This window comes from Meriones unguiculatus, chromosome 7, assembly GCF_030254825.1.
Source record: "Meriones unguiculatus strain TT.TT164.6M chromosome 7, Bangor_MerUng_6.1, whole genome shotgun sequence".
Taxonomy (NCBI): domain Eukaryota; kingdom Metazoa; phylum Chordata; class Mammalia; order Rodentia; family Muridae; genus Meriones; species Meriones unguiculatus.
In genome coordinates this window covers 2,374,309-2,487,137 of record NC_083355.1, presented here as the reverse complement: position 1 = coordinate 2,487,137, position 112,829 = coordinate 2,374,309, and the positions used below count along the sequence as shown (strand labels likewise).

Below are 112,829 nucleotides of genomic sequence, written 5' to 3'. Positions count from 1 at the left end.
GCAGTGACAACCCCAAATAATAATAACACCCCTCCTCCCCCGGCAGCAGGGATTCTGGAAAAAACAGCTGCTGCTGCTATCGCCCCGGGAAAAAACAAGGTCAGGCGCTGCAAAGATTTAATTTAAGCTGCGCCCCCGCAGCCTGCGGGCCACGCACCAGCACGCACGGGTCCTCCGAGCGCGGGGGTCGAGGTCTGTGGGAACCCGGGGGCGCCCAGGCTGTCTGCCTCCACCGGGAGTCCGGCAGCCCAGACCTAGCTCGGCGGGGAGTCTGCGGCCAGCCCACAGCCCGCCTGGGGCCTCGGACAGCACTCGGCTGCTCGGTGCCCCGAGCTTCCGGGGGGCTAAGTCAGTCTCCAACAAAGCACTCTGAAATGAGGGGGCTGTCAGGAGAACACAGCCCGACCCTAATCAGAAGTGACGGCAGAACGGACCGCGGATGCTGGCGGCCTCGGCTGCAGCCCAGGACCCCCGTCCTGGCCGGCCGGGCGTGGAGGGCTGGCTCCGAGGCGGGAGAGCCCAGGCCCACCGGTCACACTTGCTGTCGCGGAAGAGAGCTCGGGTGGGGTCACAGCGGTCGGGGCCGGCTCTGCGCGCCGCCGCCTGTAGAACCCCGGGTGGCCGCGGGCGGAGCGCGCGGTGCGGCTCAGAGACGCTTTCCTGGCGCTCAGCGCCAGCCTGGGGAGGCCTTCAAGTCACCAGGGTGGGCAGAAGCTTCGGGCCCTTCGAGCACCCGGAGATGTCCGGGCGTGTGCCGGGAGGGTCCATTTTCTCCACCACCAGATGCCACGGTCTGGCCCGAGCGGCCAGCTACACCGCGTGTGCCGGGCCCCTCCAGACTGCCAAGCCACGCCGGGGTCGCCTGTCCCCCCACGCAGAGGCCTAACAACATCCACGACTCCCCTATTTCCCAAACCGGGGAACAAGGAGCAGGGGTGAGGAGAAAGGCGGAGGGGGAAGGACCAGGGTCGAACCCGTTGGTTTTTTTTTTTAACTTTAAAATTATATATTTTATGTCACAATCACTTTTCGTTAAGACCACAAACATCCAATTTGGCTTGGCGTAATAAAATCAGCCGGAGCTCCCTTAAACGGAGCCATTGCAGAGAATTAAGTTGTGAAATCTAATCTATTATATCCATAAAGGAGAATGCTTTCATTGTAAATTCAGGTTATAAAGAAACCATACCTGGGCCGCCAGCCTCCCTTTTGGATTTGCTACTTGAAGGCTTATCAAATTACTTCAAAATGTTGGGCTTCCCTCTCTATCTCATGGCAACCAAAATTAAATGTGGCAACATTTCGTTAATAACCAAGGTCGGAAACAATTGGGATATAATTTTTAAGACACCTCCATTGGCGCTGGGAGCCGGCTACTCCCTCAATTAACTCAAGTTTTTAAAGACTCCACACGCAGGGCGACTCCTTGAGTTCTCCCCTGTTCGGGCGGAAGGCCCGGGGTGCGGTCCCGGGTGGCTCGCCCGTGGGCGGCCCACAGCCGTGGCCGGGCGCCCCGCTGGTTCCCGGGGCGGCGGAGCAGACAAAGGAGCCGCCAGCGAGGGGCAGCCGTCACCGTCCCGGCACCCTCGCCGCGGCCGGCGCGGGGGAACGCAGCGCCGAACCTTTCTTCGGTCCTACCAACAGGTCGGGGTACTGGCTGCCCTCCCCGGCGGGGATGGGCCCAGGTCGGCCCTCTCCCTCCTTCCGCCGCTGAAAATTAACTCCGGGACTGGGCTGGGGCGGCCTGCGCCGGCCATAAGTGGGGCCACCGAGGCCTCTCCGCCCTGGACCTCAAAGAGGGGCGTTTGGGGCGACGAGGGGATCGTTAAGTTTCTGGATTCCCAAGAACTGTCGGACGTTGCTCTTGTCAGGCCTGCGAAGAAGATTTACGAGGCGCCGGCGGAGCGTTGGGCCGGCCTCGCCGGCGGCCCGCGCACCCGTCTAATCTTTGATTTCCATCTGATTATTTTTTCCCTGCCTTCAACTCCGTGTCCGGAGAGGCGAACAAAGAGACGGGTGGGGGATGGGAGGCAGGCACCGGACCCCCCCATCAGGCTGGACCCCCACAACGCCCAAAGGCTCGTGCTTCTGTGAGCGTCCGGGAGGCTGAGGAGGAAGGGTGGCCCGCCAGGAGCGGGGCCGCAGGCCCGGGCGCGCCTCGCGGTGGGGTCAGTCCAGAGCGGAGCCCGGCAGGCCTTCCAGGGAAGGCTCCGGAAAGGCCCCAGGGCGGCGCGAGAAGGGGTGGGGGCACACGGAGCCAGGATCTCTTTTGTACGCCCCGACCCCCGCCCGGAAAAAAAAGATCTGCCCCTGCGGTTGAGGCGGGCGCGACTTGCATTTTTCATGTTGGCGAGGAGAAAAAAATCCGAAATGGAAAATGATTTTATTGGTCACTACTCGTAAGTCAACTAAAAACAGGAATAATTAGAGAGGGGAATTCGGGGCCCGTAAACCCGTCAGGGGCCTTTAGGACTCGCTGGGGTTTGTTTTGAGAGAAGCCGAGTCCTGAGTTTGATGGAAGCGGGAGGCTGCGCCGCGCGGGCGGCCCGGGGCCGGGGGAGGCCGCGGTTAGGCTCGCCCTTCCCGCCGCCGGGTCCTGTGCCCGGCCCGACTCCCGGGGCACCTTCTTCCTCACCCAACCGGCGGCGAAGATGGCCTTGAGCGCGTGTGCGTGGGGCCCCGAGGCTCTCGGAGCGAGTTCAGCGCACGCGCGGCTCCCCGGCGTCCCGGGTCCTGCACGCGCGGGGCCTTTTGTTCTTATTCACGGGGGGATGGGGCAAAAGCAGGGGCAACGACCCACCTTCCTCCGCGGCCCTGGGCAGCGCGCGGCCTGGCGCCAGCTCCTCCTCCGAACGCTGTGGACGAGGCCGCGCTCGGCTGACGCGGGGAGATCCGGGAACCGGGCCGGCGGGGGCGCCGCGGCTCGGCCGCGCCAGCTGGGGACAGAAGAAAGGGAGCCCCGGGGCTCCGGACGGGAGCGCGCCCCCCGGCCGCTCGCTGCTCGGCGGGGCGGGGAGCCCGCGGCCCGCAAGCGCGCTCCCCCCACGGTCTCCCAGGAGCTTTTGTTTGAAGTGGGGGAGGGGACGCGGCCGGCAACCGGGCTCCTCGGACCCGGAAAACCGAACACCACCACCACCGCGCGCAGCCCGCGGCGCCGTCTCCTCCCCGCGCCCACGAGGCTCGTCCTGCCGCGCGGCGGAGCGGGCCGGGACCCCGGGCGCGAGTTCCTCCCATCCGGGCCCTAAGCCTCCCAAGTCAACTCCCGGGCTCGGCACCCGGCGTCCTGGGCTTCGGGGTAACCGAGCGCCGGCGAAACAGCCACCGTTCTGCGGGGCCGCGGCGTCCCGGTACACTCCGGCGGGGCTTCGCGCTCCTCCACGGGGCTCGGGGGTTGGGCGCCCGGCAGAGCCTCGGAGCCCCGCGCGGCCCCGGAAAAGCACGTCTGGGGAGACAACCTGCGCCGCGCCAGCTCCCACAGCTTCCCGTCCCCGGGTGCAGGCGGCCTCACGGACAGCCCCCGCAGCTCCAGGCCCGGCCGCCCGCGCGCCCCGCGGGCTGCTTCCCCGGGAGGCAGGAGCGGACGCCGGCCCGCCCTGCGGAACCCACGTCCCCGCGCCAAGGCCCCCGCCAGCCCCCGGGCCCCGTCACCGTCCGTGGGCAGGGCTCCCGTGGTTCCGGGGCGAGCGCCGCGGCCAGCGCGCGGGGCTGCGGCCGCCCTTCCGCGGAGGGGCTCCGGCGTGTCCACGCTCCCACCCGCGGCCAGCGGACGAGCTCTGAGCCTTCCGGGACGCAGGGGCGGCCGCCGCGGCCCGGGCAGGCGCCCCCGGCGGGCGGGGTGCGGGGCGCGGGGGCCGGCGAGCCGGCGGCGCCCCGCGGCCGCGGCCTGGGGGAGGGGCCCGCCCCACCCACGCGGAGCCGCCCGCCCCGCGCCCCCGCCCGCCCCGCGCCCCCGCCAGCTCCGCCCAATCGCCTCCCGCGGCGGCCGCTCCCTTTGTCTAGGCGGCGGGTGCAAACCAATGGCAGCGCGCGGGCTGCGCGCAGCTCCGCCAATAGGTGGCCCGGGAGGGGCGGCCGACGGGGAGGCCCAACCCCCTGGAAGAAGTGCCAGCCCGCCCGCGGCAGGATCCGGGCGCTGGGCCTCCGCGAGCCTGCAGCCTCGAGCTGGCTCTGCCGCCGAGTTCTGAGTTTTGGATCCCTTTCCGCTCTCTTCAGAGATGCCCCAAAGTCCGGGAGGAGATGTGAAGGGATGGTTTCGGGGCTGTGGGGAGCGAGAAGGCGGCGTAGGCGGGGTCAGTCCCCGAGTCCCCGGGGACTCTGAGCAGCCCTTTTGCCCTCTGGTTACGCCTTGCCTTGCACTTTGAAATTCAGGGAGCGCGGCATCCCCGGAAGTCAGGCAGGTGCCCTGAGGTGGAGTGCTCAATAATCTGATGTTTTGACTCAAAGGCATCCCCGAGTTGAGGGGTGGAGGGGCGTAAGCGCTTTCAGGGAGGACCGTAGGATTGGGGACCACTGCCCCAGGCTCTCCGGAACGGGCAGCGGCCCACGGGCCTTCTGATCTGGGAAACATCGGGCCAGGCCAAAGTGGACCACGGCCAGAGCTATGCCGCTGGCTCCCCGGAGACAGGCAGCGAAGGAGAGGTCTCGGGCGTCCTCTCCGAGCCCAGGAGAACAGCAAGAGCAGGAAAGCAAAACCAGCAGCCACCCCAGGGCCAAGCGGATGTATCCTCAGCACACCACAAGCGGGCCGCTGTCTCCCGTGGACGGCTGAGCGATGAACTGGAGAGCGCGCTGTCTGCTCTCAGACCTTGGCTCAGTGAGAGGGGAGCAGCCACCGCCTGGTGCTGCCTGGTTAGCCGAGCCCTGGAGGCATGGCTTCCCTGGACCTGCCCGAGAACCAGCAGTCTGCATCTCCCACGCGCTTGTCACGGAAGCCAACGTATTACGCCTTGTTGCTGAAGGCAGTCCTCAGCCACCTCTGTGGCTGTTTTGAAATTCCTCTTTACAAAAGTCCGGGGATCCTGAGACGACCTGTGGCTAACTGAAGGACAGGCTGGACGGGGCTTGGCCAGCTGTGGTTGCAAGCCGCAGACGGGATCAATACAGGCTGAAGTTCAGCCCCTGGGGATTAAGCCTCCCAGGCCGGACACAGGCTGGGTTTTGAGGCCAAGAGGGATTGAATCGAGATAGTAATCTAGATAATCCCTAACAGCCTCCTTTCCCACCCTCAAGCCCTAGAAATGATAGAAAAAAATTAAAAATCCGTTACAACTAGAGGACAAGATGGGTGCTGAGGAGCCGGGTCCGCAAGGCTTGCAGCAGCACAGGAAAGCTGCTGGCCGGGGAAGGCTGAGGTCAGCAGACCGAGGGGTCTGTGGAGTCCTGGGGTAGCCGTGGGTGATGGGCGGGTCCTGGGTAGCTGCGGCTTGGTGGGTGGGAGGCCTGGGGAGGCGTTCTGACTGAACAGCGGACACTGGGGAGTAACAGTCCAGCAGGAAGTCCGTCCTCAGGGTCCCGCTGGTGCTCTCAGTGGCTCGGAAGGCACCCGACTGACCACTTGCAGATGGTGGACACGCTGAACCTCACAGGAGAGGAGGAGCCCAGTTAGACTCGCTGACCCTGCCTGCATTCCATTCAATGGTCAAGGGTGCTTTCTTGCACTTGCAGAGGACCCAGGTTTGATTCTCGGCAGCTCCGTGGTGCTTCATGCTGTCTGTAGCTCCAGTCCCAGGGCACTCTGATGCCCTCTTCTGACCTCTGTAAAACCAAGCACGCACCGCGTGTGCGGGATGCCAACAAGCACACACAGGCACACACCCACACACAAAAAAACTAAATCAAAAAAATTTAACGAGCTCTCTAACCTAAAGAAAGCACCAAACGGGCTGAGCCAGATCACACTTCCTCCTGGCTGGACCACGATTCTCAGGTTCCCTAGCAGACAGTGTGGTCGCATGGGGAGCACCTCCAAGTGAGGAAATGTGAAGCCTCGTGCTCTGCTAACCCGATGCCGATGGCCCTTGGCAGAGTGACCCGAGCAGGTTTATATGGAAAGCAGGACCAGCGTAGTCTGGGGACAGCAGTGACCTTAGGAGCTGAAGCTAAAGAGAGGACCCTGGCCCTTCTTGGGAGGAATCGTGGGCTCTGTGTGGGCTGTTTACCCCAGAGTCTGTGCATCCTGGCGATTCAACCTCAGTTTAATTCAGTGTAAATATATCTCAGGTTAAATATCTAAGCCTGGCACTTGATTTTATATCTGTTTCTGTACCACAGGGGAGGGGAGCCCTGCTCATCCTCCTGACGTTGACTTTGGCAGTAAGGCTCGCTCCAGCACGTGGGATTGTTACCAGATGTGAAGCGGGTGAGGTTTGAGGTGTGCTAGCTAGGTCAGCCTTGTTCTGCTGACTGCCAGGGAGCCAAGAGACAGTCTCGTGGGAGAATGAATGGGCCAGGCTTCGGGAGGGCAGGGCATCCCAGAGCAGACCCCAGCAGCTCCGGTCTGTGCGTGAGTCCAGCAGCCTGTGCGTGTGAGTCTGGCACTGGAAGCCGTTCTCTGAGGCTCTTGGGCAGCACTACGTGGTCACAGCTAAGACCGCCGCCCTGACTAAGACAGAAGTGGACACTGGGCAGAAGGAACCCAGAGTTTCAGCCTGGAGGTTGGGCTGTGGATGGCAGGAAACTGAGGTGGTAGAAATAACAATGTTTCCCTTGCTACCCAGCAGCAAACTGGGAACAGAGAAGAGACTGAAGGAGAGGGCCAGGCTGTTGTCTGTCCCTGCAGAAGGCGCAGCCGGCATAGGAGACGGTGCCTGAGTACCATGGACTCACGGGTCCACAGGTAAAGGTGTCTGTGGCTAAGCCTGACCAGAGCTTGCCCCTGGGACCTGCATAAAGGAGAGAACTGATTTCCACACCTTTCCCGTGGAGGCCATGGCACTTGTGTGTACCTGTGGGCACACACACACATGTACATGTGTGCGCACACGACTGGGACCTGTGACAACCCCAGAGTATCAATAAGATTACAGGGATGGAGGGTAGCGGCTCACTGAACGTGTCCGCAGCCAGGCCTTAGGGGATCCCCTCTCTGGAGATGAGAACCTTTCCTGTTTCTAATGTGTTTGAGGATATCTGGAGGCCAGAAGAAAAACTACCAAGTGTCCGTCCGTCCGTCCACTCAAAGCTAGCTGGATTCATTTTCTGGTTGTGTTGTAACAGACCACCAACAACCCAGCGGGTACAGCGTGCAGCTGCTTCAGGCACACATAAACCTTGAATTCCCCTTCCCACACTAGTGTGCAGATGGCCACTCCCAAATGTCGCCTGGACAGGGGCAGGGCAGCCATCAGTTCCGAGACCCCTGGGCTAGGTAGAACGCCAGCCGGAAGCTAGAGTACTTGCTCTGTGTAGGCCAAAACAAACAGTTGCTGACATGATGGGCAGCCAAGCTGGGGTCTGCGGGATACAGAGCCTCAGTGCACCGACACAAGAAAATGAGGTTTCACAGCACACGGGATATTGCAGAACAGCACCAGTAATATTTTCAGGGATGGCGCAGTGGTTAAGAGCACTGTCTGCTCTTCCAGAGGACATGAGTTCAATTCCCTGCACCCACACATTGGCTCATAACCATCTATACCCTCTACTGCCCTCTTCTGGCGAGCAGGTGTACATGCAGACAGAACACTCATATACACAAAATCTTTTAAAAAATATTTTCAGAGAGAAAAATTGTAACAGGAATTCAGCCAAGGAAAGTGAACCAAGCACTTGAGAGGCTGAGGCTGTAGGATCATGAGTTCAAGGCCAGCCTGGGCTACTCAGAGAATGGCAGGCAAGCCGGGGCTTTTGGTGAGACTGTATGAAATGAGCAATCATCAGGGTAGGGGTCTGGGCTGAAATGCCATGCTGGAGTGTAGACAGCCACGTGGACCTCACCCCAGATTCAAAAAGATCTGAAAATAAGAAAAAGACAAAATAATAAAATGATCTGGGGAATTGTATATTCTGGTGGAATTTTGCTTTCTTCTTCACGATGTTATGTATTATTCAGAGATATACAAGAATATATTATTTATATATTCAGGAAAAACCAAAATCATGTTTACATGAAAAAATAAAAATAAACTTAAAAACATAGTTTCCAAAAGTCAGCTAGATGTCTTGGGAAATAAAATATTTCCTCATTGAAAGAGAAAAAATGCTCTAAGCAAGCCAAAGAAGGGGCTGGGCTGGGCCACTGGTCACCAGTGAGGGAGGGCAAGCTGAGGAATTTTCTAGAACACATGGAGAAAGGACAACCCCCCCCCCCAAAGTGTGAAGTTAAAGGAAAGCAACATGGAAACAGGCCATTTAAATGAGATTCCAGGGAACAGAAAGGAGAGGGACTAGCTAAGGAAATAATAAAAGTGTCCAGGGCCAAGGGAGATACTATGAAAACATTTCAGAACACAGGGAGAGAGAGGCAGGCCCCGGTGGGAAGATGCGCTACCTCTAGAACAGGGAAGAATCTGACATCTAACGCTGGAAACTCGAGATTCAAAGACAGGGAGGGCACCTCCGCATCCAAAGGGAAAATCAGCCTAGCCCAGGGCTCCATGCCTGGGCTGACAGCCACTCGGCAGCCGAGGGAAAACAAACACCATTTTTGGTTGTGCCAGGAGAATTTATTTCCGACAAATACTGTCTGAAATAATTGCTGGATGGTGCGCTCACACTAAATAAATAAATAAATAATAAATTCAAAAGGTGGGCGAGGAGGGCTACAGGGCGGAGTCCGCTCTCATGGGGACCATCCCAGAAGGTGTGCTTCCAGGGCCACCACAGGGTGGAGAGGAGAGGAGTCAGCAAGGAGGCCGTTACTCTGGATGGCAGCACAGCCACCTGGGGGCTAGGAAAGAAGGCACAGCTGAGCTGGAGTCTGCTTCTGTGCACCCATGAAAGCCAACGGCAGGGTGTGCGCCCGTGACCTCAGTGCTGGGGACAGGAGGGTCCCTGGGGCCTCAGGAACAGCCAGCTGAGCTTCAGCTTTGGTGACAGACTCCATCATGAAGAAATAAGGTGGCGCACACCTTGAATCCCAGCACTTGGGGGGCAGAGGCAGGGGGATCTCTGTGAGTCAGAGGCCAGCCTGGTGTCTGCAAGTTCTAGGACAGCTATGTAGCAGAGCCTATTTCAAAGGAGTGAGAGAGAGAGAGTGAGAAGGAGAGGGAAAGAGAGGGGAGAGACGGAGAGAGGGAGGAGAGAGAAGGAGAGAGGGAAATGGAGGAGAGAGGGAGGGAGAGGGAAGGGGACAGGGAGAGAGGAAGGGAACAGGGAGAGAGGAGAGAGAGGAAGGGGAGGGGGAAGAGAGGGAGAGAAGGAAAGAGGGGAGAGGGAGGGGGGAGACGGAGGGAGAGAGGAGCTGTGAGATGGCTCAGCAAGTAAAAGCATTTACTGAGCAAACCCGGCAACTTGAGGTGGATTCCTGGAGCTCCCATAAAGGTAGAAGGAGGTCTGCCTGCATGCATGTAGACACACGCGTGCGTGCACACACACGTGAACACACACATGTGCACACGCCCTCACACGAGCTGCTAGGGTTGAGGGGGCGGCCCTGAGCACTACCATGAACATCTGAGCCCCATCCTCAGCCCCACAAAAACATCAATTAGGTTAGAAAAATGAACCAGCAGATGAACAGATTTTGATACAAATCTTGTAAAAACCTGACGTGTCTCACAGGAACGGATTGAAGACCAGCTGGGTCACAGCCCGAAGCCAGTCAGGTGAGGAGCAGGCCCGCAATCCCGGCGCTCAGGAGGTGGAGGCAGGAGGATCGGAGCTCGAGGTCAGCATGAGACCCTCACGTCAGAAACCACGAGGTCAGGGATCACTTGGGCTAAGGCCGCTGCCGTCCTGCCTGACGGGGTCAGCTACTCGGAACCCACACAGTGGAAATGGAAACCTGACTCTTGAAGGTGCCTTCTGACCTCCACATGCCGTGTGTGAGCGGTATGCTCGCCCACACTCACATGAGTGTGCACTAGCTCACAGACAAGCAAACGGGTATACACACACAAAAGAAAAAAAAAAGGTAAAAACCCAGAAAGGTGTGCGGTGGTGGTGCATGCCTGTAATCCCAGCATTCAAGAGGCAGGGGCAGGCTGGTCTCTGTGAGTTCGAGGCCAGCCTGGTCCACAGAGTGAGTCCAGGACAGCCAAGGCTACACAGAGAAACCCTGTCTCAAAAAACAAAACAAACAAACCAAACGAAAGGCAACACTAGTTATTAGGACTGAAGAAGCCAGGCTGGAGGGGTGACTCGGCGGTTAAGGGCACCTGCTGCTCTTCCGTAGGACCAGGGTTCAGGTCCCAGAACCGACATCACTCTTCTCAACCATCTGTAACTCCAGCTCCAGGGACCCACCAGGCAGGCGCATGGATACGCATGTAGGCGACACACGGGCCGAATAAATAAATCTTAAAAGAAGAAAAGAAGTGTCATTAGGAGTTTCAACTCTCAAAACCCGTGCTGGAGCCGGAGGAGAGAGTTAAAAGTGTAACACTTCAGGTACACTTAGAAAACAAAAGGCAGAAACAGACAAGTGAACATTTAACGGAGGAAACGAGGTGAAAAGCCACAGAGAAGCCCAGCGTGTTCTCAGGGACCTCTGTGTCTGTGTTCACAGGGGGCGAGAGCACAGATTCCGCTTAGGAAACCCTGTGTGTGTATCCGTGTGGCGGTGAGCGCACCTGGAACAGGTGTGTGCCTGCTGCGTCACTCTTCCCAGTACCTTAGAAATCCTGTCTGAAGCCGGGTGTGGTGGTACACACCGCTGACCCCGCACTGGGGGGGCAGAGGTGGATCCCTGTGGACAGTCAGAATCGTGCAGTGAGACCCTGTCTTGAGAAAGCAAAAAAGGAAAACAAAACCCCTCAGGCTGAGGCTGAGCCTGCAGCTCCCTGAGAGGGTACTTGCCTTGCATGCACAAGGTCCTGGGTTCAGTTCCCAGCCCTGAAAGAACAACGCACAGCGACGGAAAACCTTGTAAGTCTGCCCTGTGATCCTGATCTCTCTTCCTAGTTCACTCTTCCTAGTGAGTACAGCGCGGGCGTGCGGTGAGCACGACTGTGTGGAGGCCTGAGTGCGCACAGTGGCCCACACCTCTGGCTTTTTGTATTTTAAACCATCGCTTGCTTGTTGTTGTTGTTGTTGTTTGTTTTTTCTGTCCCCTAGATCAGGAAGTGGCTTTATCCATCAGGTTTTTCCCCCTCTACTGCCTGTCATCTCTTTCTCAACCCGTTTTCTCTCAGCTTATAAACACACTTAAATTTCTTGGGTCCTTACGGTAAGTGTCATCACCGTAAGCAACAGCACGCCGCGACCCGGAACCCTCCCTCCACACCACGCGCCCTGGTCAGCGCCCAGACTTCCGCTCTTCTCTCCTGAGCGCATCTGGAAAGAATAGAGCGCACTCAGCTTCTGTTTGTTTTGTTTTTGTTCCCAATCCATTGCAGACAAATACTCTTATAAAATAAAATAAAAAGTATTACTAGAAAAACGGGGGGGGGAAAGTCCCCAAAGACATCCAAAATGCAGGCCCTAATTTTTTATTATTAGGTCCGACAAGCAGAGCGCGTCTGTCAGGCTGCCGTAAAAATGCTAAATGCTGGCTTTCAGTTCCTGCACTTATCTTGACATGGACGAGGAAGCCGCAGCTTGGGTGGGCGCGTGTCTGAGGCCTTGCAGGCCTACTGGAGCTGCTCTGTGCCACCTCCTGGCCAGGGATGCAGCTCCAAGCATGCGAAGCTAGTTCTCTCTGGCAGAGCTGCACCTGATTCCCACCCACACACCAGCTCCGCTCCAACCCCTGCACGCTCTGAGAAAAGCCTGGAGCTGACTGAGGGCTTCTCAGCTCCTTGTCAGCTTCTACACTCTCCTCAGTCACCAGCCTATAACCAGACACCTCAGGCTGAGCAGTTTAATAAAATCTACCTTGTACAGGAGCTGGGCAGTCTGAGACCCAGTCTGGCATCCCAACATTGGCAAGGGCATCTCGTGGCAAGACAGAACAGGAATGCCACCTTGGGCCTCTCTCAACTTCTCCTGCCACTGTGGACCAGCTTCATGACCTCATCTGCCCCAATGGCCTCCAAAATACCTTCAAATGACTTTGGGAGTTAAATTTGCAACATGAACTTGAGGTACGTGTTCAACAGCAGCTCTCTCTCTCTCTCTCTCTCTCTCTCTCTCTCTCTGTGTCTGTGTGTGTGTGTTCTCAGTGGCTTCCTTCGTCTGCGCAGCCTCTGAAATGGTCCCAACGCTCTGGACCGTGGCTCAGCTGGGTCTGATTTTTAGCGACACCTGCATGCTGAGAACTCTCAGGTCACAGCCTCTTTCCTCCCTGCCCCGTCCTTTGCTCACTTCCGCTTAAATAGCCACTGCTCTGTGGCCAGCCCAAGGGTCAGGATTCCCGGGGTTAACACGGAAGGGTCTGGGCTGGCTTGTTTAGAGGGAAAGCAGCCTGCGCGGGTGTCCCATCCACCAGGAAGCAGGCAGGCCCCCGGGGCAGGAGCCTGGGGCACCCCGTTTGGGCTGCACCGTGGTTCCTATCTTCTGTGTCAGGTCACATAACAGCCAATCCCACGCTCACAGTGTGCAGCGTGAGAACCTGAGGAAGGCCCCGTGAGGGCGGCCCATTTCACTGTGTCTGCTGGAAAGACTCCACCGTTGCAGGTGACTCAGGCTGGAGCCGCTGCAAACCTCTTCGTGTGGTTGGAGCTGTCAGTGGGGACCTGGGCATATACTTCCTCACAGCGGCTGCCTCCACTGGGTTCTGGCCCAGGACTTCTGAGTCGGGCAGCTGGGCCAAAGCTGCAGAACTTTTCTACGCCAGTCCTCCGGACCACCAAGGCCAACTTAACTCAAGGGGAAGGGACACAGGCCACTGTGAGAGGTTGGGGCGTAAGCACTGCTAAAGGCAGCTGGGCTTTGTTTTCAAACTGCTGCTGGCAGGAAATGTTTCCCAGGCTCCCATCCCTCTGCATGTCCCAGGGACATGGCTTCTGTGGGATTACCTCCAGGAGGCTTTAACTTTCAGATTCCTGGCTAAGAGGTTCAGGTCTTAAAGGCAGGGTCCCTGTTTTGGCACAGTGTGTGGCCCCTAACAGGGGAGGAGGCCACAGTGGCCAGGGCCCGGAGGTCAGGATCTGAGGGCGTGTTAGGATGCTTACAGATCCGGGATTGTCCTGGACCCAGACTATGCAGCTCTGCAGCTGTGACTCAGCCCAGAACTGGGCTGCAGAATCCTGGCCACTGAGGTTCCAGCTGAGAGGCTTTGGGGGACCCCCAGGAACTGGTATTTTTTATCACTTACAATTTTAAAGTGTGTCTAATGTGTATATAGCAATTATACAAAATCACACATATATGATATGTATTTTATATATGTGCACACACACACAGATCTGCCAGGAATTTTTTTTTTCAGTGAGCTGTTTACTTTGGAATAATTGTAGATTCACATGCTGTTATCTGTACGCCCTTGACTTGGTTTACCTCACAGCGCCAGCACTGATGTGAGTGTAGCCATGACTCAAACTGCTTCAGGCCCTGTGAGGACTGCCGAGGCTGCCCCCTCAGGCCACAAGCTCCCTTTTCTCCTGCCAGCCTCAGCCACCATAATCCTCTCTACTCATCTGTCATCTTGTCATTTCAAGGATGCTATATGAACAGCCTTATGCTGCTCAGAAGCCCCCTCACCCCCCTTAAGCCAGAGGTTTCTCTGTGTAGCCTCAGCTGGCTTGGAGCTTGCTGTGTAGACCAGGCTGGCATCAAACCCAGAGATTCTCCTGCCTCTGCTACCTGAGTGCTGGGACCACAGGCATCAAATGATACGACTCTGGAAAACTGCCTGGCAGTTTCCTTGGAAGCAAGCACAGCTATGAGATAACCCACAGTCTTGTTCCTGGGAGGTAAAGCTCCATGTTCACACAGCTCCATGATGGCGGTGGAGTCTAACCCCTCTGGAACCACAGGCCCAAACAACCCCTTCCTTCTGTCAGTCGCTTTGGTTATGTGCTTTTGCTTTTGTTTTTTCGCGCACAGAAAAGTAACTAAAACAAGGAGTAAAACTGCGGTGTGCATTTTCTTTTTAAAAAAGATTTATTTGTTTATATTTAACTTTTTGAGACAGGCTCTCAAAAACCGTGGCCCTGGTTTGCCTGGATCTAGCCATGTAGCGCCTCAACAGAATGGCCTCACACTCACAGACCCACCTGCCCCTGGGTCCCAAGTGCCAGCACTAAAGGTGTGCACCACCACTCCTGGCAAAGAGTCACTGTTTTCAAGATGATTGTTGCTAGGCAATGGTGGCACATGCCTTTAATCCCAGCACTCAGGAGGCAGAGTCAGGCTCAGGCTGAGCTCTGAGCTTGAGCCAGCCTGATCTACATACAGAGTTCCAGGACAGCCAGGGCTACATAATAGAGATACCTTTTCTCAAAAAGCACAAAAGCAAACAAAATGGTAAATTGTGTGTGTGTGAGACAGGGCAGTGCAGGCCTGGCCCAAGAGGGCACTGCACCTGGCGTCACAGGCAGCTGTGATCTGCCTGGTGTGAGGGTGCGGGAACATGAGGGCTCCTGTCCGCAGCTCCCCATGCCCTGCTGTGTGCATTTCCCTTCAGGGTGTCATGAGAACATGAATCTTTATGTCTCTGGGATAAATTCCCATGAATGCAGTTGCGTGATCATTTCATAGTATGTTTGTTTCCAAGGAAACTGCTAAACTGTTTTCCAAAGTTGTGTCATTTTATGTTCTCACAGCAATGGATAACTCATTCTGTCTCTCCCCATCCTCCCCAGCATATGCTTTGGTAACCGTTCGGTAGTTTAGCCTTTCTGATGGGAGTGTGCTGATACCCTGTGCTGTGCTGGTTTTATTTTGCGTTTCCCTGGTGGGAAAGAGCCGACCTCTCTACCCGTGCTTCTCTGCCATCTGTGTCACCTCTAACGAAACACCACTCACAGCTTTTGCTCATTTTCTATGTTGTCCTCTTCTTTTGACCATTGTGGGGTTTTGTTTTGGGTTTGGTTTACTGAGACAGGGTTTCTCTGTGTAGCCCTGGATGTCCCAGAACTCGCTCTGTAGACCATGGCCTCAAAGAGGGGTTTTTTTTTTAAGATTTATTTTTATTTATGTGTATCTATATGTCTAATTGTATGCTGCATGTAAGCAGTGTCCATAACGGCCAGAAGAGGGCGACAGATTCCCCTGGCACTGTAGTTAGAGCCAGGTGTGAGCTTCCAGACATGGGTGTTGGGAACTGAATCTCTATCTTCAGGGAGGGCAGAAAGTGCTCCTAACTGCTGAGCCATCCTCCCTGCCCCGTTCTTTAGTTATAAGCAAACAAAGGAACAAATAATGGAATAGGTTTTGTAGTTATGGTCTGGTCCTAGCCAGGAGCTTCACGCATGCGCCCCAAGCATTTCATCGCTGCAGTACCTCCCCGGCGTTCTTATGTGTTCACTGGTGGGACAAAACCTCTGACCTAAGGGATTTGGCTGACGTGAGTCGATTTGGCTCACGTCAAGGGTACCCGGGTGGGAAGGCAGCTGCTCTCGCTGCATCTGCAGGCAGGGAACGGAGGATGCTGGCCCCCCTCTTTCTCCTTTCTTTTTTCTTTGTCTTTTGTTGTTTTCCAAGACAAGGTTTCTCTGTGTAGCCCAGGCCGGTCTGTAACCCAGGCTGGTCTCACACTCAGAGCTCTGCTTGCCTCTGCTTCCCAGGTGCTGGGGTTTGAAGGTGTGTGCCACCACTGCCTGACCCTCTTTCTCCTGGCTGCGCAGCCCAGTGCCCACGGCCAGGGAAGGTGCTTGTTCCTCTCAGGTGAGTCCTCCTGCCTCAGCTAGCCTAGTCAAGACGGCCCTCGTGGGTGTGTTGGCCTGTCTCCCTCCCCCGTCCCCGTGGCATTGACGGCTCTAACCATCACACCAGGCCTCTTTTTTTTTTCTGTCTTGGGCCAGGGTCTCACTAAGGAGTCATCACAACCTGAAACTGGTGGGGCTTCGGCCTCGGCCTCCGGGGCAGTGGGAGTGAGGCCTGTGTGCCCAGATGCAGCGCTTCTGTTGTTTTAACTTTTACTTCTGAGTAATTCTCAACTTACAGAAAAGTTGGTAGACGAGCACCAAACAACCCCACCTACGTCCTAGTCGCCCTGACCTGGAAGTGTCAGCCACCGGCCACACTTTCTTCCTCTACTTTTGAGTTGTCTGAGAGTTTGTTGCACTCATACGCGCCCGCCATCTCCTGGCCAGCCCCCACACTGAGGCGGCCCTGCCATCCAAACCAGGAACTGAGACCCCGCAGGCCCTGCTCCTGTGCTCGTCACCACGCTGACTTCTCTTGTGGGTCAAGAACACAGCCTAGCCTGGTGGTGTGCACGCCTTTAATCACAGCAGAGGCACTTGGGTCTCTGTGAGTTCAAGGACAGCCCCCTCTAAGAGTGAGTCTTGGACAGCCAGGGCTACACAGAGAAACCCTGTTTCTAAGAATTAATCAAACAACAGTGAAAAGAACACAGGTGGGTCCTACAAGGCCATTCTTGTGTCTGTAGTGCCTTTCAACTTAGACAAGCCTTCCTGTGAGACTTGGTCCTGTGAAGATTTTGTTCCACATTTTGGTCTGAGAGTTGGATCAGCTCTTGGAGGAAGGCGGACCGTGCGAGGCCTGTCTAGCAGATGTGTAGACGGAAGCTCACTCAAGGCCTCGCAGTCACCCTGGGCTCGTAACTCTGTTCCTAAGATCCAGAGGAGCTGGAACTCAGGAGGTGGCTGTCATTTGAAAGGCCACCAGGCCGTCTCGGCTGGAACACGGCTGGCTAGGTCTTGGTTTGGGGCTGCAGCTTAATGGTAGAAGCCTAAATCCCTGCCACCCAGGGCCACCCTTCCCCTTTTAAAGATGGGTCTCATGTAGATCAGGCTAGCCTCAACCTCACTGTGTACTTAAGACTAAACTTCTCATCCTTCAGGCTTTAATTCTTGAGTGCTGGAATTACAGGCACTTGCCATGGTGCCCAGAACGGTAAATTTAGTTTTGAATTTCTCTTCTCTGTTTCATTTTTTGAAGAGCGCAGGCAGATGATGTAAAATACCCCTGCGTTCAGACTGTCTGTCTCTTTGTCAAATCAGGTCCCATTTCTCTCTCAGAGGGAGGTTGCGGGCCTCCACCACCGCATGTCAGTGGGCCTGGGGGTCTGTCCGTCCCTCTCTGGTGACACTAATATTTGCCACTTGGCTGAAGGTGATGTCTGCCAGGTTCCTCCATGGTGCAGTTAATTAATTAGTATTTTGAACTTACTAATTACTAAGTAATAATTAGCGAGTGCTTTGAGAGCAGATAGTCAAGGCTAAGTAAATAGCCCGCTTCCTTCGACCTTTCACCAGGAGCCGGAGCATCCGCCGCTGCTTCTTCCCTGAATCAATTATTAATATGCTAGTTGCCAAATGGAAGCTCTCTAGTCCCATTATCCCCCTCCATTTGGGAGTCAGCTTTCTCCCCGTTCACGTAGTCAATCATTTATTTTTACCCTGAATTATTTACATAGTAAATAAAGACGGTGCTCCATTACTATATTGTGTCGTTGGGAGTGTCCCGGGCCAAAGGGAAGCCCTTCCGGCCAGCTCCTGCTCTTCCCTGCCGCTCCGCTGTCCCTGAAGCAGCACTTCCTGGCTTTCTGGCCCGAGGCCTTTAGGCTCACCCTGCTCACTCTGTGTCCAGCCCCAGGCTTGGCCCCTCCCTGATCCCCGACTCCCTTAGCTCAAGAGAAGGCCTCTCCAGAGCTGGAGAGCTCCAGGGCTGGGTCTGTTCACCGCTGCTGGGACTCTGCCGCCTCTGGGCCAGACCTAGGCCGCACTCTTCCATGTCTATTTCCAGGTCTGTCTATAATAAGAAATCTAAGTTCACGCCAGTGCCACAGCTGCAGCAGCCAGCCCTTTCCCTCTTTGAGGATCCAATCTCCCGCTCAGGGGCCCTGGGCACACTTCTGCCTCCTCAAGTCACCAAGCACATGCTCCCTGTCCTGTGTGCCACGAAGGGGAACAGAAGAGAAAAGGACTCCCAGCACTCACGAGGCAGAGGAGCTCTGTGAGTTCAAGGCCAGCCTGCTCTACATAGTTCCAGGAGAGCCAGGGCTACTCAGAGAAACCCTGCCTCAAAAGACTAAAAACAGAGGAGGGGGAGAGGAAGGAGGGGTGGTGCGAAATTCTTTGGACCCAGAATGACCACACACTGGGGGGTTAACCAACAAACATTTCTTTTCCCTGGGATCTAGAAGGTTGAGGCTGAGGCACACACTGGCCAGACTTCTTGGGTAAGAGCCGAAAGGACTCAGCCCGTGTTCTGCCGGGAGCCAGTGAGGATCCTTGGTGTGCTTGTCTCTCGGGTGTGTGGCGCCATCTCCATTCCCCTGAGGCCACTCATATCTGCCTGCCGATTGTGGCCACCTTACAAGGATGTGCGCTGAGTCTGGACCGCGGCTCTCTGGACCTGAGTGCTCAGATAAGCATGTTGCCCAGTTCAACTGTCAAGAGTTCTACCTTAACCTCGACCTTAAAGTCAGGTACTGAGGGCCAGCACTTTTAGTCTGTCTGTCTGTCTCTCTCTGACTCACCAAACTTGTTGATCTAGAACTTGCTTTGTAACCCAGGGAGACACTGTCCAAAGCAGTCCCAACCATGTCCTGCGATGAGCCTCCAGGGCCTGCAACTGTCTCTTAGGACAGCTCGCTTGGATCCAAGTTCCATCCAGAGCCCGAGGCCATTCCACGACCTAAAGAGCAGCGGGAGCAGCGGAGGGCCGGGCCTTCGGTGGGTGGGACTGCCGCCTCCTCCATCCAGGGGTGCGAGCCCTCCCCAGGGACTGGTCTTCTCAAGACAGCTTCTGTGTGACTGTTCCTGCGGTCCTGCCGCAGGGCTGCCCGAAGGGGCAGTTGGCTGGGGAGCAGCGGAGCCGGAACAACCTCCTCATGTCCAAGCCCCCCCAAAGCTGTGTGAGACCACCGGAAGCCAGCGGCTCGAGCAAGAGCCTTTCCTGTTCCCATTCCTGCCCAGGAGATGAGGGTCTGATCGGAGCCTCATTTCCCGTGTAGGCAGGAGCAGCTGCTCCCGGAGGACTTACTCTCCTGTTGGGGAGTGGCCAGGTTCCTGATCGGGCTTTGAGAGGCTTCAAGCCTATTCTGGCATCTGGAATCCAAGAAGAATGTCTTGAGCTGGTCTCAGAGCTGGCTCCAAGAGACGCAGGCTCCCAGACCACACCAGGGCCTGCACCCTGAGAGACCCTGCCTGCCAGGGCATCTAAACAGCAACAGCCCTGGCACGGCGGCTGGGTCTGTCCGCCCTGGGCTGGACACTCTCCCTGACAGAGGCCCTGGCATTCCCCCTGCTCACGGGTCTATGCTTTTGATGACTCTGTCATAACTTGAAAGGCCGCCGTTTCCACACTAACTTCCCGTTCCGGTTCAGTTGCCCACATGAGTGCGGGCGGGTTAATTGAGTGTCCGTCAACACACCCAGGGGCACACAGAGCCTTGCCACCACTGTAGGTATGCACTCCGGAAGTCCAGGCACCCTGCCCCACCGCTTCCCTGTGGGCAAGCCTGGCTCGGGCTGCAGCCATGGCCAGCGGCCTGGCCTCCTCGTAAACCGCATTCTCGTCCTCCATGTGTGTATGGAACAAGACTTTGCAGGGTTCTCTGTCTGGGACAGTCACCGCAGAGATGGAGTGTCCCCAGCCTGACACTCCACTGCCAGGACTCTCTTCCTGTTTCATTCCGTTGTACAAGAGGGGATGAAGGGAGGCATGTGGGAACCAGTTCACCGAAGCTGGCGGGAAACCCGCATAGAGCCTAGAGTGAGGCAGCTTGAAGGAGGCAACAGGAAGGGTGCCGGGAATCGCGTGGGGCGCACGCAGGGAAGCCATGAGGGCTACAGATGCTGCCGCCGCAGAGCCAAGCGTGCTCCTGTCTGCTTGTGTGCTGGCGACGGGAGTGGCGCACGCCGGCGGCTCTCGCACGTTAGAATCCTTCATGTCCGTCAATGGTTAAAAGGTTTATCTATCTGTGGCGACTTACCAAGGTGTGAGTGCTTTGTATGTCTGAACACCAGAAGAGGGCATCAGATCGTGAGCTGCAATGGGGTTGCTGGGACTTGAACTCTGCTCCTCTGAAGAATGGAAGTGTTTGCTTTGCAAGCCTGACGACCTGGGTTTGATCCCCAGGACCCTGGCCCAGCCCCTGGCCTAGCCACAGGGCTGTGAGTGTTCCTAGGTACCTGGATGGACCCTAGGTGAGCTGCCGGGGACACAGCAAAAGGGAAATGCGGGTGAGAGTGTAGCAAGCGTGATACCAGGAGTCACAAGGAAAGCACCTCAGTGTATCCTCAGAAGCGGCCAGGACTGCTGGTGAGGGCTGCTCTCCCAGCACGTGGGTGATGGAGGTGGGAGCACCCTAAGCTACCCTTAGCTAGGGCTGTCGAGACGGCTCATGGTTATAACCACTGGCTGCTTTTACAGAGGTTCTGGGTTCAAGTCCCAGCATCTACATAGCTGCCCACAACTGTCTATTACTCTAGTTCTAGGGACTCTGATGCCCTCTTCTGATTTCTGTGAGCACCAGGCACACGTGCGATGCATGTATATGCATGTAAGCAGAACACTCTAAAGAAAATTACATTAATAGTGCGTTTACACAGCGGGTGTGATGGCGCACACCTGTAAGCCCCACCCTTGGGGAGGCAGAGGCAGGCGGATCTCTGTGAGTTTGAGTTTTACAAAGTGAGTCCAGGACAGCCAAGGCTACACAGAAAAACCCTGTCTCGAAAACAGAACTACTACTACTAATAATAATAAAGTGCACTTACACAAAGCCACCCTTGGCCACACAGCAGCTTTGGGGCCTGCCTGAATAATATGAAATCCTGTCTCAAAACAACAGTGGGGACCGGGGACTGGAGAGACGGCTCAGCAGTTAAGAGCATTGGCCGCTCTTCCAGAGGGCCGGGGTTCGATTCCCAGCACACACGTGGTAGTGTGCAGCCATCGATTACCTCCCGTTTCAGGAGATTCAGTGCCCTCTTCTGGCTCCCATCAGGTGCCAAGGGGTGCAGTCACTCACACTCACGAAAAGAAAGACAGTAAAGGGCTGGGCATGGTGGTGCACTTAATCCTGGCACCTGGGAGGCAGACGCAGGTGGGTCTCTGTGAATTCAAAGCTAGCCTGGTCTACAGAGTGAGTTCCAGGACAGCCAGGACCACACAGAGAAACCCTGCCTCAAAACACACACACACACACACACAATTAAAAAACAGAAACAAAAACCATAGAGCCAAGGCGTAAAGTGTATGCGTCAGGCTGCCCCCGGCTGTTCCCAAGCCTTGGGGGACAGGGGCGACAGGAGGGAGCAGAAGGATGAGCCACAGGCCCACCTATCAACAGACTCTCAGGTATCTGGACTGAGTCTGCAGCTCAGAGATCCGCCTGCCTCTGTCTCCAAAGTGCTGGGATCAAAGGTGTGTGCCACCACCGCCCAGCTTAACCAAAAAATTTAGGAGGGAATAAATAATAGTCAGACATAGTGGCTGTGCCTGTAGCCCACGGAAGCCCTGAGGCAGGAAGACCACCACAAATTTAAGGCCCGGACAGTCTACATAATGAGTGTCAGGTCAAGCACAGGTACAGAGCAAGACACTGTCTCACGAAATAAGATATTGGGCTGGGGGGTGGGGGGACAGCTGGAGAAATGGCTCAGAGGTTAGGAGCACTGGCTGCTCTTCCAAAGGTTCGGAGTTCAATTCCCAGCACCCACATGGTGGCTCACAACCGTCTACAGTGAGATCTGGCGCCCTCCTCTGGTCTGCAGGTGTACATGCAGATAGAGCACTGTCTACGTAATAAACAAATCTTTGAAAAGAAAGAAAGAAGATACCGGATCCTGAGGAGCAATGCTTGGAGTTGGACCCTGACCACACTGCACCCCGCACATATGCATAGGCGCACACACGTGCGTGGGCGCACACTCACACACTTGAGGACAGAGTTGTCTTGTGTTGCCACTGCTGTGGTGAAGCACCACGAAGGAGAGCAGCTTCTGGAGGAAAGGGTTTGTCTCGCTTACATTTCCAGGCAACCACCCATCACCGAGGAAAGCCAGGCAGGAACCTGGTGGGAGCTGAGGCAGAGGCTGTGGGGTGCTTCCTACCGGCTGGCTCCCCGAGGCTCGCTCAGCCTGCTCTCCTAGAGAACCCAGCCGGCCCAAGGGATCGCATCGCCCACAGTGGGCGGGACTCCCCCTCATCAATCACTCATGGAGGAAGCCAATGGCCCACAGCTGGCTCTCACGGAGACATTTTCTCAGTGGAGCTTCCCTCATTTCAAGTGACTCTAGGTTGTCAGGATGACATAACCTCGCCAGCACATATGTTCTAGAAATATATTCACAGAAAAAAAAGTTCCTCCTGTGGGCTGTGTGCTACCCCAACAGTTATCAGTGTACTTACACGCAGAATTGAAGAAAAACGTGCTGGTTTAAGGTAAATGCAGTTTGATAGCACAGCATTATGTACACACAGTCAAAGGGATTGGCATTCCAGCACGGGCCTCTGCCACCAGCAGTCACTTCATTACTTGATTTTGTTTCCTCATATGGCAACATAAATTTTCAGGAAAAAGGGGGGGCGGTGAACGGTGCTTAAAAGATGGCTCGGCAGTTAAGAGCACTGGCTGCTCTTCCAGAGGACCCAGGTTCGATTCTCAGCACCCGCATGGTGGCTCACATCCTTCTGTAACTCCAGGTTCAGGGGATCTGACACCCTCTTCCGGCTTCTGCCAGCGCCAAACATACATGTGGTGCACCGACATACACACAGACAAGACGCCCATACACATAAAATAACAAAATGAAAAATATACATGGGGAAGCCTGGGTGAGACACAGGGGCATCAGAGACCAAGGAACTGCGAGAACATGGAGCAGAGAGAGATACAGCAGGGCCGCCTGACTAGCGTGCTCAGAGGCTGGAGAGTGGAGACCAGCCTGAGCCACCGAGCCATCCGGGGGCCCCCGAGGCAGCGCCCTGCCCACGCCTGGTTCTGGGTCTGCAGCCTCTGCAACCATGAGGAAATGATTTCTTGTCGACTGGTCTGCAAGGCTGTTTGTTTGTTTGTTTGATGTGCATGAGTGTTTTGCCTCCATGTTTTCATGTGTCGGACAGAAGCCCTGGCAGGGAGGGGACGCCAGGGCTTCATCCAGCTTGCTGCTGTCAGGCCTGTGTGCTGGGACTGAGCTCAAGGCGTGACTACAAAGAGGAGACATAGAGCCTGTGCTGGTCACAGCGCCAGATCCAAGCGCCTGCTGCTTGGGCCTCCGTTGGGGGGTCCCAGAGTGACTCCTTCCCAGAGAAGCCTTCCCCTCCAGCCTTTCTGACGCCACCCTGGCCTGCCTCACCGTGTCCCCTTGCTGACCTCCTTCTGCCTGAGGCTCAGTCCTGTCCCTTTCCGCCCTTGCCATGACCCTATCTGCATTGCTGCTTTCCAGGCCCTGTTATCGTCCTAAGTTCACGTCCCCGGCAGGGAGCAGACTTCACACACCAGCTCCTGACGTTAGCACACAACTCAGGTCTCTTAGAGACAGTCCAACCTTTGCTCCATGGCCTGTCGAAGCACCCCCTCGGATGATCAGGCCTGGGGCTGCACGTGTGAGTCCACTCTTCCAACCCCCGAACTCCTGAGGTCCCTCAAGATCGATCAAAATCCAGCCCTGGCCCTGGTCCTCCCCAGGCCCAGCACCCTCTCTCTCCCTGTAGAGATGTCCTCTCTGCAGCCCTCTTGCTTAGCATGACCTCTCTATCTACTTCAAAAGGCAGCCAATCCAGTTCTCTTGTACCCAAGACCCTGCCCAGGCTCCCTAGGTTTCAGCCCTAGAGCTAGAGGCACTGGTGGCCCCTGTCCCTCCAGGTCCGTCCTATCCCACAGGAAGGCTCCTGGCCTCCTTTGTCTGGAAGCCTCAGGGCCTTTGCTCCTTGTAAAGCGGCCCCCACTCCTGTAGGACCTGCAGGCAGCTGTCCTCAGACATCAGCATGACTTGACTTAAAATGGCAGCCCCAACACGAGTGCTTTGTTCATAATCCGGCAGCCACGTTCTCACAGCGCCTCCATGTAGGATCCCTCTTTCCTGTCCACATCCCAGACCCCAAAGGCCGGAGGCGCTTGAGTGCTAGCTGAACCAAAAGTAGGGCTGACAGTGGGGACAGAAAGGTGTCCCTTTCCTACAGCTGTCTCCTCAGGAGACCCAGGTTAGGACAGTTCTGGTGCAGGGTAGGCTGGGGGTCCTGGCGACATCAGGCTAGGTGGGGAGGCAGCAGGGTGTCAGGCCTTCAGCGGCCCAGTTAGGCAGCTCAGAGCAGCAGCGGATGCAGCCACTCTGGAGAGAGGGAACTGAGGAGACAGACGTATGGGGCCCGGGCACCGACAAGCTTTGTAGCTTGCCTGCAGCCTCATTCTGAGGCCCCTCTGCTTCAGCCTGTGGGTGGGCTTTGAGTAGCCAGTAAAGGCCCAGATGATTGGCACGAGAACAGTCAAATAGAACAGTGGACAGGAGGGCGGGTCCAGGAAGCCACCCCTCCCCCACCTGCTGATTTATAACAAAGACCACCGCAGTGCAGCCGGCAGCTCAGCCTGGCACTGCAGGGCGCCACGTCAGCTGGACAGGGACAGAAAAAACTGCCCCGGTCCAGGGCGGCGTCACCACCAACACCATCTTCCCATCATTATATATAATTAATTAAAAGTGGATCATGGACCAGAGGTGAAAGACAATCCCCAAATCTACACTTAAATATGGGAGCCTTCCCAGACATTGCATTTAGCAGAGATTTCTGCTCTGGGACAGCAAAGGCAGAGGCCCTGAAAACCAGACGGGATCTCACGGAACAAGAACTTGAAAACCAGCTGAGGAGATGGTTCTGTGGGGAAAAGAGCCGGCCACATCCCAGCCTGACGACCGTGACCTACCTGACGTCGGGACCTACCTGGCAGCAGATGCACGTGTGTGTGTGTGTGTGTGTGTGTGTGTGCGCGCGCACACACACACACACACACACAGATTTAGTAAAGTTTTTAATTATTTATTTTTATTTCACGTGCATTGGTGTTTTGCCTGTTACATGTGTGTCTGTGTGAAGGTGTCCGATCCCTTGGGAACGGAGTTACAGACAGTTGTGAGCTGCCATGTGGGTTCTGGGAATTGAACCCAGGTCCACTGGAAGAACAGCCAGTGCCCTTAACTGCTGAGCCATCTCTCTAGGCCTCATGATAATTTTCTTTTAAGTGTTAGTAGTATAGCTCCGTAGGAGAACACTCACTAACAATGTACAAGGCCCCAAGTTTGATCCCTTGCACCACAGGTCAGGGAAAACATTAAGAACTTGGAGGCGCCATTAGGAGAGTGACAAGGTGGGCCGCATACCCCTTCCGACCTCTTGTGTATCTTGATAAAAAGACAGAAATGCTGGGTCAAGATATTGCATCCATACATTGGGTATGGAATCTTTTTTTTATCTTTTTTTTTTAAAGACAGGGTTTCTCTTTTTTAAAGACAGGGCTGTCCTGGACTTGCTTTGTACACCAGGCTGGCCTTGAACTCACAGCAACCCCCTAGCCCCTGCCTCCCTGAGTGCTGGGATCAAAGGCGTGCATCACCACACCCAGCCCAAAAACTCTTACAAATCAGTAAGAAAACCACAAAGCAGCCATTTTTCAGGCCCCAAAAGCACCAAAATGGCTCATATGCAGGTGAGCAAATGGCCAGCCTCTCTAGAAAAGCTAAGAAAGACAGTTCTGAGTCATCGCAGCCAGGAAACAGTGAGAGCACGAAGCAGGGTGGCCACTGCCAGGTGGCATTTGGCAACTTCTACAAATTCCGATGGCTGGCAGGCACCCGGCTTCCACTCCTAGCACAGTCACTAGGCGATGGCTCACCTTCTGTGTTAGCTGGACTGGGCCGACACTGACTCCGGCTGTGCCTTCGAGGGTATGTCCGTGTGGACTGAGCGCAGAAGCCCGCCCTTCCTGGTGGGGTGGGCCTCATCCAGTCAGTTGACGAAAGAAGCACGCAGGACAAAGATGCTGGTCCTGCCAGTCTCCCCGAGCTGGGAGACAGGGCACCATCCGCTTCGCGGTGCCACCGAACTTACCGACTCTGTAATCGCACAGGACAGGTCCTGTTAACAAGCCTCTTTGTGTGGACATCAACACAGGTGTGGGCACAGCTCCTGTTAGTCATGTCTGTCCAGAGAACCCCAGGGTAATCCAGAAGTCAAACAAAAGCTTATGTGACCAAATAAGAATGAACTTACCAGCTCCAGCCCCACAGGACACATTTACCGCCTCAGCGCTGCGGGCGCTGAAAGCCCGAGTCCATTTGTGCGGAGGATTGGGTCCTCCTGGAAGCCCCAGGGACGTTCCTCCACACTCTCGGGGTTTCAGGAGGGCGTGGGATCTTTGCTTTCCTCGGCTGGAAGCTGGCCGCTCCCAGCCCGCCTCAGATCCAGGGCTTCCTCTTCCCTCCTTCAACCCTCTCTCCGCAGAGCAGGGCTGCCTCTGGTCACGCGTTCGCTCTGCCAGGCCCCTGGGCTCTGATTCTCTGTCAACAGCACCCCCACTTCCCTTCCAGGGGTTCAGAACCCCACAACCTCCTCCAGAGGTAGAAGTGCGGCTAGGAGCTGTGCTTCCACCAGACGCTGCCAACGCGCAGTACTGGTAGCTGGTCATGGCGGCTCACCTCTGTAGTCTCAACATGTGGGAGACTGAGGCAGGTTCTGGGCCAGCCTGGGCTACACAGCCAGTTCCAGGTCAGCCTGGCCTATGCAGGGTTCAGGCTACATAGTTTATTTATAGGAGCTGATGAAGTGGCAGAGGGCTTGCCTGCATGTACTCCAACACCGGTTCAGCCCCAAGACTACATAAACAGTGTGTGTGGCACACGCCTGCCTGGGAGGGAGAAGCAGGAAGGTCAGAAGTTCAAGGCCATCCTCAGTTATGTAGCAAGTTTGAGGCCAGTCTGTAGTACATGGAAACCTTCTTCAAAAATTAAACATGGCAGGTGTGTTGGTGCGTGTCTTTAATTCCAAAGGCAGAGGCAGGAGGATGTCTGTGAACTGAAGGCCAGCCTGGCTTACACCAGGAAACCCTATCTCAAACTGGACTGGTAGGGATGGGGGGAAGGGCTGACAGGGATATAAAAGATGGCATAAAGGAGGGAGTGACCAGAATATGTGTGTACATATAAAACTGTACAAAACTAATCAATACCAATGTAAATGAGTAAATATCAGTTAATTAAATAGATGCAGCTTATCCCACAGTCATCAGGCTGTCAAGGCTGGGGCTTGAGGCCAGACATTGCATGGCTTGGCCGGGCCTCCAGCCCCACGCACAGCTATGAAGGAAGCAAAAGCAAAGCCTGCGTCCCGCACAGGCCGTGCGGCGGGGAGGAAGACACTTCCTCTTTGGACCTCGTAATCCTCCACATGTTCACAGAAGTCAGTTTCTCTACACCCTGCGGTGGACAGGAGGCGGTGGGAAGGGCCTCGGAAGGCCGCTCTGATCGCCAGCTTCTGGAAGCCCATCAGGCTCTGGACTTCTATCCAGAACCAAAAGGAAAGTCACTGTCGGTGTCTCGTTTCACCCAGGCAAGAAAAGGGTGGGGGTTCTCTGCCGGAGGCAGAGGCTCACACCAGAGTCCCACAGCCCTGGCTGGAACTTGTTTTAATGGGCTAAGCTGGCCTTGAATCTATGCCCCGTTGTATCAGCCTCCCAGGAACTGGGTCACGAGGGGAGGCCAGCATGCCCACCGAGAGGTGGTAATTCAAGAGCAGGGAGAGTAGGGGCCGCGCCGGCAAGGTCGAGTGGAACCTGGCCAGCGCCCTCTGCCGTCTACAGCCGAGCCTCAGCCGCCATCTTTGTAGCCCAGAAGAGTGACACCCTGTCTACCGGCTGCCTGAGTGGAGGGCCCCTGACGAAGGCACCGAGCGGGCACGTGTCCTCAAGACGGCTTTCCACAGAAAATGCAGCGTTCACCCAAGCCAAAGGCTGACTTGTGGAAATGTGTGGAAGGAGGCTGCCCCGTACCCTTTCAGCGGGGAGGAGCCGGCTGGAACTGCTCACACCTTCCAGACCTTGCCTGGACTGACTCCCACCCTCCCACCCGCTGGAGCAGGTCTAGAGGCCTCCACGGTGGCTAACCAGCTGCTGGACGCTCCCTGCGTGGGGTAAACCCACAGCCCCATCTCGGTCAGGGACACACGGCCACGCCCTTTGTCCCAGGACCCGGCACGTTTCCCCCTTACCTCCTCTCAAGTCCACAGTGCCGTCATCACCAGATCCATATACTTAGATCATATACCTATGAAAAGACCCTTTTGCACTTAAAGCCAGGCACTGGCTCCAATGACCTCTGCCTCTGGCTTTTCTTTCTCTCCTTTATTATTTTTTTAGTGGGAGGGGCACCACTTAACTCACTAGTGGAGCCTCCAAAGCGCATGCCTGTGATCCCAGCATGTAGAGGCACCCCCCCCACAATTTTGTCCATCGGTTCCTGTCCCAACCTCCAGGGCTCCCCAGCCTACCTGAAACCCCTCAAACTTGAGACGGCCAGCCAATCTTGACCAATGGCCATCGCCCCCACGCCCCCCCCCATGCACGCTCTCACACCCCTAGCTCTGGGCATTCCTAGGCCTTTGGCAAAGGTAGGAGAATTGCTTAGATTGGAGGCTGGTCTGAGTTATAGTGTGAGAACCAGCCTCAAAATAACAGCAATAATTCCAGCCTTTCTCTCGCTGCTGAGCAGGAGTCTCAGACAGCTGTACCCCTACTAATGCTGCCTATGGCTCTAAAGAGCCTTAGACACTGGTGGTCAGAGGGCCAAGTCTGGCCAGGAGCTGGGAAGCAGGCAAGCGCCTGACCACAGAGGAGGGGTCATGCCCCAGAAGGAGACAAGATGATGGTTCTTGTTTGTTTCTTTGTTTGAGGCAGGGTTTTCTATGTAGCCCTGGCAGTCCTGGAACTTGCTTTATAGACCAGGCTGGCCTGGTACTCAAAGATCTGCCTGCCTCTGTCTCTCAGTGCTGGGACAAAAGGCGTGTGCCACCACGCCTGGCAGGATGGTTGTTCTTACCAAGAAAAAAGCTGCAAGAAAGAGCATGAGGAGCATGGCTCCCCACGTTGGTGAAGGCCTATTACCATGTTCCTTTAACCCCAGTGGATGGCTCAGACAGGGAGGATGAGTGAGAAACCCTCTTCTCCCAGCCAGTTCCCTGCAGACCTGGGCTCTGCCTCTCTGCACACTGTGTGCACGAGCAAGTCACAGCCTCGTCCCCCTGTGTGACTGGAGACACTGAGGGGCTGCCTCCAGGATGGCTGGGTCACAGGGGCTTCAGAAGAGGAAGTATCTCTGCCGCACTCTTGTTTCCGGGGCCAAGGTGGAGGGGCAAGGTCACAGGTGTGGGGTGGCCAAGGCAGCTGAAGACACGGTGGGGCAGGCCTGCTCTCCACTCACACATGCCTCTCTGCCCTTCCCTGTGTGGGACCGGCCACCTGCTTCCCTACACGAGACGCTTTTCTGTTTCCAATTTCCCACCCCAGCCTTTGAACTTCGGACCTGAGGTTTACTAATGATGCGAGCTATCAGGCAGGAGGGAACGGCAGGATCACCAGGGCAGGACACTTATCTTCTCCCTCTCCTGAGGGACGGCCCCACCCAATGCCCAGTCCTGTTCCCCTAGAGCCCGGCCCTCCCCAGCACCCTGCTTATCCTGCCATAAAAGGGGATGTGGTGGCCAGCAAGTGCGCGAAGAACCCGTCCAGGCCCCAACTTGCACTTTGGGGTCTGCTTTGTGGCACAATGCTCCACTCAATGCAACCCCAGGGCTCTCCTCCGGACTACCCAGGGCTCCCCGAGTCGGTGTTAGATCCTGAGCCCATGTCCAGGCCACACAGGTGCAGCTCACTGCTCAGGGTTCCCAGGGCTGTGACCTTAGCTCACGTCTGTCCATGTCTCCTGTGTCCCCAAGTGGCTTCATGGATGCGAGCCTTGGCTCCGTCCTTCCTGTGTGCTGGGCCTCCAGTGGTCCCATGAAATCATTGCCAAGAGGGACGGGGCCTTGCTGCGTCTGGCACTGCCCCGTGGCCAGCGGAGGGTGGCCGTGGGACCTATGTTCTCTCACCTGTCCCTCGCTGCTTCCTTACATTCCAAACCTGACTGTCCTTCCTGGTGTTTTGACAATCGGCCTATTCTGTAGACACTTCAGGCCACACCAGGTCACCTCCCACCACCTCTGACAAAGATCCTACCGGGTCCCCACCTGGGGAATGGTTGGGGCCAAACTATCACCAGTCACAGGGCCTGCATGAGACAGAGGGGCAGAACATGGGTTCGACCACAGGGTGCAGGGGCCTGTGGAAGGGACCCAGGCCTTGCCAAGGCCCACAGCATCCGGCAGGTACTGGCTGGGACGGCTCCTCACCTCTGAAGCTCTGACAGAGGCCAGCCCGAGCTTGAAAGAGCAGGCACCAAAGTCCCCAGATGGCGGGAACCTGGCACCTTTTTGGTCTCAGCAGGCATATCTTCATGTTGCTCTCCCAGGTTCACGGTGAGGGGCCTCGCCCTTGCTGAGATCTCCCTGTGCTCAGAAAACAACGCCGTCACCAGCTGCCCACCGGGGAGCAGGAAAAGGGTTGGTCTGCTTCTCCCCTGCAAGCCTGCTCTCTGTGCTGGGAGCAAATTTAGTCCCTTGGGGGGCCTTTGGGGCAAAGATGAGGCTGCAGGCATGGGACCGCATGGGGCTCCCCAGGCATATAGCAAAGGCATTGGACCCACCTTTAGTAAGTCACTGACTTCCAGGCCTGCACATTTCCTGAGGTGGCATTTGCTTTTGGTTACAAAATAAAAGCATTTCAAGAGGACTTAGAGAAATATGAAAAATTATCCATAAAATCAAATTCACCCATCCTTCCATTACCCTGGCATCTGGGGCCTTGGACTGTTGACCCAGGAGAGTTCCCAGTGCCAGCACCGTGACTCTAACCCTTCAGTAGCACTGCAGGGAGGACCCCACTTTTTAAACCAGGCCTCCGAAAGATCTTCCTCCCGGAAGTCCACACCCACCTGCCCTGGAGTCAGCGGGAGGCTCTCCGCAGTGAGTTCTTTTTCAAGACTGAGGCCTGGCCTGTCTGCTCAGTGCCAGGAAGGGGGGTCTTTCTCTGAACAACCAAGAATTCCAATGTATGCTTGCTCCACACTCTAGCCAGATCAGACTGGTTTTCTGTTGACAGCTGCACCTGAAATCTGACAGGGGCTGAGTAACCCCCCTGGCCCTGACCAGGCTCCTTCATCTGGACACCTTCTATCTCCACGGCTGGCTGTGGTCATCTTAAGGGAAAGCTTCATTTTAATATTGTTTCAGACCTTGGACTTCAAGCTGGATTTTCATCTCTCCTGCCTGCCCCCCCCCCCCACGGCTGGGAAGACTGTGCAGCCAGTATCCGCTCAAGAGTTACCCAAGGCCAAAAAGCCAAAAGCAGGCAGCTCTTGTTCTGAGGTCCACTGAGCCTCTGGTCCCGTGGTCCCCACGGGGTGTGGGTTCGGACAAAGCCGTGTTCATCCAAGCCCTGGGCCTGATGACAGCGGCACAAGGACCCCATTCTCTGCTGTCCCCAGCTGTGTCCCCTCCCCCAGTGGGCCAGACATCCTGGGAGCCCCCACCCTTGGGGCCAGGCTCAGCTGCAGGCACTCAGGGAAATTCACAAGGGGGCGGACTGGGAATAGGCACATACGTATGTGTGTGTGTGTGTGTGTGTGTGTGAGAGAGAGAGAGAGAGAGCGAGCGAGCGAGCAAGGGAGCACTGTGTGTGTACTCGCAAGCATGTGTCTGGGAATGGGCCTGTGTGTGTGTGTGTGTGTGTGTGTGTGCCCTGCCTGAATGCTGCAGCAGCTGCGGTTGGCCCCTCCTGTCCACAGCGGGAAGCTGCCTGCATTTTTACAACTGATTTTTGAACCCAAGAGTAGAGGTTCACTTCCAGCCTGTTAAATGTAACCGTGCTGGTTTCGGGCCAGCCCGGCCTTTGGAACCAGCTTCCAGCCCTTTCTGTACATTAGCTCTCCCTCAGACTAAGACAAGTGCTTGATGCAGCCTTCAGGGGAGCTGCCCCCAGAGAGCTCTTCTCAAGGCCAAAGGGGGAACCCCATGAGCATCAGGACCCAGGGCCCGCTGATCCCTGTCCTCTTCTGTGGAAGAACCCAGGGAAGGCATATCCAGGTCCTGGGTGCAGATTCGGTGACCGGGAAGTGGGCACCCTCCTCCTCTCCCAGGGTGGCTCCTGACAAGTCTAGAGGCTGCTTGCGGATGCAGAATGTGACACTCACGTTCTCATACAGGTCAGGGAGGCAAGCAAGGCATGAGTTGGCTCAGGCCTTGCCCTGGAGTCCAGGGCCGCTCTCACTGAAAGCCAGACCTCAGCCAGCTGTGCCAGCACAGCCCAAGTGGGAACCACGAGCTTGGAGGTAACGCGTGGCCCAGGGCAGGTAGGCCCAGTGGGCTTCAGGCCCAGCCCCTAGGGCATTGTCCTGGCTTCCTCTTGGAGTGACCTAGACACGCTGACAAAGGCTAGAAGGACGGCTCCTTTAAGGAGCACAGTTCTGTGTCAAAAGGCGACCATGCGTGGGAGGGGAGTGGGCGACCGTGGCCACCGTGGGGGTGGGGTGCTGTCCTCGGATGGGGTGTTGGGAGCTGGGGCTTGGGAGGGGAGGTGTTCCACGGTTCTGGTGGCTCCAAGCACACTACACTCAGGTGCCTGGCTCCGAGATCCCGCCAGGAATGCAGCTGTGAGGAGGTAGGCCGCTAAGTGTGGCGGTCCCCCAGCCTGTCTGTGCTGAGAACCCGGGTGGAAAGAAGCCTCCGGCAGGAGCTCTGAACTCCAGGCAGCCACTTTCTCCCTCCCGCCCCAAGCCCTCCCCGAAAAGCTCCAAGAGCCGGCGTGGAAGAGAAAGAGATTAGATTTCGCTCCCCTCATCAATTTTCTGTTTAATGTCACCAGGCCCCATTGTGGGAGAGGAAAGCGCGTCACCCAGGCCATAAATTTGTGGTTATGGTGCCTCCGGCCACCATCCTCCTCTCAGGGACTGCGCCGAGCAGGTGGGGACGCCCGCCCTGCCCAAGCCTTCTCCGGATGCGGGTCCGGGCAGCTAGCTCCACGGAATCGGCAATGCACTCCCGCCGTGGCTTCCAAAGAGCTTTTGTTTCTGGCTTGGATGTGGAGGCTTTGATTTTTTGCCGCCACCTCAGGAGGCCTTTTCTGTTTGTGTCTGAAAACCCTACTACTTAAAAACCCGGTGGGAAGACGACCCTGTCCCCCAGTTGTGCCTGTGCTTCCAGGCTCCGGCGCACAGGGAGGCAGCCAATGGCCGTCTGTGGGATTCCCAGGGGCACTGGGTCTGACTCAGGGACGTGCAGGGTAAGGCACACAGCTCTGCAACCGCCTTTCAGCGCCTGCTGGAGCGGAGCGTGCTGGAAACGGAGCGGAGAACCGCAGTGCTCAGTGCTGGCGCCAGGGCAGGTTTCTCAGGCCATCCCGGCTTCTGGTGAAGAGGCTGTCCCCGGGGAGTCTCCCTGCAGGGCCACTTGTGGAAACCTCCCTCGGTGGGGGACTTAGCACCTCAGCTGTTATTGCTGCCTAAGAATTAGGGTGGACTATGTATTCATATAGGCCAGGAAAAAAATGGATGTATTGACTGATTTTTAATTTAATGGATCAACTGTCCTGTTAACAAAAGAAGTGGTGGCCAAGCCACACTCGGCCAGGAGCCAGCAGTAGGTGGGCCAGTCGCCTCCAGGCTTGAGGAGACAGAGCTTTGTCTTAGGCCCTGCTGCTCAGTGGGAACTCTGAGTGACGTTTTATTTGGTTTATAAACATTGCAGGTAACCAGGCCAGGGGCTCACATCTCCCCAGAAATTAGGGAGAAGGTGCAATGTGTGTCTCACTTTACTGGTTTCTTCCCAGGGAGGGACAAGAGTGTTCTATGGCTAGGGCATGGCCTGTGGGACAGCAATGGTGGTGGCAGGGTCTAGCCCAAGCTGGCTTTCCCAGTACGCGGGTTTCAAAGGAACAGGGTGGCCTGGCGAAGGCTGGGGGCTGCAGACCCTGCAAGCCCTGGGTCTAGAGGTCAGCAAAGCTGGACACCAGCCTGCATCGCTTTCCTAGGGTGGCGAGACCAGGCGTGCCCTGCCGCCTGACCTGTGTGCGCACATCTGCACACAGCTGAGGTCTGTAATCATGCAGCCCCCAGACGTCCCTCAAAGCCAGGCCGGGTACAGCCAGCCGCGGAAGCAGGTGTCCTCGAGGCCTGAAGCCAGCTGTGCTTTAGGGATGTACCTGGAAGGAATACACAGACTGACCAGTTTGTTGCTCCTGAGCAGGTCACTTCAGTCGCCCTGACCCATCCTTGACAGTCTGCCTGACTATCCCAACTTTCTCTCCTGGGGTCCTACGATTGTGGGGGTGAGCGGGTAGAGAGCATGTCCTTACTGCCAAGGCTGAGGGCTATGTGGATCAGCTTTACAAAAAACCCAACCACTCCTTATGTAGGGGGGACCCCAAAGCCAGGTCCCTAGAACCTTCCCAGGCTTGGCAGGAAAGCCACATCCAGCCTCAGCACAACTGGGAGGCTGGACAGGCTCAGGCCCAGGAAACTGCCTCTTCAGTCCCGGGGTCCAGGGCGTCTCCCACCTTCCCCAACCCTCTTTAGTGCCAATTCTGCACTATCACTAGTGAAAGGGCTGGGAGAAGCCTGGCAATAGATGCTTCTGCCCTTTATGAAAATCACTTTAATTTAACCCAGATGGCTCTCCTCACTGATAACCTCATGCAACGAGCCCTCTGAATTATGCTTTCCGTGTGAACACACTGGGCTATATTTAGCCACAAATTACGACTGTGTTTAACAAGCACCTTTCCTGCGCAGGGAGGGGGCTGGGCAGCCTCCTGACCTGGTTGGAGGAAATCAGCAACAACAGAATTTAAACCTCCCTGGGAGGAAGCGTCCCTGGCTGGGGAAGCTGTTTATCTGACTTCAAAGTGCTCTGAGCTTCTCTCCTTGCTCTTTAAAAACTCAGAAGCAGGTCTTAAGAGCTGTCTCTGGCCTTGAAGGGAAAACCTGTGCCTCCCACAGGGGTCTCTCCCGTTTGAGCCAGCTTCAGCTCAGCAAAGCTCCAGGCTTGGTTTGGAGCTGTGTCTGAGAAATGCCTTGGGAAGGGTGCTGGCTAGGGGCACAGCCAGGCCTCCAGAGGTGTGTGGAGAACAGAGGGCTCCTAGCACACTGCAGTCTTTCCTTTCCTGCTTCTGCGTTTTGCCCCTTACCTGGGCCTCAGCCCAGACTCCAGTTAGGAGGGGCAGGAGCTGAGGACTGGCATACCCCGAGAGCAGTACAGCACCCTTCCCCCAAGTCTGTGCCCACTAAAGAAACGGGCTGTCTGAAAGTTCTGGTCTTTAGGGGAGACGTCTGTTTACTTTGTGATGGGGCACCCCCACTCCCTTCCAATCAAGCCTGTGCACAAATCTCACGTCTCAAAGCCAGAAGTCCCATCTAAGAGAGGACTGCCCCTACTTCCAGGCTCAGAGAACCCGAGCCCGTGGCCACACTCAGATTTTTCTGCACAGTACTCCTTCCAGGGCCTCGGTGGTGCTCCTGGAAAGACCCTGCCACGAAGATCAGAGATCGGGACTTCCTTTCCCAACAAGTTCCATGGGGCAGCTTTTGGGTTTTAGCCCTTTGAGGAGGCGGCTAGGTAACATGTAAATGTCCCAGCTAGCCTGTCAGATCCCAATTCTGGACGGAGGGAGGACATCAGCCCCTGCCCAGTCTTTCCGGCCTGGCCTTCCCCAGCACCATCCAACCTGCACGCTATTGTTCCGGCCAGGTGGAAAGCCTGCTCCTGCTCCTGCTGGGTCCCCTCCCTGCAGGCCCAGGGCTGCTGCTCACAGGCTGCAGCGTGGGCCTGGCCCCTGGACCTGTCCCTCTCACTTCTGGTGGGAAGAATTAAGTCTCTTTTTTTTTTTGTCGTCAAGAAATTGTTTCTAATTTGCCCTTTGACTAATGGCCCAGGGAACAATGGAGACACCCAACACACAATTACCCCACAGCGCCGTGCAGCGCCGTGCCACTGTTCTCGGGCCCAAGTAGGCATTTACAATTTTATGTAACTGGAGATACACCCCCCCCCCGTATTAAAAAGTGATTATTTATTCAGTGAGTTCACACAGTAGGCTCTGGGTCATCTGGGAGCTGGGAGGCCCAGGCCTGCCTCCAGCCTGGCAGGGCAGGCGCTAGCGCTGGAGAAGGCACCAGGGTCTGTGGGTAATGGGTTGCTCCACTACAGTTCAGTCGTTGTAATTAAGAGTGCCTGTGCCTGTGCGATGAGTTTCAGTGTTGTGAGATCCAAACTGTCTTTTTAAATTACGTTTATTTATTTTTATGTGTGCCCGCATGCCTGTACCCACGGCCTGAGTGTGAATATGGTCAGCAAAACTCACGGCAGTCAGCGCTCTCCTTCCGCAGGAGGACCAGGAGATCCAAGGAGAAGCCAGGCGAGCACTTGCCCTTTTATATACACGTGAACATGGTTACTGGGACACGAGACTCACATATGTGCTTGTTTTGGGGCATACACACAAGATGTGTGAGCCCACGGAACACGCATGTAGAGTGAGCACACACTCAGAGCGGCAGAAGTGTTCCCTGGCACACGTGCTATTGCTTGGTCAAGTGTGATGTGAGTGGCACAGCTGGCCATGTGGGGCATCCCTAGCTGAGAGGAAACCGTGAAGGTGTCTGCCAGGCTGTGGAGGTGCCCATGCCTCCGGGGCGATTGTGCTCTGGGCCAGCGGCCGTCCGTCTGTGGCTGCAGCCTTCATAAGCTACAATTCTGTAAAACTTCAGCAGAGACTCAGCTATGGCTTATAATCCTGTCTCCTCTCCCCTCTAACCCTCACCAGTCCGTCCCACCTAGATCCAGCAGTTCTCAACCTATTGGCCATGACCCCTTTGGCAAACCTCTATCTCCAAAAATATTTAAATTATAATTCAGAACAGCAGCAAAATTACAGTTAAGCAGCAGCAACGAAAATAATCTTATGGTTGGGGTCACCGCCACATGACGGACTGTGTTGGAGGGTCAGAGCATCAGGAGGCTTGGGAACTGCTGCTCTGGAAGGACCCTGATCCTCACGCCATGGACTTCTAAAATTAAAAACATTTGTTAGTTTCGGACAGCAGGAAGTCAAGTCGGAAACCAGGATGGTTTGCTCGGAGCAGATAGCGAGCCCAGCCAGACATGCCCGGGCCCGCCCGGGAGGCCGAGCCCTGTGAGAGGAACACGGGAGCTTATTTTGGTCTCAGGGAACTGCCGGGGGCTGTGCGCCCGCGCTGGGCAGCTGCCAGCCTCTGGTGGCATCCAGAGGCGCGTCGGCAGCTATTTGCTGTAACAACTATTTTGAAACAGTATTGAGAGAAGGAGGAAAAAAAAAAGCCACTAGACTTAAGGGAACGCTGGGGTGAGAGAGGACACAGAGGTGGGAGCGAGACAGCAAGGAGCCAAGGCCTTTCACACCTGGGGATCCTCTCAGGGCTACGACACAGAACGAGGGGAAGCACATGGCGGGTCTTGGAGACAAATCCTCATGCCCAACTTTTAGGGGCCCGGAGATGCCGATCCCCGGATTCTAAAGCAGCTCGAGGAGGAAAAGACAACTCTGGTTCTCATGTCTAGACACCGGCTTTTCAGAGTGCGGCTGGGTGACTGCGCGGCCTTTTTGCTGGTCTCCATCCGCCGAGGAGGGGCTAGATCCGAGGCCCTGGGGTCTTTCCGGCCTGGCCGAGGCGACCCAGGCTACGCAGGATGGGGGGCGGGGGGGCCGTCTGCGCGCCCCTCCCCCGCGCCGGTCCGGGTCCCCTCGCTGCTGTCTCTGCAGGGTGCAGTTATTTTTCCCTTAATCTTAACGCTCTCTTTCTCTTTCTCTCGGAGAAGGAGGTTGAATGGATGCGGGAAGAATACCTTAAATGCTCAGAAAATCTGCGGCTTGCAAGGGGGTGTGTGTGTGCCCGCGCCGACCGGGAAGAGGGGTGCCCGCGCCCCGGTGCCTGCAGCCGTTCTCCCGAGCCGGGAAGCTGCTCCGCGTGCGCGCGAAGCGGGAAACCGCTGCCGCCGGGCGGGACGGGGGCGGCGCGGCTCAGGCCCGGCCGGGTCGGCGCTCGCCGTCGGGTCCCGCCGCGCCGACCCCGCCGGCGCCCACCCCGCATAGGCCGGCCCGGTCGCCTACGGTAACCGGAGCTCCGGGAGCGGCGCCTCCCCGCGGCCCGCGCCCCGGCGGCAGCGGCCACCGCGGGCTGGCTCGGGGTCCCTGCCCCCGCGGCCCGCGCGCCCCGAGCCCCGGCGCGGCCGGCGGAGGGCCAGGCTTACCTGCAGCGGGCGCCGGCCGCGGCCCCGTCCCCGGCGGGCGGGCGAGCGATCTCGGAGTCCCCGCCCGCCGCCCGGGTCAGCGCGGCCCGCGGGGGGCCAGGCCGGCCCGGCAGCGCGCCCGCTTCCCCTTTCTCTTCAGACGCCTTTGATCCCCGGGCTCTCCGCCGCACCTCGGCTCCGGAGCCGCCTGGGTCGGCCCGCGGGGATCCTGGAAACGGTCCCCGGTTTATCTCCTTTCATCAAGCAGCCTTGGGCAGCCTTGAAACCGCGGAGCCAGTAATTGCTTTTTTCAGGAGGCCCGGTGCGGACTGGATAACAGCCAATCAGCGCCTTGTTTACACTTCGTGATGGACAGCCCGCTGGCGGCGTGCCAACCAATCGGGGCGGTTCCGCGGGGGTGAGGGGGGCGGAGAGAGCGGGGAGGCGGCCGGCTCGGGCTTAACTCCTTCCTGCCCGCGCCGGCGGGAGGCCGGAGAGGCCCGGAGGAGCCGGGCTGCGCCGCTTGGCGTCTGCTGAAATCCCACCCCACACATGGAGAATCAGACTCTGAAGTCGTCGCCACTAAGAAATCACCTCTCCTCCTTGAGAGTAAATAACATGCGGGCCGGCACCCGAAGTCTGGGCGCGAGGCGTGCTTGCCGAGCGTTTCGGAAGGTGGTTTGAGCGCCGACCGCGACGGGATGGCTTAGAGGCGGTTTCCCATTGTAGCGGACGTTTCGCGAATACGCAGGGGCAGGCGCCGGGAGGCGCTGGAGCGCGGCGTTCACGCCGCGACAACCACCCTAGAATTACCAAGTGAAGATGTTACGATCCAGAGGCTGAGAGGGAGAAAGGGTAAATCCTACTCTTGGTAACAGAGCCTCGATTTTTCCTGTCGATTGTTGGTGCGCCGCCGCCGTGGCGGAGGGCGGTGGAGCGGGGCTCCGGGGGGCTCCGGCGGGGCAGCCCGCCCGCCCGCCCCGGGTCCCGCCCGCCCGCCCCGGGTCCCGCCCGCCCGCCCCGGGTCCCGCCACCTGCACACGGGCCCCGGGCGCTCGGCGGCGTGGGCTGGTCCTGGCTTTTGTTCCGCGCCATCAGACCCGCAAGCGGATAAAAACGATCCCCAAAGGGTAGCGCTGGCAAACCGGAGGCCGCGGAGGCCCCGGCGCCCCGGCCGCGCGCCCGCCCGCGCCGCCACCTTCCCATTCAGCGGCAGGATCTGCGCAGAGCAGCTGCGCAGTCGCCCGGCTTGAATTAGGCGCCATCGGGCGCGGTAGTAGCCCCGCGGCTCCCTGATTGGCAGCTCCCTGGCGCGGCGCCAGCCTATTGGGAGGCCTGTTTACGCGGAGTGAGTGGCACGAGCTCGGGGCCGCGGAGGCCCGCGCGGCCAATCCGCGCGCCGCTGCTCCGGGCTGAGCCGCACCAGCTTATTAGTATGCAGGGCCCGTGGCTCGCCGCGCCGGGCTGCAGGTTTGAGAGCCGCTCTGGATGGGCTCGCTAGAGTCGTTGTTGTGGAAGCCGAGCACTCACAGTGCAACAGTCAGCACATTGAAAATACCAATAGGAATACAAACCAAAGTCACATTTACTGATTTAATTGTATTGCACTCACTTGTATCCAGGAAACAGCCTCCAGTAAGTAACTGAAATTGCTTTCATTTTTACATTTTTTTTGTATTTTTATTATTTTGTTATTTTATTTCGGTTTTTGGGGATTTACATTTTTTTTTTTTTTGCAAGAGAAATTCAGGATTGTGATGTTAAGAAATAAGAGCTCTTCCCTTTTAAAATCCGTTATGATGTTGAAAGGCTTTTTTTTTTCTTTTTTAAAGAAAAGATGTGAGTACGATATATTTTTTTTTCTCTGAGAAATGTATCGATCGCTTTAAAATTCCCCCCGTAATGCGTCCTTGCTTTGCTCCGAGCGCTTGTTGTCCCGATCGACACCCCGCATTAAAAATAAATTATCGAGACGGGACAGAGGCCGCCGGGCTTCGTCCGGAGCAGCCCCGCGGGCAGCCCCGAGCGGGCCGGCACTGGGAGCCCGGCTCCAGCGGAGCCACGAGCGAACCCCAGTTATTTGCTCCCCCATCCCACTCCCCTCCCCCAGCGAGGTGGCTCGGACCCCGCCCGGCGGCTCTGGGCGGCCGCGGCCTCTGCTTCCCGGCCTCCGTGAGAGGACGGGGAGAGGGGCGGGCGGGCGATCCGGCTTCGCTCGCACCGGCGAGTCTTTTCGGAACATTCCCTTTCTCTGTCTTCTGGTGGGGGAGTGGGGTGGAGGAGGGGGCCGAGCTGCGGGCGATTCGCGGGGCTCCTCGGAGGCGCGCTGGCTCGGGCCGCGACCCGCGTGGCATGCTCCGGGCCGGTGCGCGTCCCGGAGCGGGGCCCGCGCGGCCCGTGGCCGGCGCTCTCGGGAGGGGGGGGGGCGGTTTCGCTGGGAGCGGGTTGTGCGGCGACGCCGGGGCCGCTGGCGCGCTCCCCGCCGCGGCCCGGCCTTGCAGGCCCCGCGGCGCCCACCCGCGCGGGAACCCGGAGCGGAGGGAGCCCACGGCCCCGGCTCGGCCCGCCCGGGGACAAAGGCGCCCAGGGCCGGCCCCAGAGGCAGGATCTGGAACAAAGCGGACCGTGGGGGCCCGGGGCTCCGCAGCTGGCCAGCCTCCGGGGCAGCGCGGCCGGGGTCACGCCCAGCCGCCGGGGAGGCTTCCCGGGCTCCGCGGCCGCCGCCGCCCTCTGTTTCCTCGCGGCCGCCGCTGCCCGGGGCCGTCGCGGCGCCCGGTCCTCGGGGCCGGGGACGCGGCGGGCGGCCGCAGCTCAGCCTCGGCCCTCCTCGCCGCGGACGGAGCCGGCCTTCCCGGCCGGGGCGCGAGCGGAGCCGGGGGCGCGGCAGCCCTCGCCGGGCCCGGAGCGGGCGGCGCGGGCGGCGGGCTGGGGAGAGGCCCCGGGCCGGCGGGCGGCGCGGGGACGAGGCCACTGCGGGCGCCGAGCCCGCGTCCCGAGAACCGCCGGCGCCCCGCTTCGCTCCGCTCTGAAGCGCCTTCCTGGGGCGCGGGCCGGGAGCGAAGCCCGCGGCTCCCGGAGCCCAGGCCGCCCCGCGCGCTCAGCCCCGGGCCACGCCGGCGCTCGGCGCCTTTGAAGCCGCAGGTCCCTGACCTCCCTCCCCTTCCTGCTTTCCCTTTGTCCTGCTCGGCGCCCTCCGCGGCTCGCCAGGCGCCGGCCTGGGCAGGGGCGCGCCGGCCCCTCGCCTCTCCGGGCGGCCCCTCCCTGACCCCGGCGCCCGCAGCGCCCAGGCCTGGCCTGCGCCTTCCTTGCCCTGGCGGTGGCCGAGCAGGCCCGCGCGGTGGAGAAGCGAGTTGTTTGTTGGACCCGGGGAGAGTGAAGCTCCCCAGAGGGAAGAGAGACCCAAGCCCCTTTGTATGCGGTTTGAACACAAAGAGGAGTCTTTGTGTAGTCCCGATTATTTACTATGCAAAATTCTCCGAATAAATATTAAAAAAGCTTATCAGCTGAGCAAATATGTGTTCACTTAATACATTATGTTTTCGGTTATAGATTAAATCAGACACAAAATAGTGTGCAAATAAGACAACGTAGAACCCGGAGCATAAAATATAGCAATTTAAGATGGTATTTACGAAATAGAAAACATCTTAATCGCTTTGTTGTCACGGTGGGACGGCTTAAAAAAAAGATTTTGATTTTCTGTGCAAAGGTCACAATTAAGAGTAGCTCCTTCCCACTGGAACCGAGGCCCCGCATTAAAACAATGCGTGTTTCGGAAATAAGGAGAGAAGTGTTCTCAGAGGAGGAGGTCTGGGCGGCTTCGGTCGCGCGTGCGTGGTGCTGGGCAGTTTGTTTCGCTGGCTCGGTTGCCCCTCTCAGAGTTTGAAATTGTGTCCGATTTCGCCCGGGAGTGGACGTTTCGCGACGGGAGGGGGTGGGCAGAAATCGAGGGGAGGGTCATTTAAGCCGGCCCTGCCCGAGATGGGGACGGAAGACCAGGGTCTGCTGGGACCCGCGGCAGGAGGAGGCTGCGCCGCGCTCGCGTGTGCTCCTTCCCTGCGGGCCGGGCTGCCTGCCACGCGGAGACCGGCCTCGGCTAGGTGATCCGGGGCAGGCGCCGAGCGGAGAAACGTCGTGGCCGATTTGGGAGGCCGAGAGAAAACAATTTCTGACTCTCTGAGCCCCCTCCCCCCAAGCCCCCAATCCGCAGAGGAAGATCCTGGGCGAATTTGATTGGGGGGCGGGGTGATTGTTCAGCCTCACCGGGAAGCTCCGGGCTCGGGGACGGCAGGCCGGCCACTGCGGCGTAGCGGGCCAGGTGATGGCGGTGGCGGTCGAGGGGCGCCGGGGGCTCCGGGACGCCAGGCTGGGGTTGAGACACAATGCTGGGGGGTGGGGGCCGATCCCACCGGGGCTGAGTGGGGGACGACATTCAAAAGAATGGACTGAAAGACGCATGGGGGGGATGGGAGAGAGGAGAAAAGGAAGGTTATTTAAAAAAAAACTCTTGAGTTACAATCAATAAAATTACTCGCTTAATTAGCATGGTTATTCGGTTAAGCGGAATGCAGTAAAAGCTGGACCTCAGAACGACCGGCGGGGGTGGGGTGGGGGAGCGTGGACCCCGGGCTTTTTCCTCCGAGACACCTTTGGGCAGCGGGGGAGGGGAGAGGGTGTGCGTTGTGAGTGAGTGTGTGAGTGTGTGTGCGCGCGCGCGTGCGAGTGTGCGTGATGGCTTCGCAGATTTGGGTTTTTATCACCCAGCGGAGCCAGCAGCCTCTTCGCAACGGCGCCTTCGCCGCGGGGACTCTCGGGGACCAGAAGGGGAGGCTGCGCGCAGCGCGCCCGGCTCGCTTCTGGCTGCTGCGGGCCGAGCGCGGCTCGGACGGTGCGTGTGCGCCCGCGGCCCCGCGTGCAGGGCGGTTCCAGCGACCCAGCGCGCCGGCCCGGGCGGCGGGAAGTCCTTCGGGCGCCCCCGGCCCCGCGTCCGGGCGGGAGGCCGCCGCGGTGGGCGCGCGGGGAGGGGCGGGACCCCCGGGAGAGGAGCGCCTAGTTACCGAGTGTCTTCTGCTTGCCTCCGCAGACCATGGACCTGCACGGCGGCCGCCGGCCCGGAGCGCGGCCGCCCGCCGAGAAGCCCGGGCCGCCGGCGTGCTGACCGGCCCCGCCGCTCGCGCCCCCGGAGCCCCCCGCCGCCGCCGCCCGCGCGCCGCCCGCGCGCCGCCCGCGCCCCGAGCCGCCCCCGGGCCCCGGCCGCGCTGCTTGCCGGAGGAGGCGGCGGCGGCGGGCCGGGGCCGGGGCCCGGCATGGATGGCCGAGACTTCGCGCCGCCGCCGCATCTGCTGTCGGAGCGCGGAAGCCTGGGCCACCGCGGCGCCGCGCGCCTCGCCCCCGCCGGGCCCGCCGCGCAGCCGGCCGCGCCTTTCCAGCCGGGGAAGTACTTCCCGTCGCCGCTGCCGATGGCTTCGCACGCAGGTCAGTGCGGGGGAGGGCGGGAGCGCCGGGGCCGTGCCTGCACTCCGCGCCCCGCCGGCCCCGGACGCCGGTCCGGCCACCCCGCCTCGCGCACGGGAGCCCGAGGGCGGGCGGCGCTCCGAGCTCCGGCCCGGCCGCGCCCCCGCCTTCCCTGCAGGAGTGGGTTCCGCGGAGCCTCCTCCGGGGTCCGCGCCACCGCGCTGGGACGCTCGGCGCCCGAGCCACGGGGGCGCCGTCTGCGCGGCCGGGCGCCTGGGGAGGGGGCCGGGGCGCGCCGGCCGGCGGATTAGAGCGGCGTGCGCCCGGGGAGCTGGGAATGCTGGCGTAAGACGAGAAAGCCCAGTTTCTATATAAAGCCGAGAAGTGTCAGGGCGAGAATGGGTTTGCAGGGGATGCGTGAGCTTTAACAAGTGCCGCCGCTATCCGGCCGGAGTCAGCGCGGCCGGTGCGAGCGCGCCTCCCGCAGCGCGGGAACCCGGGATTTCGGTGCAGGCGAGTCCGCGCGCTGCGGCCTCGGAGGAGCCAGCCTGGGCTGCTCTGAGCGTCCCGGTTCTCTCCCGCGCTGCGGCCCCGTCGTGCCCCCTCCCCGAGGGTCTGTCCTTGCTAGCACTGACCCAGTCTCTGGAGCGAAGCCCACAGCTGGCGGGGAAGTCACTGGCCAGCGTGGGCGGAGCTGGGAAAGCCTGAGGGACTGCGCGATGGACCTGCGGGTCACCCTCGCAGGTCGGCTGGCTTTTGTTTACAGTCTATTATAAACACCAGAAATATTATTTGCTGCTTTTATTTTTCAGTTTGGCAGTAACAGTTATTATTATTAGCTTGATGAACCGTGAATACTAATAAAATTATATCGGCTTTAATGGGATTACAATTAGTGTGTGGATTAAAACGGATGGCAAGGAGGGAAAATGAAGGAAAAATGTTGGAAGGGAAGGCAGTCAAAAAGAAAAGAAACACGGTTTCTTAAAAAAAAAGAAAGAAAGAAAACTTGAGATTGCTTAATTGCTAAAGAGCCCCCAGCTCCCGCAGCACGGGTTAGTCTGAATGAGTAGCCTGGGCTGGAGCGGCCAGCCTCCGGCGGGCTCAGTGCCGCACTGCCCGCTCGCCTTTCCAGCTGGAGCTTCGGGAAGGCTGCGCTTTTCTTTTCCCAGCGTGGGCCGCTCTCTTTCTTCTTTCTCTCCATTTTTTTTTCTCTGCTAGATTTATAACTGAAAGAGAAAGAAAAGTACTCGACTGAGCAATTGGTGATTTTAGAATATATTTTCCCAATATCCCTGCGGTTATTGTCTATTCCTGACACTGCCCCTAGATGCTGCCCACTCATCTGCGGCCCACTGGGCAGCGAGGGAGGGCTTTGACATGGTGCTGGCGGCAGCAGGGACAGAGCCCAGCTTCCACACCAGCCTCAGCTCCTGGAGGCGGGCTGAGGAGTCTGTGCAGGGTTGAAGGACTGGGAGGAAGCCTGCTTGCCCTTCGGCCTGTCAGCTCACAGTGCTGCCCAGAGCAGGTTCCACAGTGGTGCCTAGGCTGGCTAGGGCCGTGCCCCCTGGGGGCAGCTTGGCCAACCCCAGTTCTCCATCAATTCAGGTCACCGCTGCCTCCTGACCCCACTCACCCTCCCACAGCCCAGCCAGCTCTTGATCAGCAGCCATTTCCTCCTTTTCCCGGTATTTCCAGACCTAGGTAATGCCCAGGCAGGTGGGAGTGTGGTGAGGTGTCCTGGACCTTTGTCTTGCTCATGCTAACTTGGACCACGTGGTTCGTGGACTGTGGGCCATAGAGAGCTGTGAGAAACTACCAAGTCCTAGCCTGTGACCCCACACTCTTCCTGCTTCCTGATGCGCTGGGACCCTAGAGGCCTCCCTCTCTCAGTTCTGAGGGCCGTGTGTCTCCTGCTTCTGAAAGCCCAGTTTCTATCTCCTTGGGGACCAGAGGAGCCTATTGTGTTTGGAGATGCTGGGCTGTGGTTGTGATGTGAAGCCTGGCTGGGCTGTGTGGGGCTGGAGGCTTTCTGCAATTGCTAAGAGCCGGGGTAGGCTGGGTTTCTATTCGTTTTTAGAATCCTGCTACAATGTATTTTTAAACAGGAATTATACTCAAGATCCCTGTATTCTAGTTTGTGTCTGTGCAGGTCCTCATTTAGGAGAAAAAGGTGGGGTGAAGTTAAGGAATTTGTCTTTGGATTTTGTGTGCAGGTTTCCAAATGCCTACCTTCTCGCACTCTGTCCCTCTCTGTGTATGGCCGCGGCCCACAGCTGAGGCTGCAGTGGTCCAGCCTGCCCCTCCCTGCCCCAACTGCTGAGCTGAGAGCAAAATTGCTAGGAAGGTTCTTGCGTGTGTATGGGTAGGATGCAGACATCCAGGCCGCAGCCCTCGGCTCCCAGGAATGGCTCCCTGTACGACGCCCCCACCTGCCTGGCCAGGCTGGGCTGGGGTCTCTCCACTTCCTGCCCGGCGTCATTCCCACCTGGTGCATAATGGTGTCAGCTTGCGGGACCCTAAGGGCAGATACCGGGCTCCAGGGCTTCTCCCATTGTTTTCCAAAAATGAAAGTGCTAGTAGCTTTATATTCGAGCTGTAGGGTGTGTGGTAAAGTGCTGCTCCCTCAACCTTGTCCCTGAGAGGTGCAATTAAAATGTTTGGAACCATTATTTTTAGTGCAGTGTTAGATTTTGTCTTTAATACAGATGGTCCGGAGGCAAAGCTGTGAAATCCAGGGATGGGGAACACACAAAAAAGGGAAATCAACATGAACTAATGTAGGCTTTCTCCTCGTGTTGCTGCCTGGAGTTACTTGGGGCTCTCTCCTCTCCCCGGGAACGGTTTAATCAGGAGAGAGCTGTGAGCTCGTGCGCCCCTCCCCCCTTCCGGCGGGGTCAGCTCCTGCCCTGTCCTCCTAGAGTCCCCCCTAGGGCTGGGGCTCCACGGAGGGGCTGTTTCACCTCGCAGTGTGAATCCTCTCTCTCTGGACCCTTCTCCACCCCCTTTGGCTTTGGGACGCGACTTAGCTTGGCCTGAGCAGTCATGTGTCTTGGCTGCAGCTTCAGGGGATTGAGGCAGGCCCTTTCTGGAGGAAAGACTGCCAACCTATTTCCTGTCGAAGGAGCTTTCGGTGACCAGTCTCTAAAGTAAAATAAAACAATAAACCACCCAAACTCCGCCTAGCCTCAGAGATTTAAAAATAAATAAATAAAAAGACAATTTCCTGTGTGAAAAAAAAAAGACCCCATCCAAGGTGTCCCTCCCATCATGTTTTTTCTTTTCTTTCTTCTTCTTCTTTTTTTTTTTTTTTTGTAAAGAAAAAAATACATTTTCGTAAATACCTCATTAACTCTACGGCACGATGGAGCGTCTCTGCAGCAGTTACCAACATTAAGTAGGTGTGAAAAGAGTTACTTTCCGAGCCTCTACCCATCCCGCTCCGTAAGTGACAGGGCTAGACATCAAAGCTGCCGCTGTGCCCAGTGGAGCCGCGGGAATCCGGGAATCTGGCGGCTGCATAGACGGGCCGGCTGTGGCAGCCGCACCCGCTCCACCAAAGCTGTTTTTGGAATGTGGGTTTTTTTTTCCCCCTTGGTGGGGCCTGTGCTGCCACCATGTCTGATCTTCCTACGGGGAACCACCTAGTTCTCCATTGGAATAGCCAGGTCACGTGAGCAATAGGGCACATTGGTGGCTGAGGCAGGAGTGGCGCAGTGCAGAGAGTGCGTCTCCCCCGGAAAATACCGCACCCCCAAACACTACCCAGTTATTCTTAGAAATCTGCCTCAGCTCCCTGTGAGACAAGGTTCAACAGCCTGCTCAGACAGGACAAAAACGCATAGGAGGTTGTTAGAATAACATGGATGAGGCTAAAAATACCCCTCAGAAACACACATAAAAAAGCCAAATCCAACAACAGAACGAGCTAAAAATATTCCAGGCTTTGGCAAAGAGCACAGAGTTAAATAAATTATACAAGAGCCATTCATGGGAGCAAGTTGACTTTCTCTCTTACGGGAACTTGGTTCAAGCTAATAAAAATAATAATTTACTAGCCACTGAGCTTTGCGTGAGTTTAAATTTAATTGGTGGGGCTTCTGGTGTTTGTCACTTCTTGGCGATTAGTGGGCTTGCCCTGGCCTGGGGCGGGCGGGGGTGGGATGGGGTGGTGGGAGGGTGCTGAGGCCAGGGTCTCAGGCACCAGGGCAGGGTCTGTGAGGAAGAGCCCAGGGCTGAATCAGAGGAGGCCACTTGGGCTTCTTCCAGGAAGACAGAGAAGGAACAAGCAAAGCTTGGCTATTTTAATTTGATAAATGATTGTACACCTTTAAGAGTGTGTTTTAACAATCAAGATACACTCCAGCAAGTTGATAGGATGTTCGCTGTCAACTTACATATGTCATCAGAGCAGGCTGTGAGCATAAATAACATGGGAGCTTCAGGATGCTCACAGGCTCTCAGAGGGAGGCAGTCGGCCTCACCCCAACCCCTACCTCTCCCCCCCCCCCCCGTTCTCTCTGTCTGTGTCCAAGGCCCTAGCCAGAGGAGGGAAGGGATGTGGAAAATGAATGGCTCTTTCTACTTGTGCAATTTGGTTGGGACCCTCCTCTAAGGAGATCTCCCCACCAAAAGAAAAGGGCCAGGACGTCTTGTTCAGGAAAGCCATGTGGAGTTAGGCGGCAGAAAGTGAATCCATTTCCCCGCCGTCTCAAACTTCCGCCCTGATGGTAGCATCAAGGTGGTACCCTTGGCTCTCTTTTCTTCCCTAACTAAACACCCTCAAGTCCCCATCCCACTGACCCTTCTAACTCCCCAAGGACTACATTTCCCAGAATGCCTCGGTCTAGTTCCAGAATCTGAGCCTGGGACCCCCTGGGTCCCTGAACTGGGAATTCCCAAGCACAGATGTTAAAGTTCAAGCAGTGCCAGTGGGAATCAGGGCTTTCCGGGCAGCAGAAGGGCGCCATGATGGTCGCCCCGTGCCTTTTTGCCCTTCTTCCTCTGGGGCCCCTGGAGGCTCGCCTGGCTTCTCTTTACCATAAACATCTGAACATAAGTCCCCGAAGTGGTGCATGCCGCCCTCTCCCCTGGACCCTGTGCAGCTGCCCTGATTGCAGAGGCCAGAACCCATCAGTGCTCCTCCCTACCTCCTCACCCCTGCCCCAGCTCGCCTGTGCCAGGGTCCTCCTTCAGAACCAGGGGAGGGGCTTGGGGGCCTGGCCAGAGCCTCGCACAGCTGGCAGGCCTCTGCCCAGGGAGTCCTGGAGGAACTGCCTTCCTGCGTTATTGACCAGAACGACTGGAGTTTTCCCAGAGGAACCCCAGGACACAGCTGCCTCGGGCCCTTTGGCAGGCAGCTCCCTGGAGCTCCTCTGTGCTGGTCTGAAGTCCCTAATCCTGCAGGGCAGATGGCCTGCCCAAGGGGCCTCCAGGTTGGGTGTGTAGATCTCCTTCCTTTCAGACAAGCTGGGAACTAGCTTCAGAATTCAGAGCACGTGCCTGTCTCTTTGGCAAATTAGGTGACTTGCTCTGTCCCATGCCCAACCCCTTTGCCTGCCAGGGAACGTCTCCCCTGGGGTTCCTGGTCCCCATTAACCTCTGGGACCTCATTCCCCTCCCCAATAGACATGCTGTAACGAGCAAAAAACAGAATCACAAGCACTGTGCAACGCGTAGAAAATCACCCCGAAGCCCTGCTGCGCTGCGAAGGAGCAGGGCCTCCAAGGGCCTCCGGCACGGGACGACGCTCCGCTTTGGCTCCGACGCTCTGCCCGCTGACGTTTTTATGGGATAATATACCGTTTAGATCACGCAGGCCTATTTGTCAGTGGGCTGCCCCTGTTTGTCGTAATATATAATACCGCCGCCTCCTGTGGCCCTGTGAGCAGCTGCCACCGCAGGCGCGGGGCGTGGGCTCAGGGAAGGCGTGGGTGGGTGCCCAGTGAGGGGCCGCCCACGACCTGGCAGCTCTGCTCTGGTTCACAGTGGGCCTTGGGCTTGGAGGAGAGGTGTCCAGTGTCCAAGCTTAGAGCCATCAAGCTGGTGTCCGTAGGCGGCAGCTGCAGCTGTGTCCGTGGTTAGGTTCCAGGTTCCGTGGGCCAGGAAACATCTCCTTCATTCTGACCTGGGGGAGCGAACAGGTGGGTTGGCTCCTGGCCGCTTTCCCCACCCCCAGCCTTAACAAAGAGGCCAGTGTCTGCATGGGAAGGCTCTTTGGCTGGCTGGGCCGCTGCCTCTTCTGAATTCTTGGTAGAGTATCCACGGTGTGCCTGGAACTGGAAAGGAAGGGACAGCGGAGCAGCCCACTGCTCCTACCTCCGGGCAGGGACTCAGCTTTTCAGGGGAAGGTTCTAGAAATGAGGGAGGGCGATGGAGTGGAGAAGACCCATGCTTCCCATGAAGGCTCTGAGCGGCACGTGGGCGTGTGCAAGGCAGAGAGTAGCATGGGGATGTGTGCTTTCTGGGGCGCCCAGCCCAAAGAGAAGAATCAGCTTTACCAAGTAAGAAATGGGCCACTGGCTACGTCATCACGTAGAGCTGAACACTTCCTCACCCGCCGGCCCTTCGGTGGTAGAACGGGGCTTGCTTTCCCCGTCTTCTGTAGAAGGCCTCCGAGGACAGCCCAGAGCCAGACTAGGCTGGGCTCCTCAGGGCCGGCAGGCTGGGAGTGGAGCAGGACAGGGTGAGGAGGGGTGTGCTGAGGAGGAAGGGGTGGGCTGAGGTGAGCACCGAGGACCCCAGGGCAGAGGTCTAAACTCGGGGTGAGGACGCCGTGGAAAAGAAGCTTCCTTTTAGGGTAGGTGCCCGTTAGGCCTGGCAGGTGTGACCTCTTCCTGAAGGAGAGGCCCAAACTATACACTTTGATATAGCTCCCCACGCAGCAGCTGGGGGGGCAAGGCGCACGCACACACACGCACACACACGCACCCACCATGCATGCACATGGCAGTTCACCCCTGAACCTACCATGCACACACGCACTTTGGGGTAGGATTTCTAAGTGTGTTCATGCTCACATCTGTGCTAGCTCCCAGTGGCCTACTGAGGGAGCAGAGCGCCAGGCTCCATGACCCCCTGGGGCACCACCCAAGGCCTCCTCTAAGTGTGCGCTAGTGCCGTGCACCTCCCCCTTTGCCTGTGCTGTGGAACCTCTGTGGGCTCCGCCTGAAGCTGGTCTTGCCCTCTTCTGAACTCCTTGTCACAAAGATGTCCCCACGTTGTGCTCACTGTGAAGAGTGAGCCTGCCCCTGCGTCAGCTTCCTGCTCAGTCCCCGCTTAGCCGTCCACCCGCCCTGTGCTTGGCTGCTGGACCTGGAAATGCTGCCCAGGCAGCCCTGCTGTCCTCCTCCCGAACACACGGTCAGTGCAGTCCTGCCCGGCAGGCTCCCCACTGCCTCCCGCCCCTCCAAGCTCTGCATCTCTTCCCTTCTGTGTTAGCACTCCCTGCCTCTGCCCCTGGCTGGTGAGCTGGCCTCTAGAGGACCGTCCCTTCTTGCCCTGCCGCTGCCCCTCAGGCCCTGGCGGTGGTGTGTGGCGCTCCAGCTAGCCAGCATCTCTATGCAGTACATTGCCCCAGGCCGGCAGGTCACCTTGTGGGAAACTTGCCTGGAAACCAGTCTCCTTTTGGAGACATTTTACAGCCTTTTGGGTATCCTAATAATAAACTTTAATTTTCTCTCAAGTAATACTAAAATTAAGATGAAATCAAATTACAATACATCTTAGGCTGACCCCAAACAAGCCCTTGTCATTTCTGAACATAGATAAAATTAAGAAAACAAAAAATTGTACATAGTGCCATATTTGTCTTTTAGAACACACTGCAGATTTGCGGTAGATAGTAAAAACCCAGAAAGAGCAAGACAGAGGGACCTTTGGTAGGAGACGAACCGGGAACACTCACTCCTTCACGTATAAACTAGGGAAGGCAGGAGCTGCAGGGATGGTAGGGGCCCATGACCCTGCTGGCCAGGGTAGACGCTGGCTGGTGTCACACTGAAGCTGTGCTTGTGTGCCCTGAAGAAGCAGGCCTGTGCCGTGTTGCAGGCCACCTCCAGTGCCTTTTTGGAGGTTCCCTGTGGGCCCTGGGCCCTCTGAAAGCTCAGCAACCCTGTGGTCCTGTCTCCTCCATATTCCTTGCAGGATAGTTAACAAAGAGCATCAAATTATCCCCAAAGTCAATAGTTTAAAACAGAAAGTGTTTACTGTTTGAGAGTCTGTGGGTCAGGAATCTGGGGCCCAGGGTGGCTTGAACCACAGGCATCTCGGTTCTTAGCCCTGGGACCATCCTGCATCCCTGAGCCTGGCAGTAAGCTTTACTTGGAGCAAAGGGGAGCAGAGGCAAGTTGGACAGAACCACAGTTCCACAAGCTCCCCTGGGGGTGCCGGCCCCTGACTTATGACGTTCTAGTCACAGCAGCCAACCTGAGGTCCCAACCATACTGCGAGTGTGTGTGTTGGCGTGGGGTACGAAAGGGTGCCCTCCAGAAACACGGCAGGCACCCCGCACTGCACACCCCTGGTCTCTGGGTGCTGGCTAGGTGGAGACCTCCCCTCGGGTTCATTCTTCAGGTGGAAGCCTCCTTCTCACGGAGCCCCTCTGCCGCGTTCAGGCCCTCCTCTCAGCGCTGACGCTTCATACCCCCTGTCGAGGTTCTCTCCCCAGCTTCTCCCTAGATCCCTCCAGCATTGCTGTAGACTCCGGTGGGAGCTGTCCCCACTCTGCAGGGGCCCTGAAATGCGTGAATGGTCTTTTTCCCAGTCAGAACACTGCTGTCCACCACAGACCCAACAGCCTAAGCCCTGAGGGAAGCCCGCTCCCTCAATGTGCCACAACCTAGGGGTTTGTGTGAGAGAGAGGGCCAGGGTGCAGGGGCTGCTCATGGTTTCCTTAATTGCAGGCCAGGCCAGCATGAGGGAGCTGGCCCCAGAGCCTCACAGGCACTGGGAAACTCAGTGAGTGAGCCAGGGTGAAGCCCTCTGGGCGGTTCTCACTCTGTGGCCTGGGCAGCAGCACTTGAAGCTCTCTGACCTTAGCAGAGTTTCTTCAGTCTCCCCTTTGCTGGCTGTCTGCCCAAGTAGAGTGAGAGTATGCCTGGGGACACCTTGGTGCCTCTTCATCCAACCTTGAACTTACCCAGGGAAGGCCCTAAGCAGACTCCACCCTGCCTTTGGCCCTACTTCCCTGTGGTAGCAGCTGGCCCTGGGCCTGGTGCTAGAACAAGCTACTCTGAGCATCTGTGCTTATAGGCGTCAATCATGGTCAAGCTAGTCCTCCAGAGCTGTTGGGGACGCTTCCAAGAACTGTGTCAGCCCCAATACTGAGCCTCCAGCCCCAGTCAAGGGCTGCCTGAGCCTTCAAGCTCTAAATACACAGGGTAAAAATCAGTTGGCGCCTTTCTAACCCTGCCCCGGAGAGCAGGCCCCGCCAGGCATAACAGGGGTTCAGTGAGGTCATTGTCTTGCTTTCCCACCACATATGCACCAAGGAGGGAACTCTTTCTGTTGTGACCTCTGACCCCATGACTTGTGACCTCTGGCCTAGCCCTCTGTGGTTAGTTAAAAGTTGGACCGGGCTTCAGGTCGGGAGTGTGGGGGTTGGGGTTTCTACTGGGTCATGTGTCTATCAAGTCTCTTGCTGGGGTTCATGGAGTCCCCATCAGGCTGGCCTCCTCAGATGGCTGTCCAGCTGTCCATTCTGAGCCACTCTGCAGTGGGTGTGACTTTCCTTGCCCCAGAAACTCCCTCTCTCAGCTCACCAGAATCCTAAGAAATCACCATGTTTCTACCTTGGAACTGAAGTTTGCTCTCCACTCAGTCTGTCCTTCGAGACTAAGGCCTTGTCTTCTTTCTGTGCTGAAGGGGCGGGAACAGACGTCGGCCACAGTGGCCCTGTTCTCGGAAAGCCTCCTGCACCAGAGAGCAGGACACCTGGTAGTATGCCCTTTTCCTGAGGTAGGAGAGATAGAAATGGGCACAGCCTGATCTCTGGGGTTCTAGGCCTCACCGTGTGGCCTTAGAGTGCCTGATCGCTGTGTCGCCACTTGGAAGCTACTGTGGACACTCACACCCCATGTCTCTGAAGGTGGTGTGCACACAGCATTCTTGGGGTCTGGGCGGTCCCCACCTCTGCTTAGCAGCCTGGCAAAGTGATACAGTCTTGCTGAGAAATGACCATCGGTTCATGCTAATTGCATCTCCAGGCCTCTCTGTCCCACTCTGTCTGTCGAGTCCCACAAAGCCCTTCAGCACTTGCCTGGTGCCCCGGCCTCGCCCCTGTGCATGCCTCCCTGCTTTTTGGCTCTCAGTCCTTTGCTCTTCCGTCCTGCCAGGTGTGAAGCACCTAAGGTTCAGGTCTGGGAACCAGGGCGCACTAGGGTGGATGTGGGCAGCTGCTCCCTGCTGGTCCTTGCCCGAAGTGTTTCCTCCCCACCCCCAGCTTTCGGGAGTACAAGGCAGTCGTGTTGCATGCTTCTTTGCTCTTCCTTTCTTTCTCCAAGGCTTGAGGTCCTTGTGCCCCAGGTGTGCCTAGATGTGATGTCTGGCACCAGGCCAAGTGCTGCAAAACACAGATGCCGACTCAGCCTCTTGGACATGCAGCAGAAGGCTGGGTGGTCCTGCAGTGGTGAGGCGTTCCCGGGGGAGCCTTCACCGGGAAAGGGCAGGCAGGGCTCTTCAGTGTTTGGGAGGGCCGCCCTTCATACCCTCTGAGAGAGAACAGTGTGTCTCGGAGTGGCTGGAGTCAACCATACCTGAGACAGTTTCTGGGGCACGGCACACTCCTGGCCCTGGCAGCAGAGATCCAGAATGCCCGTGTCCCTGCAGAGCGTCCCTGCAGATAGTGTCCCTTGGGCCTCCAGGGTGCTACAGCTGTGCCAAGTCAAGCTGGGATCCAGGCCCTGGACCGTTGGCTCCTGTGGCTCGCTGGAGTTCTCCCAGCCCAGTGTGGCAGCTGACCCAGGGCCAGAGGCAATGGCTGCCATGTGCATGTCTGTCCCTGCTGCTGTACTACCTGCCTAAGCTCTTTGACACGGCCCTGCCTAGGTGTAAGGTTCCAGAGGTGTCCCACGGGCCTGAGTCTTGCTAGGTGTTATAGGATGGGTCCTCGGTCCTCCAGGAAGTACAAGCCAGCACAAGCTTTCAGCCTATGGCTTGCTCCAGGGCACCATGGGAAGGCGTCTGGGAACATGGCCCTTCCTCTCTTCACCTCTGACACATATGGTACTTCCCACTGCTCAAACCGCCAGTGTCAGCTGGCCAAGGAACCCTGCACCTCCTTTATGCATCAAGGGGCCTTAGGAGTCTGGGTCGGAGCAAGAAGTCAAAGTCTGCCCAGTTTTAAGTGCCCTGTGCAGCAGGCAAGCCCAGGCTGGGAGAGCCGCAGCGTGAGCACCTGCTCCAGGCCTGGGCAGATGTCTGATGGGGGTGACTCCGGAGAGGTGCGGGGAACACTGGCGGAACACCGCCACCAGCGCCAGCCACCCGCCGCGGCCTGTTGTCCTGCAGTGCTGTGATTCCGGGGCTGCGGCTTTCCACATGACCATCACGCTCTGGCTGTGGGCTCCAGTGCTAGACCCTGGCCGCAAGCACTGAAGGCTCACACCCCCAGGCAAGCCGACCAGGAAATGTGGGAGCGTGCGTGGAAGCCAGAGTGGGGTCACATGGAAGGATGGGAACAGCCTCTAGAGGCGCCAGTCCCCTCTCCCCCATATCCTGAATTCCTCAGGCTACCCTGTCCCCGGAGCACAAGGGCGACACGGAGCACCATAGACACTGTCCACTTGTCGGGAGGGAAAGCCCAGCCCTCACGGGAAGTTGTTACCCACAGACACCTAAGTAGGAAGCTTGAGCGTTTCCTATGGACCTTCAGAGAAGTTCATCCTGCAGAAAGCATGACCAGGTGAGGGTCTGTGTCCAGGAATCCTTTGTCTTCTCGGTGACCATGATTGAGATGGCCGTATTCAGGGTTGTCTTTAAGGGTGAGAGGCTGTACAGGAGAACAGGGTGAACAATGCCCATGGCTAGATCAGAGTTTCCGGCCCTGACCGTGGGGCTGCCGCTAGTCTGAGAAGAGCCCCAAGCATCTGTGAGAGTGTGTGTGTAAACATGTTTGCGTGAATGTTACATGTAGCCTTGTATGCAACTGAGCATGGGTGTGAGGCCCTGATAAATGCCACTGGGGTGGCCTTCCTTCATGTGGCTGTCTCGTTTCAAGGCAGTGGGAAGGGAATTGCCTGTTTCGGCAGTGGAAGCTCTCCAGGCTGAGGGGTGTGGCTCCCAAGAGTGGGGCTGAGCGGCCCCACTCACCCCCTGGCTGCCCGTCCCACCACCCTTAGGAGCATCCTGGGCAGCTAGGAAAGGTCCCAGATTCCCAGCTGCCCGGGGAGGGCACAAGGGAAGGTGTGAAGGACAGCAAGAAAGGGCATTTGCCCCTTGGCCCTCCTGCAGCCCCAGCCCCTGCCTGCCTGTCCTGGGACACTGAATCACTCCGGGAAGAAGTCCAGCCCCCACCCCCGCCCCTGCAGTGGGGAGTCTTGGCCACCCCGCCTCCTGTCCTAGCCAAAGGGCTAAATTTACTCTTTTAATAAGAACCAGACTTATATCCGATTTTCCTTTTCTTTTATTAGTTCTGGGCTGTCGGTTGGGCCTGTCCCTTGTCACCGCTGCCTCCCGGCCTTTTCCATGGTTGCCCAGTTGAGTGGTTCACAACCACAGAGTTTTCCTATTACGGCCTGAGAGTGGCTTCCTTTGGGACTTCCGGAAGGTTCTCTTGGACTGGCTCAGGGGCTTCCCGGGTGAGGTGATCATTCCCAGGCCACCCCCATGTCCCAAGGATGGGCCAAGCCCAACGCCCACTGCTTGGCATTCTTGGCCTTTCCCTCAGCCCCCACCCCAGGCTGTGGTCCCAGGGCCTTCCATCTTCCTTTCTCCTCTCTTTCCTTCTGTTCCTCTCTGAGCCTGTCTTAGCCTCTTCTTCTCCAGCCGCCTCCATGGAGCTGGCCCGTGGCTTTTGTGGTGGAGGCCCCTGTGAAGATTGGGTGCCGGCAGACACTGCCTGAGGGCTTCGAGCGCAGAAGGGGAAGTTGAGGGAGGCCTGGTGCTGAGCCACAGGCTGACACCTGCTGGCAATCTTGAAGCTTTAGGGGCTTTTACCTCAGCTTAGGATGGTCCCTGCGAGCAAGCCTGCTTGTGAAGAGGGGTCTGAGATTGGAGTCTGAGGAAAACGACCTCGCTTCACCAGGGTCTGTGGGGAGACAGCCTTGACTATGTGGCCTGCTTTCCAGAGTGCTCCCAACTCCTGAGCCACTTTAACGGCTGGCTTTCTCCTGCGGCCAGAGAGGCAGCTGGGAGGCTGTGCTGAGTTGGAGGTCTTGACGCTGCAGCCAGGGCCTGGCTTGACGCTGTAGCCAGGGGCTGACCTGGGCCTGTGTTCCTTTCCTCCCACAGCTAGCTGGGTGTTTCCCTACACCAGGGGAGGCGGCGGGCAGCCTTACCACGGTCCACCTAGACAAGTCAGTGTGAGTCTGCAAAAGACCCGAGGCTGCAGGAGTAGAGAACATGCAATGTGTCTCAGGAGTGGAGTGTGGAAAGGCTTGTGTGCGGCCATAGGTGGGCACTCAGCCACACACTCTAGACATGCACGCACAGCCGGGACTTGTGGACCTGATGAGTGACCTCACAGTCATGAACACACATACTGTTCTAGACACACACTTAGAAATGTGCACACAGAAAGTCCATGTGTGCACCCCACAGCATCAGCTGCTGGGGCACCTAGCTGATTGCAGCAGGAGGGCGTGCCAGGGCACACCGGAGGGCAGCCTCTAGGACACTTGTCCTGCTGCTTTCAGTCACCTGGCTAGGGGAGGAGTCTCAGAATTGCTTCTTCACCAGAGCCTGGCATCCCACTCTGAACCCCTTTCTCCTCCTCCTCTTCCTCCTCCCCCCTTTATCCTTCTCCTCTTCCCCCCCTCCTCCTCTCTCTCCTTCTCCTCTCTCCCCTTCCTCCACCAGGCAGTAGAGGGTTAGACAGATATCCTGCTCCCAAGCAGGCTAGACTGGAGCCTTTTCTTCTGCTCTGTCCTAGCAGAAAGCCCTGTGTGGAAGTTCTGTTCTCTCTAGGGTTCCTGGAATGAGAGGAATGTGGGGTGGGGCAAAAGGGCGGTCTCTCCTTCCTCTTCTGGTCCCCCTGGGACAGGGTTGGTGAGAGAGGAGAGCTTTGCCCTTCTTCCCCTTTAACCGCCTCAGGATGCGCATCTCACCAGTCTGGTGTCTCCTGGGGAGACCAAGGGCCATTTGGCCCTACAGGGGACACAGGGAAGCAGAGCAGGAAGCCGAAGGAAGAGGGGAGTCTGAATGGGCGTGAGCAGGAGGGTGGGAGCTGGCACAAGCCGTGGGTGCAGCCGCCAGACACAGAGCTAAGGCGACCCATGCCAGCAGCCAGTCAGCTGGGCTTCCGGAAGCAACAGGAGTGCAGAGATCCTGGGAAGAGACTTGCGCCATCTCAGTGAGCTGTGGTTTTATTTTTTACAACCCATTTCACAGTTTCCAGAAGAGGAGGACGCCGTTCAGTGGCTCGCTTAACGCAAAACAAATGCTTGTTTCCTGAAGCTCTGTGGATGTGGGAGAGCCTGGCCAGAGAGCCGGGCGCACAGGCATGGCCAGCTAGCGCCTGGTAGCGCCCAGACACCCAGGACTCGGCTGTGGTGTACCAGATGCCCAGGGGATCCTTCCTTTGCATGGTGTTAGACCCATGAGGCTTTGTTCTCCAGGGCTCTTAGCTTCCACGCTCCTGGCACCCACCACGGCTGTGGACCGGCCTAGTGCACACAGGTGCACAAGCGTGAGAGGGGAGGGAAAGGGCTGACTCTCCTTCCTCCTATGCCCAGGAGTTGTGTCCAGCCACGAAGGCCACATTCACCTCCCAGGCGCTGCAGTTGCTACCCCTGTGGGCCACACCGTGGCTTGAGTGGGCACAGAGATCTCCAGGTGTTCTGGTTTCTCTTGCTGTGGTGAAACAATCTGGCCCCAAACAACCTTACTATCTGCCTTGTCCTTCAATGTCACACCCCATCTTTGAAGAAAGTCAAACTAGGAACTCAGGCAGGACCTTGATGGGGAAACCACGGAAGGATGCTGCTGTCTGATTCGTTCTGACTTGCTTGCTGGCTCACGTTTAGCTACATTTTACACACACACACATACCAGGACCATGTGCCCATGGAATGAGGCTGCCCAGACTGGGCCCTCCTTTGTCAGTTAATTATCAAGGCAAATCTTCACAGACATGCCCACAGGCCAAGCTGATCGATCGGGGCAGTTCCTCAGTGAAGGCTTTTCTCAGTTGACTGTTGGCTGTGTCAGGTTGACAGTTAAGGCAGATCAGGGTGTGCCAGGACTGTAGCCTCCCCCTCTCCCCCCCTTGCCAGGTTGAATGGGCTGTTCTGTGTGTGGCTGTGGGTGGTCAGCCCTCCAAAGGGCCCAGACAAGCCCAGGGACTCCCATTCTCTTTCACTCATCACAGAGGGACAGTATCGTCCCGGGAAGGGGATCTGAAAGCTGTGAGGTGACGGGGGTGGGGTGGGGTGGGTGTGTGTGTCTGAGCTGGCATTCTCTGCCGTGCATTGAGGCTTCCCCAGCCCTCCTGCTGCTGGCAGCCCTGGAACAACCATGATGCAGGTGTGGCCCCGTGCAGGTCACTGGCCTTGGCATGGGGACAGGTAGCCTCCCACGAATGGGGCTGTGCCTTCTGTGTTCGTTGCCTGAGGTGTGTCAAGTCTGGCTTCCAGAATGGTTTTCTCAGCCAGCCAGGCATTTGAGCCAGGCCTTCATGGTGTCCTGGGCAGAGCTGAGACCAGAGCAGCAGCTGGTGGGGTCTGCTATGCGTACAGCACACAAGTGCCTGTCCCAGAAGCCACCTCGCACTCACTGTCAGGACCCACACTGTCAGGACCCTCACACTCACTGTCAGGATCCACACTCACTATCAGGATTCACACTCACTGTCAGGACCCACACTCACTGTCAGGACCCCTCACACTCACTGTCAGGACCCCCACACTCACTGTCAGGATCCACACTCACTATCAGGATTCACACTCACTGTCAGGACCCACACTCACTGTCAGGACCCACACTCACTGTCAGAACCCACACTCACTGTCAGGACCCATACTCACTGTCAGGATTCACACTCACTGTCAGGACCCACACTCACTGTCAGGACCCCTCACACTCACTATCAGGATCCCCCACACTCACTGTCAGGACCCCTCACACTCACTGTCAGGACCCCTCACACTCACTGTCAGGATCCACACTCACTATCAGGATTCACACTCACTGTCAGGACCCACACTCACTGTCAGGACCCACACTCACTGTCAGAACCCACACTCACTGTCAGGACCCATACTCACTGTCAGGATTCACACTCACTGTCAGGACCCACACTCACTGTCAGGACCCCCACACTCACTATCAGGATCCCCCACACTCACTGTCAGGACCCCTCACACTCACTGTCAGGACCCCTCACACTCACTGTCAGGATCCACACTCACTGTCAGAACCCACACTCACTGTCAGGACCCCTCACACTCACTGTCAGGATCCACACTCACTGTCAGGACCCCTCACACTCACTGTCAGGATCCACACTCACTGTCAGAACCCACACTCACTGTCAGGATCCACACTCACTGTCAGGATCCACACTCACTGTCAGGACCCACACTCACTGTCAGGACCCCTCACACTCACTGTCAGGACCCACACTGTCAGGACCCCTCACACTCACTGTCAGGACCCACACTGTCAGGACCCTCACACTCACTGTCAGGACCCATACTCACTGTCAGGACCCCTCACACTCACTGTCAGGACCCCTCACACTCACTGTCAGGACCCCTCACACTCACTGTCAGGACCCCCACACTCACTGTCAGGACCCACACCCACTGTCAGGACCCACACTCATTGTCAGGAGCCCTTCTGGGTCTCTCCACTGTACCAAGCTCCCCAGTGTCCTTCCTAGTCTGGTAACCACAGCATTCATAGACAAGGGATTTTGCCAAGAGTAAAGAGCCTTCAGCCCAGTTCCCGGCTGGACTTGGCCTGAGGCGGTGTCCCTGGCCAGGGCCCAAGCTGAACTGAGCTCCCAGGCAGCCACTGCACTGGGGTTGGCTCCTGGTCAGCAGGCAGAGTTTAGAAGGTGGCTTCCAGGTCTGCCCAGGGCTCTGTTTGCCTGGTACAGTGCCACCACCCTGGTCTTCAAAGTGTAGGTGACAATAGGAACATAGATCCCCTGTCCTGGGTTTTTTTGGGTTGCTTAGAAACTGGGTGGGCTGTGGGAAGCCTTAAGGAGCCAGCTGTGCCTCTCTACCCACAACAGTTGCTGCCCACCATGAGGCTGTCCACCTGCAAGGCTTACAGGATCTCTTACAGGTTCCCCACCAGAACCCATGGTGAGGAGAACCCCATTCCTCCAAAGGTGGAGAGGTGGGCTGGAGAGGTGGCTCAGAGGTTAAGAGCACTGCCTGTTCTTCCTGAGGTCCTGAGTTCAATTCCCAGCAACCACATAGTGGTTCACAACCATCTATGATGAGATCTGGTGCCCTCTTTTGGCGTGTAAGTGTACATAAGTATACATAATAAATACATCTTTAAAACAAAAAGTCGAAATCACTATCATAGTGGCTCATGCTGGGCCTGCTTGGGCCATCCCAAACTGCTGAAGGGAATGAAGTCCCCTGGGCCAGTGGCCAGTGTTCCAGGAAGTTGGCTACCCCATAGGGAATTCCATACCAAGGTCACCAGTGCCCAGAAGGGGGTCCCTTGAAACACTCATGACAGTGACCTCAGGGCTGGGGATCCGTTGCTTTCACTGCATGGTCAGGAGATGTGCATTTGTGTGACAAGGACGCTGTGATCAGCTCTTCACTTTTCGACATGGAAGAGGGAGGAGTGTAATCCCAGATGCTGCTAGAAACCCACAGGAGAGGAAGGGCTGGGACCCTGCCCCACCCCTTTAACGTCACAGGCTCTGCAGGCAGCTTCAGTGAGCTTAGTGGAAGCAGCTGTAAAGAGAGTGCCCCTGGGGGTTGGGGATTTAGCTCAGTGGTAGAGCACTTGCCTAACAAGCACAAGGCCTTGGGTTCAGTCCTCAGCTCTGGAAGGAAAAAAAAAAAAAAAAGAAAGAGAAAGAGAGTCCCCCTAACACACCACAAAGTCAGCACTCAAGCCAGTATGGGTGACAAGTGCCCCAGGCTGGGAGAGCCTGTCACAGGAGCCTCTCATTGAAGCAGCCCCTGCCCTTCCTCGGCGAGGGTGGGGGGCTGACCGGGCTGTTGTACTGTCTCTCGGGCCTCAGGCCTCTTCTGGGACAGCGCTGGGGCAGAGTGTCAACGGTAGTTGCCCTCAGAGGCTGCGGCCCTCAGAGTCTACACTGCTAGATGCCCAGACCCAGTGGCCGCCTCTTGGGGACGGTAGGATTTTGGCCAGTGACGCTTCCTGCTGATGGCCTTTCCTGGCAGGATCTGTGGCTGCTGTGGGACCCTGAGCTCAGGGTCGGTGCCACCTTGTCCGCTGAGATGTGAGAGAACTCAAGGTGCTGCATTCCCAGGCCAGGATCCTGGGGAAATTGTATTTGCAGACCCAGCTTTTGGACTCTGTTGCTTCCCATGGGCGGTGCTTTCCTAGGAGGGCGCAGGGGTTGGGGAGGAGGAGTAGAAAGGCCTGGGAGACTCGGGGCTGCCCCAGCGGCCAGGCGGAAAGTTTGCAGCTGGAGCAGCCACAGTCAGCCCACAGGCATGGCCCCCTGTAGTCCCCAGAGCAGGGCAGGGAGGCCAGCACTTCCCTTCCCAGCCTGGAGTCTCCCCCCTGGGGCGGACACGCCTGCGGTCTGGACCAGTCTCCTCAGCCCCATCCGTGGCATCTTGTCTGGGAAGTCCCTGGCTCTTGGGCACCTTCAACATGTTCTTCATGGGCCTGCCCAAAGCAGAGGACCCCTTACAGTCCGGCCTGGGTCAGCACTCACAGACCCTTCCCCTGGCCATGTCCAAGGTCCCCTCCTCTGTGCACGCCAACCCCTCATACCAGGAGGGGGAGAAGTCATTTCTAACCGCCAGGCTGGAAGCCGGTGGAAGCCAGCATAGATGCCAGGGTCCCACAGGGCCAGTCCCCTCCCCTCGCCTGACTGCTTCCCTGCTGAGTCACCCTGTGTTTGGGAAGTTCCCAGGGCCAAGCCAGGAGAGATGAAGCATCACCACTTTACCAATTCCCCTGCCCCCTGGGCGGGAGGCTGCTCCGGTGACTCAGCTTGGGCTGGCCAGGCTCTGCCCTGGGATGGCCATAGAGTAGGCTCCCTGCCCAGGAACAGAGGTGGCAAGGTACCAGGGCACCATGCTGGGGTAAAGGGACCAGCAGTGCAGCCTGGACCACCCACAGAACGGCCCTGAGTGCACAGGCTCTCTGCACGTATGTTGTATGTGGACAAGAGCTGGTAGCCATGACAACCAGGGAGACTTGCTTGGCCTGGCCCTGACTGCTAGACTCTGGCAGAGACAGGTCATAGACCACGGCAGCATCCAGCGGAGGGTGCGGCGGGCTAGTGGGCAGGAGAGGAGGGTGAGCAGGCTGTGGCGGCTGACCTGGGATCAGGGACAGCTGCCTCGCCATCCACCACGTGCCCTCCCAGGACACTGGGAAAACGCTGGCCAGCCGGGAAGCCTGGGACCCACTCTTCCGCCCAATACCAGTTCCTTAGAGCCTGATCCCAGAGACCCAGCGGGGACCTGAAGAGCCACTCTGTGAGGTTCTGGTCTCTTTCCTGGCTATGCCATCACCTGGGCCCGGGGCCGCCTTGTCTAATTGGGGGAAAGACAGGAGCACATTCCTCACGCCCGGCCCAGAATGGGCAGGCCCCTCCGCCCCTGCAGCACTGGCTGCAGCCTCCGGTTGGGCCCATGTTGGATCTAGGTGCATCATGGGCCCTCTCAGGGAGGCACAGGCACAGCTCGCTGCCAGGCCCACCACATCACAGGAAGCTGGCAGGTGCCAGTGCCATGCGCTGTGCAAATGAGAAGGCCCATGGCAAGCTTGTCCACCACGGGTCCTAAGCGTGCTTCTGGCATTGTGCTGGGCACCTGGTTGGTGATGACGGTGGTGGAAAGGATGTGATGGTCAGGGTGGCGGAGGAGGCGAGGGGTGTGCTCACGAGGGTAGAGGAGTGAGGACGGCGAAGTGGTGGTTAGCGGGTGATAGGTTGCTGTGATGGCGGTGACATGGGTGGCGGTGGTGGTGTGGGGATGTTGGTGTGGGATGGTAGTGCCGGTCCGTGGCAGTGCTCTGGTCACAGTCATGTGGACGGTAGTGGCGGTAAGGACGTGATGGTGGCAGCGGTGGTGTGGGAACGTGGAGGTGGTGGTGGCAGTGATGTGGGTGGCGGTGGGGTGGTTTTGAGGGGTGTTTGTGAGGGGTGACATGAGGCTGTAATGTAGGGGAGCAGTGCTGTGGGTGGCCGTGTGGTGCTTTGGTGGTGCTTGTGGTGGGTGCGCAGACGGTGGTAGTGATGCTGTTTTGAAGTAACAAGTTTTACTCCTAAGACAGTGGAGGTGTTAGAGGCCCGGGACACGGGTGTAACTCTCAAGTACTTGTGTGGGCAGCTTTGCCTGCCACGGCTTTCTTGGACAAGGGGAGGGCCCTGTGGGAGCTAGGGTACCTGAGAGGCACCGCAGAGGCGGGCTTTGGGGTGCGGGCGCTGGCCCTGTGCTTCTGTGCCGAGCACAGGGCTTGCACAGCTCACTCTGCCCCATGTCCACAGCCAGCAGCCGTCTGATGGGAAACCCTCCGGCCTCCTCCTTCATGGGCAGCTTCCTCACTGGCAGCCTGGGCCCAGCAGCCTCTGCACACGCCAGTGGCCCCACGTCCTCTCCCTCTGAAACAGCCTACCGAGGATCCCACCCCGCCACCTCCCAGATCTGGTTCTCCCACTCCCATGAAGGTAAGTCGGGTCTTGGGCTCCTGGCTTTCCCCCAGGGGTTATGGGGGACCAACTGGTGAAAGCCTGCTGGCAGGCCCTGCCGGTGTGCAGCGGGGGCGCCTCCCTGCTGAGGAGGTCTCTCGGGGGGGTGGTGATTGGTTGGAAGTGGGACGGCCCCAGTAGGCACTGGCTCTGGCCAGATGTGTGCTCCAGATGTTGGGCAGGGAGGGCTCCCCGGGAACGGGGGAAATGTGGGCTGCAGCTGGGCCAGCCGGACCGGGATGCGCCCTCCACCGTGGGCTGCCCCCCACCTCCACAGACTCAAGCAGGCATGGGTTCCAGATGTGTCAGCTGGAAAGGAGAGGCAGAGAGAAGAGAGCTGTCAGCAGGCAGGGCCTGCTGCCGTCCCGCCCCCAGCCCTGCCCTGCCCTGACAGAGATCCCAGGCCACCAGCCTCGCGCTTGGTGCACTTTGCTGCCTCAGAAGTACCTGTTACTGTCAGACATCACGAAACAGGATGGTCTCTAGAGCCCTCTGTTGGCACCTCAGGCCTCTCCTGGACTTTCCCCAGACTAGGATGTACCTTGTCCAGATGTCTGAAGTTAGCTTTTGCGTTTTGGTTTTATGACTTGGAAGGCAGCCCTGGGTCCCCAGTCTCCCTGGCCTGGTCATTGCTTGCTTGCGTTCCCTTGATTGTGCATCTCCGTTGGTGCAGGAAGGGTTAACCCCCTCCCTGGCTGGCACGCGGGAGGTAATTGCAGTTGGCAGCGGGCACACGGAGCTCTCGCTCCTGGCACCAGACGCTGCCGTAACTCAATGACTGCTGCGCTCAGGCGCCCTGTTTACAGAGCGCAGTGGACCCACACGGCGCACAGCCCGCCTGCCCCCCGTTCCAGGCAGGGTGGTTAGGGCCGGCACCGCGGGGAGCCTGAGAAACCTCTTCTTGGTGCCACAAGAAGGGGCTGTTTTCCAGGCGGGACAGGTGACAAGTGAGGGGCAGTTGTTGGAATAATCTGGTCTCTGGGCCTCCGTTCAGAGCACACGTGTTGGACAGGTGATAAGAGAGCGCGCTCTCCTGGGTGAGCAGTCTGGCCAGGCCCTGAGAGCCAGAGAGGCGGAGCGGGCTCTTCAGCCAGACCTCCTGTGATGTTCTGCACCGCGCCTCCCCGGCAGAGTCCCGGGTGGAGACTCCCTGGCCAGCTGTGGGTGGCCCAGGCCCTGCGGAAACACTGGCTCCCTACCCTCCTTCCAGCCTTTTGTGTCCGTCCAGCATCTCCCACTGGCCACAGCATCTGGCTCCCAGGATGTTTGCAGGAAGGGTGAGGGTGGCTAAGCATCAGGGACAGGCAGTGGAGGCCACTCAAGAAAGGGCTGACCACAGGTGCACTGGTCCACCTGGGCCGCCCCACCTGATTTCTTCCATCCTTGTAACCGGCAGTGCCCCGGAATGTCGGCCCACCTGCTCGGTAGAGACTCATGCCTGCTCCCTTCCATCCTACCCCTGCAGACACCACCAGCAAGAAGGGCAGTTTGTGAGTGGCACCACCTGCCCTAGAGCCCAGTCTTGTTCCCTGTGGGGCCCGTCACCCGGGATCGCGGGTAGAGGCCCGCTGCCAGCACCCGCAACCATTTACTTCCCCTTGCATCGACGGTTGTCTGGTAGGGTCACTATGACCCACCCTCAAGCCCCCAGCCCCCTGTGGGCCCGCCTCCGCAGGTTCCGTTTTCAGGCTCTAGCCCCAAGGGTGCCCACGTGGCCAACGTCCAGGCAGTGTGCCGACTTCTGGACTCTGTTGTGCCTCGGGCCGATCACATGCGCTCTGTTCCCCATCCTGCGTTCGAGGCTGTGTCACAGGAGAGATAGGGCCCTGTTGTCTCAGAGACCACCTCAAGGGCAGCAGCAGGACTCTCTCTGCCCACTGCCTGGCGTCCACTGCGGCAGATGCAAGGCGAAGTTCTCAGAGGCAGGTGGGGGAGGGCAAGCGCAGGTGCGCAGGGCAGGAAGCTCGGGGCTGCACCAGCACAGCCCAGGGCCCACTGGGGCCCTGGAGACAGGTGTGTGGGCAAGCAGCAGTCCTGGAGCGGGGAGAGCACGGTTGCAAGTCTCCAGGTCCCATCTGAGAGCGGCAGCAAGCCCACATCTGTCCGGAGTCACGTGATAACGAGTACCTTCCAGGCCTGTGCCTCAGGTCACCCCTTACCGGCTCCTCCCCACCCCAGGGAGTCCCCCTCCCCGCCGTGGGGGTTCCCCTGTAGTCTGCGTCTGCAGCCTCACTCCCTGACAGGCCGCATGGTGCAGCCTGCTCTGTGCGGCAGAGGCCAGGGCGGGCGGGGCGGGAGCGAGTGGCAGGCTGGCTGGCTGCCCTGGCAGTGTGCCTGGCTGCTAGTCTGACGGGGTGCCAGCTGGCTCCACGTGCTGGGGCCTGTTTCTCGGCCATGTGTGTACAGGAGGGCGGGGGGCAAGGCAGGCAGGGGGCACGCGACACGGCCAGAGAATGGGGGCCATCCAGCATGGGGGCTTCCTGGGCAATAGGCCAGGAGGCCCAGCCTTACCCTTGTCCTGCTGCCTTCAACCACCCCTAGAATGTAGAGATGCAGGGACTCTGCCTGCTTCCTGCCCTGTGCCGTCTAGTGTCTAGGGCAGGTAGGTCAGGCAGACAGGGCCGACAAGTAGCAGCACTTCCTGTGGGAGTTAGCCGTGGGTGCCCTCCTTCTCTTGACAGAGATTCTCAGAACACCCTCCCCTCACCATCTGTAAGGCAGCTGTGGGGGGGGCAGGCTTCCTGTGTCCCTGGAACAGCTGGGGGTTCAAGGGATGCACCCTGGTGTTAGAGGAGCCGCCCCGAAACATCTGGCCTGGAGCAGGACCTGCTTGCTGAGCCCCAGGCCCTCTGGCCCCTTGGCTCACCCAAGATGACGGGTCTTGCCAGAAGTGGATGTCGGGGCCATGGGGTAGGGTGGACAGCAGAACTAGCCCGGGGCAGAGGTGAATGGCTGGTGGCCAACCTGGCCTGAGTGGACGGGCCTGGGTGTGGTGCCGCACAGCTGGCCCTATTGTCAGTGAGCGCCCCCTCACCCCAGCTGCCTGCTTGGGACCACCCACAGGGCAATGAAAGGGGATGCTGTTGCTAAGGGGTTGGGGATGGATACAGGAGCTTGGAGCTGACTCAGCCCTGCTAGTCGTGGTCTCTTGTGCCACCTGGAGGGGGAGCCATGGGCACACGTGCCAGCACTGGCTGCCTGCCGAGCCAGCTTCTGTCAAAGCCACACCCACCCTGGTGGCCACTTCTCCATCCGTGCCTGGCTGGAGTCCAGTGAGACAGGAGCCACCAAGTTACCCTGCTGCTCCAGACCCCACACACTCCCGCGTTTCTCCAGCTGCCTCTGGCTCCCTCAGTATCTTAGGAGGCCTCAAGACTTACCACAGGGGTAAGCAGGGGCTGGAACTCGGCCAGCCAGGAGACAGGTCCCATCCAGCGTTCCCCTCATGGGTGGGCCGCAGACTCCAGCCCTGGAACTGCCCCCTGCTGGCCATCTCTTTGCTATTTCTCCAGACCCTGGATGCTCGCTCCCTCTCTTTCACTTGGTTTTCTTGAAACAGAATCACCATGTAACCTGGCTGGCCTGGAACTCGCTATGATGACCAGTCTGACCTAGAAATTGCAATGATCCTTTTTCTCTCCTTCTCATCGCTGGAATAGGCTTGGGGCACTATACCCTACAATCTCTCCTTCCTCCTTTTTTTATTTTTAAAGATTTATTTGTAGTTTTTAATTAGGTGGGTGAGTGTGTTTCTCTGTATGGGCAGGCACATATGTGAGTTGCAGGACTCTCGGAGTCCAGAAGACGGCGTTTCGGGGAGCCAGCTTACAGAGAAACGTGAACCGCCGGATGTGGGTGCTGGAAACAGAGCTCGGGCCCCCTGCAAGAGCAGCACATACACTTACCTGCTGAGCTATGAGTGACCCCCATTGTCCCCAGAGCCCTGGCCCTTCCTCTTTCCTCCTCTGTTTTAGCCTGTCTCACCCTCCACATTTCATGGCGCCCACCTATGTCCACAAGAGCTGCTCGGCCACTTGGGAAAATCCAGCCACCCTAAGATTTGGAGGGCACCATGGAGTGAGCTCTTAGACCCGGCCCTGGGTTCGGGTGCCATTGCAGGGAGCAGCTCCGGGGTCTCAGGGCTTCACTCTCTGGTTGTCACAGCCTCAAGGGCTGTGTTAGCCTTAGGCTGCCATGCTCAGCGTGGAGCCTCTGTGCCTGCACCCTCCCCTGTAAACACGCCTGCTGGAACAGACCGGTACTCTGGAGCTCTGCTTCCCTCATCGCCCTTTCTTTGTACATGCTAGAGGTAGTGGTGCAGGCAGTGACCCTCCTGGATCCTTGGCTCCAACGCAGGCAAAACCCAAGTAGCCAGCCTGCTGCACCTCCTTCCTGCCCACGAGGGGGTGGAGTCCTGGCACAGTGGGCCGCTGGGGTTGCTGCAGACGGTGTAGGTGGCAGGACTGTCGTCCTGGAAGCCGGCAGGGTGTGGGGCCACGTCCAGGATATCCTGCCCCACGGTCCGCCCACCATCGGTTGGCCCCCGAGTCCATCCTGCTGGCCAGTGCTAAGCGTTGTCCTGTGAATGTGGAGGGACGTCCCGCCGTGGGAGCCCGGCTCCGTGGGCACTTAGCTATTCCCCTCAGCTGGGGACACGGAGACTGCAGGGCCCTGTTCCCTGAGCTGTTGCGGGGCAGCACTCTGAGGCTGCAGGGAGGAGAGAACCCTGAAGGCTGCCATTCTAATCTCCAGCCACTTGGGTGGTCAGTCCCGGGAGCTGCACTTTGAAATCCTGGCCTGGATGACTAGGAGTCCGACCAAGTAGGGTGAAGAGACCCTGCAGTGAGGGCATTTGGCAGGGAGAACCTGGGTTGTTGCTAGGTAACTCCCTTCAGTTACTAAAGCGGAGATGGCAAGCGTCCTGTGAACTGGCTGCCACATCCTGCCTGTTCCCAGGGCAGACATCACTAGTCAATTACGCGGCATGAGAATGTAGCTTTAGGATTCTCAGCCCAGCACTCCTGGTCTGTCCTGAGTAAACTGCAGGGGAAATCACTGGCAGGGAGTGAAAAGGCTGCTGTCTGGGAGAGGGCCAGCACCAACTTATTGCTGGCCATCCGTGTGCGGCGGCATCCAGAGCGACAGGAAATGGGTACCAGGGCACTTGAGGAGCAGGGACCAGGCCCCAGGAAAACAGAGGTTTGTAGGTACCTGCTCCTTCTGGGTGGGCAGAGGGAGCCCCATCTTGTGGCTTCCTACCCAGATGACCATTTCCTGCCTGTCCCACCATCCTTTGTCTCTTAAATGCTGTTTCTAAACAGCCCCGCCGTCAGCCATCTTCTTTTTCTGCCTGTTGCTCAGGAATCTTCATCTTCATCAGCAGGGGCTTTGGTAGCCATGGCAGTGGCAGGGAGGATGGCACGTCCTAAACCTGGGACACTTCCCCGGTGAGCCAGGGGTTCCAGGGCAGCAGGTGACCTTAGCTTTGTCACAGGATCATCGGAGCAATGCAGAGGCTGTAGGGAAAGGGGGGCCCGGGGTCTGGACCCTCCAGAGGGGATCTAGCTAAGCAGACCCGTGGCTGGAAGTGTAGCCTCTGAGGCTCTCTCTCTGCCCCAGGGTCCTCCCCTGATGCCCTGCCACCCCTATGAGGATCCTCCCTAGACCCTTCCAGCCCAGGCTTGGTCTCCCTGGTTCTTTCCGGACGCTGTGTTTCCCGGCCTTGGCTTCCGGTCTCAGAGCAGCTGCTCTGACTTTCTATTTTCCTCTCAGTTCAGGGAGTACAGTCTTGGGGAAAAGAAAGGGGCCTTTTTATTGCCAGGCTAAGAGGACCCCCTCTCCTCACTCTCTCCCCCAGGGCTCTTTGCCCCTCCCACCCCTGCTTTTCTTTATTCAGCTGGTTCCTCCGTCTGAGGTCTGAGAGATGAAGAGCCTCCCTGCGAGGAATGGCCAGGAGATTTCAGCCCCACTCCCTGGACTGGCAGCCGCCAGCCTTTTCACAGCACCCAAAGTGCCATGAGTGGGAACGGCATCTCTTACTCAGTTAACCAGGTGCCCATTGCCCCCAGAGAGCAGGGAGAGGCCCAGGCCTCCTTAGGGGGTGCAAGTTGATGGGGGGGGTGTTGTGCCTGGAAACGTTGGGGAACGTTGTCTGGGAAGGAGGAATTTACAGACTTCTGTTTACCAAAAAACGAGGCCCGTAAAACATTTAACAGCAGCCAATTACGGGGGACAGCTGCAGTGGGTTACCCCCCCCCCCGGGCCTCAGCCCCCCTACCCAGCTGCTCCCACCCAGGCCTCTTGGCTTTTGTCAAGTCTTCCAGGAGCTGAGTTTAATCTGGGTAACATCTGCTGCAGATGTGTCCACACACACCAGGCCAGTGGGGGCAGGTCTCTCAGCCTCAGCCTGCACTTCAGCCAGAGAGGAACAGAGGCCTGGCAGTGGGCACCGTCCCCGTGTCATCCGGGAGACGTCGCTACCCCGTGCAGGCGGGTTTCCGTGTCACAGAGATCTCTGAGTCCTCCTTCATGAGTGCCTTGAGTGGCAGATGGAAAAGCTGCCCAGCCGGGCAGATGCCTTCCTCCGTGTAGGACCAAAGAGCCACCGAAGTAGAGACTGTCCCAGGTGTCATTAGTCCGGGGGGTGTGTGTGTGTGTGACGCCCTGGCAGTGGGTGTGGCATTCGGGCTGAGGGTTCTGGGCACTCTCTGCCCCAAATGTGTGTGTACTCTGTGCACTGTTTACCAGTTCTGAGGGCTTTGCCAGGGACATCCTGGAGCTGTCTGGCCTCAAGCCACAGCAGCTCCTCCAGTTCGGCATCAGGCAGAGCAGCTTTTGGAGGCATGGGACAGGACAGGCCCAGCTGGAGAGAAGTCCTGTCGCTCCGGTCCGCTGCTTTAGGTTTTCCCCTCCTCCAAATCCTCAGGAGTCCCATCTCCATAGCCCAGGGTTTCTGGGGTAAAAGAATTAGGAAATCAAAGTAAAGCAAGGCTGAGTGCTGCTGGGCCGCTGGGCCAGGAGACTGGTCAGTGACCCCGCTGGGACACTGAGAGAGCCCTGCCGCCTGGTTCAGTGAGCCCTTTGCCAAATAGCAGCACTGCTTGCCCTGGGTTCCTTTCTGGGGACTGTGGCAGCCTCCTCCCCTGTGCTTGTCCCTTGAGAAGACCCTGAGGACTGCACTGCCTGAGAAGTGCGGCTGTTGGGAAACTAGGGACAGCAGTTGTCCCAAGGAGACGCTCTTGCAGGGACACATGTTCAGGTGTCCAGAACATGCAGAGACCCACTTGGCCTGTCCGGCTGCTTCTGTCCTAGTTGTCTGTACGCGAGTGCCTGCCTACCCGGCGCAGCCTCTCGGAGTTGATCCTTCAGTTTCTCAGCTCACCCTGGGTCTCTGCCCGAGGCTTACAGCAGGCCTGGGGGTGCTCAACCCCACAGACCTGTTAGATGCTTGCCGGGTTGACAAGACCGTGGCGCTGAGTCCATGAGCCCCTTGTGGGGATAGCTTCGGTCTGACTCGGTCTCCTCGAAGATCCCTCACCCCTCTCAACAGAGAAAGGCAGCTGCCTGGGCCAGTGAGCTGAGCTGGAGGAGACTAATGTTCCCTTCCCACATCCCAGCAGCTGCCTTGTGATGGCAGTGGGTAAGGTCAGTAGCGACCAGCAGCCAAGACTCCTTGGTGGATGCCATAGAGGTCCAGGCCCAGCGCTCCTGTCAGGCCTGGTGGGAGGGACCAGCCAGGAAGCTGTAGACGGGCGGCTGTGGCACTCAGGGCCTCCAGCTCGTGGAGTGCCACAGCTTCTTTCCCTTCTTAAAAAGATTTTAGATGTGCTGGCTCTATTTCACATCTAGGAGCATTTCATTTGCGTGTATGTCTGCACCACACGTGTGCCTGATAACTCCCGAGATTAGAAGAGATGTCGGGTTCCCTGGAAACGCAGTCATGGGTGATTGTGAGCCATTCTGTGGGGGCGGGAATTGAACCCATGTTCTCTGAGGGAATAGCCAGTGTTCTCGCTTTTGTTTTGTTTTGTTTTCCAAGGCAGGGTGTCTCCATGTAGCCCTGGCTGCATTGGAACTCACGCTGTAGCTCAGGCTGGACTTGAACTCAGAGATCTGCCTGCCTCTGCTTCTGGAGTGCTAAGATTAAAGGCCTGTGCCACCATCACCTGGCTAGAGCCAGTGTCCTTAGCCACCGCGCCATCTCGTGTTGCAACTTTTGTGCCTGTCCCCAAGTCTTGCTGTCAGGGCTCAGTCACCTTTCTTGCAAGCAGGAACCTCATGGGGCTGGGGAATAGGAACATTGTTCAGGTGACAGGGGCCGCTGTTGGCCCAAGGCCAACAGGGTGCAGTGGCTCTAGGCTGTGGTTAGCATTACTGTGCCATGTAGGCACAGCCCTTCAGAACTTTGGTTGCCCCCGAGGGACAGACCACAGTCTAAGAGGGTCATGCTTCGTCCTGCCAGGGCTTAGCTGGGGCTCAGGTCTTGTACACAGCATGGCACGCCTGGGGCCTTGCAGACTGGAGCAGACGCCTGGCCTCTGAAGAGAGCACAGCTGAGGGAGAGACCTGCGGCGTCCAGAGCGGGAACTGGCCACATAGCCTAGCTTCACGGAGCTCGGGTGCGAGTCACCCAGACCCGCTGTGCAGCAGCCCAAACCTGCTCAGTGTGCTTCCCTGGGCGCCTGTGAGGGCGCAGGCTGCAGGCCCTGTCTGGTGTGGTACCCCTGGCTGAGAAGCCATGGAGTGTCCATATCACACCCTCCTTTCAGGCTGCCTCTCTGAGTCTGTGGTTGCCTGGCCTGGAAGCTCCTGCCACACAGGCGCTGCTGGGAAGGGCTCCAGGGCAGCTCCCCTCTCCAGCCCCTTGCCCATCAGCAATTCAATTTGCGCTGCTCCGGGGGGACAGTGTTCGTCCAGTCAGACTTAATCTGATGTATTGATGGGTTGATTTCCCACCGGTGTGCTGTGTGCGCTCTTCAGGGTGCTGCTCCTGGGCTCTGTGTGCCTCTCGCCTCCTTGGGGCCGGGTGGTGAGGGCCAGGGAGTTGTCTCCACAGCAGTGCTTTGCTTCCCTAGCTCCTGCGTACCCCAGATTTTCGGGGAGTCTGGCATCTACCTTCCTACCCGTGAGCCACTTGGATCACCATGGAAACAGCAATGTTCTCTATGGGCAACATCGTTTCTATGGAACCCAAAAAGGCAAGTGCTGTGGGGCTTGGTGTGGGGTGCAGTGCATCCCGAGGGCAAGCTTAAGGGGTACCAGCAGGGTAAGTGAGCCCTCATCCCCAGGCAAGGAGGGGCCCCGAGGAGGATGTCCAAGCCCACCGTGAGCTGCATGCAGGTGCTCAGTTTGAGGGTTCGCTGACACAGCCGTGCTGACCCACAAGTTCTCATTATTTGCCCTCGGGACCGAGGCTGGGGCAGGAGGTGTTCTTGGAGGTGGGTACAGAGCTGCATTCCTGACTTCCCCTGCCCCTGCCCCTGCCCTATCCCATTAGACAGTTCCTAATGCAGGCATTGTAAAACCAGCAGGAGGTCTGCCTGGAGGTGGCCTCAGGAAAGGCCAGAGAGCTCAGCCCCTGTCGCTAGCCAGAGGGGTTTTGTGTTTGAGGGTCTGTTTGCAGTTTGGGAAGTTCTCCTGTGGTGTGGCTAGAGGCCAGGACCACGGTTCAGTTCAGGTGACCCAAACAGAGTCCCTTCAGGCCAGAGTTAGTGATGTCAAGGAATATATAGCAGGGTAGAGTTATGTCTTCCTCATGACTCTGGTTTTCAGTCCAGGCTGTAGGAAAGACCACCAGGCTGAAGAGGGCAAAACCTGCTTAGCAGGGGTGGCTCCGGGCCTTCTGGGAGGGGATCCCCATGTGACAAGGCACTGGTGTGCAGCAGGTGGAGAGTGGGTGACGCTATTCTCAACAAATCCCTAGGGAGCCCCAGTTGGGGCAGAGGAGCAGAGTGCCTTTGTATGGATCTCCTGCACCAGGAGGGCGAGCTGAGGACCTGAGGGTGTCTGTCGTGTCTGGACCCTTAGAATGGTTCTACACATTTGGGCACAGAAGAGTCTTAGAGCCGTGGAAGCTCAGGATATCTTTGGCCTTGCTCTGAGTGGGCTAGCCGAGATTGGCTCAGCCTGCCCTGCTTGGGTTGTGACCAGGAAGTCCACCCAGCCCCACCCAGGGGCCTGGTGTCATCCTAGACAGCCCTGCTACATGCTCCCAGGAAGCAGACTTGAGCGCTTGGGGGCAGGGTCCCCAAGCCCTTGTCACACAGCCTCCCCTCCATCAGTCCTGTGCCTGCAGCTGTTTTGACAGCATCTGTCAAGGGTAGGCAGGTGGTTAGTCTGAGCCCTGAAGAACAGACTGGTGAACCTGGGCCCGGGGACTCCCTCTGGGCTGACTGGTGTCTTGGCGGCTGCTGGCCAGGCCTCTCGGCTTTCACAATACTGTGGTGGAGCTTCGTCCAAGAACATTATTTGGTTTGGGAAATTAAGCTAATTGGGTTTCTCCTGGGCTCCCCCCTTCCCGCTCCCCTTTCCCCTTGTTTCTAATTAGAGGAAATTGACACGGAATTTACATGACCGAGGACGGTTTTACAAGTTGCAAACGTTTTCTTTTGTTTCCCTGCCTGGTATGTGCCCTTAGCCAGGGCCTTGCCTGCTGCCCACCCACCCAACCAGGGGGAGGCAGGGTGGCCCCCAGGGTTTGCTGAGCTTTGATGGGCTCCAGCTTGGCTGGCAGAGTAGGTGTCCCCAGGCTGACTGCTGACAGCCTGGAGCTGACCCTACCTGGTCAGGGAGGGCTTGCCCCAACAAGGGCCTCAGCTGGATAGCCAGTCCCCAGACCACAACAGGAGTCCTCAGGACTGGGAGTCCCGGGAATCCCCAGGCAGGTGACCCTGGGAGCAGGGACAGCTGTGTCTTGCAGAGACCGGTTTCCCTTCCCCTCCATCCAGTCCTATTAGCCAGAGACAGTTGGATAAGATGTCACAGTCTGGTGGGCTCCTCAGGAGGATCTCCCACACCATCCTGTCTTCAGACCTCCTGGCGGTCCCAGCACGAGGCGTGGGGAGAGGGGCGGAAGCTACAGGCATCGCTGCCCCCTCCGAGGCGAGGCTCTTGGCTAACAGGAGCTCTTGTTCTGGGCTGCACACTGCTAGCGCTTTGTAAAGCAGTCTGTGCACCTCTCCTCTGACAGTCCCTGAGACCCTGAGCTGGCTGGCGAGGCACCCTGCCGGGGCTCTGCCTCACCAGGCTCCTAGGGCTGAAACACAGGAGGGAAGAGGGTGGCCAGCCTTTAGAAAGGGAAACTTCCGTTTGGAATGCCGGGAGAGTTCCGGCTGTGGCGGTGATGTTCAGACCACACCGTTAACGTGTTAACGCCCCTAACCGAACGCCTGAAGATGGCTGCTTTACACTTTATGTGGGCCTATGGTTTTCAGATTGTGTTTTAGATCACAATTCCGTGTTATGTGCAGGAGTGTTTTCCCTTTGCCCCCATATGTGCACCAAGTGTGTGCCTGGGGCCCGAGAAGGTCAGAAGAAAGTGTTAGCTCTCCTGAAGCTGGAGTCGTGCGTGGCTGTGAGTCCCCATGTGGGTGCTGGGAACCGAACCTGGATCCTCTCTCCAGCACCCCCAAACAAAAACCCTGGGTCAGAGGCTCCCTGAGACTCCTCGTGGCCCCTGCACTCCCTGACCTTATCCCTTTTGGCTCACAGATAACTTCTACCTGCGCAACCTGCCCCCACAGCCTGCCATCCTCCCTGCCAACCACAACTTTCCTGGAGTGCCCAGAGCTGCCCCTGCCCATCCCATCGGCTCCTGTAGCCGGGACCGCGTAGAGGCCGCCCCCCTGCAGAAGGGTCCTAAGGAGTTTGACCGTTTCCTCATGGGTAAAGAGCTGGGCAAAGAGAAAGCCGGCAAGGTAGCAGAAGGCAGGGAGCGGCCAGCCCCGGAGGAAGACAGCAGCAAAGACAGACAAAAGCTGGTGCCGCCCATGCCCGCTGATGGGCCCTGCAAGGAGGCGGGCCCGGCACCCCGGGGGTCCTGTGAGGGCCGCCCCAAACACCTCACCTCCTGCCTGCTCAACACCAAGGTCCTCAACGGGGACATGGGCAAAGCCTCCCTGGCCAGCTGTGCAGGGAGCATGCTGGGCCGGCCCAGCACAGGCGCAGCAGCGCCTGGACGCTGCGCCAAGGGCGTGGCAGGACCCGCGGAGCCTGGGCCAGCCCTCAGCGAGTGCCTGGAGCGCCGGCAGATGCTGCACCACTCTGTGGCCCACACAGTGCCCTCTGGCCTGCCCACCGGGCCGCCCCCGCCCCTCAACACAGGCCCTGCAGCCTCCTTCCCCTGTCTGCAGCTGCATGCAGGTCCAGATGGGCTCTGTCCCCTGCAGGACAAAGTCTCCCGGGACCTAAAGGCCAGCGGGCCCACCTTTGTGCCTTCTGTGGGACATCTGGCCGACAAGAGCCGCCCTTTCCAAGTAGCGGAGGCCTGTGCTGTGGCAGGTGATGGCAAGGACCGGCATCTGGACGGGGCCGTGGCCCCTGACCATGGTGCACCCTATGGAGTCTCCTATGCCCACCTAAAGGCCGAGGGCAAGGGCGACCGGCGATCTGGGGGCTTTGAGGCAGCCCTCCACCCCCGGCTGAAGGGTCTAGAGTATCTTAGTGCAGGCCCCGACGCGCCCTTCCCTGGACTTCCTAAAGGCGGTCTGGACAGAAGCGGCTACTTCGAGTTGCCCACTCCTGCACAGGACTGTGCCGGGCCCAATCACCAAGACCCACTTGGTGGGAAGGCCACCCAGGCCTGCTGCACTTTAGACAAAGCTGCCAGCAAAGAGGCCCCTGCTGGCCCTCCAGGGGCGCAGAAGGTGGCCCGGATCCGCCATCAGCAGCACTTGGTGGCGCCTGAGGTAGAGGCAGGAGGCGGTGGGGTTGAGACTAAACGCAAGTCTGTGGAACTGGCATCTCTGGGTTATAGCGTGCCCCATATGTCGCCATGGGGTGTTCAGACAGGCCACGGCGCCTCCATGGCCATTGGCGAGGAACGGAAGGGCAGTGCCTACCTCGACCCCTTTGGAAGCGGCCTACAGCAGGCAGCCCTCCTCACGCAGGAGCTGTCCACTCCGCCAGACGAGGTCTCAGCCATGAAGAACCTGCTCAAGTACAGCAACCAAGCCCTGGTTGTGGGCCAGAAGGCTCCATTTGTGGGCCTGGGTGGCCTCAAAGCCAGCTGTGTCCAGCAGGAAGCCAAGTTCCCCTCTGCGAAGGGCCCAGGCCCAGTGGAGAGGCCCGACTGCGCCCGCAGCCGAGAGCACGAGGCCCCACACGGAGACGGAGAGGTGCGGCAGCCGCCTGTGGGCATCGCAGTGGCCTTGGCCCGGCAGAAGGACACAGTGAGCCGAGCCGACGCGGCCTACAGTACCAACAGTGGGCGGCAGGGCAGGGCCGCTCCCGCCTTCAAAGGTAAGACGTCTGTGGTCGGGAAGCAAGGTGGATGGCGTGCCCAGCGCGCCTGCCCTGCCTCTGATTTCCCTCCCCACTTCTGCCCCAGGGCCGGGGACCCAGCCTCCGTGCCTCAGCCCCGGCCTAAGGCTTGCTTCAGGCAGTGGCTCTCCAGATGTCACAGCCAGGCTTTTCCGCTGTCTTTGCTTTGTGCAGCTGCGGGAGGACCTCGAGCCCCCCATGCCCTGGACCTGGAGGGTGAGGAGGACAGGACACGGGTGTGTGACGAGCACCTGGGGCTGCCTGGACGGGAGCTGCTGATACAGTAAGAGCCCGGGGAGGCCCTCGGTGGCCGTGGCCTCTCAGGGCAGCCGCCCTCATGGGGCACCAGGCGCTGGGCTGTCACTGTGGGGCACACAGAGCGGTCCAGCCCTCCCACGGGGCTCTGCTGGCAGCAGCTGCTGTGGATGGAGGCTCAGAGCCCAAGGTCTCCTGGGAGCCTTCGCCTCCATTTCCCCTTGCAGGCCGACAGTCTGTTAGGGGTTGGGGTTGGCCGGGAAGGGAGGGGGCCGAGCTGACCCTAATGATCTTCCAGAGACAACAAAGACCTCGTGGAGTTTGCCCGGATCCACCCTTCCAGCAGCTGCCCCGGAGACCTGGCCCCCCACCTCATGATGCAAGGCAGCCAGCTGAGCGGGGACCCAGCCCCGCACCCCCACCCTGCGCACCCCCACTGGCTGCCCCGCACCCGAAGTCCCTCCTTGTGGATGGGGGGACATTCCTATGGTCAGTGCTCCGAGAGCAGAGTGGGAGGCTGGCTTGGAGGTCATCCTCTCCTGTCTGGGCTACCCACGAGTGGGAAGCCTTCGGCCTGAACACTGCACTCCACTCCTCAGGCCTCGGACACCCTGCCCTGCACCAGAACCTGCCCCCTGGCTTCCCAGCGTCTGTTCCCGGCTCCATGCCCTCAGTGTTCCCCCTCCCCCAAGACGCACCTGCGCAGCTAGTCATCTTGCCCTCAGAAACTGCACCCCACGCTAACCCTCACACCCTTGGTGAGGACCCGCTCCAGTCCTGGCTGTTCGCATGTGGGGCTGTGGAGGGTAGCATCTCGGTGGGGGGTGGGGGAGGGAAGCACGTGGCCTGACAGGGCCCAGCCAAGAAGCCAAGGTACTTGGCTTATCCCCAGGGACAGGAGGAGGGATGGGCTGAGAAGGGTCGAGGGACAGGAGGAGGGATGGGCTGAGAAGGGTCGAGGGGAGAAGGGGAGCTGGCCAGGCGGGCTCCTGGTCTCTGGCTGGAACTGATGGTCCTCTGGCCCTGCCTGCAGCTGAGGTTATGGACCAGGCCTCACTGTGGCCCCCCATGTATGGGGCCCGGGGTCCTGCCTCCCACATGCAGCATCCTGGCCAGCTCCCTGTGTACTCGAGGTCCCAGCTGCTTCGGCAGCAAGAGCTGTACACACTGCAGCAGCAGCAGCAACAGCAGCAGCAGCAGCAGCAGCAGCAGCAGCAGCAGCAGCAGCAGCAGCAACGGACCACTCAGGCTCTGGAGCTACAGCGAGCTGCCCAGTTCCAGGTACCATGCCCCCAACAGCCACTCCGACTTGAGATCCAAGACAGTCCTACCCCTGCAGGTTCCATGCAGATGGTCCCAGGATACCCCTGCATGCCTCTCACTGAGCAGTGGGCCTCAGGGGTCCCAAGGGTGTGGCCGTCTGAGCCTCTTCCCCACCCAGCAGCGCAAGCCTGAGGACCGCCACATGGAGCTGGAGGAGCCTGCGCAGGAGAAGGCCCCAAAGCCCACCCACAAGCCAGTTGCCTTAACCCCCATGGCCAAGGGCACCCCCTCATCTGCCAGTGCAGGCCTGGTCAAGCTGTCACCCTGCTGCCGTTCACCCTCTCTGAAGACCCCTGCTGGCTGCCCCACACCGCCACCTCGTCCCAGTGCTCCCTGCACTTTATCCATCTGCCCTGCTGTCAGCCCAGGGCCTGGCTCCAAGGTGCCTAGCACCAAGGACAAGAGTGGGGAGGGCCAGCGGGCTGGAACCAACCTTACCACGCTGGAACCAGGTGAGGGAGCGAGCCTCTTTTGCCTGGCAAGTCCTACCCCTGGTGGGTGGGTGGGGTTGCCCCGCTTTTTTTCTGCCCGGGCATTCCCGTACTCAGACCAGGAAGCTCTCTTCTCTCTTGACAGTCCTGTGATCCGGGAGTTACCATAACGGCCCAGCTCTAGGCCCCTGTTTACGCTGGGTAGATGGGGCAAAATAAGAATTAGACACACACCCCCTCCCAAAAAAACTGGCCAGCGCAAGGGTCCTGTGAGTAGTGACACGCTTGCCCTGCCACAGCTGGTGACATCAGACTCGGGACCTGTCCCCAACCAAAGCTGAGGGAGAGGATGACGTCACCTTGCCACCTGGGGCCAGAGCAGCAGTCTGCCTGCCCGAGGCGAGGTGAGGTGGCTGGCTTGTGCCCGCCACCCCCCACCAGCTTTCCAAAAGCCTATGATTTTCTCTGAATCAGGCTGAGTGCTTTGGAAATCCATCTGATGAACATAAAGCCTGTCCCAGTTCCACAGTGAGGAGACAGAGCCAGCAGAGGTTTTGTGCTTCAGCTTTTTTTTTTTTTTTTTTTTTTTTTAATGGGGCATCATGCTCTGACACACTGCCAGCTTGTTCTAGTTCAGGAAAAACCCTAATTCAAGCACCATGGTTTGAAAAATCCCTCTTTTCCAGACAGCCACACCAGAGGTGCCTTGTGGGGCCTGGCCTGGAAGTGGCGCTGGTTCCGAGCCTTGCTTCCTGGTACCCCCTTAGAAAAGCTTGGCCACACCCCTGTGTCCTGTCTCATAGGCCATCTGTAACGGGGCCATGCTGCCTCTGCTGGTCCCAGCTGAAGACTCCTGTGTGCCCTCTTTTACAGAACTGCCTCCAGGACTGAACCCCACGGCTGGCGTGGACTTCTCCCTCCCCTCAGACCTGCACTCCTCTGACCTCCCAGACCCCAAAACTATGCAAACCACTACCCCAGGGACTCGGCCTGAGCCCGCAAGGACGTTCTTGCCTGGGGAGCCACCCCCCTGCAGCCCCAGAAGCCTGGAGGAGCCTGGGCTCTCTAGGGCCAGGGAGGCCGCCCCGGACCTCGCCATCGTCCCCCACCCTGCTGAGCGGGGACTCCCACTAGGGAAGGCAGAGGACCCCGGCCCACTTGAGGGGTTACAAGCACTGAGATTTGGAGGCCTCCTCGAGGGAGGGGACACTGAGGCTACTGGCCAGACTAATTCTACTCAGGGAGGGATGCAGAATGAGAGGACCGTGGACCTGGGGACCCCACAGCCCCCTTTGGGGGCTGCCCCTCAAGCACTGGAACAGGGAGCAGGGAGCCCCGTTGCCCTGGACAATGATGAAGGTTCACAGAAGGCCCCTGATGCGGCCCAGCTGGAGGAGGAAGCCCAGCTGGAGGAGAGTGGGGGGGACTCAGAGATGGACTGGGGGACTCCCAACCCCAGCCACCCACCCAAAGCGCTACCAGGCTTGGATGCCTTGGTGGCTGCCACTGTGGACCTAGGGGACCTGCCTGACATCAGCCTGCCGGACTCTCAGACCCCAGCAGCCTCCGGGCCACTCAGCACGGCCCCTCTGCCCCGTAGCTCAGGGATTCATGGGATTGCCCTGCTCAGCGAGCTGGCTGATCTGGAGATCCAGCGGCAGAAGAGCGAGCTGGCCACGCAAGGTAAGCCCCAGCTGCAGCACCCTTCCCTGGGACCCTGGAGCTGGACCCTCCGGTCAGACAGACGGTAGCCTTTGCCCTGGCGCGGTTATCCCTAAAGAAAGGGAAACCCCAGCGGGGAGACTGGTCCCCACAGGGCTTCCTTCATGGAAATCGGTGCAGGTGTGCCAGCTTGTGCCAGCCTGAAGGAACCAACCAGTCCTGGGCAGGACCACTGGGACCAGTTCCGCCTCTCTGTGGCAGGTTCGCGTCATAGGCTCCCTAGGGGCAGCACTCTGTACTGTCTCCATTTCGTGTAGGAGATGATGAAGTCTGAGGCAGAGGTTTAGAGGGGGGCCCGGGAGCAGGAAAGGTAGCAGAAAGCTCCGGTCTGCTTTGTTGGGGCGGGGTCTGCCAGACCAGGCTCACTGAACCCCCAAGCCGCAGAACGGCTCTCAGATACCCACCAGGCTGCGGCTGCGGGTCCCCTGCTTCAGACTGACTTTTGGGGCAGGGGTTCCTACGCTCACCAGCCAAACACCTAAGGGCCCTAAGATTCGTGCCGTGATGAGAGCTGCAGCCCAGGCAGTCTGCACTCAGCAGGAAGCGCCACACAACTCCCTGGCAGCGTTTGAAGCCCCTCCTCACTGACAGAGAAGCAGCGCCTCCCTTGTGGCCACAGAGGAAGTACCTCACTGAGGAGCACCCCGGCCAGCCAGCATGTAGCAGGTGTTTCCAGCACGAGCTAACAGTCTTCGGGCTCGGCCTGTTTTCCTGACGCTTAAAGCTCCCCAGGCCCTTGCCCTCAGCCGGGGCTGCAGGCCAGCCTAGCCTCAGGCCTGTGCTGGCAGGAGTCATGGGGAAAGGGGATGGACAGGGCCTGAAAGCACAGGCCCTGGAGGACCGCCTGCTGGACTCTGCAGAGGGGGGAGACCCACCAACCGCTAGAGCCCTGCTGAGGCCTCACTTGAGTACTACGGGATTCCTAGGGTCAAGGCCAAGCTGCCAGGGCCTCCCATGTGAAGGTTGTGCAATAGCAGGAGGGGACTCGCGGGGGACCAATCACGTCCCGGCGCTTTGTGGGCACGTGCCGCACTGCCCATGCGTGCTGGCAAGACTGCAGCCCGCTCACCGAGTGGGGGTTAGGGTTATAGGTAACTGGGTAACCTAGTGTGGCTGCTGGAGCTGCCACGTCATGCTGTGACGCCAGTCGCAGGGCGTGACCCCGAGAAGGAGAGTCCGAGCAGCTGCCAGGCCATCCCGCCCTGCCCTACTCTCCCCGGCCGTGCGATGGCCGATCCCACGTCCCTGCGGGGACAGCAGGCTCCTGCATCACAGAAGCAGCCTCTGAGGGAGACTGGTCCTTGCTCCTGGGGCCTTGCCCGTGTTGGGCCACCACCTCACGTACTTCACGTGGTTATGGACCCATCCCTTTAGGGGGTGCCTGGTGCCGGGCTTCCCTGCTTTTCTCTCCTAACCGGGAGGCAGACACTGCACTTTTGGTAGGGCCTCCGGGGCGGGCTTCTCCAGGGCAGCTGTGGGCTGTCGGTGGTCACCGTGTTCCCTCTGGCGTGGGTGGCTCACAGCCCCTGCCGCCTGCCCCGCAGTAGTTGGGAGCCTAGGTGCGGAAGCTCAGTGGGAGCTCTTCCTCTACACGCCCGCCCTGCGGTGATGCTCCAGCCTCCGAGCCCTTCCTGGGGTGGAGTCTCCCCCGCTGCAGTGGTCCCGTGCCGTCCCTCGTTTCTCTGACCAGCTTGCTTGGGTGTGGGTAGTAGAGCCCTTGAGCCAGCCCTGTGGACTTTGCACACTTCTTGCTTCCCCGAGTCTTCCTGCAGCCCTCCAACCCCAGCTGTCTCCGAGGAGCCTGGTTTCCTTCCAGTGGACAATGGTGTCACGTGGCCACTGGGTTGGTGGGTGGGGTGCTGCTGTTCAGGGTGACTTCCGCTCAGACCCCACTCGGCTCCTCTGACCCTTCTTAGATGTCCTCCCGGGCTCAGCCTGGCCGCCCTCCCTCCTCCACGGTGCTGGCCTGAGCCTTGAGCCCGTGCTGATCCAGCCCTTGCGGCCCCACCCAGGTTTTCCTCTGTGGTTGGCTACCCCTGCCGCCCAGGTGCTCCACATGCCGGTGGGAGGGGGATGACTAGGATGGACAGGTGGGCAGCTGCTTGTGACTGCAGACCGGGATCTACGCTCAGTTGCGCGGGCCTGGCACGTTGGTCTGCCTAGTTTTGCGCTTGGCTCATGGTGTAAGCCTCAGCACCCTAACGGCTCGATTCCTAGTGTCCAGAGGTGTGGGTACGCTCTTGCGGGGCTCTGGAAGCTGTCCAGGCCTGTGTGACCCATTCGTCATGCACTGTGGCCCAGGGTGGGCCTTCTCCTCAGCTGTAGCCTGGCGCACAGGCAGGCCATTCTGTGTGGTTTGACTTCACCCTGGTTCCCACACCCTGAAGCTAGGGCTGTGCCGGGAAGGGGCATCGCGTGACCCGTCCCTTTCCCTCCAGCAGAGGATGAGGATGTGCTAGCCTTCAACCTACAGCACCTGGCCACACTGGCCACGGCCTGGTCCCTGGCGGAGGCTGCTAGCCTGGACAGCCCAGTCACTTCACTGCAGGCCCCAGCGGCTGACCCGGACAGAGGCCCCAGGCTCACCCCTAGAATGCAGATCCTGCAGCGCAAGGATACCTGGGCCCCTAAAACCAAGCCTGTAAGTGAGAGCCCTGCCGCCCAGCGCTATAACAGACGGGGGACCTCCATGCCCTGGGCGAGGCTTGGCTACAGTGCTCAGTTCCCGAACTTTTGCATGCAGGTTTGTCCCCTGAAGGCTGCCATCGAGCGGCTGGACACGCAGGAAGTGGAGATGCGCATGCAGCTGGCGGAGCTGCAGAGGCAATACAAGGAGAAGCAGCGGGAGCTGGCGCGCCTGCAGCGCAGGCATGACCATGAGTATGAGACGCAGGCGGGCTGGCACCGTGGTCCCAGCAGATGGGGAGGCACAGCGGGCTGCTGCTGGGCCCTGGTTGCCACCTTGGGGGCAGGGGCTGTGCTGGAGCAGCCCGGAGGCTGCAGGCTGCACCGTGTTCATGACACCTGGGCAGCCAAGGCGCCGTCTGGGTGGGAGAAGCAGTCGTTCAGCAGAGGGCAGCACAGAGGCTGGTCGGGGAGGACTCGGGACCGTGGGCCAGCTGGGACCTGCATAGTTGCGTGAGGGGCCATCAGTGGGAGCTTCTTGAGCAGGCTGTGCAAGGCAGGAGAGTGCTGCCCGCTTAGAGCTGCAGATTGCACTCCAGGACCTAGTTGAGCCTTCAGCCTGCCACCCATTACACTCTGAGGGCACAGCTGGCCCCTGGCATTCCCCCCTGCAGGGCGATACCCTCCAGTAGGCCTGGGGTGGAGCGTTTTAAAGTTTCTTAACATCCTGTCTGTGGCCTGCAGGAGGGAGGAAAGCTCACGGAGTCCCGCACGGCGGGGGCCTGGCAGGCCTCGGAAGCGCAAACACTCCAGCTCACTGCCCCCGCTGCGTCCCGGCGGCCAGCTCGCCAGAAGTGATGGCAAGAAAGCCAAGTGAGTCTGCAGTGTGGGCGCGGGGTGTGTGGGCCTGCCCTGACCCCTCCCCAAACCCGAGGCCTGGACTTGAGGTCCCGCAGAGAGAGCCCGGCCGGGGCCTGGCACCATCCAGCACAGACGGCCTCTCCCCGTGCCTGGCCACCAGCGTCAGCGCCCCCTCCTGGATCCCACAGTTTAGGCTTGGCTGCACCAATGCTGTGAACCCAGCCAAGGCTAAGGCTGTGGCATCACCCCCTCGGAGCCACCGGCCAGCCCTGGCCCCTCGCATGGGAGGCAGCGTTGCGTAAAAGGCTCTTTATCTGCACTGTATAAAGTCGTTGGTCACGCTGCGCTGCTGCTCACGGCTGCCGTGCGATGTTATTATCCATTACCCGCCCGGCGTAGTCGCTGGCGCACTCCCGGGCCGGGTATAATTGTCCTTCTCGGCTACAAATTGCCTCTCCCGGCAGGCCCATTTGCATAAATCCTCCGAGCTCCTCCAAACACGATTGGCGCGCACGCGTGTGCACTGCATCAATCCTGATGATTTGGTAATAATAGTTAAATCGGCACTAAATGGTTCCTTCAATTAAGACAGAGGCAAAAAATTAATCTCAGGGCTTTATGTCACAAAACATTAGCAAATGCAGAGAAGGTTATGGGGCGGGGGAGTTTGTGTGGGCTGCAGGCAAGGGAGAGGGTTCACCATATGGCTGGGGGCTCACCAAGGTCCTGGCCCCCTACCCAGGTATCACCCAGCAGGGGGCTCCTTTGAGAACCAGTCCGAAGCCCGGGGGCTGCTGAGCATGCCGAGGATACTGGGGGCTACTGGGGTCCACGGAGGGTGTTGGAGAACCTGTCAGAGGGCAGGGAAACGCCCCCCAAACCTCCCCCTCTCTGGACCTGCCAGCGCTGGCCACATTGCCCATGCTGGACTCTAGCCTAAATCCCAGCAAGTAAGCTTAACCTTGCTGCCAGGTTCACCGATGACCCAGAGAAGCCAGCAGCCTGAGGGCGGGGAGGGATCCACAGCCAGGGCCCCTCTTTCCGAAAAGTGGGTCTCCTGACAGTCCCCCACCTCCAGTCCTGTCCCGACACACCCTTGAGCCATGTTCCGGAACCCATGGGGGCAGGAGGCCTTGGGCCTCAGGGCTGGGCCTCCTCCATGCCGGAAGTGGGAGGCCAGGCACAGTGGCAGGAAGCTGGGGTCAGGGAGGCTCCCAGAGCGGCAGGGCCTTCCTGCCTGGCTTCTCTGTCTTCAGAGATCCAGCTGCATCGTTGGACAGGAAGCTAGAAGGTGGTATCTGGCCACACGAGGTCAGAGCTGGGCCAGGCCCTCAGGCCCCATCTGCCACTCATTTTCATGAGCAGCCAGCTCCTTTCTGTGCTCTGTTGGCTAAGGGGTTGACAGGTGGGAGGGCAAACCCAGCCCCTGGCCCACCTCGGGCAAACAGGCAATGTTGGTTTCCTCATGGGGAGGGGGCGCTAGGAAGGAAATGAAGTCAGGCATTGGGATGTCGGGGAGACATGTCTGTCCCCATGACGGGAGGCTAGAGCTGTGGGAGGCCAGGCAGAACCCCCTGCTGTTTCCTCTCTAGCTGCTTTAGCACAGTGACCCCTGACCTAACTGCCAGCCTAGAGGAGATGGCTCACGACGGACAGGGGAATAGTGAAGCTGGATGAGTCAGGGGAAGGCCCCAAGGACCACCAGGAGCTGGTGCTAGTCGGCAGGCAGGGGACCTGACCAGGAGGCCCAGGACTGGCTGGACACCCAGGGCCTGCTGCTGAAGAGGGCCCTGCACACAGGCTGCCCCGGGCCCCGCTGCTGTGTCCACCGTACCCACCACTGCTTTCCCCTAGGGCTGTTCGTGCCAGCCTGAGTCTGCTGTGTGCGGAGCTACGCGGCGATGAGCCCACAAGGAAGCGAAGCAAACTGGAAAAGAGTGCCTACACAGGCCTACAGGCGGCCTCTGCGGTGAGTGTCCAGGCTGCCACCCTTGGGGTTCCCGGGGTCGAGGCTGGGTGAGCCGACGGGGTTTGGTGAGCTGCTGATACCTTGGTTAAAGGAAGCGATGGCACAGCTATCCAGTGTAACCAGAGGCTGTTGCCCCTGGATACTGACAGTAGATTTCCCTGCGTGTGGCTTGTCACTGGTCCCTGATGCACTGTGTGCGCACACACATACACACCTCAGAAAGAAGACATAGCAGTGTGCTGCGGAAGTGAATCCACGGCCACAGTGCCTGGCTCTGAACACCATAGAAACTTGGGTCCTTCCACTTTTCTCTCTTCAGGGTCCTAGACCTATTGTTACCTAGTCCGTCTCCTTCCATGGCAGAGGCTGTTTTTATTTTTGCTTGTTTTTGGCATGGTTTGGTGGTGGTGATGGTGGTGGTGGTTTCAGTCTCCGTACCCTGACTATCTAGAACTTGCTCTGCGAGTCAGGCTGCCCCTGAGCTTGCAGCCACCCTCCCATCTCTGCCTCCTGAGCGCTACAGGCATGGGCAGGGTGCTGGCTGCCTAGTCTACCTAGAGAACTCTTCTTAACTGTGCGTTTCACAGAAGCAGTCAGCAAATACCTATGATGCAAAGGGCCTTCTGGTCCTCAGCCCCGTCCCCATTCTACTTCCAGAGGTGAATTGGGGTTGGATAGATGGTGGGCGCAGTGTTTGCTCCAGTGGGCAGCCCTGTTCCCAAGATGTCCCCAGGGCCCTGCTCAGGCAATGTCCCCAGGGCTGCCGTTCGATAGAGGAGACCCACAGGCCAGGGGCTGGGGCCGGGGCCGTGCCTGAGGGTGACACCGCCTTCCATTCACAGGGAAAGGTGCGGTGCAAGAACAGTGGCCAGGCCGAGCTGTCTTCCTCAGCTGCCCACAAGGTGGCCCAGTTGAAGCCAAAGGTCAAGAGCCAGGGGCTGCCCACCGGCCTCAGTGCCTTCCAGCACAAAGAGGCCGCCCCCGGTGGGCGCATCCGCAAGAAGCTCTCCAGGGCCAAGAGTGGCAGAGTGGCGGGGGCAGCTCGGCATCCACACCCCGATGCGGACGGTGGCAGGGAGACGCCCAAGTTCCAAGCCCAGCCAGCAGTGGCTGTGGCCCATGAGGCAGGCAAGTTGCTGGTAATGAGCGACTGGGTCGTGATCTCAGGGGCTGAAGGAGGGGTGCACACAGGGAGCGGCTACCCCCAGATCCAGGTGAAGCCTGTGGAACGGCAGTCCAGGGACAGCCTCCTGTTGGGCAGGGCTGGGGAGGGAGACTTTGCCCCAGGCCAGGGCTCAGTAGCCCCCTTCCCGAGGCAGAAAGAAGCCCTGGACACACCTGGGAAGCACGTTAAAAATAGCCCCTCGCCACCTCTGCCCTGCAGCGTCCGGAGAGCTTTCCTCCCTACCAGGCCAGAAACAGCCTGGAAAAATAGAGGCTTCCTCCCTCCTGGCCCCTCCTCTAGGGTCGAGGCTGAGTGAGGACAAGGGGAAGCAGTGCTTTGGGGACAGGAAGCAGGGGGCCAGCTGGGCCAGAGGACACAGAGGGAGGGACTCCCCAGGGAAGTCGGGGCTGCAAGAAGGAAAGTCCTGTTCCCTTCCCCTGCCAGTTCCTGCCCCTGCCCCTGAGCAGCCCAGAGGAAGACAGTGTCCCCACTGGCCGAGTTCTCTAGGTCCACCCCAAACAGCCAAGTTCAAAAGCAGTCACCACGTCTCCTCTGCTGTCCCCCACAGGCAGCGGCTATGACAGTGAGGACTGCCAGGCACTCCTGGGGACAGAGGTGGCTCCCAGGGAGCCTGGGCTGGTGTTGCACCCAGGGGCTGGTGTGGCAGTGTTGGGACCCTCCCCTTCCTCCGTGGTCAAGATGGAAGCTAACCAGAAGGCCAAGAAGAAAAAGGAGAGGCAGGGCTTGCTAGGTAACAAAGAAACCAGAGGGCACCTGAACACAGCCCTTTATAACCAGGGTCCCAGTGACCACCCCCCTCTCTCCTACAGGACCCTGCCGCCTGTCCAGCCCTGAGGGCGAGGTCAAGATCAAGAGACGGACAGTAAAAAGCAAGGTGGGCCCCAAGCTGGAGCGGGCACCAGGGCGGCGGCCTCCAGGTGCTCCTGGCAAGAGGAAAGCCAAGGGCAAGGCGAAAAGTAGCCTTCGAGCAGAGCCTGGGACTGCCACCAGCAGAGATGCCCTTTTCAGCCCCACCCGGACCTTTTCCTGCCGAGAGGAAGGCAGCAAACTTGCCAGTGAGCGCCTCAAGAGAGCCACACGCAAGAGCGCCATGTTGCAGCCAGTCCTGAGGGTAGGCTAGCAGGGTCTCCTGGGCGTCAGAGCGGTCAGTGGGCATCCCAAGGAGGGTGATACTGCTCCTCCTTCACCGCTCAACTCTGAACCCCAAGTCACAGCCCACGCTGGCCAGGGAAGCTGTTCCAATCCTCATTGCTGTCCTCTGTCCATCCTTCTTGACCAGAGGAAGAATGGGGCCTTGTCCATCGCTCTGTCAGCCCGCAATGCCAAGGCCATCCTGGGAAAGAGCAGGAAGCTGACGAAGGTGAAGAGAGAGACGGTCAGCAAGCAGGTAGCAGCTCTCCCAGCCTGGGGGGTCCCAGCGGGGTCCCAGCCCTTCCAGCCTCTGTCCCTGACCCGTGTCTCACCCAGGGCCAGGGCCGAGCCGTGAGCCGGCTGCTGGAGAGCTTCGCTGTAGAGGAGGACTTTGAGTTTGACGACAGCAGCTTCTCGGACGAGGAAGAGGAAGAAGAGGAAGGCAGCGTCCAGCTGAGCGCAGAGCAGAGTGCCGCCCTGGGTAAGCGGCAGTGGGGACACACGGTTGCCTGGGGAGGTGGTGGGTGGGCCTGGGGCCCAGCTCTTGACGGCCGCCCCCCACAGCGCGTTCCTGCACCATCCACAAGGAGGACCTTCAGGACGGACTGCCTGTGCTGATCCCGAAGGAGGACAGTCTGCTGTACGCGGGCAGCGTCAGGACCCTGCAGCCCCCCGATATGTGAGGCCGGGGCCCGGGAGGGAGGGGTGCATGCTGGCTGCGGCCCGTGGGGCAGTGAGGCTCCCCCAGGAGCCTGACATATCCCCCACAATGCCCTCAGCTACAGCATCGTCATAGAGGGCGAGAGAGGCAACCGGCAGAGGATCTACTCACTGGAGCAGCTGCTGCAGGAGGCGGTAAGGCGGGCCCTGTGCGGGGAGCCAGCCTGGTGGCCGTCCCCACCACCAGGAGGACTTGGCTGGCTGCACACTGAGGCATGTGTAACCAGACCTGCTGGTTACCAGCTCTGCTCTGCTGCTCCCTGCAGGTTCTTGATGTCCGGCCACAGTCCAGCCGGTACCTCCCACCCGGTACTCGGGTCTGTGCCTACTGGAGTCCAAAGTCTCGGTGTCTGTATCCAGGCAATGTGGTTCGAGGTCAGTATCCTCATGGCCAGGATGAGGGCCAAGGCCCCTCTGTGGCCACGAAGCTCCCGAGAGGGTCCCTCCTACCCATAGTCAAGCTGCCCTGGAGGAGGGCAGACCTGCGTCTGCTCTAAGTGAGGCAAGGAGTCCCTGAGAAAGGGGGGGGATGGGCCCCTCCCGTGTCCAGCTAATCAGAGCAGGCCCAGCAAGAAAAGGGCCCAGAATCCCTGTGCCTGGGTCTCCAAAGCTGTCGTGGGCGCATCCCAGCACACCGAGACAGGACGGGTAGGGCCCTCGGCGTGGGAAGGTCTGAAGGTGAATGGCAGGCGTCTGTTGGAGGAAACGCAGGCAGTGTGGAGGGCGGGACTCCTGTGCACTGGACCCCTGGCTTTTAATACCAGGTAGCCAGGGCAAGCGGTGCCGGCTTACCGGACTGCCGGCTTACCGGACTGCCGGCGTGGTCAGGCTGCAGAAGCGCCCCGAAACATCTCTCTTTTCCTCCTGTCACCCCTGTTGTCCCCCGGGCCTGACATGGCTTCTGGTGAGCTGGGCTGGCCACACGCTCAGGACATGCCTCCTTGCAGGTGCTTCTAGCGATGAAGAAGAGGGCCTGGATTCGGTGGTGGTTGAGTTTGACGATGGAGACACGGGCCACATAGCCGTCTCTAATATCAGGCTGCTGCCTCCGGACTTCAAGATCCAGTGTGAGCACCCAGGGCCACCTACCCATGGGCGGGGCTCCTCCTGCCCGTCTCTGCTCCCTGAAGCCCCTCCCACCCGGGCCTCACCACAAAGGGTGGTGGTCACCCACCAGCAGGCCCGTGACCAGCCCTCCGTCCACTCCACAGGCACAGAGCCCTCTCCGGCCCTGCTGGTGTCCAGCAGCTGCCGGAGGACCAAAAAGGCATCCAGTGAGACCCCCACGCCCAGCGAAGCCCCCACTCCCAGCCTGTCCCCGAAAGTGCAGGATGGCCCTGAAACTTCCAAGACCCCTGGGAAGAAATCCATCGGCAAAGACAAAGCCGGTATTTGCAGAGCTGTTGAACTGGGCCCTGGGAGGCGCATGGGGCCTGGCGGGTGGGGGAGGGGTGAATGCAGACCACTGGTGGGCCGGGCAGGTGCAGCTGACTCTACCTGACTTCCCCCCCCCCCCCAGGCAAAGTTGACCTCCTGACCTCAGGTGCCAAGTCCCCCTCGGGGGCCTCTGACCACTTCCTAGGCCGCAGGGGCAGCCCCCTGCTGAGCTGGTCGGCAGTGGCTCAGACCAGGCGGAAAGCGGTGGCTGCGGCAGCGGCAGGCGGCAAAGCTCCAGGGGTGCTGCAGAACCTCTTCCAGCTCAACGGGGGCACCAAGAAGCTGCGGGCCCGGGAAACCCTGTTTCCCATGCACGGCATGGCCACCCCTGTGTTTGGTAACAGCTTCCGAGCGGACTCCTTCAGCAGCCTGGCCAGCTCCTACACGCCTTTCGTTGGAGGGGCTGGGGCAGGCCTGCCCGGCGGGGCCCACAAGCTGCTCCGGGCCGAGAAGGCCGGGCGGCGGCGGGCAGGCAGCGAGTTTCTGGTTAAGTTGGACCACGAGGGTGTGACCTCCCCCAAGAACAAAAACTGCAAGACTCTGCTTATGAGCGACAAGGACTTCGGAGCCAAGCTGGGCCGGCCTCTGGCCAGCCCCAGTTACACACACCCGGCCCTCATGGGCAAGGACAAGAAGGGGCGGGCGCCTGTGCACCCGCTACCCATGGGACTGGCCCTGCGCAAGTACCCGCTGCCGTGTGACAGCGACTGCCCCAGCTCCTACTCCGAGGAGGACGAGGACGGCCCGGGGCTGGCCGCCGGCGTGCCCTCCCGCTTCCTCACCCGCCTCTCCATGTCGTCGTCGTCCTCCGGCTCGTCCACGTCCTCCTCCTCAGGCTCCATGTCCACCTCCAGCCTCTGCTCGTCGGACAATGAGGACTCCTCCTACAGCTCCGACGACGAGGACCCCGCCCTGCTGCTGCAGACTTGCCTCTCGCGCCCCGTGCCGGCGCTCCTGGCTCCCCCCGAGGCCCTGCGCTCCAAGGGCGGCGCCCACGCCCACGCCCAGCGCTGCTTCCTGTCCAGGGCTGGGGTGGCCGGGGCAGGGGCAGGGGCTGGCCCCAGTGGTGGTAAATCCAAGTTCAAGCGCAAGGAGGCCCTGAGCTTCTCCAAAGCCAAAGAGCTTTCTCGGAGGCAACGGCTGCCCTCCGTAGAAAACCGGCCAAAGATCTCAGCCTTCCTGCCTGCCCGGCAGCTCTGGAAATGGTCTGGAAACCCCACACAGGTAGGCGTCCCCCGCCCCCAATGCCGAGAGCGGAGTGGCTTTGCCCTTGCTCCCTCAGACCCCACACACCTCTGGGCACTCCTCTTCGCTTTCAAGTGACTCAGTCAGGGGCTGGAGTGCATTAGCCCCATGGCTGAGAGCTCACGTTGGTCTTGCAAAGGACCTGGTCGTTCCCAGCACATAGGGCAGCTCATGACCCTAGCTACAGGGGGATCCGAATGTACACATTTGTTTTGTTGTTGTTTTTCTGAGACTTCTATGTTGCCCTGGCTGTCCTGGAGTTCACTCTGTAGACCAGGCTGGCCTTGAACTCAGAGCTCTGCCTGCCCCTGCCTCCCAAGGGTGGTCACACAGATGACCCGCACACCTGGAGTGTGTGCCCGGTGCCACTCCGAGGTGCTGCCTGAGGAGCCTTTCCTGGTGATCAGTCTGTATCCAGCCTGTGCTTGTTTGTGGGTTTTTGTTTGCTTGCTTGTGACAAGGTGTCTGTGGAGCGCCGGGTGGCCTGGACTGTGTACACCAGGCTGGCCTAGAGCTCACAGAGCTCCGCCTGCTCCTTCCTCCCCAGTGCAGGGATTAAAGGTGCAGCCTTGTCTCCCTGCTCAGCTGTCTGCGGGTGACTCAGACTGCAGTGAGCGTCTATTGCGTGTCTCTGCCCTCAGATCCCATGTGCCTTTGGACTCTGTACGGTCTTTCTGTCATGACAACTGCGCAGAGAGAATCCGCTTGCAGCCCACCTCACAGAGAGTCTATGGCGGTGGCCCTTCCCCCTCCCAAACACAGGGGTGACACTCCACCTGTCCCCCCGCGTGCCGCCAGCTCCCCTGGCCACTACCCTCTCGCTGCGCCCCCCTCAGCCCCCTGTGTGCTGGTCTGCCCTGCAGAGACGAGGCATGAAGGGGAAGGCCAGGAAGCTGTTCTACAAGGCCATCGTCCGAGGCAAGGAGACGCTGCGTGTCGGGGACTGCGCCGTCTTCCTGTCGGCCGGACGCCCCAACCTGCCCTACATTGGGCGCATCGAGAGCTTGTGGGAGTCGTGGGGCAGCAACATGGTGGTGAAGGTGAAATGGTTCTACCACCCCGAGGAGACCAACCTGGGGAAGCGGCAGAGCGACGGGAAGGTGAGGCGGGCCCCATGCCAGGCTGGCCGGCAGCCAGCGTCCCCTCCCCAGGTTCGGGGTCGCACTGGCTGAGGCCACCCACACTGTGCCCTTCCCCGGCAGAACGCACTGTACCAGTCCTGCCACGAGGACGAGAACGACGTGCAGACCATTTCTCACAAGTGCCAGGTGGTGGGGCGGGAGCAGTACGAGCAGATGATGCGCGGCCGCAAGTACCAGGACCGGCAGGACCTCTATTACCTGGCGGGCACCTACGATCCCACCACTGGGCGCCTGGTGACGGCGGAAGGGGTGCCTATCCTGTGTTGAGCTGCCTCCGCCTCTGCCCACGCCGTCCATAGTTGCAGCCAAGAGGTTGTCTGGCCGGGAGCTGGTCTGAGCGAATATGCGGCCCCCGAGGCGGGGTCAGGCTTCTCTTGAAGTTCTCTGGACCCCAGGCCCATCCCAGCCACTCCGGAGGGAGGGCCGGGCTGGTCCCACTGGACTGGCTGCTCTGCTGCTTCGCCGCGTTCTCGAGAGATTAGAATCCAAGCCATATTTCCCTAGTACCTCCGACTGTCTCCCGCCAGGGAAAGCAGAAATCAGGTGTGTTGTCTATTTATTTCTCTATGTAAATATTGTATTTCTGTGGGGAAGTTTTATGGGGGGAAAAAGTGGAAAAGGATTTTTCCCACCTATGTGACAAGGGTGTGTGTGTGTGTGTGTGTGTGTGTGTGTGTGTGTGTATGTGTATGTGTGTGTGTGTGTGTGCGTGTGCGTGCGTGTAGGGGTTTTGTCCTGGGGTTTTCTTTGGAAATGCACTGTTCTCAGCCTAGTTGAATTCCAACAGGGGCACCTGTGACTGCAGAGGCTGCTGGAATGGGGGCGAGGCCAAAGGCCATGGGATGGTCACATGAGGCCCAGTCATATCCTCAGTCCCTTGGGGGCCAACTGTGTGAAGGAAATTACATCCGGTTTATTTCCTTCCAGTTCATCCCATACATAAAAGCCCTGGGGTGGGGTCAGTGATGGTGTCCCCTGGAAGGACAGGGGTCCCAGCCGCAAGAGGCCTGCAAGCCAGGACCGGCCTGCCCCACCCCCAGCCCGGGATACGGCAGCAGCCATATGTATCTTACCTCTGTTTAAAACAAAACAAACGAACAAATATTTTGAAGTATCAATGAGAAAAATGGATGTTTAGATTTTCTTTCCTGAATATTCCAAGCTATTTCTGGTTTCCGTTTCCGTGGCCAGTTTGTTGCAGGGAGAGAAGCCTGACCGCACTCAAGCAGGGTGTAGTCGGCCCCCGTCCCTTGTGTCCCCACCGGTCCCTTATCCTCCAGGGTGACAACTGCCCCTCAAGAGCAGCAGGGCTTCCCCAATGGTGCAGCTGGCCAGGTCTCTATCTGGGCCAGCATTTGGGGCCCGCCTGGGGCTGGTCCACAGTCCTGCATGCGCATCTCCTCACCACAAGCCGCCCCTCTCCCCACCAGACGCTTTCCCTGGGACCGCACCTCCTCTGCTGACCTCAAGTGTGGATGGTGGTAAGGCGGAGCCAGAGGCGCTAGAATCAGAACAGTAGGAGGCAGGTGCTGCTCACCCGAGGGGAGAGGCCCCTTCGGCTCCGCTTCTTTCAATCTAGACCCTGGTCCTGGGGCTCCTCTGCCCACCCCACCCCCAAACAGTTTCTGGACCTTTTTTATAGCAGATGGCATGGCAGGCTCATGCATGGAGTATACAGCAAGGGTCCCTTCTGGCCTCTTGTACCCACATCCTGGCCCCATGTGCCAGGAGAGCTCAGCAGCCCTCACTTTTCCCGTGTTACAGAGAGCAGGCCAGTCCCATGGACCAAAGGCCTTTGTCCTCAGAAATACCTTGTGGTACACATGCTCCCCAGTGCCTCACCAGGCCACAGCTTTCCAGGAAGTAAGGAGTATTGATGGGCATCCAACCCTAACTGGGACCCCTCAGCGTCTCTTCTTTTGCTCAGGCCCGCCAGGAGTCTGTCCTGGTCCCAGGGACTCTCAGTAGTTGCTCAAAGGGCCACTCTTTGGCCTACAGGATAACCAAGGGTACCCATTCCTGGCTGTCTCACCACCCTGAGGCTTTCTGTTCTTCACATGAGTGCAATATTTCATTCCTGGTGGTCGCTGGAGGAGACGGCCACCAAGGTCCTGCTCACAGCTAGGGAAGCAGGAGGACGCTGGGTGAAGGGCCAGGGCTGGCGCTAGGAAGGCTGCTGGGAAGCTGGTGCCCAGAAGTAAGGCTGCTCTGTGGGCTGCCTTCTGGATGTTTCTCTCTCCCTCTGCTGAGCTGTCCTATTTACCTGTCTTCATCTTTATCCCCCCGTTTTCCTTCTTTCTGTGTGTGCACGCAAATGGCGTGACCCCCTCCTCCCCGCTGCGGCTAACCGTGGTAAAAGCACGATTCTTGTAAATGTGTAACTAAGAGGCTGGTTGAATTTTTTTTTTCAATGTAAACACTAAATACAAAACAAACAAAAAAAAAAACACGAAGGTTTTATGAACAGCAAACTCTATGTAAAGGCATTTTAGTATTAAATTTTTTATTGATAACTTGCTTAAGAATAAATATATGAACTATTGTACAGGTGCGCAGTAGTCCCGATTGTGACTGTCCCTGTCTCTGACGTGTGTGTCACGTGGTCATTCCTGTCTGGGCTGAGAGGAGACTGAGTGACCAGATGGGTTTGAGTGGCCTTAGGCTTCGAGTCCCTGCCCCAGCCATGGGCCCTTCTTGATCCCAACTTCATAGTCAGGAATGAATGACTGATGGCTTGGTCACCTGTCTAGCCTGAACTGGTTCATACAGCCATGGTGGAGGCCACAAAGCACAGAGCTAGAGGGAAGGGCAGCCCAAGCGCTGCTCCACACAGGGAACTCTGCCTCAGCAGGGTTGCAATGGATTTGTTCAACCGAGGCACCTCTGCCAGACAGCTGTGCCGAGAACAATAAGTAACAGTCCTGGCCCTGATGGACATACTGGAGCACATTTCAGCCTCAGCGCTCAGGGGCAGAGGCAGGTGAGCCTCTGTGAGTTTGAAACCAGCTTGGTCCTCACTGCGAGCTCCCGGCCAGCCAGGATCACAGTGAGGCCCTTTCTCTTGGCATGGGGGTAAGATGTTCTCGTTAAGCAGAGGACTGATTAGAAGTCCGTCAAGCTTCAGGACTAAAGAGGGAGGGAGAGAGCGAGCCTTGTATCTGTCGCCTGATGAGGAGGCTGCAGTCGAGAGACTGCTGATCCCTGAGGCGGGACCCCCAGTGGGGCAGGCAGGTACTGGGAGGGCTGGCTCTGGGGCAGGCCTGGCTCCTTACCTCCCCTCCATATGTAAGGAGCCTGGCTGTGCAAATGCGCACGCCCTAGCCCTGCCGACTGCTAAGTCTTCCTCTCCAGTGTCACCCTCCTGCCCACCACTGAACTACTGTGCTGAGGGAGAGCCCCTCTCGTGGAAGCAGGCTAATGTGCCTGTGTGGTCCAGCAGGTAGATACCTGCCACAAGGACTGCCACCAGATTCTTCCTTCAGCCCATTCCAGTCCTACCATAGTTGATAGGCGAGGGCCGTTAGGTCAGGTGTGCAGGGCGCTGGTGAACAAGTCAGTCAGCTGTGTGGGGCCTGCACACTCAGTCCTGGGGTTATCTGGGATCATGGCCTTTGAAAAGGGTGTTCTGCCATTCCTAGCTGCCCAGCGGGCGATGCCTGGTGCCCACCTGGGGCCTAAAACAAAGGGAAAGTTAGAGTCTGGTGCCGGTGCCCTGCCCCGAGATGCTCAGAGACCTTCTGAGGACTTGAGCTGCCCAAATGCACGAACCTGAGTCCTTCGCCTGGCAAGCTCTAGACTGGAGCACAGCCGGCCCCGAGGGAGGCTGGGCCTCTGCGTGCCTTCTGGAGCCCCTGAGACAGACGTGCTGAGTGTCCTCTGCCCGCTTGAGCCTGTTTTGCTGGGAAGGTAGCTCAGTGCATGTGCAAGGTCCTAGGTTTTAGCTCAGTCACACAGGCACACACACACAAGTACACAAAAAGCTTGCTTTGCTCAGGAGGTCATACAAGGAGGCTCTGATGGAAGAAGTTAGGTGGGGCCAGAGCCTGGTGGGTGTCTGAAGCCTGGCAAGAACCCCTGCCAGCAGGCATTGGGCTTCTCCTTGATCCAGCCAATCCCACTGTAGCCAGAGGAGCCGAGCGGTAAGCCTGGCAGGGAACAGCTGAGCAGCCAGCTCCAAGACACTGTGGCTCCAAAACCCCAGACGGGCAGGCAGGAGCGGCTGGCAACAGCTGCCCAGCAACTGCTCCGGGACCAGGTGGCCAAGATGGCGCCCTCACAGCACAAGTGGCCCACCCACGCCAGCTCCGGCCCAGAACTGTGCTGTGACTTGCACAGGGCACTCTAGTTAATGGGGGTGCCTGAGCAGCTCTGATTGTCCCTGAGTTGATCTAGGCAGCTTCCTGGAGAAGGGAGGCCCAGGTAAGACAGGACAAGTAGAGGGAAGATGGTGGCTAAAAGGTAGGGGAGGGGACTGGGCCTGGAGGCTGGCAGAGGCTGAAGGACCAGGCCCTTGGCAGGAGGGGGCATGCAGTGACCTGATGGCTCCCTTGGTGGCCTTGGTTAAAGGGGCCAGCCTGGCCCAGACCCCAAGAGAGACTGCATCGTGACGAAGGTCCTGTGTGGAACAGCACAGACAGGACTGGGGTGCCTGGGTACTTGACAAGTGGAGCAAGCCCCGGCAGGCAGGCCAACGCTGAACCCCATGCCTGAGGCACCCCCAATGCTGGTACCTCTCCATGGACTCCCAGGGACACGGGCAGGACAGCCTCTCGGGAATACATCCCCATCTGGCCGCTCATCTCCACACCTCCCTCCTACAATCATGCCTCAGACGCCACGGTTCTGGCCTTCCAGAACCTACTGCCCTTCAGAGCAGGGCCCGGTCCAAGGGCAGGGCGGACATGGAGAGGACACAGGCAGTGGAGCCCCGGGGGTTAAACATGCAATACTACACTTTGATCAAGACAAACGAGCCATTATGTGAAATGCTGAAGCAAGATAAATGATGGCGCTGGGTGAGTGAGATCAATAAAAGTGATGTTTTATCAGGTAGAAATGACAACCCGGCTGATCGCAATTCGTTTTTAATACTACAAACCGATTGGAGACGAGGGGGCTTTAATTGCTGGGCCCCAGCCCTAGCAAGGTTGCTGGGGGCCGGGGGGCATTGAAACGACTTAGGCCAGGCCTGGAGAGCCCTCAGCAGAGCTCAACTTTGAGAGATGCTCGAAGACCCCGGGGCCACGCCCCTGCCTGAGCGTCCAGGGGCAGGCACGGGTGAGGAGGGGCTGCTTTGGCTCGCCAGTGTGGCTCCCTGCCTTCACCAGTGCCATCCTGCAGCCAAGCCTGTGCCAGGCCTTCGGGGATGATCCCCCACGGAGCCCATCTGCAGCAGAGATCTGGCCTTGTGCTTTCTGCACCACTCCTGGGCTCCACACACTCCTTGCATCTCCACAGGCCACCCCCTCAAAAGGCACAAAGCAGTGATGAGCCCTCCCAGATACACCCAGCCCCCCTGTCTCCTTACCACCAGACTGTAGGTGACTGGACCATGCGGCCATGGCCCAGCCCTCCAGCCTGCTCTGGGGAGAGGTGGGCAGGGCCTGCAGTGTCTGTTGTCTGATGTCACCTAAGCTTTTCTCTGGTGGTGTCCTCAGCCTGCTGGGGTGAGGGATGTGGGAACCAGCACATGGGCAGGGTAGCCCAGACCCTACCAGGGTCCCCATGGTAAAGACTCAGCCCCTCCATGAGGACATAACAAGGCCTCGGTTGGACAACTGGACACAGGGAAAGTGGGTTTCCACCTGCTGTCGGAGAGGGGGGCCCAGGTGACAGTGGGTTCTCTTGGGGTGTGGCCTTGTACTGGCTGGGCCCCTCCAGAGCATCCCTCTGTGGGGCACGCGGGGCCCTGCATTCACTCATCCCCTGTGCAGACAGCTGCGCTAAATGAGACGGGCCTCTCTCTCCACACTTGTGGGGGACCCCACAGAAAAACTTGGCAGGAGCATGGAGGGCCCCACAGCTGGGCAGGCTGAGGCAAAGAGATGCAGAGGCATGCAGAGCAGGAGGGCTGCTGACTGAACAGGGAGAGGTACCCAGGAGTGCGGAGGGTCCCAGCTGGGTCACTCACCCCGGGTACCCCCTTTGTCCCAGAAGCCTAATCTCAGGAAGCATATCCCCCAGACTTAGCTGAGGACCACACCTCTGAAGGGATGGAGGGGTGCGGTGGCCCCCGAGGACACCTCTGAGGACCCTACACATGCCCTCCCCAGGAGAGAGGTGAATGCAGGCGCTGAAAGCCATCCTGAGATAGACAGGGCTGTGGGGGAGGGGCTCTGCCCTGAAGCCACTCCGAATGGCGCTCTCTGCAGACTTCACCCGCTCTGCAGAGCCTCTGGCCCCCATCCCCACCCAAAGGAATCCCGAGAGCACCCGGCCCGCCCGTGCAGATGGAGGAATTCCCGCCTCCACCCCATCACGCCATCTTTGGGGCAATGTTAAAGGAGAGTTCTCTGTGATTTCTGCAGTCTAGACACGCTTGACCTCCATACAACCCTCTGGAGTCCTGAGGGCCTGGGGGAGGGCCTCCCTGAAGCTGGAGGAGCTGGAAAGCCCAGCAGCACAGAAAGCAGCTGCCGTCCAGAGCAGGGCGCAGGCGCAGAACGCAGAGCACGGCTCTGTGGGCACCATGGTCCTCTCTGCTCTGCTGGGTCTCTGGCCTCCTATCTTGTCCCAGCTGTAGTCTGCAGGGCCTCTGTGGAGCGTGTTTCCTGTGTGCTCACTGGGGCACCAAGGCAGGCAGCACACATCCTCAGAATGCAAAAATGAGAGATCAACAAGAGCCAGGCCTGCCAGACACCTTTTGCTCAGTCCTGTCTCCCTCAGCCCCTGGGGGCAGCCAGGCGCGGCTTGCACCTCCAGCCTGGTCCAGGATCTCAGGACTAGCCATCCACGCCAGAAGAGGCCTGTGCTGATGGCCGTCAGGAGGGCCTCCAAGGACAGGCTCCTCCACGTGTGGGCTGTGATGCCGGCCTACCTAACACACCCTGCTTCTGAGCTGTCGTCTCGCTGTCCTCCCTAGGCTAATCTGGAGCCCACCTGAGGCCTCCCAGCTGTGGGAGGGTCTAGAGGCCTCCTCACAATTGGCTTTCCTGAGGAGGGAAAGTTAAAAGAGCCATTTTTATGTGGGAGCCTCCAAAGAAGTTTATGATCTTGCCGCTCGTCAGGAAATGTGTTTCCACTTAGAACAGGCTCAGGGCTGCGGTGAGCGGGCAAGTGAGGAGACACACTGCAGGGTAATTTCATTCCTCCAGGTCCTCCTCCCTGAACCCACGTGAACCACGTAGGCCCAGGGAACCCCAAACCCCTGAAACGTCTCCCATTTGGAGGTGCCTGCAATGCAAAGGGCTGGAGGTGAGTGTGGAAGGGACCCTGACTGGAAGAGGGCAGGGCGCCTGGTGGCCTAAGGTTAAAGCGGCACAATTTAAGGCCGGAGGGGCCATCTGCGGGGTCTGTCAAGCTTCTAGCACAGAAGATGCAAGAAGCGAGTACCTGGACGCCACCAAAAGACCATAGCCCCAGTGCCCAGTGTCTCCACTCCTGGGAGGTCTTCCCTCTGCTCTTTTGGTTCCACAGACTGCGGGTGCCTCCATTGTCACGTGACTCAGGGCGGGCCTCCCCCAGCCATGGTGATTGGCCCCGGGGTCGGCACCTGACCCAGTATTAGCCAATCAGGGCGTTCTCCTGGAGAACACGGGACATATAGGCGCTTCTTAGGAGGGTCCCAAGGGATACCATAAACTCTGTAGTTGCCCTCAGGACACTCGGATGCTGACAGTGAGTAGACTCTGCTATATTTCTGCACTTTGGGTTTGTGTGTGTGTTTCGAGACAGAATTTCTTTGTGTAGCCTTGGATGTCCTAGAGTCTCTTTTTAGACCAGGCTGGCCTCGAACTCACAGAGATCCGCCTGCCCCAGCCTCCCTGAGTGTTGGGATTACAGGTGTGTAACACCACAGCCGGCTTGGATTTAATTTGAAATCAGAGAAGGAGCAAATATTAACATAAGTGTTGCATGAAATATTGGGAATATACTTATACTAAAAATGACTCTATCTGAAGTTTGAATTCAACCTAACATTTTATATTTTATTGGCTAAGTCTAGCAACTGTGACTCTAGCAATTCAAACTGGGCATGCCCGGGCCCCTGACAGAACAGATGCAGCGGTGCTGCATGACATAGAAAGGATGCCCACCAAAGAGGTGGTGCGGGAGGTTAAAGTTGACGGTTCCTGAGAACCTGCTGGCCAAAAGGGCCGCAGCCCAGCTTTGCGAACTTTTAGGGTGCCAGCCCAGCCTGAAGTAGACAACAGAGCCATAGAGTACTTCCCTGCAGAGAGAGAGGAGAGAGAGAGAGAGAGACACTCCAAGTGTTGATAAAAAGCATGGAGCAAGCCAGGTGCATGCCTGTAATCCCACTCGGGAAACTCAGGGAGCAGAGGCAGGGGAATCTCTGTGAGTTCGAGGCCAGCCTGGTCTACAGAGTGAGTCCAGGACAGCCAGGGCTACACAGAGAAACCCTGTCTTTAAAAAAAAGCGCAAGCAGGCTGGAGAGATGGCTCAGTGGTTAAGAGCAGTGGCTGTTCTTCCAAAGGACCAGGGTTCAATTCCCAGCACCCACATGGCAGCTCAGAACTGTTTGTAACTCCAGTTCCAGGTGATCTGACACCCTCACACAGACATATATGCAGGCAGAACACCAATGCACATAAAATAAAAATAAATATATTATTTTTAAAAAGCAAGCAAAAGCATGGAGCAATTGTGTCAGTGTCTAAAGCTACAGAAAGTGGCACGGAGGACGGGAGACAAATTGGCCTGTGCCTGGCTGTGCTCACCACATATGCACCAGACAGCCAAGAGGGCACACAACCCCTGCAGACAGCCCGAGGCTTGCTCAAGGGGCCTGTAGACAGAGAGGACCCCACTGTACTGTCCACAGCTGGTTGGGATTCCCACTGGCAAATGACAAAAACACAGCGTCATGGTCCCATGCCTGTAATCCCAGGACCAGGGTCAGAGTTCAAGACTCACACTCTGCTGCTCAGAGAGTTTGAGGCTACTTTGGTCTACAAGAAAAAAAAAAAAAAAAAAAGCAAAATCTTCACAGTTCCGATTCCAGCTGTGGTGCCCTGTCCATCATGGCGCAGACAATAACTTGGTTTTGCCCTCATGGACACTGCTCTGGACCGCATAGACTGGTCTCTCTGGTCTCTCTGTCCCACCCATTTGGCCCCACAGCCACAGCGTGCGGCTGAGAACAGTTCCACAGGGAGCTGAGCTGTGAACATCCCCTTTTCACTCTGACCAGGTACCCAGCGCCCTGCTGGCCTGGGTAGAGGGGGAGTTGAGGTTTTTCTGGTCACTGGTGTCCAGGGCCTAGCCTGTTGTCTTGTATCAGAGCCTTGCCACCTGTGGCATGGGGCCTACAATGTGACCCCGGGTGGCTCGGCCCCCGGGGAGATGGGAGAAGGGTGTGGCTGGCTAACTGACCTCCATGTGGACAGGGAACCTCAGCAACAGTCCTCTGTGATAATGAGGGACTGCTGCAGCTCTGACTGGGCTACAAAAGCTGATTGATTGGGGGATAAGGACTGGCCTGACCAACCAGGACATGCCTTCTCCCCACCCCCATCTGCAGCTCTGACTAGAAAGAACAGAAAACTCAGAATGGAGGCACCTCAAGAAAGGAAGGCACCTTGACTTGTGGTCTTTGGGCTGGAGCCACACGCATTTTCTTTCATATCCTGAATCAGCTTCAAATTAAATGGAGCAGGGCTGGAGAGACAGTTTAGTGGTTCAGGGCACTGACTACTTCTAGAGTGCCTGGGTTCAAATCCCAGCACCCACATGACAGCTCACAACTGTCTGGGATTCCAAAATCTGACACTCTCACATAGACACACAGGCATTCAAAGCACCAATGCACATAACATAAAGGCAAATAAATTTTAAAAATTAAACTGAGCATCCTGCTTTTATTCCCAGCCCCTCAGAAAGGCCTGGGTCTCTCCCTGTGAGATCCCAGTACCAGAGGAGAATGGACGGCTTCTCCCCTTGGGCCAGGGGCCGGGAGTAGCAACCATCATAACTGTGGCAAAGGCTGGCTCAGTCCAGGGATGGTGGTGCTCACCTTTAACCCCAGCAGCTGAGAAGCAGAGGCAGCTAGATAGATCTCCATAAGTTAAAACAGCCTGATTTACAAAGCAAGTTCCAAGTCAAGGCTACTGTCAGACCCTGTCTCAAAAAAGAAGGAGGGGGAGGGAGGGGACAGGAAAGAGAAAAGGGAGGGAAAGGAGGGGGAAGAGGAAAGAGGAGAAAGTAAAAGAAAAAAAATTAAAAATGCCAGTGTGCGGCTGCTTAGCCACTCACTTAAAAAGATGACAGTCCATAGGACTGAGGTGGCAGAATGCTTGCCTACCACATCCAAGGCTCTGGGTTCAATCCCCAGTGCTACTGAAATAACAACAGTCAAAATTTCTACTTCAGCTAGCAGTGGTCCTAGCACTTGGGAGGCAGAGGCAGGTGGATGTCTATGAGTTTGAAGTCAGGCTGATCTAAAGGATGAGCTACAGGACAGCTAGGGATGCGCAGTAAACTCTCTCTTGAAAGCAAACAAACAAACAACAAAGATGACAAGTGTGATGGCACAGACCTTTAATCCCAGCACTCAGGAGGCAGAGGTGGGTGGATCTCTCTGAGTTCCAGGCCAGCCTGGGCTACATAGTGAGTTCCAGGCCAGCCAAGGCTACACAGTGGAGCCTTGCCTCAAAACAAACAACAAGAAAGGGCGTAGTGACTACTTCTCAAGAAACCCAAAGAGAAGGAGAGTGTGAGAAAGAGAAAGCCTTATGCACATAAACAGATGGAATGATACAGAGAAGGTTAGCATGGCTCCTGTAAAAAGGGTGACAAGCAAATTCACGAAGCTTTTGATATTTAGAATGAGACAGACAGACAGACAGACAGACAGGCAAAGAGTTCTGGAGCTTTCTTAGCCTGTCTCTCCTTAGGTGTCCCCAACTGGATTGGGCAGGCTAATCAGCTCCCTCGTCTGTGAACATGCAGTAAAGCTGGCATTGGCCTCAGCGAAGACGCAGCTGCGTCCTACACGTGGCTATGGAGTCAGTGACTGCTGGCCGCCTCCTGTTTTCAGCATGAGCTTTCTGCCAGGAGCTGCCCAACACCACCACTCCCCTTTCCTTCAGAGCTGACCCTACACCCCTCAGCTTCCCTTGCAGCTACATACAGCTGTGAAACTGAGTTTTGGCCAAGGTAGTGAACAGGTAATAGGAAGCATCGGTAAACACAGAGCTGTGCCTTTTCTCTCATCCTACCGGTTGGAACATAGATGAAATAACTGGAGCATTAGCTATCCTCTTTATTATGAGAAGGAAGCCACATTTGGAAATAGAATGATAAGACGGGAACCTGGGTTTCTGATGATGGACACACATACATGCCATCTCATGACTTTTCAATTACTAGACCCTCTTTTCTCATCCATGACTTCCACTCCGCACTTCTCCAAAACAAGGGCCCCAGCCCATCCTGCTAGGATACCCTTAAGAGTTCCTGCAGCTCTCTAGTCCCCGAGGCCACAGTCTCCTACAGTTTGATGTCACTGTCAGGTCAGGCCTTCTAACAGCATGGAGCACTCATCACAGTCTGCAATTATGTATTTATTGTGGGTTTATTTGACTGCCGCCTTCCCTGGACTGTCATTAGCATGATAGGGCTCCTGCCTGGTGTTCGCCGCAGTGTCCTCAGCACTCAGGGGTCTGGGCACAAGCAGGCATCCCTACTTGGTCCTCCGCGCCCAGGCTCCACCTGCTTCTGAGCCAGGGCTCTGCCCACCCGATCCCCATCCCCGCCCTCCTCTCGGCCCCCTTCTTGCTGATACCAAAGCCGTCCTGCAGCAGCCCCAGACCCAGCCAGTCTGGTCTCCTCAACTCTGGTTTCAGACATGAAGAAAGGGAGGGCTAAGAGACTCCTTTGAAGCTTCGGGAAGACTAAGGAGTGGCATCTATTCCCTTCATGACTGACAGGAAGGGATGGAAATACAAAATGCCTGAGAGGATATGGGGCCACTAGAACCTCCTCCGGGAGCTGCTGCCCCGAATGACAGTGGGTGTGCACAGAACCGGTGATCACACTGCGGCCCCACCACGTGGAGGCCAGAAGCCCAGCACTGCAGAGTGACAACCACACAACCACCCCCGGCCAGGTAAGGCCAGGCAGTAAGGAGGAGGAAAAGCACTCCGGGCTCAGCGTGGCGTGGGGCAGGCACCAGGGACCACGGCAGGGCCCAAGTTCCACCTCATAACCTTAGGGGCAGTGCACTTAGTCTGAATTTTTAAGATAAAAAAAGGAGACAGAGCTGCAGTGTGGCTCAGCAGTAGAACAATCTCCTGGGACATACAAGGCCCTGGGGCACCACAAAATACATGTATACATACATACACACACATACCATGGAACTGTGTGATGGCACATTGCCATGTGCGTCTGCAGAGATTGCCTTGTCACTCTAACCAACAGAGCAAGCAGCCTCTGTGTTTTCTGCTTCCCTGTTCAGAGCATTTGGCTTCTGGAGACTCAGGCTCTAACCCCGCCCCCCAGGTTTTCCCATCTTCAGGAGATGATGTGTGCTCTTCCTGGTTTGTGGAGGCTGCTCCACCTGTCCCGGCCACTGGTACCCCAGCACCACGGCCAGAGCTGCTCCTATCAGAAGACTCCCAAGCCACTGCCAAAGTGTCATTCTCTGGCTGCTCTAGGGCTCAGGGCATCTGGATCCGGATCCAACACTACTCTTTCCAGGTCCACAAACAGCAGTTTTTAACAGCAGAACTGAGGTTGGCAAGCAGAGTGGTCCTGTGTGTTGCTGGTGCTGCTTAGGGCAGGCGACAAGCCGAGGACTCTGGGCAGACCTGTGAACTTCAGGCCAGCAGCTGCACACGACAGAAGAGCAAGAACGCTATCCTGGCTTGAAATTGTCCGCGGTCCCCACAACAGGCAACTCAGCTCACAGGCCACAAAGCCCTTCTTGACTGCAGCCAGTGCCTGCACTGACAGCTTATGTGCGTGCATCGAGCCTGTAATTGCGAATTGCAAGACACTGGACCGCACACAGCATTCTTGTAACTACCCAATAATCCTGTCATTGTCAGCATGTGACGTGGGGGTGTTGGCGGTGTCCCTGACTTCCACTCGTCAGAGGCCCACTGCCCACAGCCACATCTGCCAGATGCCACATCCTTGGAACACCTGGTATCCTTGCTCCACCATCTCCCATCCACATCCTAACTGCCTTTCAAAGCTGCCTCCAGCCCCACACCTGTCCTGTGTCCCCGTTCTGAGAGGGCCTTCTAGCCCCCTGCGGCTCCGGCACTTCATCTGGACTGGAGCATGGCCACACAGGGAGCCGTAAACTTTCCCAAGCCTGGACTGTGCCTTTTTTTCCTCAGACACTCAGGGCTGAGCCCATTCTGGTACCGGAAGACCTCTCCTAAAAGGCCTGTTGAATGAATAGATGCTTCCTGCCTCAGAGTCATCCAAGCAAACTCCATTGTGTGCTGACTGGCAAAGCAGGCCCTTGAAGGGACACCAGTAAACAGGATGCAAGCCCCTGAGCAGAGCTGAGGTTTCCACCATTGCCCTGAGACCACTGCAGAGACGAAAAGCCCTGATGGACGGGCGCACCTCGGAAGGCAGCAGACATACCTAAACAGCGGCTTCCAGCTGCTGCCTCACTTTGTGACTTACAGGATGTCTTCTGGAGGGAAAACGACCAGCCCAGAATCACCCATCCAGCCCAAGGATGCTTGGGTGGACACAGTGGGTCCGCCCACGCTGCAACTACCTACTGCAAACAAAACAAAACCCAGGATTCCATGACACACTTCTACTCACGCTTGAGAGTGGGTGCAGGACACTCCTGCTGCTGGGCCCGCCACCCTGACACACCCGCCACCACCGCCATCACCCCACCCTGTCTGCAGCAGAAGCTGAGGGCAGTGTCGGCCTGTGCTCCAGCCTGGGCCTGGATTCCCCCGGCAGGAAACACTAGCAAGGCCGAGGAAAGGACCCAGCGCCCACAGAGCCCCCTTCCAAGGCCACGCCTCCCGAGTGGAGGCTCCTCCGCTGCAGCTGCCCCCAGGTCTGGAGAAGGGGGTAGCAGCTCGTCGCCGGCCAGGGAACTACACATCTCCCCTTTAATTCATGTATTTTCCATTTATTCAACTCTCTTCAAATGTCCCGTCTGGGGGTGCCATAAAAATGTAAGACCGTGTCAATTGCCCGTATCCAAAAACATTCTTGTGTGTTCCACTTGGAGTAGTTTGGAGGGGAGACTAATGGAAGCGGCCAGGAGGAGGCTAGCCCCCAAGCCTGCACAGAGGCCACCTCTCTTTGTGTCCCCAGGGCATGAGAGGAGGTGTCAAAGCCCGACTCCTTCCAAGAAAGAATTGATGTCTGTGCCACTAAGCAGCAGGACCGCGTCTTCCTTCCCTCCCCCCAGCAGCTTCGGCCTCCCAGCCAAACCCAGGCAGCGCTCTCCGGCCTCCCCCAGTGACCTCCCAGGGGAACAGGGGAACAGCCCCATGTCTGCCCTGCTACCTCCCAGCCGGAGGCTCTGCTCCCAAGGCGCTGAAGGAGCATGACGACGCCCCCGTGGGGACCGAAGGCTACAAGGTCCACTGGCGACCGCAGGGGCTCCCCAGGGCGGCACGGGTCGCCGTCAGGTCCCCCGAGGCGCGCACAGCCCGGCCCGGCTCCGCGCCCCGCCCCTCGAGCAAGAAGGGACCCCACGTGGGGCCGCAGGGCCCGTCGGCCTTGGCGCGCGATTGGTCGGGGCGCAGCCAATCAGCGGCCGCTGCTGCTCGGGCCGCGCCGATTGGCCGAGGGAAGGCGGGCGGGGCGGGAGCGGGGCGCCCTTTTGTTCTTGGCGCCCGCGCCGCCGCCCGCTCCGGCCCCGCCACCTGCGCGCCCACTCCGGACCCGCGCGCCTCCCGGAACCCCCCGCCTGTTCGCACACGCGAGCTAGAGCAGCCGCGTGCATCGCGGCCCTCTCAGGGTCTGACCTTGGACGAGCCCTTTCATTCTCCGTTCCCGGGTTTCTTACCCTCGTTTTCTCCTTGTCTCCTAGGAATTGTGGCCAAGAACAGAACCTGGCAGCAACCTTGGGATGTCTCTAAAAACCTAGCATTCTGTGATGGAAGGGCCCTCGATCGCTCTTAAGAGAGGCCACGTGGGAAGCTGCCTAGCGAGAATCTTCACTCACCTGAGCCTGTTTTTAGAACGAGCTCTTTCCTAGCCCAAACTCACACTCACACGGGCTCAGTGGGCAGGGGTCAGAGTTCCCACCCTGACTGCCCGCCTGTGCTAGCCCTCCCTCAGTCTTTCTTTCTTTTTCTAAGATTTACTTGTTTTATGTATATGAGTGTTCTATCTGCATTTACACCTGCCAGAAGAGGGAATCAGTTCACCTTATAGATGGTTGTGAGCCACCATGTGGTTGCTGGGAATTGACCTTTGGAAGAGCAGACAGTGCTCTTAACCGCTGAGCCATCTCTTCAGGCCCTCAGTCTTTCTTCATTCAGTCAGTGGTAGTGGACTGCGTCTGGAGTGGAAAATGGTGGCCTCGGAAGCCCGGGGACCAGCTCTAGGCTGAACTGGGGTTCAGGTCGAGTCTGGGGCTTCTGACCTCTGGTCCCACCATCTTCCGACTAGAACTGCTTCAGCACATTCCCCAGCAAAGCTGTGGCGGCAGGCGTCTGCTGCAGAGGGCCACAGCACCCTAGGCTGTGGACACAGACACCCAGTGGCCTCAGTCTGCAGGGGAGGGATCAGCCTCGGGAAGCCTCAGTGTCCCCACCACGTGGGTGAGTTTAGAAAAGCCCCTGCTCAAGCCCAGGCTGATGGAAAAGAGAGAGTCGCTGGCCAAAGTGGGGGCATTTCCAGGGTCACCCTTGCACCTGGGAGTGTAAGAACCTGGAGGCATTCCAGATGCAGCTCTCAAGCAGCACCTGGGCTGGGCCTCCCTGACACTTGTGGCCCCTGGGCGGCCCCAGGCCTGTGGCAGCTGTCCTAAGGTGCTGGAGGCCGCATGTGTGGACTGTGTTTTCCCGTGCGGTTGAGAACAGGTGAAAGTCTGAGGGGCAACTCCCACCGCATGGAGTTTTAAACGCCACTTCCCCTGGTGTTTTGTGCTGATAAGAGAGTGTCGGTTATGGGGTGGTCCACATGGGGAGAAATTCAAGTGGGGACCAGCGGTGGGTGTCCCCAGGCAAGTGGGCCTCTCCGCATTTTCACCCTCTGTAGCTCTACAGTTCCCAGGTCACTCCAGCCTCTAAAGCTCGGGAGTCTTCATCTGGAGGTGTGTAGCGGGGGTGGCAGGGGCAAAAGAGAAGCCCAGCATAGAAGAGCTAGGAAGGGCCTGGGTCACCACCAGGGGCCCAGAAGACTTCAGGCCAGACCCACACAGAAAACGTAGGTATTTGACACTATGATCCAGCGGACCGGGACAGACCTTGCCTGGGAGCTTGGCTAAGCTGCTGCCATGTCCAGGCTGCTCTCAGCCTCAAACACCTTTTTCCAAAGGTCAGGACTAGTGCCGATAGGGGAGGGGTGCACTTTATGAGTCAGGCAGAACTCCCTGCTCACTGCCATGGTCACCTGCGCTCACAGCTGGCCACCCAAACACTCTCGGCACCCAGCAAACTGACTTTCTTCTGTTGTGTGGTGGGGGGTTTTCACCATTGCGCCTGAGAGTCCAACCATCCCTGTTCTCTGACATCAGGCAACCGTTAGTGTGCTCCCTGAGGCCCCCAGGGAGGCCAGAGCACTTCGAAGGGATGTGAGGCCATCAGGAGCCCAGGCCAGAAGGCTCTGAGAGCCAACGTGAGATGGATGAGGGGCAGTAAGAGTGCAGGAAATACCTGGAGATGGGGCTAGCTGCCCCTGCAGGGCTCCATGGCCACCAGACCGAGCCATTACAGGAAGGACATGTCAAAGAAAGGTGCACAGAGGCTGGAAGGGCAGGGGAGAGGGCGACCCAGAAGCCGCTTCACTGGGGACCACACCTCTGTCCTGGCGGTCAATGTTGAAGGCTTGGTGACAGACCACTCGGGGTTCAAGAAAGGGCCTTGGCTGCCCTGCACTTGTTCAGCTGGAAAGCACTGGCATCACTATTTCATCCGTGCTGGATATGGCTCCATTTGTAAGAGGAGCTGGGCACCTAAGTGGCCCACGGCTTAGGCAGAGGCGTGCTTTGCTTTAGTACACAAAGCTGTTTCCATATTTCTGCCTCCCTGACCTAGTGAATGGACCCACACAGCCTGGCACAAGAAGTTGCCACCAAGCGGGCTGGGGAGCTTGAGCCTAAATCGTGTCTGCAGCCTCCCGCTCTGGCTTTCCGTTTACTAGTGGAGCATGAGTCTGAAAATCAATCTGGCGTTGTACACACAACAGGGGCCCTCCCGCTGGAGCCGGTTGGCCAGTAGGAGTGATGTGGGAGCGCCCTCCAGCGGTAATATCCGGCATGGCCCCCGGCAAGCGCAGAGAAGGATACAGATGCTCCTGACTTGGCTCGTGGGCGACTTGAGAAATGAAAAATCGAACGGTTTAGTAGACCGAGAATAGAGTAAGATGCCTCTTATGCTGGGTTTAACGGTAATCCTGACTCAGATGGTTGAGGCAGGAGGATGTTGAGTTTGAGAGAACCCTAGGCTACATAGAGGGGTCTGCTTTCGCAGAAAGGAAGGAAGGAGGGATGGAAGAAAGGAGGGATGGGAGGAAGGAGGGATGGAAGGAAGGAGGGATGGGAGGAAGGAGGGATGGAAGGAAGGAGGGATGGGAGGAAGGAGGGATGGAAGGAAGGAAAAAGGGATGGAAGGAAGTAAGTATGGAAGGAAGGAGGGATGGGAGGAAGGAAGGAGGGATGGAAGGAAGGAAGGAGGGATGGGAGGAAGGAAGGAGGGATGGAAGGAAGGAAGGAGGGATGGGAGAAAGGAAGGAAGGAGGGATGGGAGCAAGGAGGGATGGAAGGAAAAGAAAACGCCAGGGGTGTGGAGAGATGGCAGCAGTTAAGAGTGCGTGCTGCTCTTCTACAAGACCTGATTTTGTTTCTGAGTACCCATGTCAGGCGGCACACGACTACCTGTGACTCCATCTCCTTGGGGTCTGATGCCTTCTTGCTTCTTGTGGTGTGTGTGTGTGTGTGTGTGTGTGCTGGGGAGACGGCTCCGTG

At 58.4% G+C, this 112,829-nt stretch overlaps 1 protein-coding gene, 3 long non-coding RNA genes and 1 other non-coding gene across 13 annotated transcripts; 2 read left to right on the top strand and 3 right to left on the bottom strand.

The window, feature by feature from the left end:
- Positions 1–25,551: 25,551 nt before the first annotated feature.
- Positions 25,552–38,464, bottom strand: LOC132655081 (uncharacterized). Of its 2 annotated transcripts, XR_009592661.1 has the most exons (3): positions 31,194–38,464; positions 30,906–30,957; positions 25,552–30,708 (listed from the first exon to the last, which is right to left on the bottom strand). It is a non-coding gene; the product is annotated as an uncharacterized LOC132655081 (long non-coding RNA). The 2 variants fall into 2 exon arrangements; XR_009592662.1 differs by lacking the exon at positions 30,906–30,957.
- A 1,500-nt stretch (positions 38,465–39,964) lies between these two features.
- On the top strand, positions 39,965–97,067 carry Bahcc1 (BAH domain and coiled-coil containing 1). 7 transcript variants are annotated; one of them, XR_009592663.1, is made up of 29 exons: positions 39,965–40,152; positions 43,601–43,992; positions 64,796–64,975; positions 74,071–74,193; positions 76,706–78,454; positions 78,650–78,758; positions 79,029–79,219; positions 79,330–79,488; positions 79,764–80,011; positions 80,172–80,505; positions 81,358–82,167; positions 84,645–84,847; positions 84,950–85,086; positions 85,576–85,704; positions 87,547–87,661; positions 88,504–88,793; positions 89,399–89,577; positions 89,657–89,958; positions 90,127–90,234; positions 90,315–90,459; positions 90,543–90,657; positions 90,758–90,833; positions 90,965–91,073; positions 91,646–91,765; positions 91,910–92,086; positions 92,218–93,359; positions 94,244–94,480; positions 94,583–95,065; positions 95,310–97,067. XR_009592663.1 is itself a non-coding variant. In XM_021637384.2 (28 exons), the coding sequence occupies exons 2-28, from the start codon at positions 43,824–43,826 to the stop codon at positions 94,787–94,789; spliced, it is 7,857 nt and encodes a 2,618-aa protein (XP_021493059.1). In that variant the 5' UTR covers positions 39,965–40,152; positions 43,601–43,823; the 3' UTR covers positions 94,790–97,067. The 7 variants fall into 7 exon arrangements, 6 of the variants coding, with proteins under 6 accessions (XP_021493059.1, XP_060242249.1, XP_060242251.1 ...); XM_021637384.2 differs by having other exon boundaries at positions 80,175–80,505; positions 84,648–84,847; positions 94,583–97,067; XM_060386266.1 differs by having other exon boundaries at positions 80,175–80,505; positions 94,583–97,067.
- LOC132655083 (uncharacterized) lies at positions 44,758–45,861 on the bottom strand. Its single transcript, XR_009592666.1, has 2 exons — positions 45,608–45,861; positions 44,758–45,200 (listed from the first exon to the last, which is right to left on the bottom strand). It is a non-coding gene; the product is annotated as an uncharacterized LOC132655083 (long non-coding RNA).
- On the bottom strand, positions 86,290–93,053 carry LOC132655082 (uncharacterized). 2 transcript variants are annotated; one of them, XR_009592665.1, is made up of 3 exons: positions 92,918–93,053; positions 90,311–91,651; positions 86,290–90,198 (listed from the first exon to the last, which is right to left on the bottom strand). It is a non-coding gene; the product is annotated as an uncharacterized LOC132655082 (long non-coding RNA). The 2 variants fall into 2 exon arrangements; XR_009592664.1 differs by lacking the exon at positions 92,918–93,053 and having other exon boundaries at positions 90,311–91,391; positions 91,507–91,646.
- An 8,354-nt stretch (positions 97,068–105,421) lies between the features above and the next one.
- Positions 105,422–105,524, top strand: LOC132655519 (U6 spliceosomal RNA). The gene has a single exon (XR_009593321.1). It is a non-coding gene; the product is annotated as a U6 spliceosomal RNA (small nuclear RNA).
- Positions 105,525–112,829: the final 7,305 nt, after the last annotated feature.

Excerpts from the sequence above, each read along its gene's own strand:
- Bahcc1 (XM_060386264.1), top strand. The coding sequence starts at position 43,824 with ATGGATGGCCGAGACTTCGCGCCGCCGCCGCATCTGCTGTCGGAGCGC. Across the intron at positions 74,194-76,705 it reads TTTCTATGGAACCCAAAAAG|ATAACTTCTACCTGCGCAAC; the intron begins GCAAGTGCTGTG and ends TTTGGCTCACAG. Across the intron at positions 91,766-91,909 it reads TCCGGACTTCAAGATCCAGT|GCACAGAGCCCTCTCCGGCC; the intron begins GTGAGCACCCAG and ends TCCACTCCACAG.